At 47.1% G+C, this 144,179-nt stretch overlaps 2 protein-coding genes across 2 annotated transcripts in view; one reads left to right on the top strand and one right to left on the bottom strand.

The window, feature by feature from the left end:
* Positions 1-15,789, top strand: part of ARHGAP26 (Rho GTPase activating protein 26) — a 153,227-nt gene extending 137,438 nt beyond the window's left edge. Inside the window, exons 21-23 of the mRNA XM_082489744.1 lie at positions 6,144-6,254; positions 9,091-9,182; positions 13,890-15,789. Of these exons, the coding sequence (XP_082345870.1) occupies positions 6,144-6,254; positions 9,091-9,182; positions 13,890-13,978 (292 nt within the window). The 3' untranslated portion in view covers positions 13,979-15,789. The remainder of the gene's footprint in view (positions 1-6,143; positions 6,255-9,090; positions 9,183-13,889) is intronic.
* Positions 15,790-30,076: 14,287 nt separating this feature from the next.
* Positions 30,077-103,186, bottom strand: NR3C1 (nuclear receptor subfamily 3 group C member 1). The gene is made up of 9 exons (XM_082489939.1): positions 103,107-103,186; positions 99,647-100,835; positions 59,686-59,849; positions 55,526-55,642; positions 50,518-50,796; positions 47,422-47,566; positions 37,492-37,622; positions 34,300-34,457; positions 30,077-33,572 (listed from the first exon to the last, which is right to left on the bottom strand). The coding sequence occupies exons 2-9, from the start codon at positions 100,819-100,821 to the stop codon at positions 33,420-33,422; spliced, it is 2,322 nt and encodes a 773-aa protein (XP_082346065.1). The 5' UTR covers positions 100,822-100,835; positions 103,107-103,186; the 3' UTR covers positions 30,077-33,419.
* Between the last annotated feature and the right edge of the window lie 40,993 nt (positions 103,187-144,179).

Raw genomic sequence — 144,179 nt, 5'->3', positions numbered from 1 at the left:
GAAGAGCCTTATGTTCTGTAGCTTCGTTTTACAGGAACGGACCAGGAGATAAAGGGTTGGGTGGCTTTTGATGTATTTCAATGCAGTCAGGTATCGATAATGTCAGGATGGGAATATTGTTATTTATTCTTGAGGTGATTTCATGAAAGGGCTTTAACTCATCGGTAGGCTATGCCCATTCATGGCTCTTAGATGTTGAAATAGCCCCGAGTTCCACAAAAACAAACAAGTTGTAAACATTTTTGAAGTGGAACTGGTGTCCTCTCAGCCAGAAGAACAAAGCGGCAGAAGTTGTCTGGAAACCCTGCTGAGAATAGCTCTCCAGACCTGCAAACGCCTTCAGGGCTTGAGTAAAGAAAGTGCCAGAGGCAGTCTGGGAAGGCAGATTGCAGAGGAAGAGGAGTTGAAAAGAGACAGGAGTTATGGGAAGGGACTAGAAAAGAGATGTTTTAGCTGCAGCAACTGGAAAGGGATCTCGAAACGAGAATCGCTGCTTTTTCACACGTTCAGGCAGCAAACTCAGCATCAGACTGGGAAAGGCAGGGCGTGCAGCAGGCACGGGAGGCAGGGGGGAGGATTTAGCTTCTAAATACGTTTCCAAGTCCGTGTGTTTGCTGGAAGAGTGGGATTGCCAAAGGGGCGGACGGGAGCTGAAGGCGCAGGTGCCCCCGCAGCCGGCGGGCCGGTGGCTGCGACACGACGTCCTCCCGCAGCCTGCCCGTTCAGGGCAGCGGAACCTCCTCGCGGGGCTGCGGGTCACCGCCGCTGCTTCCCAGGGGCACAGACCGGCAGGAAAGGCAAAAGCCTCGGGACGTGTGGGGCTACAGACTCATGGAGTTCCCTCTGCTGCTTCTCTTGGGGAAAAGTCCATACCTGCCCCTGAAGACTCTAATTTTAGCCACTTTGTTTCCTGCTTCTGGTATTTTTGGTTCTCAGCAATTTTTTTCTCTGTTTTGTTTCCCACTGTGCACCCAACAGGAAGAGCCCCTCGCAAAGTCCTCCAGAGTAAGAAGAAAGAAAAAAAAAGGTCCAGCTGACATTTGCTTCCTGCAGCAGAACTGAAAGCAGGCAGCAGCCAGCATCTCCCCACAGCCTCTCACCACCTCTGCTCTTTCCCTGAGAAACAGAAAGGAAATTGGATCCTACAAGAAAACCGTTTTCCAAAGTGCAGAGCCCTCAGGATAGCCTGTTCGCTCGCGTGCACTGGCTTCTCCAGCGAGATGGGACTCGCGTCTTGCAGTCACATAAGCTCAGAAAGGTGATACTCAAGCAGTCTCTTTGAAAAGAAATACCTGTATTTCATGGAAGGGAGGTGAACCCTTCGTGCGCGTCGTGGCCCCGCAGTCTGTGGGTGCTGAGGGCCAGCTCAGGCCGGGTCCTGCAACGGCCATTTGCTCTTCTTGAGGAAACGAGATGGAAAGACGCTCGGAGCAGGACCGCGAGGCTGCGCGGGGGTAGTTCGGTCATCCTAGGTCCACGTTCATCTCTTCCGTGAGCACCTTGATTGAAACAGGATGGTCCTCATGCTTCCCAATCCACATGCTTGCATTAGTTAATCGTTCTCTCAGTTGTTTTGGTGGGCACGAAGAGTGTTTTCTTTGCCACCCAGGATCCAAAGACACCAAAGTCCTGCTCCAAATTATTGGTAGCTTCTTAGATAGAGGCCGGCCCGAGTGCCGGTTCTTGCTGTAAGGCATTTTTACTGCAAGATCGCAGAAATAACTCTCTTCTCCAAGAATCGCATTGATTGCATTACGCGCTGTAATTAGTGTAGCAGACCGTGCAGTTGGTGGAGCGATGACAGAGCCGACCTTACGAGTAGCGAGAGCTTCATTCATTTAAAATGATTTCATCTCAAAAAGTGGGTTGGGAATTTCTAGTCCCAGAGCCCCGTGCGGTCGGATATTCCTTCCGTCGCGCCGTGAGGAGGAGCGGGGTTGGTGGCGGAGGTGGTGGCCGCCCTGTGGTGCAGGCGCACCATCGCTGGCCCACCCGGCGAGATGTCCTCTCGCAGCCAGAGCCCGCTGCCCGCACAGGCGGTGGGAGCTGTGGTGGGAGGGCTGGTGGGCATCAGTGGCCACTCTTGGGCAAACAAGCCCAGCCACATGTCGGTCACCAGCTCATCACCCCCTCCAAGGCCCACCTTGACCGTGGGCCAAGCTTCCCTTTGAGAAGGGCATTGCTGTGCCATTCCTTTGCTCTCTGCTACCCCACTGTGGGGCCTCTGGGGTCCATGAGATAGTGCTGCCTGCTGGATTTCTAACCAGTGAGAAGATGGGCTGATGGCTCAGAAGTGTCTAAGCTGTCTTAGGACTCGTCCCACCCTACAGACGGTTCAGTGGAAAGGAACCTCGCTGGAGCCGGGGGCTGGAGGCCGGGAGGTCTGCTCCCCAAGGTGACGCTCCTTGCCTGCAGAAAATCCATGCACGGAGCAGGTAATTTGCATCTGGTGCTTTTTGAGGTCACCAGGATGGAGGAGCCTACTCGAATGGTGAGAGGCCGTGGTAAGATGAAAGGCACACCGAGCAGGTCCTCTGCCTTCCAGGGGATAAACCCGTGTGTTCACGTTCCATTTGCCGTGCAGACATCTACCGTCTTGGAGACTCGTTATAGTAGCTTGGCTGTACAGAGCCAGAGAATGTTGCATCCAGGTATTATAACTGACGGGCTCTGGCTTCCAAAATAGAATCATAGAATCATAGAATCATAGAATCAGTGAGGTTGGAAGGGACCTTTAAGATCATCAAGTCCAACCATTAACCTACCCTGATAAAACCACCACCACTCCTAAACCATGTCCCTAAGCACCTTATCTACCCTTTTCTTAAACACCTCCAGGGATGGTGAATCCACCACCTCTCTGGGCAGCCTATTCCAATGTTTAATAACCCTTGATGGTGGTTCCTCTTGCAGTACTAACAGTGAAGGAAACGTTCTGGTTCCTGCTGCCCAGAGGAGAGCACTCTCCGTGTCTTCAAATGCATCTAACGTGCTCTCTCCATTAGAGGGCAGAAGCATGCTTGTGCACCGATAAAATAAAACAAAATTACCTGCCTTACGTGCTATATAGCTTGTTTAATTAAGGGAAGGTAGGACATCGTCACGAACGGCCAGACAACTACACCTGCTAGAAGGAAAAAGAAGCAGCAAGAACTGGTGCTTCAAGGGTTAATTTCTGCGATTTGGGCTAATTTGGTGGTCTTTGTAGCACCTCCTTCTGTTTAAAATTGGAAATAGATTTAATATATGGTAAGTACCAATGTCTAACAGACTAAGTAATACGGGTAATTGCTCATTTTTCAAAAGACTGACAATTTGGAGGATAGAAAAATGCAAAAGAGATTGTTTTTAAATAGTGACAATTATTAGGAGACCGTTTTTAGGATTTCTGTTAATAGTCTGCCTGTGAACGTTCCCTGTTTTACAGCCCTCCTGTGAAAGTTGCGATGCGCTGCTGTATCTCATTTCTGTGTGCATGTAATCCTCTGACGTAATAAAGGTATTGCCCGGAATTGCAAAGGGAAATCATTAGTTTCTGTTGAATCCAGCAACGCGGCTTCTGCGAGGAGTCAGGAAGCCAAGAGTTTGGCCTTAAGCAGGTCTGGACCTCAGTTGAGTTCAAGCCAACAATTTAACCTTCTTCGGTGCCCTCTAGGTGCCATTGCGGTGGTGATATTTATGACATGGACACTTTCCCCCTCGAAATTGGACCAAATCCACAGATCTATCCTTTCAATTTTGAGTTGTGACCATCAGAGAATGCCAGAGAGCGCCGGCTGCCAGCTTCACTCGTGGGCGCAGGGAAGGGCACGCAGGAGCCACCGGTGAGAGCCACCGGCCTCTTGGCCAGTGCTGGCGCTGGTGGAAGACCATCGCACCCAGCGATGTGCCCGGTGTAGGCTGGTGGCACAGGTGCAGGAACTGCAGGGAAGCCGGTGTGCCAAGAGCGGCATTTTAATTTAAAGCTGCTAAATTCTAACTCAAACTGAAGAGAAGAAAATTACAAGAAAACACAAAATTCAAGATTAATCATAAATATTTCCTGGAAACCCTCTTGGATGTTGCGGGAGGTCGGTTCTTTTTCTTTTAAATGGTAGAGGGTGAGGTTTTACATTCAGCTTGAAATGGAAGAAAAATGTTTGTGATATTCTCTTCTCTGTTAATATATGAAACATTCCATTCTGGGCTTAAGGAGCAGAAACTGGGGGCTGAAACAACTGTCTTCTGCTGTTCTGATCTAACAGGTATCAGATGGCATTACCCTTTTTACAGAGACTTCATCTTTTATCAGGGGCTTAAGGGGCAGCACAGGCTCCCCTGGCCGCCGCCCACGCTTTGTCCTACTGTGTGTGCGCTGGTGCTGCCCATTTTGTGGGTTTGGGAGGGGAGGGCGTTGCTTTCATCCTTTTTGGAGGTTGGGGTTTTTTGCCAAGTTGGCTACTGGTCCAAGCCATGCTCCTCAGGAGGCTTCTTCTCGAGCGCGAAGGAGGCACGTCACTGCACAGTGACAAGAGGAAATCTGAGTTAAACATATCTAGAAAAGATATGTTATAATCCCAGACAGGTCTTTGGAAGACATCATATTTACAGCCTGGAGCTGAGGGAGGGCTGTGCCCCTCTCCGCATGTTCACCACCCTTCCCTCCACCTCGTGGTTACCCTGGTGCTGTCAGAAAGCATCTCAGCAACTTCATCCCCTTCTCCTCGGAGAAGTGCCAGTTCCCTGAGACATGGGAGAAGAGATGAAGAGATGGCCTTGGGCATGCTGTTAGTCCTGGTGCAGCCCTTTCCCTCCCTCCAACGCCCATTTGCTCTGGTGGGACCCGTAAACTGCTGCTACTGCAGGGCTGAGGTTTTCCCGCATGCTCTGGAGCACACTCCCCCTCTATCCCTTCCCCTCCTGCTGCCTCGGGAGCCTCCAGCTCAGGGATGGGGATGGGGATAGGGATTGGGGATGGGGACGGGGATGGGAATGCCCCAGGGGTTGCCTGTGGGGTCGCACCCTATCCCCACCTCATCACAGACCCGTGTGATCAGAGGTACCATCCCTCTCTCAGGAAAAAAAAACATAAATCATGTTGCTTTTACAAAACTTCTTGGGTTTAGAGAGGCATTTTTAGAGTGGAGAGGTTTTTCTGGTGTTTTATCAGGGATGGAGTTTACAATGTGAATTAGATAGAGCATACAGATGAGTTGATAAGTATAGGAACAATAGAAGGTGAATCAGACTCAAACTGGTATTTTAGTACAATAATTGCTTTTTGATGAACCTGAGAATGACCTATATTGAACAGTTATGAAGGAACCAAACACTTCTCGCTTGACTTTTGCATGCATTTACTAGTTCAGTAGTTTGATTCAACTTCAGTTGACAGCTGTAGCTTAGAAGTGAGGAATCAGGAGCAGTTTGCATGAGGGGAAAAAGAGTTCTTCAATGTAAAACGGGGAAAACAGATCAATGAGATGTTTGTGCTGCTGAATGGACAAGCACGGCGGGAGCCCTGGGTACCTCGGTGCGAGGTGTGCGCCCGAGAGGCGGCCGGCGGGCGCCGCGGTGCCAGCACAGCCCTCTGGCGCTGCTGACCCTTGCGGCTGGGGTGGGCTTCAGGCGGATGATCGCATGGAGGCACCAGCCCTGGCCGGCTCCGTCCTGGAGATCGGGAACCCCCCGGGGCTGCAGCCTCCGGCCCCATTTGGGCAGAGATGTAAACGGGCAGAGGTGGCCGGGCACCGCGGATCGGGGCCCAGACTCGGGCGCCGCGACAACTGACATACAAAAGGGGGATGGAGTTGGCTCGCGGGCACCATTAACCTCCAGAAATACCATCAACTATTGCTGGCAGCGGTGGGGGAAATAAAACAAGGCAGGTAAGTGGCTGGGCTGCCAGCGGCCAGCAGCGAGACAGCCCTCCTCCGCACACGGGGCGTTGAGCTCAATTGGAAGATCCAGCTCTTGCTGTCCAGAGAAATGCAGGTCTGGCCTTGAAACGTTTCCCAAGGTCTTGGCACTTCATTTCGTAGCTGTGTCTCATGCTCTGAATATTCCCAAGGCACTCGCTATCGTCGGATGTCGTCTGACTGTCTCTTGGTTACTGTTTGTTTCTGTGGTTGCACGTTGATAAGGTATCTGGTTATGTCTTGCAGCCCTCAGAATCCAAGCCCAACGTCACCCCTCTCACCGTCCTGGCCCATGTTCTCCGCGCCATCAAGTCCTATGCCCACCTCCTCTACGTCCAGCGACTCATCCCCCATCAGGTCTGTTGCAGAATTCGCTTTGCTTTTTGTCGCTTTTGCTATTTTCTGTTTGATTTACTCGGTTTCCCCCACTTCACTTTCCTTCTCCCTCTGCATCCCGCTCAAGCTCCCCCGACGCAGCTGTGTGCGCTCAGCAAGAGAGGAGCTTTCAAAGGTCTCCTGCCCCCGGGGAGACCCGCTGTGTCCCCGCTTCGAGCCCCCCGGCAGGCGCCCGCCGGCCCTGGTGGCCAGGCGAGCGGGAGCGGGCGCTCGCAGGTCGCGCTCGCAGCGCTCGGTGTCGCTGGTGGGTTCTGTGGGTTTCCCGGGCAGTTCAGCTCCCGCGGTTCGCTTTGCTCCTCTCTGCGACAGGTCAGACGGGCGCTGCCTTCCCGGGTGCCGCGAGGAATAACAGGCCTTCGTAAAAGGCCGCGATGCCTCATTTTCTGACCACTTCCTTTTCTTATCTGGAATCTAAGGAGGGTAAAGAACATGGGGCAGCACAGACGTTTGCCTGCTGGGTGCCCCTGTCTCGGGCGCTTGGGAATGGCTGGAGTAAATGGGTCCTGAGCGATCCAGACAGGCTGACGGAAGGTATCCAGTGGGACGCTGGAGCAGCGGGTCAGGCTGTGCTGCACGCCAGCCTGGCAGGCAGGAGGGTGCACGTCCCCCTGCACCCGGGGCTGCGAGACGCCGCTGGCTGTGGTGCAGCGGGAGTGGGCGCTGCCGGGGGGCCGGTGGCTTTTGGCACCAGAGATGCTGTCGTGCCGTAAGCGCACCATGGGCAGTGATGGGGCCCTGCGCTGCAGGTCCCGGGGGGTGCTCACGCCAGGGCAGCATCGCCTCTGGTCTGTGGGATGATCCACCTCTGGTCAGTGGAGAAATCCTCGGATGGGACATCTCTCCTCGGAGCCCACCCCTGGCGCTGCCGAGCAGGATGCTGGTGCGGTCCCCGGCAGAGCGCGGCTCCCAGCCCGCGGCACCCATCCCTCCTCCGAGGGAGACGTGTCAAACCTGTTTGTTCGTTACAGGCACAGACCGAGCTCTTCCCCCACACCTACAGCCACACGAGTGCCGCCTGTCCGACGGCCGCCTGCTCGGTGGGGTCGTTCATTTGTTTTGCTGCGCGTCTGCGAAGGATGGCAACGGTGTGATACCATCCGAGCAGCCCTCCTCCTCTGGGGGGGAGAGGCTCATCGTCCCTGAAATGGCACAAGGGCAGACGGGTGAAGCTCCTGAGTGCTTTGCTGGCCTTGTGCCACGCTCGGAGGCAGAAACCTAACGTGAGCGATGGCGGGGCCCCGGCGGTTCCCTCCCGGAAAGCCCCTGCGGGGCTGTGGCGGGCGCAGTCGCAGCCCAGAGAGCAGCAAGGGGCAGGCTGGGGATGCGGGGACGCTGGGCTGCGGAGGTCATTTTTGGGGGGAGAAAAACAACAACTTGAGTAATTCAAGGTAGTAAGCCCAAAAATACCTTCTGTTTTTCATCTGACAGTCTCCCCATGCACTGTGCGTAAGTGGTGCCTCCCCGGCAGCGAAGGACCCTCTCCGGAGCAGGAGGAGTGTTTGCCCATCCTGGTTTTTAAGTGTTTGGTGGCTGCTCGTGTCGGGCAGCTGGAATTTGGAGAGGAGAGACCTCCACTTTGGGGCTGTCGACACAGCAAAACCAAAACCTTTCACAGCTTCCCCGGTTTGTGGTTTCGGTGTGAAGGTGAACGGCTTGTGCTGTGAGGTGGAAGCGTGCCGCTTCCCTGGGCTCGCTCGGAGAGAATTCAGAATAAGTTCAAGTCCTCAGAAAGATAAAAGTTGGTGAAACTGCCGAACTGAGAGATGGTGTCACCTTATTCCTTAGCCCAGAGGCTCTTGGTGGCCCTTCCATCGCTTTGCTTGGCTGTACCGTAGCCGAACAGCCTTCCGCCGCGCTGGATGCGGCCGGCTGCTCCGATGGCTCAGTGCCTGGGCAGGTTCGCACTGTCACTGTCACCGTGGCTCAGCGGTGTCCCAGCTTTCCCCCAGCTTTGCTCGAGCCCAAAGCCGGAGAGGTGGGGAGGGTGGCTCCGGCTGCAGGGGACAGCTCTGCGTGCCTGCGCTTTGCTGGTGTGGTCCAGAGCTCCTTCATTTTTCTCCCCGTGTCTGCTGGCGATCCGCTCCATTTCTGGCTCTCTCTGCTCTAATTCACTCCCCCGCAGCGTGGGCACACTGACACTTCCCCGGTAAAATCTAATGGTTCTTAAATCTTTTTTATCTTCAGGTACAGTCTCTAAAGAAGCGCAGCAAATTCTTCACGGACCTACTTGTTTTTCTGTGTTGAAATACCTTTCCCTAAGTGCTAATTCTTCCTTGCAAAACTCTCCTGGCGGTTGCAGCTGCGCTCGGAGAGCGATGGGCTCGGCAGCGAGTGGGGCCGGTGGGCAGCGCAATGGTGCCGGCTCCTGCTGCCTTCCCACCGCGCCGGCCCTCCAGTGGGTTATGGCCCCTCGGAGACTCACAAACCAGTTCCAGCTCCCTGATGCCCTTCTCCCGTCTAGCGCCTGGAGCTCTGCCGGGGACCCCTGGCGTGGGGCTGCCCCTGCCTGGCACCGGGCACGGGCTCTGGTGCTGGGGGTGCCAGCTGGGCTCGGACTGGGATTTGCAGTGCGGTGAAAATTGGGGGCTCATCCCCGAGAGCCTTCAGCCTCCTCTGACGTCTTCCTCGCTCTTCCCCCGAGCAGCATAACCTCGGACCCTTGCAGAGCAGTGGAGGTCCTTGGACCCCTCTTCAACATGCACCACTTACACGGACCCTCTTCGACACAGTGGGGAGGGCAGTGCTGTTGTGTATGAGTAGAGTCTTTTTTATACCAATAAGTGCTTTTTTTTTGCAGCTCGCCGCTGCGGAAAGCCCGAGCTTTGTACGCCTGTAAAGCAGAACACGACTCGGAGCTCTCCTTCACGGCAGGCACCGTGTTTGATAACGGTGAGTCCTCGACACGGGGCGGCGCTGGGAGCGGATCGGGAGGAGGTGGGCTCATTTTCAGCGTGATGTTCAGGCGGCGGTCCCCGGCGCACCAGCAAAGCGGGATGGGCAGAGCTGTGCCCACTGCCGTAGGAGCGCGGCGCTGGGCTTCCCGGAGCTGAGCCCGGAGTGGGGTTCGCTGCGGAGCAAGGCCAGAGCGACGCGGGAGGGCGGGAGACGTACCGGGGGGGAGGTTGTAACCCACCATCAAATTAGCTCCCTTCAAGCAGCTGCGGCATTGCCTGTCGCTCGCCTGCCGGGGAGGCGCTGCGGGCAGCGGTGCTGAGAGGGCTGCTGTTAGCTGGGCGGCAGAGAGGCGGGAGACTTCCCTGTCACCTCCAAATGGACATCATTCTTCTGTCACAGCGTCTCTCATTTCACGTAACGTACATGTGAGATGCTCCAGAGCCAGCGTTAACAGCCGCACGAATGAAGCTGCAGAGAAGGACACTTGGCCATTTATTTTAGCGCTGAATTTTGCAAATTACTGGTCTTCCCGTGACCCAGGGAACGGTTTAGAGACTCAGTTCATGGGTTCCCTTTCAGCGCTCTGTTTAAGTACTATCCCATTTCCACCACTAGAAATCCCATGAAAGAAGAAAGCAGAAACACTTGAAACACAGGCGGTAAATCCGAGGTATATCTTGCCTTGCTTTTCGTACCCGTGCTGAAAACTGCTGATCATCCAGCTGTCTTTAGGATCGGTGTGAAAACTGCCTTTTCAAGATCCTGATTTATTTCCTAAGGGAAACAAATCCTAAGGGAGACGTGTAAAATAGGAAGGATGAATAGGTGGGACCCCCCTCCTCTCCCCTGGAGTAGAGCGGAGATGTCATCTTTGCCGTCTCCATCCTGGGTCGGGGGTGCTGCTCCACGTCCCCCTCGTGGCCCTGTCCGTCCCTGCCGTGTCCGAGCCGCCAGCCCGGGGTGACGGGTGCCTTGGCCCTGGCAGTGGAAGTGGCCGCGCATCCGCAGGGCACGAGGTGAGGGCACACATGGGTGACCACCTCTTTGTGGCCGCGTCCGTCGAGATCAGCGCTGTGTTTCGGCGGGTTCTAGGGGAAGGTGCAGCCTCGCACGGGGGGCGTGCAGAGGTTCTCCAGGCTACGCTTGGGAGTGCAAAGCGCAGGCTCTGACACACAGTAGGAAATAAAAGGAAGAAGTTTGGCGAGACACGGTGTCACCTGGGGGCCGTGCTGCGCCGACGGCCGGCACTGGAGCACGGCGGGTGCACGGTGCTGACCCGGCTGCCCGCACCATTTGCCCTCCTGGCAGCTGCCCGACGCTCCAGCTGGTCACTGGAGTTATTCGAGACGTTGCAGTACACACGTCCCGGCTCTTCACCGCGGCGGTACGCGGCACACCGCCCGTGGCAGCGCTGCCGGCAGAGCCAGGTGCTGGCGCTGCGCTGGCAGGACCGCGCAGCCCCCGGTGTGCTGTGCTGTGCGGGGCTGCCCGACTGCACCATCTCCCTCCTCGGGACACAGACCCTTCTCTAAACGTGAGAGAGAAACTGGTGAGCGGCTGACCGGCACCAGCGTTTACCATATACAGAGCCATTCTGCACTGGTCTTCCGGGTAGGAGAGATTAGTTTCCAAGTATCAGCACCAGAAATATTCTATGCAGTTGCCGTAATGTTTCATGCAGGAGATGATGGAAAAGTAGCGTGTGCTCTTTTTCTCTGGATACTGAGAGCTGGAATAGGTGGGCACTGGTTAGTCAGATTTTTGGAGATGATGTTGATGAACATAGATTTTCTGTTTCCTGCATCAGGGGAAAGAGACTGTGCCCCGTGGAATTAAGCAGTTCTGGTCTAGATATAATCCCAATGTAAAGAGAAGACTTTTTACTACTTTCCAAGTAGTTCTTGGCTTTTATATGTTAAGCGTTGTCATTTGGGAAACTGCTACCACATGCACTGGTTTCGCCCTGGGGTATATGTGAGAATATAGCAGAAAGGGGAAGAGAATGAATCCATGTGAATTAAAGAAAATACTTTTCCTAAGCAGCTCCATAGATATCTTATAAATAAACATGGTCTCCCCTTTGAGAGCCCGTGGGAATTAGAGCAGGTAGGAGGGGAACAAGCTTGAATTAAATACATTGTGTTTGCTAGATAAAAATCAATGGATTATTCAAGGGAAAAAATATACAGCATGTTCTAATCACTTAGCAGCGTAGCCGAGGCTCACGTTAGCCGGGGGAAGCGACTTAGAAACAGCACCGCATGGTAGAAATATGATTATGATGAAGGGGTTTTATAAACCCCAGTGAAAGCAAACGGATCTTGGAAATAGTTAGAGACGGGTTCTCTTTTGCCTTTAAGGTTCTCTGAGGTTGCAGATGGCAGAACAGCATCTCGGTCCGACTGGGAAATTGGGGTGCTGTTACCCACGCCGGGTGGCATCCAGAGGGTAGATAACACCATGATTTGGGACATCCTCGTAAACTCCAGAGCGTTCTTCCTTTTAGTTAGGCGAAACCTGCGTTTTCCGGCGGAGCTTGTGCGCTCGATAGTTGCGCGCCCTTGTTGTGGCGCCAGGTGGGAGGGATGTCCTGGCTCCACGGAGGGCTGGAAGCGGGGAAGGCGGGAGTTGCGGGGCAGGAGAGGGATGCTCACCTGTGGTTTCAACTGGCAATTGCCCCTGAAATGGAAAACTCCGAATTCTGAAGCAAGGGAGCCCCTCCCGGGCTGCTGCTGCAGATACCGAGGTTTTACGCTCCGTTAGGGAAGTTGTGTTGCATTTCTGCTCTCGCTCTGTAACGGAGAATGAGATTCCCCTCCCTGTCTGCTCGTGTGCCCGCTCTGGCTGACAGTACCGACACAGAAATGAATGGCTCTCTTTGGGACATAAGTGATTTTTTTAAGGCAAAAGCAGTAGCTGGAACTCACGTGGCTTTCGGCTGAGGCACTTTCCCGACCTGTGTGCTGCGACCAGAGGCTGAGGGCTCTGAAGACACAGACACACACACACACACACCACTTTTACAATTTCTCTTCTCTTGGTGGCCACCGTCCGCCGGGGGGAGGTCCGCGAAGCCTTTCCTCCCACCCGAAGGCGGGTAACCCAATTGCTCGTGGCGCAGTTTTGCCCCGGGGGGCTTTCCTCGCGGGAGGGAGGTGGCACCTGTCCCCTGAGCCGACTGCCTCAGCCTTCGGTGCCAGAGAAGCCCCAAGACTTGGGCGTGAGGGGGTGTAGGCACGGAAGAAGCAGCTGGAACAAGCGAACCCCCAAAATGTGTAAACCTATGAGCTGCAACACTGTGGCTCTCAAAACTAGTTAGTTTTCTGTGGGTTTTATTTTTCGTTTATGGATTACTACGTACAATATTCCTCTGCAGGCGTACCCAGTAGTGATGGACTTTGCCACACTGGTGAGGACTGGTCTCTCCCAAAGCGTGGAGATATTTGCACTTAAAACACTTCTGTTTTTCTGAATCTTTCTCACCGGTCAATGCCAGTCGTAACTTTTGCAGAGCAAACGGCCATCCTGCAGTCGGTGGGGCTGGAGCAGGGGAGGAGGGGCGCAGAGGAACCTGAAGCTCTGCTCCTCCGCGCTGGTTTGATAAGCAGAACACCTATTTTTGCCCTCAAATGGGAAAGACTCGGGTTTTAAACGTTTGTTTTCGCCCTGCCTGTGCCGGCACCTCGGCTGGCTGCCTGCGCAGAGCCCGGCCCGCAGCGCGGCCCCGGGGGGACGCAGACCCCGCGCGGCGCTCAGCGCCGGCCCTGGGCTGTGACGCGCCCTCACATTTCGACTGAAATGGGAATTTTCAGCACATTTCACCCCCCCCACCCCCGCCCCGGCTGGGCAAGGGAGAGCTGGGGCAGGCGGGCGGCCGGAGGGGGACGCGGGCAGCCGTGGGGAGGGCAGGCACCGTGCCGGCGGGGCAGGGAGCGGGCAAAGCGGGGGGCGGCGGGGGCTCGCGGTCGATGCCAGACACCGCATAAGCGAACAGACACGCGGGGAGTCAGGGGAAACCCGGGGGGCTCTGAAATCCTGAGCTGCCGCTCGCTGTTCGTTGTGGGAGGTGCGGGGAATATTCCTCTGCCTGCATCGGCATCACCCCGCTTCCTGCAAAAATCAGCAAATTTTCGGTTGTTGATTGAATAAAGAAAGAGCGTAAGTCTTTTGAGGACTGATCGGATTTCTCGTTTCACAGAAATAAGGTTGCGGCGTTTGCTTTCCTGCCCGGGAGCGTTTGCTAATGCATTTTCTCCCTCAGCCTGGTGCGAGGCCAGGCCGGGACGTGCAGGGTTACGGGGCGATGGAGTTACCCACCTTCCCTCCAACTTCACAGAGATTTTAGCCCAAACCTGGGGGAAGTTTTGAGCCCTTGTTTTTATCCCAAATGCTTCCCTTCCATCGGCCCTGAGGCACCGGCTGCTCTGGGCAACCCGGCCCGTAGCTGAGCGTGCAGCTCGCTGGGCCCTTCTGCGGGTTTCACTGCGCCATCCTCCATAACGGGAGCGCAGAGGAGTCCCACGAGAGAGCACTTCGGCTTCCTCAGCTCCTTAGCATGTTCGTTTCCTTTAGAATAAAGACAGATTAAGGGCCTTGCTCTCTCCCGAGAGCAACTTTGACGTTGTCAGTATGCAAAAAGCAATGGCCTCTACACCCTCACCCCCCTCAGGCAGTAACCTCTCTTTTCCTTCTCTCCTCAAGTTCATCCATCGCAGGAGCCCGGCTGGCTGGAAGGGACCCTCAACGGGAAGACAGGATTAATCCCTGAGAACTACGTCGAGTTCCTATAACTTTGGGCGTGAGAAGCGCCACTGCTGAGCTTTACATGGTATCCATGGCAGCCGCTGGCAGGAGTCCTGCAGACCATTTTGCTCTTTGCCGCTGTGCGACGCAGGGTGAGGACTTCCCCGTACCCGCTCAGATGAATGTTTGTGTGGATAATACCGTACGTGTCTCCTCCCGCGGCGCGTGCCGGGGCTGCGGGGGCAGCGGTCCCGGGGAGATGGCTCCACTCCTCCAGCCCCTAGCAGAGGTGAGCGATGCCCGAAGCCCCTGTCCCCACGGGGAGCCCTCGCAGCCATCATAACCCCCCCAGCAACGCAGCAGCTCCGCGCCGCAGCCCAGTGCTCCGTAGGGGCCCAACCTGCAAACTGTGAACCAGAACTGTGAGCCACCGAGCCCGGCGCTCCCTGCAGCGAGACCGGCGTGAGGAGCACTGGTGGGCGCTGAGGAGACCCCGACCCACCAGCGGAGCAGCAGCGAGTCCCCAGCTCCCAGCCCCCTCCCGGCTTTGCCGCCAGCCCCAGCGGAGCTCTCCGGTGCAGCCGGGGAGGGACCCCGCTCCTTCTCGCGCCGCCACCACAGGGGATGGGGTGAGGTGCTTTGGGCTGACGTCAAACCACGGGCTGTGCCTGCAGCGGCAGGTCACAGGAGGCTGCGCGTCCCTCGGCAGGCTGGGGACGGCCCCGGCGAGGGCGGCCGTCCTGCCGCGCCGCGGCAGAGCTCTGCTCTTGCGGGCGAGAGCCGGGGGCTCCCAGGGCTCTGCGGGGTGGGCACGGTGCTGGCCGGGAGCTGTCGGGACTCGGCAGGCGTCGGCACGGCGGAGGGGAGAATATTTTGGACCAAACCTCTCAAACTACTTTTTTTTTTTTTTTTTTTTTAAGAAAAAAAAAATTCAGATTTTTGCGAGGTAAACATCTGTGATCTGTGCAGCCTGCGTTTCCTTCCTGGAGGGCAAGATGCAGCTCCAGATAAATACCGCTCCTTTCCTTTGACTGCTGGTTTGTATCTCCCCTTTCCAACGCGCATTGCACAGAGACATCCACGCTTTCCCCAGCGCCCGCGCCGCTGATGTGCCATTTTGGAGCTGCGTTTGCCGCTCTCCACCGTCGCTTTTTAGGTGGTCTCCTTGCTTGAAGCCTGGCGTGTAGTCTGTCCGTGCCAAGTCTGTGCAGTCCTGGTGGTGCAAGGTAAATTATTTCCATACTCACAGGACATTTATCGTTGGTGTGGCCAACCTACGGTCTACAGAAAACAAAGGATGAAAACAAAGGTGGGCTCCACCGCCCCTCTGCTCCTGCCCCGGAGAGGATGCTCGCGCCACCGGGGACATGCGGCGAGCGGTTGGCGCAGCGCGTGTGCAAATCCCTCACCATTTTGGGTCATTTTTAAGGGGGAGGGTGGGAGAAGGAGCCCGGCGGGACGGCAGAGCTGGGCTGGCCGGGCGGCGTGGCGAGGGCGGGAATGATTCTATTTTGTGATAGCAAATGGTGAAAGAACCCCCCTCCTGTCGGCGGGGAGACTCCGTGGCGCAGGAGTGACGCTGGGGGATGGGTGTCGTGGCTTTTTGTAATAATTTTAAAGACTCCGAGTGACTGAATTGCTGTATGTGTCACTTTTTATTTTTGAAAGAATTAATGTATAAATAGAGTATCTTAAAATATTATGAGGGAAAGATCTATATTTGATATTTTTAGAAGACCTGTAACGAGAGAAGCGAAGGACATCTGAAACCGGTTACAGAAAAGCGCTTACAGACACACTCGCGTCCACTGCCGCCCTCCGGGCCTCGCGCTGCCTCTTCGTTCGCTTCGTGGTGTCACTTAGAAATGAGGGAAACCGAAATTCCAGATCTCTTTATGTTTCTTCCACAGCAATTAAAGTTCCTGGACTTCTGTCTCGGGGGGGGGGGGGGGAAATGAGGAAGAAGTGGGTCTTTTTTTCCCCGATTTCTCAGGCGGGTGGGACACACCTCCTCTCCTCGGGGCGATGACCTCTGCAGAAGCGACACACTGACCCCGCTGGGGACGCGCAGGGCAGTTCACCTGCTGGGGCTGCGTGGGCAGGGGTGAAGCCTCCAACTGTCCTGTGTTTTCTGCTTTATGGTGTTGGATGAATCATAGAATCACAGAATGGTTTGGGTGGGAAGGGACCTTGAGGCCATCCAGTGCCACCTCCTGCCCCGGGCAGGGCCACCTCCCCCCAGCCCAGGTCGCTCCCAGCCCCGTCCAACCCGGCCTTGAACACCTCCAGGGATGGGGCAGCCACAGCTGCTCGGGGCACCCTGCGCCGGGGGCTCAGCACCCTCAGGGTAAGAAAAATACGAATATTTCATCTGTCGGCAGTATCAGCCTGAGGTCGGGACTGTCCTGTCCTGGGCCGCCCCTCCACCACGGTCCCTCCTGCCTCCCTGGGACGCTGCTGGAGCTCAGACCGGGGTTCCCAGCACGGCCTTCTGGCTCAGACGTGGCTCAGCCGCTGAAGAGAAGGCATACTATGGACAAATGGGAATTTCAAACGCATTAGAAACACCTTAAAAGGCGTATTTAAGGGATACAGCATTTAGGGGCCTTTTTAGTAGCGCTGCACGAGCACCAGCGCAGGCGGCTGCGCCACCACCCCTTATCCCCACAGAGCTTCCAGTGCCGTGTCCCCTCTTGGCTCTTCAGATGCTCACGTTATTCTGAGGCAGAAGTAAATTCCTCTCCCTAGGCACGGAGGAGCTTTCGGGTATACTACCTAGAGAGTAACTGGGAACAAAAGTCCCACGCAAACGTATTTACAAGGCATCTTCTGGAGGAAAGGAAAATGAAGCCTAAGCAGAAGTTATTGCTCTTACAGGAGAGCTAGCGGCTTATTTTTTTTTTTAATTAAAACTTTCCAAAAATAAAAATTTGGCTGAAACACTTACTAAATGTTCCCATTTTGGGCCAGCTTGTATACTGGAGTAAACATCGGTTTATTCCAAGAGAAATTAAAGATAGGAAGTATTTTTTTAAACCACCTTGGCATGGCGTTTGGTACTTAATATTAAAGTCATCAGTCAAAATTATAAGCAAGCGGCGGTAGTCAGACACGCCGGTAGGTAAAGTCTCTCCTGTGTTCCCCGTCCCGTCATTTTAGGCAGTAAACCACAAACAGAACGCAGTGCAGCAACATCTGCTGATGCCAGGCGAGTGGCGGGGTGCAGTCATGCTGTGTTTTAAGTCACTGGCACAAGCCCCACGGGTTGGCCGTGGCCAAGGCCACCCTGCACCAACATGGGCCCCGTCTTCCCAGTGGCCACCGACACGTGTGGCATTTCCGAGGTCCCCACGGGCCCGCGTTTGAGCTGCTGGCCCTTTACTGGTTGCGGCAGGAGGTGGAGCACCTGAGATGCTTTGGGAGCACCCGGGCTGCTGCCGGCGCTCCTGTCACACCTCCCGGTGTCCTGCTGGGGCCTTGGGGTGGGTTGGCGTTGGTGTTGGCGTTGGGGTTGGGTTGGGCTTGGGTTGGCTTGGAAGCTTTTTTTCGACCAGGCTATTACTCAGTAAGAGCAACAATTTCAGACTCTGGCCATGAATTTTTCGGATTCCCATCTGGCTCCGCAGTCAGACAAAACATCCTCCTGGTAATTGTCTTGTCTCGAGAAGACTTCTGCCGAGTTCGGTGGCCTGAATAGCAGCCCCGACCATTACAGCTAATTACAGCCGTGCTCCGCAGCCGCTCGCAGTGCTCGGTTATTGCTGTAACACGCGGCTACGTGGATGCTCTGTCCTCGGCATCAGCGCCTTAAGCTGCAGACGGGCTCCGGCTGGTCCCTGGTGGTGTTGGATGCAGACGTAGTCTGAATGGCCGTTGTACGCGGGACAGAGTCAGGTGCTGTGAACGTGTATCAAACCGGCACAGCTCCTCTGGGCGCCGGAGGGATCGGCCCTTCCCGCACGCTCAGATGTCCTCCGGCTGTGGGTGCGCACACACGCACACACACACACACACACACACCCCCGCGGGTGCGTACGCTGCGGTGCATCCGTCTGTGCCAGGGCATGGCAAGGCAGACACCTTCACTTTGGGGGGCGGGCTGCCCTCTAATCCTGACGCAGGAGTCCTCCTGTATTGATTTCAGGCTCTGCTGCCACTTTATTTTGTAAACTGCAGTTGAAGCACTGGAATTTTCCCTCGAAGAAGGATATCGCTTAATTTAGTTTCACTCCTGCTGACAGCCTAAAAGAGGGTGGCAGTGAGGGATGGGAGGCGGATGCTCGGCAGAGCCTCGTAGCGCTGTCACGTCTGGGTCCCGCAACAGCGCGCTGATGGCTCTGTTTAAATACTAAAGAGGATTTATTTTGATTTATCCGAGAGATTTCACAGCACAAATCCAAACAGCTTCAAGATATATTTGTTTAAGTCCCCCGGGGTGCCTCTAAGAGCCTTTGTTTCTGGGCACGGTCTGCCCCGAGGAGCGCCGGGGCTGCAGGTGACGCTCGGGCAGGAGGAGCCGCATCCCCCTCATCGCTCTTTTGCAGATGTGACTTTGCAGGAGGGTCTCGGTTGGCGCTGGGGCTCCCCTCCGCCGGCGGCACCCCTTGCAGGGCAGCGCCGGGGGGAATGCGGGGAGTTTCCTGCGCGCTGCTGGCCGGGGCGAGGTGGGATTCGGGGGTCGGGCTCCTCGCAGCCGTCCGACCCCCCCGCTGGGTGTTGCCCCGCTGCCCTCACGCCTGCGGCCGTCCTGTGCCGGGCGGCCACAACCGGTGGACAAACGTCAGGAAATCAGCAGAGCAAACCACCAGGTCACAGGAGGTGCAGGGGGTACGGGGGTGTGGAAAGGGGTTTTTTCCCAGATGCACCACTTTACCCAGTTGCTGTTTTATGGAGATTTTGATGCCTAGAGGCACAACCTCGCTTTGCACACGTGAAGCCCTTTAAGCTGGAAGCACGAGACGGTGGCCACCATACAGAAGTTGAGAAGCGGTATCGTCCTTTGCTGTGGGAAAATGCAAAGAGTCTTCTGCTTTCCCCCGTGTCCGCAGAGCCATCTGCCATGCGCTCTCCAGCAGCACTTCCCTTTGGAAGCCACCTTTGCTGGAAGGGGACTCCCCACCCCAAAGCCCACCGGGGCGCCCGGGCTCTGCCGCCGTGCGAGGCCGAGATCCGGCACAGCACCCGCTGCTCGCCGGCACCGCTCAGACCGCCCGGCGGGCGTTGAAAAGCTGTCTGACTTAGAGCTACTGCGTCAGGAGGAGGAGAGGAAAATAAGGAAAAAAAAAAAAAACCCACCCCCAAAACCTGATTTTTCTTCTCCCAAAGCACTCTCGGAATAGCTCTTTCCCTCTTTGCAGTTTTGCAGTGACACCTCTCTCCTGTAGCGACATCATTTATATTCTTTTCAGTCTTCCAAGTGCATAGCCCTGCAAAGGCAAAATAAAACCCAGGGTTCCTCAGTGCCCGTGAAGCCCTTTTCCCCCGTCAGGCTCAGCCCTGTCCCTGTGTCACCCACGGGGCAGTCCCGGCCCCTCCGCTCCCCGTCCCACCCGGCCTTTGGGGAGACCCTGAGCAGTGACACCCCATAGACCTCCTTGACCAAACCTGAGCCCGACGCTGTGACCCGCACCGGGACGGGCTGCAGGGCCGTGGTGGGCGCTCAGCACCTCCGTCCCCAGGACCCCCCACCACGGCAGCGCCCCGGCGGACCCACGTCCCTGCTGGGCAGCGGGAGGGCAGTGGGGCCGCTTCGCCCCCCGGCTCGGGGGACCTGGCGGTGCGGGAGCAGGAGCCGTCTGGGCCGTTCCTGACGGATGACGGCACTTGGCAGGAGGTGCTGCCCGCGGCTGCGCCCGCCCTGTGCTCCGCTGAGCAGCTTATCGCCGCCGGGACGCTGCCCGCTCGCTTCTCTCCAGAAATACCTCCACCTCCCCCAGTTTTTAAATCCCATAAATGCACGCGAGCTGCTCAGCGGGCGCAGGTGGCGGTGAAAGGCCGTGTGCCCGGCGGCGGCTGCGTCGTGTCCCTCCCCACCCACACCTCCGGGAGCGGGAGGGGGCGACGGCTCAGCACCGTGGGGGGGCCCCCGCATGGCGCGGGGTGTAACCGAGCCCACGGACACACCAAACGTGTGTGTCGTCGCTTAAGGTGTGAGGAACTGCACGTGTTACTGCTGCATCCGTCCCACCCATGGTGGCACGTGGGGACGGGGACGGCGGATGCTCTCCAGCCAGCGCGGCATGGACCGCGTGCTCACCCCATCCCTCATCCCCGGTTATTCCTGCGAGCGGCAAGCAGTGCCCCGGCAGCACGGGCAGGGTTGGGCCGCATCCCCGTGCTGCTCTCCCCGACGCTCCCGGCCGTCTGCTCCTGCACCCTTCACCTAAGGTGGGGAGCGGCGCCGGCCCGGCATGGCCACAGCCACCGGCACCCGCGGGATGCGGCTGCACCGGTGGCTGACAGCGAGAGCCACAGCGGCGCCCGCACCAGTCACATCCCCACCAGTTTGATGAAGCATTGGTTGAAGTCAGACCGGTCTGCAGCTGGGGAAAGGTACCTACGCAAAAAAAAAAAAAAAAAAGTGCAGGGCTGAAGGGACATGTTCTGCTCAGCAAGTGCACCGTGTTTTAATTATTTCTAACGAACCAGAAACCTCAAAGCAATTATAGTTTGTACATTTGGGCTAATTCAAATTTTTAGCTTTTGGGAAATAAAGATTAAAAGCAAGTTTTTTTTTTTTAAGAAATAGCCATTTAAAGTTCTATTCTCTGGGCGAGGAGCTGATTATTTGAAGACAAGCACGGCAAAGCAGCTTGTAATTTAGCACAACTGTTTGACGGCTCACGAGGTAGCACCTAGCTATTACTTATTATAAATCCTCCCTTCTGTTAATGAAGCTTATTCTTGCTTCTAAACCCCAGACAAAGGGGTCTAGAAAATCGCACCTGTGCTCTAAAACTCACTGACGCACTCAGGAAGGGGGAAAAACCGCCGCAGGAGCCGCGCGAGCGCCCTGGAGCCCTGCCGCGGGGCCCAGAGTACCGGGGGAGGCAGGGGAGACGGCCCGGGCGCGGGACCGCCGGCGGCGTTTAAATAAACCCATTTCCACAGCGCGATTTCTGCGCCCCCACCCCCGCGTGGCCCGTCGCCCCCCGAGCGCCCCGGCTCTGCCAGAGCATCGCCCGCCTGCGGCTCCCCCGCCCGCCCGTACACCGCCGTCCGGCCCCTTACCCTAAGCAATTAGGTAATTAAACACCTGCAAATTGATCAGAGCTTTCGTTACCAACCACCTGTGAGTTAAGGATGGGGAAGAAGCAATGGGCAATGGAAAATGCGCTGCGGATGAGCCCCGGAAGGGCTGAAGCGTGAACGGGAGGGAGGGCAGTCCCTGCGGTGAGCGGTGCTGCGGCACTGGGGGGGCAGTGCCCATTTTGCCCCCTTTGCTCTGCTCGGCTTTAATCCCGGCTGTCATTTCGGACGACGTCCCGCTCAGGGGCGGGGGGAGGCTCTGCCGGGGCGGGGGGAGGTGGCATGGCCACCCCGGTGCTGGCGTGTCCGGCGGCGGCGAGTGGCACTGTCACCTCCGCTTCACACCGTGCCCCTTCGTGCCCCCCGTGGCGGTGCTCTCCCCACGCACCGGGTGTCATGCTGCGGCTGCAGCGGGCTCGCGAGGTAGTAAAACAGAATCCGAAGGAAGGTCTCCTGTGGAGCAAAGCAAAAAATTAGCTGCATGCAACACTCGCGGGGAGAAGCGGGGTTTAAGGGAAAACTGCTGGAGCCGTACCCAAACGCGAGTTCTCGTGTGGCGCGGGCGGGACAGCAGCCGCAGCCCCCCGCTGGCGCCCGCTCCTGGGGCAGAGAGCGCTGCCGCTGCTGAGGAGAGGCTGAGGGCCGTGGGGCTGTTCAGTCTGGAGGAGAGAAGGCTGAGGGGGATCTTATCAACGCTTATCACTCCTTCAAGGGCGGGTGCCGGGGGGTGGGAACAGTCTGTGTGCAGTGGTGCCCAGTGATGGGACAGGAGGGAACGGGCACAGACTGACCATAGGAAGTCCCACCTGAACCTGAGGAGGGACATCTCTCCTGTGGGGGCGGCAGAGCACTGGCACAGCTGCCCAGAGAGGGGGGGAGTCTCCCCCTCTGGAGCCATTCCAAACCCGCCTGGAGGTGTCCTGTGCCACTGCCGGAGGTGGCCCTGCTCTGGCGGGGGGTGGCACTGGGGGGGCTCCAGAGGGCCCTTCCACCCCCACCCGTTTGTGATCTTATGATTCTCACCCCTCCCGGAGCGATGTCACGGCAGTGGCCGCGGCAGGCGGTGCCCGGGGCCAGCCCGGAGGCACTGGGGCCAGTGGGGCCAGTGACCTCACGCAGCCCCACAGCCCAGCCGGGACCTGCGGCGGCTGCTGCAGCAAGTGCTTGTGGGGTTTGGTTTTAACTCCCACTGCCAGCGGCTGCCAGAGCCGCTCCTGTGCCCGCAGCCTGTCCTAACAGTGTTCACTTATGACTTATTCCCGAGGGAGGACTCCCGTCCCGGCCGCAGCCGGGGCTGGGCTGGTGCAGCCCGGGGTCGCTCCGTCCCCTCCTCGCGGCGGCGGCACCTCTGCCCGGGGTCCGGCGCCCGGGGGGCTCTGCGGCCTCCCCCCCTCGTCCCTGGCTGCCAGAGCTGCGCGTGCAGCGGGGCGAGGGGGAAATCCATCCCTGCGTGATAGACGGTTGCCTTTTACTTGCCAGTCTGATAAATCTGGAGATATTTTGCATGTGCCTTTTTAGAGCTTATTAATTTCGCTGCAGTCGTAACCTACGAAATATATTTCTGGGACTGGGCAATGGATGTGCTTCTTCTGGCCTGCGCTGACCTCTGTTTATTTATTTATTTATAAATTTGGGTCTGGTTGTTGGTTTTTTTTTTGTTAAATAACTGATGCTCTGTGTTGGCCTGGTACCTGGAATGTCTGCTCCTCCGAAACGCCTGGGGACGGCCCTCCAGCCATGGTAAGGAGAACCAATTAAACCACAAGATCATAATCACTCCTCTGTTTATTATTTATTTCCCCAGCAACAATGATATATTTAGACCATCAGCTTTGAGCTTTTTCAGACCCATTATGCTCAGCAAATCCCAGCAGCTGCGATGGGATTGGTACAGCAAAGGGCTGCGGAGACGGTGAGGGGACTGGAGCATCTCTGTGCTGAGGAGAGGCTGAGGGCCGTGGGGCTGTTCAGTCTGGAGGAGAGAAGGCTGAGGGGGATCTTATCAACGCTTATCACTCCTTCAAGGGCGGGTGCCGGGGGGGGGGAACAGTCTGTGTGCAGTGGTGCCCAGTGACAGGACAAGAGGGAACGGGCACAAACGTGACCATGGGAAGTCCCACCTGAACCTGAGGAGGGACTTCTCTCCCGTGGGGGTGGCAGAGCACTGGCACAGCTGCCCAGAGAGGGGGGGAGTCTCCCCCTCTGGAGCCATTCCAAACCCGCCTGGAGGTGTCCTGTGCCACTGCCGGAGGTGGCCCTGCTCTGGCGGGGGGTGGCACTGGGGGGGCTCCAGAGGGCCTTTCCGACCCCACCAGTCTGGGAGTCTGAGAGTCTGTGACGGGAGCCGGCGCTGGCCGTGGCAGGGAGGCCGAGGGCACCGTCTCCATGAGCCCCCGGGTCCCTGAGGGGGATCCCCCCGGCCCCGCGGCTGGGGGAGCCTGCGGCACCGGGAGCCCCTCGCCCCGGAGCGGGGCCTGACCCACACCTGGGAAGAAACATCTCCACAAAAGGGGGAGGGTGTGAATGCAGTGTCCATTGAGTTTCTTTGGTCTGCCAGGTGTTGGCTTGGTTTGGTTGGATTTTTCAATTTTTTTTGGTAATTATTCTGGTTTGAGCGTTGTAAGAAGGTACTTTTTTTTGTTTGTGGTAGGAACACGTGCAGTTGTTCTGCAGCGCGGCTGCACGTGTACCACCTGCAAGCCAAAAAGGAAAAAAAAAGGAAAAGACTATGAAAGAAATGAGGAATTAAAAATTGCTGGGTTTTAATTTAGGATTGCTTCTTGCAGGAGTGTAATTGCGGCCGCGCTGGGGCCGGTAGCTGGGGCAGGTACCCGCGGGGGGCCGGGGACAGGGGCTCAGCCCTCGGTGATGTGGTGGCGGAGGTGGGTCTCTGCCTGCACCCCTCCTGCCCCGCGGCGGACGGCGGCGGTTCGGCCGCGGCTCCAATTAAAGAGTGACCGGTGGGTCAGTAATTTGACAAACACGACAACGAGTTGTTTGTAAAGCGGCATTAGTAACACCCTCTATACGGAGAAACGGCAAAAGCTGTGCTTCTGGCAAGGGAAAAGTATTTGTCAAACTATTTGTGAATATTATTTGGGCAGATAATATTTCTTAATAGCTTAATAGCGATCACTATGGTTTCAGCACTCCTGATTCCCTGGGCAGCCTCTGTTCTTCCAAGTTCATTACTGTACCAGTGACTGCACCCCGGTCCATCTCACTGGGATGGTCCGTGTCCCCTGTCCCCTGTCCCCTCTCCCCTCTCCCCTCTCCCCTCTCCCCTGTCCCCGCCTCCTGCAGGCGGTGGCCGGGGCGGTCAGGGCGGCACCGCAGTGTTGCCCCCGTGGGACGGGGAAGCCGACGGCCATGAATCAAACCCTGGCCCAGCGTTTGCCCTGTGCCTTTCCGGGGTCACCCGTTGGCTCCTGCACATCGGCAGCGCAGTGCAGCCACCGGTGCTGAGGGGTCCGGGACGGGATGGAGTCAGGATGAAACCCGTCCTCCCTCTCGGCGGGTGCAGTCCTCCCAGCAGCTCCCCCCATCCCCCACTGGAGCAGGGTGCCCATTTGAAGGACTCGGCACCTTGTGCACAGTCTCATTAGCTGCGAGGCTGATTAACACCCGCTCCCGTGGGATGTCCCAGGCAGAGGGAGAGCATGGCAAGACCTGAGCCTGTCTGGTGGTGTTTCCCCGGGGTGGGCGGCTCGGTGGGGCTGTCGTGTGAGAGGGAATGGATGGAGAGCAGCCCTGAGGAGAAGGACTTGGGAGGGGGTGTTGGTGGATGAGAAGCCCCCCATGAGGCAGCAATGTGCGCCGGCAGCCCAGAGAGCCCCCCGCCCCCCGGGCTGCATCCCCCGCAGCGTGGCCAGCAGGGCCAGGGGGGACTGTGCCCCTCTGCTGCGCTCTGCTCTGCTCTGGGGAGACCCCCCCGCGGTGCCGCCTCCAGCTCGGGGGGTCCCCACAGCAGAAGGACACGGAGCTGTCGGAGCGGGGCCAGAGGAGGCCCCGGAGCTGCTGGGAGGGCTGGAGCCCCTCTGCTGGGAGGACAGGCTGGGAGAGGTGGGGGGGTCAGCCTGGAGAAGAGAAGGCTCCGGGGAGACCTCAGAGCCCCTTCCAGTGCCTAAAGGGGCTCCAGGAGAGCTGGGGAGGGACTTTTTCCAAGGGCACGGAGTGATGGGACGAGAGGGAATGGCTTCAACCTGGAAGAGGGGAGATTTAGGTTAGATATTAGGAAGAATTAGGGTCCCTTCCAACCCAACCCATTCTAAGATGTGTGGGTGCACAGAGGTACGTTTGTGTGTGAATGGCTGTCACTCAAGCCTGACTCCGTCCTTGCCCTCCTTGTCCCCCTGCAGGCAGCAGCTGTGAGCAAAGGGGGTTTGTCGCCATGACTTGTGCGCTCTCCCGACTCAGGGCAGAGGGAACAGGCAGCCGCGCTGTGCCTGGGGTGCAGCCCGGCCCGCTTCATTACAATGAAGAGTGAAAAAAGAAGATGGGGGAAAAAGGGGAGGAAAAAGAAAGGAAGGAGGAAAAAACAACAGAAAGGAGAGGAAAAATGTGTTTAAAAGAGTTTAGAATTGATGCCCTGGCGCTGCTGGGTCTGCTGCTGCCTTGCAGAGGGCACGGGGGTAGCTGAGCCGGCCCCGGCATCCCCAGCGCTGCGGGGCTTTCTCATGGGATGCTATGGAGCGGGTGTTCACGGTCCCGGCGAGCACGAGTCCTTCCCACGGCGGCTGGTGGGACCCGACGGCTCACGGCCGCGCGGGGCAGAGCGGCTGCTGCGGGGCGGTGGGACGACAGCCCCCCAGCATCCCGCTGCCCAGCCCGCTCGTGCTCATTCTCCTTCAAACAAAGAAACATCCCGCTCAAGCCAAAACCAAAAACCTCCCAGCAAGGGTTAGGAAAGGCACAAAAAAAAAAAAAAAAAAAGCAAGTGTGGCTTTTCCATGGTGCAGAGGGAGGCGAAGCTGCGTGTGCAGCAGGCTGGGACGGCATCCAAGTCCCCGCGCTCCGCTCCTCCCACGGTGGCAGCTCCCAGCCATGCCCACGCCGCTCCATTGGGCACAACGGGTCACTTTTTTTGGCGTGTATCACATCAAGCAGAAAGTATAACCCCTGTCCTATCGCATTAGCAACGCAATTAGTGGCCGTATTAGATGCTGCATCAGCAGTTTCCCCTCCATCTTTTCATGTGGTTTGATCTTGAATCAACAGAGTCTATAATTAGAAGGATTCCACTTACTTGTTATTTGTTAAACTTAAAGTTCTCTGTTGTGACCTCAGAGAATATCCTTAATTATGCTCTGGTGCTGTGCCAAACCTATGATGTATTGAATAAGAATATTTACCACCATCACCACTCCTCCAGGTTTGCTTCGGAGCAAGTCTTTATCAGCTGTTCCACGGGCTCGGGCGTTTGGGATCGATGAACTTGTAGTCCCTTTAGAGGATTTCTCCAGTTACCGCTCCCCCGTCACACTTTGACGAGTTGAATATTTACACATTTTTGTTTTAAAATGTACATGCCCTATATAAAATATTTTCAGATTCACTAATATATTACATTATCAGTAATCTTGTTAAGGAAAGGAAAAAAACCTCATTGCCGTGTGACCCTGGCTTGTGACGGGGCTTTATGGGTTTATGGACTTGAAACGGACGGGATCCCCCGCAGCACCTGGGCCTGGGGAGGCCTGGGTACCCTCCAAGGCCTGTCCCCCAACGGGAGCTTGGCAGGAGCACCAGCACTAGCAACGTCTTGGAGCCCGCGCCGGGATAACGAGCAACTGTACAGCCAAGGAGCCTTTTTTCCTGTAAAATCCCTGAACTTGTGCCTTACACAGCAGAACTGCCCGTGCGCCTGGAGCACAACGCAGACTCACGCTGAAGCAGGGGAACGGCCAAGGATAAACCAGCACGTTGTGGGCTGTCCCAGAGGCAAACACCAAGTCAAGAGTGCTCCAGCTGGGGAATCTTAAATGACAGGACTGTAAAAATGGCATTTAATGGCATCTTCTCCAAACCATGCTGAAATTCCATCATTTTATTGGGATAGCATGAACAAAACAAAAATCACAGATTTCATTTTCATGCTGGGTTTCATCCAAATTCCCCGGAAGACGAAGACAGAGCCCAAGCAGGCACTGCAAAATAAAATGTCAATTAAGAGGAGCGCTGCCCGTCTCCCCGCAGCTCAGCGCCACCCCCGTTCCCCCGCAGGGCGGGAGAGCACCGGTCCGCTCCGGACGCGCTCCAAGCAGCGGGCGACGTGGTGGGAAGGGAGGGTGCACGGGGGAGACGCACAAAACCTGCAGCGAAACGGGCTCTTTTTTTGTCCTGCTCGTTTTACAGATGCTTTCAATGCAAACAATTTTGTCAACGCCAATAGGACAAATCAGATTTTGGGTGGAACAGGAGGACACCCAGTAAGTGATGTACTCTGCCATGAAGTGTATTGGCGACTGTGAGTGGGTGCTCGAGCCATAAAGCAGTTATCTTAATATCTGATGTATCTCCTTAAAGCATCTTTTCATAATTGTTAAACAAATTAATGTAGTAGATCATAAATCCCGTTCCTGTATCGCCTCGGACCGCAATCTACATTCACCTCACCTGAAATGGACCAAAGCGAAATTTATGTAAGCCTTTGTTTTAATTGCAAACAATTCAAAGAAATCGTTCCCTGCTGGAAAGTTGGCATTTTCTCTCGCTATTAAATGAGATTTTTATTATAGCACGAATCTCACACTGCTATTCAATGGGGGCACAGGCATGAGCTGCGTTAAGGAAAAAAAAAATCAGCAGTTTTATTTACGGGTGGTTTGAAGACTAAGTTGCTTTTTAAAAACCCAAGTGGCCGCATGGCAGGCGCTCGGCGGCAGCGGTGGTAGTTTCGAGGCTGAGACCTTCTGGACACGGAGGGTGGTGGCGTTACCGCCCACCCACAGCCAGAGGTATTTTTCAGCATCGCTAATTTAGGAAATACTTTTTCACAAGTTTGGTTAAATTCCGCTTTTGGAAAGTTATGACCTTGTTACGCAGGGTCCCGTCCCGCTGCCCAAGGGCAGTTTAACCCCTTGCACTGGCGTCCCAACCCCGTCCCCCGTCCCCCAGCCCCGCTTTTGGGCCTCCCACTGCTTCGCAAGGCTGGCGGGGGGCTCTGCGCCGCACCCCCGCTCTCCCCGCGTCAGACAAGTGCCCCGAACTGACACCTCCGCATCACGCAATCACACGACGCCCCCCAAACCCCCAACCCCCCAGAGCACCCTTCAACACACCCCCCGCCCCCAAAGGGAGGGTGCAAGGGCACGCGAGGGACAGCCAGCCCCGGTGACTCCCGACGGGGACGGGGACTGGTGCCCACCCCGCCGCGCCGCCGTCCTCCCATTACTGCAATCAGTGCAAGTTTGGGCTGCTCCGCGGGTTGACGTTCTGCCCCACAAGGCGGAAGGCAGAGGCGCAGGGCAAACGTGCGGCTGTACAACCCGCACACCCCGTACGCGGTGCCGCGTTCTATTTGACTTCTATCACTGACTGTCCGGCATCCGGCACCTGCCTTGGTCAGAAGCTTTTCTCAACATTCTGACAAGTATCAAACGGTTAACAAGTATTGCAATAACAAAATTAATTTTAAATATTTTTTTTTTTTTCTAAATACACCTTGTGTTGTTTTTCTTAGTTTAATTGTCCTGGCAGCTTTAGGGCCATCTGCCTGGCGTGTGCACAAGGCCGTTCGCTCAGACGCACAGACCTGATCTTCATTTGATTACAGAAGTGGTACGGATTCCCCTCCGGAAAACGGACGATATGAATGGAATGGCAAATCTGGCCAGGTTCGGGATATGCAAGTAATGATTTCCAATTAAATTGTTAATCTGAACTTAATTATCAGAAATTCTCCCGCTCTAGAACTTAATTACAGCAGCAATCAGCTTTAGTCTAAATAATTTTTGCATATGAAGTGAATAAATAAAGCAACATAAATGAACCGACTCAGTTGTCAGAACCGATCCTTTCTGGGTACACAGCAACAACTCTACAAAAGCATTTTGGAGCCATTTAATGAAAAAAGCAGAATTTTATTATATGGTTTCCGTCCATTATTCGGCATTGCTGTAAATGGCTCACATTTACTGCAACTTCTGTACAGATGTGTGGCTTTGTATTACCAGAACAGCAAATTTAAATGAAAAAATAAATGTTCAACAATTCCACACAAGCTTTTACAGTCCAACATTTCACTGAGTAGGTGAAAACTACAGACTTGTTACTACAGAATTATTCAGCATGAATAAAAAACTACAACTTTTATTTTTAAACAGGAGTCACTGGTTTAATTTTTTTATGCTGTTTAAAATTACTGTGATAAAAATAATGATTTTTTTTTTTTTTAATAATGCCATACACCGGTATGATATAGGATTTGTCCCCAGTATATATCTTTTGTTTAATATACAAAATAGAATAATGACACATCGCTGACTTTATGCTGTTATGCGAGTTAGTTTGGAGGTGGGGGATATTTTCATACACACAGCCTTTCATCAGAAAATGAGCGCCTCTCGCCGGTTAGAGAGGCCCTAAGCCTTTCCTGAAAATTTGGTTCCTATGTGACATCGATGGCTCAGCAACACCTGGTTGCGGACTGGACTAAGGGTTGAGCTCAACTAGGGTATATAATGCACACAGTCTTTTAAAAATCTCACGCTAAGGTATGACCCTGAAGTCCTCACTCGCTGAAGTTCGGCTACGGGAAACAGGATTTCGCTGACGATCATCCAGGCACTTCCTCCTGTTTTCTACCTTTTTCTGTGAAAATGGCGAGGTCATTTTTCGGCTTCGATTGGCACCTACTCCCAGCCCTCCCTCCCTCCCTCCCTCCCTCCCAGCTGCGAAGCTCCCCCTGAGCCCTCGGGTGCCGCGGGCGATGCCCAGGCTGTGCGGGGCCGGCAGCGGCTCCTCTCCATCCCGCTCCCTGGCTGCTCCAGCTAAGGCCGTTCCTGGCGCTTGGCGTGTGCGAGTCCCACCCCGCAGACGCGCGTGTCCTGAGCTGCCGGCGGCGGCCGTCCCTCGCTCGGATGCATGCACTTTGTGATAAGGCACTGAAGAGACGGAGTCAGAATTCTCCCTGCTTTATCCAGAGTGCAGATACTACCCACTGCTACAAGGACTACGGATACACGGAACACGGACTTCTCACTGCTTACTAAAGCACTACATAGTTTTCATTGTGAAGTTTAAAACTTAACAGCACGTACAGAACAATTGCTTTCTTCTAACATCACAGTTTCCTTTTTTTTTTTTTCCTTAAATCCATAAACTAAGAATTAATATACAGGCATATGGACAGAAAGGGGGTAGAGAGCCTCTCTTCTACGCTATCGCTTCTCTCGAGGTGGCGGTCATTTGTTCATGTTCACTATAGTTATTTTCTGCTGGCAAAAAAAAGAAAGTTTTGTATCTTTGTGTATACAAATGCACACGCGCTCACACCCACACACACTCACTCCTCCACGCAAGCCCAAATTGAGGTATCTGGGGATGCAATTTTTAAAATCAATTCTCTAAAGAACGAACAGTTTTCCTTTTAAGAGCCCACCTGAAACCACCCAGTACGAAACTCCTATCTGTATCTCAAATGGGTCGCGGGAATATTTTCATTGAGTTGGCTTGGAACTTGTCATTAAAATACTGAACTTTACCTTAACTGTTACAAAACGTACATATCCTTTACAGATCAAAGAGAAGAGAATGATTACTTTTTTTTTATTAAAGATGATATTTTACTCCAAAGTACTGAATATAGTATCTTTTTTTAATAGGTATAACATTCAAAAAGAGATTTAAGAAAGGATGAAAATTTAGTTTCCTATTCCACTCGGAAACAAACTTCTGCTGAACAATAGAAACATACTAGTGTATTGTGAACAACCTATGCGCTATATTTACATATTGCTGGTACCTGTATGCGTATTATTGCCAAATTTTTCGAGCTGTTTTTGCTGTGGTATGTGAGGCTGTATATGAAATTAACCCCGCGTGTTCGGAGGTGTAGGTATGCATGTGCACACACGCATCTTGCCGGCTTACATTTTTTGCAGCGGAGGTCTGATTTAGCAATGAATCGTGAATGGTAACCGACCATACAGATAGGAGTATTCCATCCAAGCTCCCGCTTGAAGTTTTACACAGTGATTTGATAAACATAAAATCAACCCCAAACGCATCCACTGAACACAGGTTTTCCTTTCCAAACCCAGTACTTCTTTGGATACTAAACACCGATGCCCTCAGTACTACCTCCAGACAAACCACAACTCGTACAGGTTACCATTCAGCACATTTGTGACCCCTACAAAAAATATAATTACATGTATCATGATAAAGCAATCTGTCATCTAAAAATCATCCTTATTATACACTATACAAGCTATTTTACAATCATTTAATAAATTGCTTTTAAAGCTGCAGTAGCCCTTCCCTTCTTTTCTCAGATCAGCGAATATACCGATTATACATATTTGAAACTATAACTAAATATAAAAATATATTAGGTTTTGTATTTCATCAGATGATCTTTCTCATTTCTATTACACAAATAATCTGGCCACGTTGAGTAAAAATCAAATTTTAGAGTGGCTTAGTAAATATTTAAATTTTGAGATACAGAAAATTGTTAAGGTGCACGTAGAAAAAGGCTACTACAGCTTCTAAACGTTTTAAAATATAGTTATCAATGGCAACAAGGAGAAATTCACAGGACCTATGGTAATTTTATGGCACGCTAGTAAGTCGGTATGAAGGGATGCAGCCTTACAAAGACAGAAAGTTTGACATACGACTCTAAGACCACAAAATCAGTAGCGGAGCTTTGCTGCTGTCCAGGAAAGGGGATGAACCAGTCGGTGACAGGTGGAGACGTGAAAATGGGTCTCTAACCGCACGAGTTTGGAGTCTGTATATCCGGAGTCACGGTCAGCCAGCGCAGCTGCTCTGCTGCCTGCATGACGGTAAACATCTCACTGCAGAAAGGATTTCTAGGATCGATACGAGGAAACAGAACAAACCCAAACCGCTGGGCATAATTACACGCCTGCCTCTCAAGTCAATGGTATTTCTCCATATATACTTGTATGACGATAGATTTGAGTGTATAGAAAATGTGAGTTTCTCCACACAGAAGTAAACTTTTCTTAAGCTATGCATATTTTCCTGAAAATTTCCTGATGGGCAGTCAGGACTGATCTTCTTGGCATCAATGCAGCCCATGACTCTCATAGTTATGGCTGTTGCATTATATGCAAAAATCAGGCTTGTTTTTTTCAATATATAAAATAACCTGCTCATTTACATCCAGTTAGGACTAGGTTAATTTTCTATGAATCTGCATATCCAACAGTTTTGCACGTATACCAAAAGTATTTGTTTCATTCGCATCTATTTAAATTAGATTTGAGAGTGTTCTCCCACCCACCCTGGCCCTTAAAAAATGCCAAATTTTTATGGTCACTTTGACAGTTGAAAGCTATTAGGTTAGAAAAGCCCAACCCATTTTCACATGAATATACTCAAGGATTAATGTCTAGAGGTCATTTAGGAAAGCTACGAGCTGCCCCACCTTAAAAAACCAGCTGTACAATAGGCATCTTGAAGTATTACAAAAAAATTATGTAAGAAAAAATGAACAAGCCTAGTTCACGGTATATAAAGTTAAAGGAAATTGCTAAAACCAGACAGTAATAGCTATAAAAGGCACAACTTCCCTTTTCTGATATACACTTGTAAACTTTCTTCAGGTTACATGCATAAACCAAAATGCTACCTTAACTTTAAAAAAAAAAAAAATCCAAAACACTTTACTAAAAAAAAAAAAAAAAGCCTAGAAAATTGTCTCCAGCCAACTGCAGAAATTAATTAGCAGAATGTTCGTAACACAGCCTCAGATCTTGTCACCGGTGGTTTTGATGCATCCATGGATGTTGCACGAGGGGAGAGAGATAATTTCTGACAAATAAGATTTACTTTCCTTTCCTTTCTCCCCAGGTATTTACCAAATGTGAGAAATCCGCTGCTTCTATAGCCTAAATCTTGGCCCTCTGTAAACCACATGTAGTGCATAATTACAAAAGAAACACCGCTGCAAGGACAAAATTAACAAGTTCTGTAGGTTTTTTCTTTACAAAAAAAAAAAGCTATCATTTGACGTTTTCTTAAGGCAACCCTTTTGTATTAAGGCAGTCACTTTTGATGAAATAAGAGCTTCTTGATATTTCCATTTGAATATTTTGGTATCTGATTGCTGATGATTTCTGCCAACATTTCTGGGAACTCAATACTCATGGATTTATCCAAAAATGTCTGGAAGCAAAAGCTCAGAAGATTTTCAACCACCTACAAGTGACAAAGCAAAGAATTACTTTCACACGAACACATACAGAAGAACTATTAACCTACATCCTTCCCCCTTCCTGACTTCTTGCAGCGCCGGCCAGACGTGCATAGTTATCCTCATTTTAATTAGTAAGTCTTGTATCCGGCATTCTGATATAAACCGAGTGAACAGCTCATGCAAGGTCTTCACAAATACTGAAGAGATCACATATCAATTCCCATTCTAGCATATAACAAACACAGATATGGATAAGCTTAGTAAGATCTTTCCAGGTGCTTGGAACACTAGCAAGAAAAAAAAATAATTTTGAGGTCTCCAAGTTTCCCTCACCTCATCCAGCTTAAACACCACTGCACTGCTTTGTACCGTACGCACAGAGTACATACCGCAAAAAGAGACAGCCTGAATTCTGAAATTCCTTGCAAAATGAGACCACTAATACTAAAAATAGTACTGATGCATTATTTTAACACGATTTTAAGCATTCCATGGATTCTTGAATAGTTCGTCATTAATTGCTGCGGAGTCCACTGCAAAAGTGGTCTGAGAGCACCACGTTCGCCTCTTCCCATTAGCTGTCAGCTAGCCGGTAGGGCAGCATGAGCGCCTCCCCCCCCCCCCCCCCCAACATTTATCACTTTAAATTAGAAAAAGGGATAGAGGAGATTACTGCCATATCCCCAAACATTTATCTGGAACGCCTACAGCATTCGTCTCAGAACTTACATCATGCATAGAGTCCAACAGTTTAGTCAGTTGATAAAATCGCTGCCAGTTCTGGCTTGAGTTCCCTTCTCTCTTCACTATGGCCTTTCCCAGCTCTTTAATGTATGTCATACGGATTTCTTCAAACAGAGATTGACTCTTCAGGCCTTCCTTAGGAACTGTAACATTGATATGAACCTTTAAGACATTATACATCTATGAACTGCATCATTATTTAAGTTCTCTTACATTAGTTATACAAAAATGACCGAAAGAAAAAGGACTTAAAGTTAATGAAATGACAGCTGAGAGACAACAAAAGAGAGCGGAAAGTGAGACGGATGACTCATTGAACAAACAGCATAGGACTGTTGGCAAAAGAAAAAAAAAAAAAAAAAAAAAACCACACAAAACAAAAACCCCAAAGGTAACCCAACAAGAAACAGAGGGAAGGGAACCGGACCATGGCAGCAACAACACTAAGCCGGGGAAGCGCCTTGATGAAGAACCAGCAGGGCTGGAGCGCCTGTGTTCTCAATGTCTGGGGAAACATGACATTGGAAAGATTCCATAAAAATTCTGTGTGCCAAAAGAAGACAAGGATAGGATCACAGGATGGCCTGGCTCCGAAGGGACCTTGAAAGATCATCTAGTTCCAACCCCCCTGATGTGGATCAAATAACATGTCCAGGCAAGGCAGTAACAGAGACTGGACAACAAACTGACCGCCCGAGCCAGGGAGGACTCGGGTCTCAGCAGAGCTTCTTGGAATAGGGATGGGATGCCAAGAAAGCGCTGGCTGGCCGAGGAGTCCTGGGTTACAAACTCAATTCCATGTTCAGTCCCTGTGCCTATATTCTCCTACTAGGATGGTCCTTCCAGAGGCCAAGGACTAGTAAGTAAATTGGGACAAATCAAGCATAGGTTGACCACACTCCAGTGGTCCTTAAGATGTTTGACTTGAAGCCTTTGATTATCTTGGTGAAGTGAATGGAAAGAGCTGAAGAGAGAGAAAAGAGAGAGCTGAGACAAAGCCGACTGAAAGCAAGAGAGGAGGAAAGAGGCCACCAAAGCACGCTCCTTCCTTCACAAATCCACCCTCACTACACTGTCAGCATCTGTGAGATGTCGGAGTGAAGTCTCTTATCTGCCGTGTCGACACAGGAGATGACAACATGTCAACTGCTGCTTGAATAATTTAAATAGAAAAGGTCTGTGAGCTACATCTCTGTGTGAGCTACGTGTCTAGACTGTGTGGGGTTCCTGTTTCTCCTTCCCTTCTTCCTCCTTCGCTTGGAAAACTTACACAGACACACAATAAACAAATTAAAATTGTGAAGTCATGGATTAAAAAGCTATACAAATTTCAGCTATTCAATTTTCAGAAGTCCCACAATGTACGACTTACACAATGTATGTACTCGAAAAGAAATGTGAAAATATATTGTCTTTCATTGTAAATATAACAAAGAGGCCTCTGCTGGTTAACGCCAGTGCTCGCTGTACTCCACTTCTGAATGGGCTTAACTCTACGAGTGTAGTCTCTTCCCCATTTCTGCCATGGAAACTCCGGTAAGGAAAATTGGCCTACACCACATCCAAAACACTTGAGGAATTTTCGGGAGAGATTTCAGAAACTGCTTTAAATCTGCAGTCTCGGGGAAGTTTAAAGTTCCTATGAAGCCCACGGCAGAGTGGAGCTGAGCTTCCTCTGAAAAGAGCCCTTGTCCCCGTGGTGGGCCGGCAGGCGAGGCTGCGCTGGTCCCTGCCAGCCCGCCCGGGGAGGAGCTGGGACGGCAGTGCACTGCGCCCGACACCTCTCCTGCCCGCACCCGCCGACCGGCACTTCCCAGTGCCTGCAGCGCCGGCTTACGAGATCCTCCTCCTTTCATTCTGGAAACAGCCCAAAACTACAAAGTTCCCATCTGTTTATGAGAATTAACGCTATTATTCACTGGAAATATTGAAGATAAGGAATGTTCGAACCCTTGGTGTAATGAACTGTTTACACTTTTAAAAATATTTACTTTTCATCACGTAGAAGTACTATGCTGAAAAATCTTTACTTGCATTGTTGCTCTTACTGACACTGTTACAGCATCCTGGCACACCTGTCACTGCACTAAAACAAAAATAACCTTCTGTCAAGCAGAAGCAGCAAAGGCTCCAGGAAAACTACGGTCACTGCCCGAGATGCAGCTCTGAGTCCCGCGGGACCGTGGGTGTTGGTGCGACGGCCGTGGGACGGGATGGCTCCGGGACGCAGAGCGGTGCGAGGCGAGGTGCCCGGCTCACGCCTACTCACGGCACACACGCACACAGGCTCCGTACTGCTGCGAGTCCCTGGACTGCAATGGGGGCAGGGTTACAGCCGAGCCCCCGCGGGGTCTGCAGCCCTACCGCGCACCGAGAGGAAAAGATCACTGGGTACCGATGAGTATGAATACGGGGTGAAAATAACGTTGTAAAAGTTATTTACGCCATGTCTCATATTAGTGTATTTCTGTATATTCTAATAGGACTATTTTGACACCGTACTTTGACCTTCCATGCAGTACAGACAACAGAACTTTACTGAGCTGTGACCCGTTTTAACTACAGCGTATCCTATTGAAAGCCATAAAAGCCATCATGTAGTATATATCTATATTCCATGTAATATAAATCTATCCTGCGATATCTATCATAAATCTACCATATACTTTTTAAATGCAGATGCAAAAAGCTGTATTTGTATTTAATAGTTTTAAAATAACTTCTGGAGGAGTCTGATAACCTTTTTGGGGGAAACTACTTCACCACATCAGAACTTCCTCACAGGTGGTGGTGGTTTTGGGGATATTTTTGGTTGGTTGAGTTTCCAGTATTTTATGGGCATGAAGTTATAGGTTTGCCCATTTCTTTGGGTCCTGAACTACTCAACGAGTTTGTGATTTATATATTTTTGAAGAATTTTAAATTGCAATTCTGAGTTAGGCCTCTGTTGGAGTTGCGAAGTTTTGAACGCAATCCATATCATCTTAGCATGAATGTCTCTTATCTGCTAAAAGCAGAACTTCCTTCACTACCCCTATACAGTCAGGTGCCAAGAAGCACATTTTGACTTTTATTTGCTATCAGACACCTAACAGAATTTTAAACTACACATACACACCCATAATATAGGCAAGTTAAACTTACATAGTTCACATAGGTATTTAACTGTTCACCTACTTGTAGAGAGGAGAAGCAACGTCTTCATGCAGAGATACTCTTCATATGAGACTTGAAGCCGTGACAGCTCTCGAGCAACCATAAGCATATGCTTGCATTGTTCATACATACACGGTAGATTCATTCTCTGCCTGAGAAATAAGAGCATAAAAGTTAGTTAAATGCCTAGATATCTAAAAGTTCCAAATCTAAGTTTTTCCATGCTTCATTCAAGAGCAGCGGGGGTTGTAGAGGCAGATGATAAGTATGTGATCTATCTCACAGCAAAATTACGTTTGTTTTTTCTCCAGTGAACCCATTCAGGGCGATTGCCTTGGCCACCACTTATAACCACTGGCCTAGAACTGGAGCATGACGTATGCAATCCCAGCGTTATAATGGAAGCCTGTCTTTACCAAGGACTGATCACTGAGCTCTGTTATCAACAGCCAACACACCAGTTCAGCACAAACTTCACATAAAAGTCAAGTTCACTCATTGTGGGATAAAGTTCTTGAAGTCTGGCAATCCCAAAGTATTTAATCTGTATAAAGAAACATGATGGTGTACTACACTGGAGAGAAGATTTCTCCAGTTCTTTCAAGACTTTGGAGAAGCCCACCTAAATTGAATACATTATTTGCTCACCAGTGATAGCATCAACTTTCCCTAATTTCTCAATTTTCAAAGTGACTTTAAGCTTTTCCTATCCTTTTACGTTCTTAAAGCGACGCTTAGTATTGCAATTAAATTTCATTACCTTTGTACAGTAATAATAAGGTTTCTAACCATAAATGGAAAGCCATGTTGACAACCAAAGGAAAATATGGGAAAGCACTTACGTGGAATACATAATGTTTGTCATTCTGATTCATCTATTCTTTTCATTTTTTCTATTTTAATGAAACCCTGCATCAAGACAGGAACTCCTCCTTTTATCTAGCACCTCACCTGACGCAACAATCCTCTTTACACGTGCTTTTATAGCTGGTGACTGTGAATACGGCAGGATTACAGTTTTGGGTGGGAAATGAACAAGAACAACAGATTAATTCTGAAAAGTGTAAGGTAGACTTATGCTTTTCCATGTAAACTTTTGTAGAGAAAAAGATAGGTAAAATAGTACGTTTCAAATGCAATGACTACACAGTCTCTCTACAGCGATGCTAGCAATTTATTTTGCGTTAATGATGCGTCACCTTTTCCAAGACATCGCCTGTTCAGTATTATAATCTAAACAAAGACACAGACAAAATTGAATCCCAGTATAAGTCAAGAGTAAGATTTGGTTACGGAACACCACCAATCCCTCCAAAGCTGCTATCATTTTTCAGTTCTCCCTGCCGCTGCCCGGCAAGAGAATTATATAATGTACCCTCACAAGCATCCCGAGAAACCCTCAGTGAGAACAAGGAGAAACACGCACCTTTCGCAAGGTGCAAAACCCTAAGAATAATGGGAATTCAGATGGGTTTTGAAAGACAGAAAGAAACACAAGCTGTTGAAGCTGCATTAAAAGCAAATCAAGCACAAGTCTGAACCCCGCCATTTCCAAATGCAGGCTGTTGGGCAATTCCTTCCGCGTGTAACAGGACCACGCGTGGCACTGCCTTAATGGTACCTGCAGCTATACGCATGCGTGCACACACGTGAACCTAGAAACACTGGCACTACGGCAGCCTTCGATAATCAAGGAGTAACAGCGGGAATACAAAGCGCACACAAGGTAAGCTGCAGGAAACAGGAGTAGCGTAAGATGTTCAGTTGTTGGATGTTTCTCAGGGCGCTTGACACAAAGCCACTGTTTGGCCATTTGGCAAATTCTCTCCTAACCCCTCTGGCTTGTATCAAAGGGCATCTCACATATTTCAAATTGAGTAATTTAAACACATTGTAAGACAGGGCTCAGCAGTTTTCCTCGTGTAAAACTATTACCATTTCTGGGCAGAAGGTTAAAATAAACATTATGAAATGGGTCAGCCTGTCATTTATTTCTATCTACTGTAAACGCAATCATCACCACAAGTCTGAGAATCTATATGAAGACGTGTGGATTTTTGGTAATAGCAAGGCTACGCAAATCGCAGTTCTCAAAAAATGAGAGTAAAACACAGCCCCCCTCTGTCAGAGAAGTCGGAGTGCGCAGATGAGCGCTGCACTATGCCCTGGAGGGCAGCGGGTCCAGGCTGCGTCAGAACAACAGGGAAGCTGATTCACTGCGTAGTCCTTAATGCTGGCGAAGGGTCTGGGAAGAGGTCCCAGACACTCCCCCCGCAGATCTCCTGGCCAGAGTGATCAGATGATCTCAGCGCGGAGGGAGGCTGCCCGAGGATCTGGGTCGAGTCACGGACCAAAGACCCAGCGAAGAGCGGGGCTGCAGGGCTCTTTCCTCTCTCCCTGCTTGGTTTCACTGGTACCCCTCCCCAGAGAGGGCATTTAGCAACGTTATGAATTAATTTACCCACACGTAAACCAGATATAATACTCAACCTAGGTACTATACTTAGCTAATGAAAATAGATACTATACTTAGCGATGACATCACACACGGTTTCTCCTTAGCAGAAGCTGTCTGCAGAACCATACTGACGTCGTGCAGCCTTTAGGAACAGCTCTGGTGCTCACCAGGGCTGGTATCACATGGAAGCAGGACGGTCTGGCAGCTGCCTGCGCCCCACGAAGGGAGGCAGAGCCAGCGCCGCGGCCGGGGAGCACCAGGGGGCTGCCAGGGACACGGGCGCACCGCAGCAGTCCAGTGCCTTTGCGGTTATTGCCACATTGGGACAGAGCTGACTAACGGCATTTTATCACTTTTGAAGTGATCCTGCTTTAGTGATCGTAAATCTAGTCCGATTTGAATCCCCTTCTTGTTCAATAAGTATCCAATATTCCTCTGCTTTGGTAACCAGCTGCCTCACGCGAGTCGGGCAGTAGCCCGAAGTTTCAGCTCAGTGAAGGCCCATGTAATGTGCACGGGATGTACATACGCATCCTGTGTGGGATGCATGTTGATGATAAAAGCATGCGATGATTTTCAACACTGCTGTGAGTCATTCAGTTCAGCTAAGTCTATAAAAGAATACAAATCAGTAAACAAGATGCTCGTATTCTGAAAAACAGATGATACTGACTCCACAGAATGAGTTACAAAAGAATGTTCAGAAAAAATTCTGGGAATAAGAGAACTGATAAAACATTGCTTATAAAACTGTAATCACTTGTTATTTTCTATCCAAATAACACCAATGCAGACATTCTTTATGACCTATGACAATATAAGGACAAATGAGACCAAGGAGTTGACCTCAAACCTAAGAAGAGCAAAGAGCTAAGAAGGCAAGCATGCAAACACAGTCAAAATCCTAAGACACGGGACTTCCAAGAACTTCCTTCTAAAGCTAGGCAGCAATTAAATGGCATTTGCTACTTGGTGAACACAACTGTGCATTAGTTATGGTTGCTCACTGTAATTTCGTGTACGTTGTGACATAACTGGACATAAAGCTGACATAGCAATAGTGCCAGTTCCAACAAAAGCATGTTTCGAATCACAAACTGTGGAAACAGTTATACAATACTACAAAATCACAGGTTCATACAATTTCCAAATACTAAATGATGGTGTAAAGCCCAAGATTTATGAAGCTGCCAAACTTTTCAACAACTCTGAGGGTTTTTGTGTGTGTGTGTGTGTGTGTGTGTGTGTGTGTGTATTAAAATACATATATATAAAATTGCCAGCTGGTATAGACATACCTCCACGAAAAAAATATTTTTCTTTTTTTGAAACGTTAAATGATGATTTTACTGAACAGTCACACACTAAACCATTAAAGTATATTATTTCTATTCAGAAACAAAATATAGAAATGTAAATCTAAAATATTTTCCAAAGCCTTAAAATAACTTCAAATACATTGTTGTCCCTCTCTTGATGAAGACTCCCCTCTCCCCCCCACCTCTTTGGAGACAAGAACCTGTCAATACCTGCCCTGAAGTTTTCCCCTGTGCAGAGAATTAGCTGGGGAAGGAAATACGGGTTCTCCATGCTGGAGGAGTTAAGGTGTGCCCATGCAATGCAGCAGCAGCTCTTCCACTGTCTGAAGTGGAAGCAGGACGGGGCAGTAATTGCCATCCAACAGATTATTGACTGTAAGGGAGCACTCAATGTTCCATTTCCCTGCCCAGGTTTGCCAGCGCCAGCTCTTCAGGGCTGAGCCCTCCCTGGAGGCTCAGGCAGGAACTGGCCAAGGGACCACCGCGAACTTGGTGGGGCGAGCACTGGCAGCACGCTGCTCGGACTGCCCCAGCTCCAGCTCCCACCAGCTGGCTCCTCCCAGGGAGAGAGAGGCTTTCACTTCCAGACCTGGATCAACTGGAATAGCCAGGAGTTCAGAAAAGTCAGAGGCAGGAAGAACGAAGTGATTTGTACTCTTGCAGAAATGACAGCTGGACCTGCAGAAACTCATCACTCCTTTTGGGTTTTGTTGACAAGCAAATTAAAAGTTTAATTGTACAGATGCAGCATAAGTGCATGAAGTGAAACCAATGCTATGGATACATATGGTGAACCTTTTTGCATTCAACAAATGCTATGGGAAATAGCCTGGAGAAGAGAAGATTCCGGAAAGACCTTACAGCAGCTTTCCAGTATCTGACTGGCACCTATAAGAAGGCTGGAGAGGGACTTCCTACAAGGGCATGGAGTGATAGGATGAGGGAGAATGGCTTCAAACAGGAAGAGGGGAGATTGAGATGGAAGAAATTCTTTGCTCTGAGGGTGGTCCCAACAGCAGAAGGACCCGGAGCTGATGGAGCGAGGCCAGAGGAAGCCCCGGAGATGCTGGGAGGGCTGGAGCCCCTCTGCTGGGAGGACAGGCTGGGAGAGGTGGGGGGGTCAGCCTGGAGAAGAGAAGGCTCCGGGGAGACCTCAGAGCCCCTTCCAGTGCCTAAAGGGGCTCCAGGAGAGCTGGGGGGGGACTCTGGGTCAGGGAGGGGAGCCATGGGACGAGGGGGAATGGTTTTACACTAGAAGAGGGGGGATTGAGATGAGATCTGAGGAAGAAATTCTCGGCTGTGGGGGCGGTGAGCCCCTGGCGCAGGGTGCCCCGAGGAGCTGTGGCTGCCCCATCCCTGGAGGGGTTCAAGGCCGGGTTGGACGGGGCTGGGAGCGACCTGGGCTGGGGGAGGTGGCCCTGCCCAGGGCAGGGGGTGGGACTGGATGGTCTTTAAGGTCCCTTTTCCAACCCAAACCGGTCTATGTTTCTATGAAATACTTTATTTTCATACCACAGCAACCCTACCCAACCCTATCAGACATATTAACTTAGGATATCCAATATGTGATAAACATTATTCAAATACATTGGATGGTTTTCTTTGTTTTTGTGTCCTCCCCAATAAACGATAGGAATACAGACATAAAAATGGAATATTCAATTTTTAGGAGAAGTCTGGTCAAATGACTAGGCTGCCAGTTTAAGACTTAAGAACAGAGTTTAATTCTCTTTTCTGCCACAGTCTGCATCGATGATACTCGGAAAATTCAATTATGGAGGAATCTACAATGGTACTAATGAATAGTGGCATTCAGCACTACCGCAGCTAAAGCTACCTGAGCACTAAGCAAAACAAATCCACTATTTCTGGGAAGCTTTTTGTGCATTCACGGTAAGACATTTATAAATGCTACAGACCTGCTAGCTGAAAATGAAGCATGACAAATGTCTGAACAGGCTGGACAGGTTCTTTACGTACAGCCCAGTTACACATAGTTGCCTGAGAAGTGTCGACATGAGCCACTGGATCTTCCTACTCCATGTAAGTAAGTAGTAACTACACAGGAATAATACTGGGCAGGGCTGGTGCAAGGATAAATGCACGGAAGACTGATGTTGCTCAGATGCTTGAGCAGATACATGTCACTAAAGAAAGTCTTGTTATTCCCATAAAGAATTCGGTCTTAAAAAAATATTCTGCAGTTATGTCTATTTAAATCACCAAGGCTTGGAGAACCCTTCAAAGATAGTTTCTCTTCCTGAAGCCAAAAGACACTGAATTGTACCAAATAGGAGGACTAGTCTTTAAAGCTCAGAAACGGAATGAAATAAATGGTTTCTAGAAACCCATATAAAACCCAAAGAAAATGAAAATAGAAGCAATGGCTCTCATCTATGCAATACAGCTAACACAGCGGAAGGCACTGTCCCCTCTGGTGCTGTGTGTTACTCCCCCTGCCCCCGGGGACATCAGCTATGCAACCTGAGCTCGCAGCAGCAGACAGAAGGTGTTACTGCCTTTGCCACCGCTCCTCAATAACTTATCCTGCATTCACATCCCTGAATATCCACCCGTGTTATGCTGTGGCAAGCTACGGGTAACGGTGGCACAAAGGAACTGGCTTCAGACTAACTCTAGTTTATTGCTGTAATGAAGATATAAAGGAATGTAAAGAAATAATGTGATTATAAGATGCTTGCCTGTTGCATTTCTCGATTTACATTGTATGTAATAACACGTACACTTTTCTTATGATCGTTCTGAGGGTCAACTCTTTCTAAGTAAAATTAATGGATTTCTTTCTGTCAAAAGCAGGCTAAATATGTTTTAAAAATCATACTAACTGAATATGTGTAATTCCATATGCATAATGAGATGTTTATCACTTATAGCATAATGGGATATATACAATTTTGTTTGACGCATAAGCTCAAATTACACAACAGAACTGAAAACCCATCCACGCGAATGGTTGCCACTGTTTTGTAAGGCTGAAGTAATACAGGTCTGCATGGAGGGCTCGTGAGGCTTGGAAGTTTTTGCCAACTCCTCAACTTGTTTATACTTCTATTTAAGAAAAAACAGTACATCATCAATCTAAATGCTTGAAGAGACGCCAAGACCTCATGGAATTATTGTATTCTAACACAGTATGGGTAAAGACATGTAATTTTGTTCCAGTCCTCTACTCAAATAATGCTTCGAAACTGCAATTAATAGATACGAAGTCAGAACAAATTCTTAGTTACAAATGAAAAAAGTTCACATAAAGAACAGATCTATAGAAATGTCATCTGCAGATCTCAAAAATTACAAGTTTGAACAACTTCTACCTCTTTATCTGTATGCAGAAATTTGAAACTACTGAACAGGAAGCCAAAAATCTGATGCAGACAGCTTCACTTAACTGTAAAAATGACCATGATCCCAGACAATCAAAAAGCAGGTTCTGACTCTGGTCCACACACAAACACCTACGGGTGACTGCATTTAGTGGAATCAAGCTTTAAAACTCATGAGGAAAAATCACTTTATTTCTATTATTTCAGAGAATTCACTGTAATATTATGAAATATTACAATTGTTTTTAGAATTATCATATGACAGAGTTGTTTTGACTTTTAGAGGATGCTTATTCCTCTACCTTGGACCTGTTTCTAGCATAACTAAAAGATTAAGCAAGTTTTGGGGTGTGTGGGTAAGAAGTGGGATGGAGTTGTCTGGGTGAAGGATCACTAAGATGCGTACGAGAAAGTAGCACTGAATAAACCCCAAACCGTATTTTAGGAGAACGTACTGCAGTACTGTCTTTTGAGCAATGTATCAAGCAGAGAGAGCGGGGACACCTGACCATTAAAATCTAGGTGCATTTCTTCCTTCAGGTCCATGATGTCTCTCTTGTCCCACCCAGCATTCCAGCACCAGCAGTGCTTCCCCGTGGCACTGCCCCTCTGGCTTCCCCTGCGGTACTGCGCTTCACAAGCTTCTTATAACTCATGCAGTGCTTTTATGTATTATTCAGTATTTGTCATGTTTAACTCAGGGGTGGCTGTATTTTATTGATGAATGGTAGATAAAAAGTTACGACCAGAGAGAGTTTGATGGGGAACTTGGAGCACACTGGAGAAGAAATTGCAGTTCTCTCTGTCTACATATTTTATTGAAAACAAGCGTCATTTTGATAAACAATTTATGTACCAAAACTGTAAGTAGAATGAATTTGAGAATTAATATTTAGTATCATAGGATTACTCTTGCAGGATTTTTTTTTTAAGAGTATCGACACATAATTAGCTGTAAAGCTCTGTGGTTTTGACCCATTGATAAAACAGCAGGAGACCTCTGACTTACGGCAAATTAGATGTTATTATGCTTATTTGTGACACCACCAATTATTTCAATTCCACCACATGGAGACTATTTTACTCCAGAGACATATTCTAAGAACTAATAAACATAAGTAAACAGATGGGTGCTCACCCATCATCTGCTCCTCACCTTTTTTAAAAAAATTATTACTATAAAGAAATGACTACAGTTTATAAAAGCCTGGACCAATATTTACACTGAAAAAAATAAAGGGAATAAATAAACATGAAAAAGAAACAGTCTGAAATGTAAGCGACTATTCTCATAGAAAATGTAACAATTAATATACTTTTGTTAAACAGAGAAAAGATTTGGGAGATCTGATACTGAAGAGCAATAGGAACAAAAAAAAGACTACTGTCCCAAGGCATGCCAAAGGGATTATGGCCACCATTTTAAAGACAGGAAAACAGAGACATGAATAAAACCTTGTCACTTGCATCACTTTTTAAATTATTGTCAGTGAAACTGTGACGCTAAAAAAGCTTTGTGATTGTATGTGTCAAAGGCCCTGTGTAATCGTATTTATTAGCTTTAGTCCCCACAAATGGACTATGTCATTTCATGAAAAAAGAAATGGCAAATCCATAGTGATCGCATCGTATTAATTGGAATCTGTAGATGGGTAAACTAGGTTTGGAATGGCTCTGGCCAGCGATCCCAAAGATTTACATCTACAGAATATTTTCAGCAACTAATTCAGAACACAGGCAAAATGCCTTGATAGGCTTTATGAATACATCTATCATCTCTGGAATTGCAAGACAAAGATCACTTGAAAAGTTTGTTACAGGCTACGCAGACACTCTTCCACTTGCTTGAAGAAGTGGCTTTTTAAAATATGAGCTGAAGGACACAATTGCTGAAATGGCTTCAAAGTAAAAGGTAGGAGAGCGTGACAGTCCATCGGGACCAATTCCCGAGCACATCCCTACAGGAGAGGCTTTGAGACGGAGTATTTGCTCTCCGGACTGGAGGCAGAAAGGCATAACCTAACCTGATCTGCTATTCCACCTTTGAAATAGTCTATGGAAAGTAATATAACTATGCATATTTCTGCACAACATGTTTATCCCTGCTGCATCTCAAATTGAGCCTTCTGCTCATCACCTCAACGATCCTGACTTCCCTCCTCCACTCTTCTACAACACACAACTATTGCACAACACGAGGCTGAAAAATACAATGACAATTATGCACGGTGCAAGAAAAGAGATGGCCAAACATTCTAGCAAATTCATTTTTTCTTGAAAATTGATAACAAAGTTCAACAAGAACAAAAAAATCAGACTTAAGTTTTTCCATTTGTAACCTTGTCTTTTTAGCCAGGTTTTAATCAGGCTGAGATATAAATGTTTAACTGATCCAGAACCCAGTGGAACTGATACCACCACACTATCACTTTTATACAATAAACATACAGAACATTATGCAATTTGCCAAACTTTTCTCTCCATCCGAGCCGTATTTTTAGTTTCAACAGTGTTGGCTCTGATAAAATGAATGATTATAATGAATGGTACAGGAACAGCTACAACATGGAACATTTTAGTACAAACACCTCCCACAAAACCTTCTTGATATAAATACACTTAATATCTAAAATACCTTTCTTCCGTTTGACTTATTTAAAAACTAAGAAATCTGCTAAAAGAAAAACAAGTGGCAAATGACAGACTGATTTGTGATCTCTGCAAGAACTTGCTACCCAGTGACGAACCTCTCAAGTGCAAAACCCAGAAACACTGCCTGGAGTCTAGCATCGCCCTGAGAAACCTGGAAAATGACTCACGTCTTACTTACTCGTTAATGATCAGGTCTGGTGCAAAGCATAGGAGATTTCCATTTGATTGTTTGTATGATCTCCATCCTAAGGCAAATGCCATTAGGAACATCCATGAGTACTGCAGAAGGGTCATTTGGTCATCCAGATGTAAATTTCGGAAACCTGGAAAAATAAAAATTGAGGTGTGACATTACTGGTTGCCAAAAAGTACAGACAAACCTCCCATAACTTGGAAAAGGACCATGGTTGTCATCAGTGCAACTTCTGTATTACCAATGTAGATTACCACTTTAGAAGTGTATTTGATAACAATTTCGCTAACTGTGCTGACTGTACCTGAAATAACATTTCTTGCCCTATTACAATCATCTGATTCAGTCAAGTATTTTAGATTAGATTTTTGGTGAAAGAAAAACAGAAATTAGAACAATAAGAGGTTTCTTGTGAGTAAGTTCTTGCTGGATGAAAAAAAACGCACATTAAAATGGATGCAAAATTTCAACACCATTTTCCAGCTACTGAAGTTACATTCAAATACTCAGTGTATCCTTAAGGAATCCTTTGGCTATTCAAAATTTTGCATACGTAGAAATTAAGTGTTCATAACCATGGGACTCCAGTTACATCTTCCGGACAATATGACTACACCCAGGACTTGAAAGGTTTGAATGGAAAGCTCCAGTGTAACTCAGCCTTGAGCTGGTCAACCATACAAAACACATGTAACACAGAAAAATAGGCAAGAGGGAGCAACAGGAAGAGTAACTCTTGAACTCTGCATTACACATTATGTTCGCACTTGCATATATACAGTTCAAAATAAACTCTCAACACCCGATCTAAAAAGCCCACGTGCACCCAAAGCCGTGGGCTCTGACAGCCAGGATGTTAGTTACGGTCTGGACGGAGAGAGTACCAGATGGACAAGAATCGACGGGTACTACAGGTACTAAAAGGGGGCGTAATATTAAAAAAAAAAAAGATATCAAAATATATGCATGTGCTTATCTGGAACTGATGGCCAGTTAGATTACAAAAGACAACAATTATATTTAGTATTCACTATAATTCATTGAGCTGTCTTCAAAAAATAACAGTAATTTTTACTTTTTGTGAGAGCGGTCCACTAGACAATAAATGGTTTAATGTCACATTTTGTTCTCATTCAACAACAGCTGTAGACTGAACTTACAAAATATGTATTGCATTAGTTACCATCATTAACTGCTTCTAATCTTCTAAGAATATGTAGCATGAACAGAGCCAATTAAACAATGTGGAAATGTGTAAAATCTGAAAATTGGTCTCAGTCTTAAAATGTAGGCAGCCGCTAATTTGCAACACTAGTTCCTATTAGATCCTGCCTACATTTAGCAAGAGAATATTGTGCCACATTGAATCATTATTAAAGTCTGAATTCAAGTTGATTTTATTTGATTTTATTAAGCATCTGACATCTAAAGAGCTCATACCAGTGCTGCTTCCTGAAGATGTGCAAAACAGAGCGCGTTTGGTAGATCCATACATAACAAAACTTGGTATGTCTGACAACTTCAAAACAGTTTCCGGCTTTGGAGACAGCAGTAACTACCAGTTACTACTTCAAAAATACAAGCAAAGTGTTTCAAAGTTATTTCAAACTTAGTGGGTCAAATCTTGAAATCTTTGCTCAAACCCTCCTCAGGAAAAGGTTATTTTGAAATCCCAACTAAAGGGTTTGGCAACCAACGCTGGCTTACTGTTAGAACGTCTGATGGTGTACAACCAGTCCAAGTACATACAAATTAAATTCTCGTGAAGAACCACCTTAGCAACCAAAAAAAAAGAAGATAAAAAACCTGATTAAAATAGTTCCTATTAATATAATTATTAAAGAGAAGATTAGCATTTTCATTAAGAGCACATGTTCTAACCTGGAGGGTTTGTCTAATTAGGGAAACTGTTCAGAAGAGATTATGAACACAGAACCGTTTTATAAAAATGGTATCTAAATTTGTCTTTGTGAATACCAGACGGTCTCCTAAAGCCTTGTCCCCGAACAGGGTGTGCACAGGTGAACTCTTCCTAACGCAGACCTCAGCTAATTCAGCGCAATGCCCCACCGTGGAAAAGCCCTGACAGACATACAAAACTCTATTCACGTCTCCACTGCACATATATATTTGAGTTTAGTCTTTCTTTTCTACTGTTAATTTCTTTCCCCTGCCTCAAAAGAGACACCACTATGACTCATAAATTTCATTATCAGACTCTTTTTTTTTTTAGCAGACCCGTTATGTGATGTTACTCTTGGGCAATACACGCATCACGGAGGTGTTCCTGCTAGGGTTTTTCAGAGCAGGTAGCTAACGGTACTGGCTACAAATGGAAGGGAAAAAAGCACTAGTCTTTGTTCTGTCAGGAATAAACACATCTTCAGCTTTACTTTCGGCTCTGACCTCTCCCAGACATACTACATGTCATGCCCAAGGCTGAGATTTGACATCACTTCTGTCAGGCAGCCGCTAACTGTATCTTCAGGCGGGAGCCAAACCAGCAAGGAACCTTCCTCATTCCCTGGGTGACAGCTCAATCGTGCAGCTACACTGCTATAGAGAAAATGGACATCTTGATTTCTACCCTGGAACTGGACCTTCAAATGCCTATTCCCAGTTAAAAAACCCTACAGATATTGTGAGGGGCAGTAAAAAAAACCACCACCACCATCCATGAACACAGAACCAGACAAGCCAGTACAGCAGCACCGGTCTATTAAGGTCAAAAAAAATCTCATTGCTAAAAATATTGAAGAAATAATTACCTAAGAGGTGCAGCTAGAGCTAATAAAAATAGTTCTCTATATATTACTTTTAAAAACAAACCTCTAATTTAATATGAATTTTAACACTCAATAGTCAAAAGGTTCAAGTAAAATGACCTAACTTGCAATCCTAGTAAATACATTTTTGCATGCGTTTTTTCTGCTTTTCCACTCCAGAAGTATTTGTCACACGAATTAGCTCAGCTATTACTGAAACTTCCTCTGTGAAGGCTCTGAAGGATGTGAAATGTGAAGACAGATTTGAAGTACGATAAAAAGACCGCACTTTGCAATTCCCCTATTTGCTCCTCACCTGGTATTGCCTTAGCCCACTTGACTGCAGCCACCACTTGCCGCCCCCCCAGCATGTTGAGAGTGGAGAGTATCCGCCAGCTGGAGTCGGGCAGGGTGCTGTCGTAGCCCGAGTACAGCACCTCCGGCTCAATCACCTCCAGCAGGGACACCAGGGTCGGGGTCAGCTGCGGCAGGGAGGCGGGAACGATGCTCTTGTTTCCAGGCGTTTCAGAACCATCCCGCGTTCCCGTTGCGCTAGTCTGCTGGATTCCTTTTATCTTCTTCTTTGTTTTTCGAGCTAAGAAAGTTTTGGTAAGTCACAGGTTAGATAATGGAAAGCGACCGCACAGCAATAACAACGTAACGGAGGAAATGCTGCTTTCGTTTTCCTGCAGTTGTAGATCGGGCAATTGAAACTTTTAAAGCATTTTTTCATAAAACTGTAAAGAATTTCACACGCATTGTAATTAAACTTCCTGTGAAAATAAGCTTATTTTACGTTTAAATGAAAGTCACATTATGTTAGCATTTCAAAATGTTAAATAACGTCTGCAGGTACATCACACGGCTGATCCTAAAATAAGAAGGCCCGATCCTACCATTTCTACTACTAACATTTCAGTGAGACTTCATGTGACAGCAGGACACCTGTCTGGAAACATTTGCAGGACTGCACATTTTGCGAGTTCCTTAAAATATTAAGTAAAGAAACCATGCAGAAGAAAGGAAAAAATATATTTAATGGGTAAGAAGTTACTGCATCTTTTGAGCCAGGGAAAACATTTTTTTGAAAACGCTGGGCAGGAGGAGACTTTTCCCTTGCCAACGCTCTTGCATATAAATCATCACTGCGTAATTAAACCATAAAACTCATTCGCCAAATAAATAAAACATCACACAGAGATGTTAACTGTAAACTACAAAAAATAGGAGCAACAGTTTTATTAGCATACTGTCAATAATGGAGTCTCCTACTTGGCTTTCAGCTCTCCTGGATGCAGTCTGCCGCGCGGAACGCACGATCAACTGCGACCAAAATGAAACCTGGTTCTTTTCCTGTGTCTCAATTAATTAATTGATTTCTGGTCTGGAACTGCTGAGATAAATCAGTAGCACATAAAAAGCATCATGTAACGTGGTTTCACATTTGAAGTTTCTACCGCCCTATTCAGAATCTCTGATCATCAGCAACACACCACCTCTGTAGCTTCTTAACGCCACCGAAAATCCCCCTCTGCAGCCCTGTCCTCCCGCTGGCCGGGACAGGGACCTCGGGCACTACCGGCTGCCGATGGGAAACTCTCTGCGGACCTCGTATCAACTGCAGCTCCCCAAAGGCTCCTACACTGGCCACATCTGCCAAGACTGCCACGGGGGAACAGCAACACTTACTTCCTTGGAGCAAAGATCTTCTTGTTATTCTCATCTGAATTTTGAAATGGCTGCTCCAAAAGCCTTTCAACAGTCTGGCCTTTTTTTGCCCCGTTATCCTTGTTCTCAAAAGCAATCGAACTGCTTTGACTTAGATTTACATGCACGTGCCTTCAGCTTAATGCACACACCTGCTATGGAGCGTTTCCAGCCCAGAAAGTCTGGCAAAATTATAATCAAAAAAGAAATGCATCCGATAAGATTACGGAAGTATTTTTATTAGGCTATGCTACTAGACCTGACATAGATATGTAGTTGTAACTCACAAAAAAAAAAAAAAAAAAAAAAAGTTGAGATAATGTATTTCTTTACCTTTCGTTTTCAAATATAAGAATATCACAAATTTAAAACCAGCTCCTTAGGGCAAATTACAGAAGATAACCCATACAGGTAAACTCGGCAGGGAAATAAAAGCATCTACGATTTTCTGTTAAAAACAACCAACCCCCGCCGAGCCCCCCCGCAGCCTGGCATCCCGCGCGGCTGAGCGGGCTCCATTGCAGCCCTCCCCTGCCCGCCGGGCAGATGGCCTGCGCCCCGCCAGACCTTCCCACCACCACGCCGGGGAGCAGCCACTGCCAGGGAGACAAGGAGACCATCCACCTCACGTCTAAAATGGGATTAATAACGACCAAACCCACCCCTGCAGCTACAGAGCAGGGCAATGAATATTATTAGAAAGAGGAAGAGATCCTTCAAACAATTGAAATAAATTCAAAATGAAGACAACACGAAAAAAAAATCCACATAAATTGCCAACAGTTTAACTATGAAATGCAGTACGAAAGGCCAAAAAATTATTAGATGATTTTTTACAGGCAGAAAACATAACAATAAATCTGTTTTTCAAACATATCAGAAAGAGAAAGGGTGCCAAAGAATGCCCAGGGTCAATTAACGATGAAAGAGGAAATGAGAATTCAAAGAAATAAAGGCTATGGTACAAAACATCATTAATCTACTGTATAGATCTCTGGTACCTGCAGCTTGATAGCTGTATGTTTTTCCAGTCCCCTACACCCCAAATCCATGCAATAGAAACAAGAAAGTTCCAGAAAAGAGTGGTAAGTAGGGACAAAGTTCTGACTGATGATAAAGCAGAGTATAATAGAAGATTACCAAGTAACATGTTTCGAGTGTACAAGGAGCCACTTTTGTCTCAGCACAAGAGCAGGCAAGATTTAAAATACTGCATGGTAGATTTTACTTATTTATTTAAAAATAAGTTAGTCTTCTAGCCAACACCTAACAGTGAAACTCACTGCAGGTACTCTAAACGCGACTGGGCAGGTTCATGGCAGAACTCCACCAGCAAGTAAGGCCAGGCGAGCGAGGCTCCAAACCCACACGCTAGGATATTCTGATCTCTCGCTATTCAGTAACTAATTCGCTTATAACCATTATTTATGCATCAAGGATACACCTGATGACTTTTCAAAAATAAATTTCTGTCTAAAAAGTATGCAAATTTAATTCTGTTTTAAACAACAGTAATTCCTGGACTGTGACTCTAAAATAGCCAAGATAACAGGAACTCTTTTTCAGTCTCTTCGGTGCTTTAAGCTGCCTTCCAGTTTTCTTTTCCATGAATTCTTCTGTACGACCAATTCACCATCTGTTCAGATCTATTCCATAAATTGTTGTTTTCATGGCTGTTTTTCACTGCTTCACACTACCTTGGGTTCTTCCATTTTCCACTGCTGAGTTTCTAGACCTCTTTCCCTCTCAGTCACAAGATTCCCCCCCCTTTTCCAGCAACTTGTATAACAACAGCCATCCTCCCAAAAGTCACTATTCTCTAGGATTCTCTGTGCCAAAATTCCGGCAAATAAACTATAGTTGGAAGGGCTCCAAACTCCATGCGGAATAGTGGCAAGTATCAAATGTCATTCGATTTTTATTTTCTTTGGTGCAGAAAGGCAACTCAAGGAACACGTCCGAGAGCCCGAGATAGCTATAGGGGTGCCCACTTTAAAAAGAGTTCACATAAATTGATGCAGGAATGGAAAAGCTTACTATTACAGTAATATACATAATAAGGTGCTCTATTCATACAGATAACTATTTGAATATATGTATTTTGAAAACAACTACGGAGAGAAAAAATAGAAACAAGTCTTAAAACAGTCTTTTCCACCTCAAAATGAGTTTTTTTGCATTATTCTAAACTTTCTTTAGTCTTTGCTGTTCCCTCTACTGGCTTCTGGCCACACCAGCCCCAGCAGGGCACGGCATCTGCCCACCTTGGACATCAAGAGCCGGCAAGAGGACTGCCTGCTGTTACCTCTGAAGCTGCAAGGTTCAGCCCACCGGGAGTGTCTAAAAGCTAAATCTAGTCCCCAGGAGACACTCGCTGACAACCTCGTGTACTTTAAAGGTTTATTTTAGAACCCACTATTGTAGATTTCGGCTGTGAAGAGATGTAGCCTCACATCCTGCACACCAATCACAACACCACCTCAACAAACCGACCAGCAGCCTCCTTTCTTCCCTGCAAACCCCACCGTGAAGGAGGGGATGCACTCGTAAGCACGGCACAGGAGCGCAAGCATCTCAGACTGGTGGGATTTTCCCCTTTGCTCTGAAGACAGGGGCACACAGAACCACCTGCAGGACAGAAAAACTGGTGGTTCGACCTCCTGAGAGAGGCTGGAAGCAGAAGGGGAAGAAAGGACGTGCTAACACAGACTCCAGTCTATGACAGATGATGTGCGTCATCTATCTCTAACATAATTCACCCCTTACATTTCACCAAAGGATATTACCACTGACTGAAATGAAACTGTTATTTTTGTACCTGACAAATACATTTTTATTTTATCTGACAATTTTGATTACACAAATATCACCACAACTATGCTAGCAAGTACTGTATTAATCTCTACAGCTCAAGGAAAAAATATCAAGCATAAAACATAGCTGACACCAATAAAAATGTTTTATGCTATTTTACAACTGCTGCTAAATCTCTAGTTGATGTGGTCTTCAGTTTCTCATAAGCCATCCAGGAGTTAGCAGAGAACAAGTATGTACTGGTATATTTAAATTTATATATTTCACCTATCTTTTCTAGAGAGAATCCGACAGACATTTAAGAAGAATCCACAGCATGAACAAAAATCATTTCCTTTTCTTCAGCTTGAAGATATAGGCCCTGCTCCAACTTTAGATCTGTGTCTCTCTGCTTTCCCTCTCGTCTGTGGTTTCAGTGCCAGGTCACCCTCCTGAGTGAGGAAGGGCAGGCATCACACTTCCCTACAGGAGTTCTCCTGGAGTTCTGCTGTCTCAGATTCAGTGAAAAAGCAACGAGCTATATGTGCTGACAGGAATAAAAAATAACCCTGGTTTGTGCGTATGACTCACTTCTGCTGAAGATACTGCGAACCAGAGCAACTGCGTACGGATAGGAAAGCATAGGAGAAATTTTAGCCTAAAAAAATCTTGCTTTTTCATGAAAATGCTCATACACGCCATAAAATGCAGTACTTTTAACATATTACAGTGCTGCTCAAATAATTGCTTTAACTTCATAAGCAGTATGACCTTTATTGTCTAGGACTGAAAAATAAAAAAGGGATTTGAAGATTTGAAGTTACCTTCGAGGTTCATGCCAGCTTGAAGACATTTCCGGTAGCGGCATGCTGGACAGTTTTTCCTCCGAATTTTGTCAATAATGCAATCGTTTCTCCCAGCACACAGATAGTTGTGCTGCCCTGTATTCACAAAGACAAACAAAATAACCACAAGCTTTACAATGAGTAGTAGATAAAGTCATTATTTCTTTCAGTAACGTTAAGGATCTGGGGACTATATAATATCTTCACTTACTGTACTTCATTTCTTGCAAAAATAAGATCAGTATCCATACGATTTCATATATCTAAACACCGAACAGATTTCTCATATTTAGACACAAAAGCCAATAAATTTAGGAATCCTATTTGCTATTCGTTAACATCAGGCAAATTCTATTTTTAAAACTATTTTTCTCTTACATTCCTCAACGCTACCTTCTATAGCACATTTCCTATTTCCCTAAATAATTTCACAAGGGATGTAAATAACATTCATAAACACATTTTTTAAAGTATAAATGTCAACATTTCTACAGATACATAGACATAGCTTTCATCATTTTCAAAGTCATGAAACCTCCTCTTGTTTAACTTAAAGTCTGAACTGGACAAACTAATTTCTCCGACACCTTTATGGATTCACAGATTCACAGCAAAACTGACCCTCGAAATATGGCAACTTGAGCTACATGAATTAAAATAACTGTATTCCTTAGCTGTTCAGAGCAGAACAACAAAAGAGTAGTATCTATTCTTATTTATTTGGATGATAAGAATAATGGTCTCAAGATAACTTTAGAAAAAGGTATTACTAAAAGATATATCCTTCTCTCAGATAGGGATCAAAAACTAGGTATTTCTTTAGAGGGTAGAAAGCTGCTAGCTAAGCTTTTACGCTATGTTTCAAAGTCCTGATAGTACAATAGTGAGAGAAACAAACTTATTTTCCAAATACTGTTGAGTTATGAACAACGGAGCCTAAGAGTCCTCTCACAGAAAAAGAGCACAGTTAAGGAATTTATTTCAGTCAGCTGTGAAAGTTACGGGTATGCAGAGCCCATTACTATGGCTTTAGTCAAACTTCTCCAGTGAAGGGTTTCAAGCTTCTTGATATTCCAAGGAAGCCCTGAAGATTCATTTGAATGACCCCCCCCCACACCTTTTTCACCTGAAGAAGAGGGAGCAACACTGACCCTTGTGTCATCTTTATGTTTAACATAATTTAGAAAATAGATCCATGATTCATGATTCTATTTACCATTAGCATACTAATATGCATCAGACAAATATATGTGTACACACAGGAAATATAAACAGATGAATAATCGTCATCACTGTAGCAGAATAGAGACTATAACTTCACGCCTTCCAAAGATATTCAACGAGCCCATGGTTTCCCACAGTCAGTACAGATGCTTCGGGTGTAGATTTCCCTGAGCTGTTCCATTTTTTCCCCCAACAAAGAGCTTTATCTCCTTGAAAGCAGTTTGATTTCTTGTATTTACTCCTTACTTATTCTTGCCATTTTTTTGATGAAAGCTGCACTACTTCTTTGTATCACATTATATTAAAGCCCTCTTGTCACATGAACATTTTGTGCGAAGTGAAGTTGATTCCACCTTCTGCTTCCTGTCTGACTGCCGCCCAGAGGACATGCCCGTTGCACAAAGGAATGTATTTCAAAAACCAGACAAAGCCACTTCACAAACAAGACACTGGTAACAACTGGCAGTGAGCAAACGGAGATGTTTCCAAGGGGATTTACGGCAGACAGGAGCATTTTACAGAGAGGCTGGACACTTCACCATTGCACCACCCGTAGCACAAGTCGGCGCCTGGGGCTCGACTGAATGAGTCTCTGCTCATTTGAGCTCACCGGAGAATAAAAAGGTTAGCAATTGCAGGGTTTTGGGTGATGGAATTAAAATGCTGAAGAAGGACAATCTGGAGCACAGCAGGAGGCAGAGGTGTTGGGGGAATGTGGTGGAGGGGAGGTGTGAGGATCTGAAGCAAGGCGAGGAAGCGGCGGCGGGGAGGAGTAGTGAAGATCTGGGTCGGCAGCAGGGGGGTGACATGCTGGGAAGTGATGGGGTTGGCTCTGGGACTGGAGAAGCTGAACTGTGAGGGCTCTGGGCTCGAAATAAGAACTACAACAAGATGACTTTGGCCATCCTGAGTTCCTGAAGGACGGACCCTGTTTGCATGAAGAACTGCATGTAAGTATACAGCTGCTGTCCCACTGTCATCCTTCCCCCTATCCTCTAGTTCTACTCTTTGCCGAAAGGAATACACTTTATATTGATTTTCTAGATATTGATATTTTCAGTTTCTGTGACTATTTCCGTCACGGTATACACGCGTTTAGGCAAAGGTACAAAAAAGGGTTTCAGGCTAAAGGCTGGATAGCCAATGAGCAGAGTCAGTTTGGTCTGTATACTAACAGGCGCCTGGCAGCTATTAATAAAAAGGATATTGTGGAAACAAATTCTTTTTATGTATGTTCCGAGTAAGAAAAATGCCTGTAAGAGACAAAAGCAAATTATTTGTTCCTTAAAGTGAATACTGGAACTAACAGCTCCTGGAATAGTTCCTGAAAACATTCACAATATCTAATCTGAAGGATTAAAGTTGGGATAATCTGTGGGACCAAAAAAAAATGAAAGCAGAGGTAAACCTTGAGCAATTTATTGCAATTTTTCAGCTCCAAGCCTGCCTCCACTTTTACCATTAATACCGATGATATAAGATGTGGCAAGGCGCAGTAATTCCACAAAAGGAATTACTGTGTTGATTTCTTCATATATCAATACCTTTGTGATTTGTTTAAGCTCGAGGATGGGCAAAACCATCACTATGACATATTTTCAGCTGCCATATAATACTTCTTCTGAGGGGTATCAGGAGACCTTATTTTAATCAAAGATACAGATGATTATTTACTTCAAATAAAGAGCCTGGCTCTAAATGGGAGCGCAACTCCAGATGGGACCGGTTGGGAGTCAGTAGCAGCTCAGTGCTTTGCACTTCAGCTCATATTGTCTCGTTAGACTTCAGAAACAGCTTCAGCTTCCCACAGAACTGACATCCTTTCCCCTTGTGCCAGCAAAAACTATGACATAGAACTTGACTTTTCCTCCAAGAGGCTGTGTGCATTTCCACGAAGCTCCCTATTGCATCCAGTGAGTTGGGAACTGGGAGAGAGTGCCTCCTCCAAAAGACGGAATGGTAGCTGGTCTTTGTCAAAACAGCCTTCCCTCTTCGGCCGTGAAACCCAACTTGCACAAACATTAGCAAAAAACGATGGTCCGATTCACTTCAAAATACCCAGTAACTGCATGAAGAGGCACGAGACAGGAAACCCTGTAAGGTTGTAACTAAGAATGACATAATTTCAGCATAGAGGAATCCCTATCCTTTCAGAGACACTGAGAACATAGTCTAAATTTTCTGCATCTCTCTGACACTGAAGCAAGGAGCCAGACACTGAGCTACAGCCCAGTTCATTACATAATGGCTACTTATACAGCCCAAAATTCACAGATTACTTATTCTGCTATACACACTACAGCGTCACATGTAGTTTCCCATCATCTCTATTTTCCAGAATGATTTTTTTCCTGTGATTAGAGAAAAATCTCGATGATCCAAAACCACACATGTGTTCCTGTTACCTAGTTACCCCTGCAAGTAACATGCATGACCATGTATGTAATATAACCAAGACTGCTTACAGGAAAAGCGGTAAAACTATCATAACCTTGCATACAATAGATTTAGCAAGTTTCACATACAGTTTCATAAACAAAACAGCTAACATTAAACTTAAAAATCACAAACTTTACAAATCTAATGCACACAGACAAGTATCTGTATATAAATAAGACAAATAAACAAAAACAACAGTGAAAGACAACAAAAGAAACAAAAAGCCAAGACAACAATACATCCTTTTACACTGTGACTGAATGGGAGCATTTTATAAATGTAAATGGAATCATGCTTCAGATAATGCACCATTATCAATGTTATTTACTATGAAAAGATCAGTGATATAGTGGGTGGGATTTTCCAGTAGGATTCTAGCACAAATGTGGATTACGGTAAGATTAAATAGACTGGTTTTTGAGTATGGATGTGGATTTTATATTTCTAAACAGCAAGTTCATCACAACACATCTTACCTTCCACAGCTCTTTTGAAGAACACTTTGCAGCTGCCACAAGTAAGAACACCATAATGACACCCAGAGGCCTCATCAGAGCAGACAAGACAAAGCTTGGGAGGTGGTCCCGTCGTTGCTGAGGTTGTGGATGGAGAAGAGCTTACATCTGATCTTATTCCAGGGCTAAAAGAAAAAAAAAAAATAACATAAAAATACTTTTAATTAAGGTCTATGGGACACTGGCAAACATAGTATTCATAACTGCAAGAAACATTATCCTTATCCTCAAATAGGGTGCAGTTCCGCACACAGAGATCACTAGACTCTGAAACAGTTAACCAATGAATTTTGTAAAACTGAAGTAAGGCTGTATGGATTTTTCACTGCCTACTTGACTAGGTCAAGATTACTTCCCTGACACATCTCCGAAGCCAAGTTTCTTGCTCAATTATCTGGGCCTTTAAAACTGACTCTTAAAATACGCTCTCATTCCATACTGTGTTCATTACTGTCACGTTCCCTGCAGTCTGCATCGAGTGCTGCAAGAGCTTCCTTTCCAGCATCATCGCTGAGTTTCCTACTGGGATACTGTTATGCAAGAAGCTGTGCAAATTAAGCCATATATTGATATATATTTACAATCATAAACGATCATTTTGCCCCAGCATTTCAGGAAAAGAATATCTATTCCTAATTTCAGAATCTGGTTTTCCTATGTAATCTACAAACGAAGGGTTGGTTCTTTACCGAGAAAAATAAAAATCATTGTTAGAACAATAAACAATTATAATCACCTTTGAGCTGCTTCTAATCATAAGCACTGAACCAACAGTGGTTGGGCCCAAGTTCAGAGGCTGATTTTACTCAGCATATGTAACCAATACAGCCGAGACCTGACGCGGTACCTCTCAAGGCTGCCTCCACACCTCCTGTTATGAGGCACATTTTGTTGACTTTATTTTCACAGTTTTAACTTTCAAAATGCATTTTCTATACTGTATGCTTGACTTAAAAGTCATTGTCACAGAAGATTTTGTCCAACAGGTTTCCAGCCACTTTCCAGAGGAAGTTAGAAAACAACACTTTTTTTTAAGACTTTACTCAGAAACTCAGCAGAACATCCACGCTCCCTGCCGAGGGCTTGACGCTCGGCTGTGGGCTGGCTTTTGCATGGAAAACTCCTTTTCTGCTCCCCAGATTTGGTAACACTTTTTTTAAAAACAAAACAAAACCAAACCAAACCATAATGCTCCAAAATTCACAAAAACCTTAAAATTTCAGCCCAAACTGAAAGATTCCAGCACCTGGGAGGCTTTACTGGTAAACAGGTCACCTCCATGGGCCACATCCCCAGCGAGCCAGTGAGAAATGGTCTGTCTGGCCATTCCAAGGACTTGTGCTGTTGCGTTTGCTCATACCAGGAAGGAGTTAGATAATAAAATCAGACACAAGGAGCGGGAATCCTACCACTCAAATACAGAGGGATAAAAGTCACAACAGAATAAACGTCAACGAAGTCCACACTCTGACAAATATGGAGCCATGTGGCAGAGAAAAGTGAAAACTACTTGTGTTAGGGAAAAACATGAGACAGTGCAGGCACGCAGAGACCTAAGGCACATGTAGACCCCCCTTAAAAACAGAGTCTGTGATGAACTAGGGGAGAAGGTGACCTGCGTCTAGGCTAGAGCAGAGAGGGCTGAACAGAAAAGGAAAAACCAGACAAGAACATGGCAACAGCTTGAACGTGCTGGAATAGCTGTGGGAAGGAAGAGAGAAGAGTAAACCCAACAGTGGTGGTGCGAAGGGTTCAACAGGAAAGGCTGGAAATGGGAATGAAGTAGACTGAGTCAACCTCGAGGAAAAAAGGAAGAAAAAAGCCCACCCAGGAAAGAACGCTTCTTTCCAGAACTTGGAAAAGAACTCAAATCCATCACATCGTTCCTTTGCGTTCTGAAAATATTTGTGAAATGCTGCAACGCTTCTTCTACTCTATCACTCTACAAAGAGGCTGACAACCATCATTAGCTAGTCTGTCACCTAAAGTGGCTGTCACCGATAGTTTATGATCCATATGATGGCTTTTCTGTGTTTTCTAATTAATTTGCCTTCTTTTAAAGAGCAGAAAGCTATAATAAAATATTAAGGTTGCACAATTCAGCACTCAACATCCAAGTAATGGCAGAATATAATTCAACCTAGTTACATTTATTTGATGTCCTTACAAACACGCATCGTTAGTTACATGCTCATCCTAATTTCTACAAAGCATGTCTGCATTCCTCAGTGCAGAGGCACTCTAGGAATGAACGCTAACGATGGAAGCTGCCATTTGCATGGCCCCGTCTCCTCTGATGAAGAAATCAGCTGATAGAAGCTAATGGCTATGGGTCTGTGGGAAAAGAAACCACACGGTTAAGAAAGCTGAGGATTCAAGTCTACTTCTGCCTCTTACGGCAAAGCCGTGCATGATGGTATCTGGTTAATGCAAACCAGCCTTTTCGGAAACCCTGCCTCAACACTCCGCTTGACATCGGGCACGTACTTTGAAGCAAGGCACGCTACAACCCCAAGTCAACAGAGCTGTGCTCCCAGCCCAGTGATGCCCAGCTCCTTCCCCGCCACACGACAGGAACTGGTGCACACATTCACGTTTTGGGTCCTCCTGCCTTTCTGGGCAGATCTCAGCCTTACGCTGTATTCAGAGGTGAGGTCCCTGTGCCCTCTGGGCTGTGGGGAAGCCCAGAGCAGTCCCCACCGCTGCCCGAGCAGTCCACCACGCACCACAGCCTGGTGCTGGTCCCACGCTGCTGCTGGGCCCAGTGTGCCCATCGCGCCCAGCACTGGGACAGCTCGGCTGCTCACCGGGACTTCAGCAGGAACCCAGAGACGAGAGGGCAGCCCCAGGCTTGAGAACCCCAACTTGGTTATTTGCCCTCCCCCCCCCCCCGCATTCCTGTCTAATTAGACAAATCATTCTGACTACAAAGCTTTGCTTCCTTTCATGCCATACCTCTATTATTTTCTTCTGTTGTTTAGTTTGGAGGTTTTTTGGTTGTTTTTCGTTTGGTTGGGGTCTCCCCCCAGCGTACTGATCCATTTGGAAAAAAAGGAATTAAATTGTTTCTCCACTTTGTAGTATCACATGCAAAAAAAAAATTATATAAAAAAAATCAACACAACCTCAAAACCAAACCACCTCTCCCCTATTAAAAACAGTAATCACTGGCCACTCTAAAGCTACTGTAAGTTGCCTTATTTTCTCTACAGTTTCAGGCCCAGTAGCTCCTTTTCTTATACTAAAAATCTCAGTTTAAACATTGAAATATAGGCTGGGAGCCCAGGATTTTAAATAAGGAATATATCACTTGAGAACTTCATTTCATTAAAATGATTAAAACCAGAAAAAGATGAAAACATATTTCTACGCAGAGTTTTGAAGACAGCTAATTTAGATACAAAAATTAAACTCTTTATACCATATGAATTTCTGACAAAAGCATTTTTAAGGAAACATTCATCAACTGTCATAGAAACTATGGTAGCGCCAAACATATTCCACTGAAACTTTTCAATCACCTTTAATTTTTAAACAGGGCTCATTTTCTGTACCAGTACCACAGAAAATGTAATCTGAGAAAGAAAACAGATGATATGACTTACAAAACTAAAAATAAATTATTACATTGATTAATAAAGCAGTAGCCAGCAATCTAATCTGGGCTTCTGGCATATCTTTTCAAGCCCGGCTATATCAGATAAGGCCAATATTTACTAACTGTGTGGAGAGCTGCCAGACACCGACAGTCCCTGCTTGTGTGAAACACAATGTTGCTTGCCTGAAACATGGAGAAGAGGAGGGATTGTAGTGCACAAGGGCTCCTGCAAGAGCTGCTACACACTGGCTAGAGGTTTAATATGTGTCTTTTACCTATAAAGTTGTATGTAGCAAAAGACAAACAACCACTTCCTAAGGAAGAGGTAAGGGAGGGAAGTTACACTCCGAGATAATATAATAATAAAATGTAACTGTTCAGTTATCGGCAGAAATGTTTTTAAACTCAACAAAACCCTAATAAACTATGATTCTTATCTAAATAAACGAAAAAGTCAAGAGGCATAGATGAGAGAGGAAAAAAAATTCAAACTTCAGGGCTTCCAAATATGTAAAAACTTTAAATTTTATTTTGGGAGGGCAAGGTGCTATTTATTTAAGGGTACTGAGCTCCATTCCCATGTACTTTCAGAAACTATTTATATACAATCCAATTTTATTTGTTTGTATAGATAGATTTATTGTTTCCAGTCAAGGAAACGTACGGGGGCACAATGGAAAGACTTAAAGAAAAGAAGATGCAGCCACAGCCACGCACTCTGCAGAAATCAAGTTGTTTAACCAAAGCCATTTCTGTGTTAATCATTTACCAGAGGTTTTCAAACCAGGCTCAAGGTTCAAACTTTATTAAAGTGAGGTGTGGTAACGTCTCTGGCGGTGTGAAGTTTTCCTGTCTTGGGGTGCCCGTCCACCGTGGGTCACGGTGTCCTCCCGCGGAGGCCAGTGGCCAGGGCCCGGGCGAGCCAGTCCCACCAGCGCCACACTCCTCCGGCCAGGGGGAGCTGGGAGACCCAACTCAGCCCCGCCATCCGCCAGAAACATCCAACAGAGAGATGAGGCAGGCTGTTATTCCCTCTTCTGAGGAAACCTTCCTCCAGCGTAGTCATTCATTGCTGCAGGAAACATTTGCTTCTTCCCCTTTCTGCTTTCTTCTGTCTTTACTGCAAAGAATATAAACGCTCCACGACACAGCACAGAATATGCGCACTACTGTATGCTGAACTTAGTAATTAACATTATTTTAAAAATATACTACCTTCCTGTTACTTTACATTACTAAACAAAATCTCTCCAGTGAGATAATGAAGAGATGAATACCTTCAGCAAGTAAAATTATTAGTCATTTACAGTCTACAACTGACAACTCTTTGCCAGCAAACGAAAGCGTGGGACCATCAGCCACAATCGGTATTTCTAAGCCCATGCCCAGCCCCAGCGCTCTTCTGCTGAAGGGTAAATTCTTTTTTAAAGCACAAGATAAATTAGCACCACCAGCAAGTTACACACGTGCCATGAGGACAGAACTTGGTCAATAATTTAAAAACTAACTGCATTTAAGGAAAACAGCTGCAAGCCACAGCACAGGAGAAGCAGCACCTCAGGAAGCCTGTGGGGCTGCTCAGCGAAGAGGCAGCTGTTACCTTCCCAATTTTCACCTTAAAAAAAGAAAAAGAAAAATCTACCCTGAAAAAAAAAATCAGGGGAGATGCATAATACAAGGTTTTTTTCAGACGTGCAGACAACTAAGTTATTCCCTGGTGCTACTACAAATTACAAAACCAGAACACTCACAACTGGCTCCTAAAAACTGGTAAGAAAATGCTGTTCATGTCTAACTGCCGACTCTGAGGAAAGAAATGGATGCAAAATGTCTAGGGTTGGAAGAAACGGCTCAGAATTTGACTGTATTTATTTTGACTAGTCTTTTGATAAGCCTATTCGTATTGCTCCTACTTCTAACGTAACATTTCACGCACACGAGTTGCAGTCACTCGTGATGTACCCAGACCACAACGTACCACACACCGTCAGCGCTGCTTCTCCAGCCTAAGTCACCTTAGGATCAAACTAACATATTCTTAAAAGCCCGTTACTTATCTGTCTAAGTAGTATCAGCAAACTAACAGTGAAGAAATGATTTTCAATGTCATTGCCATCTGGGCCTCATTCTTATCTTCTAGCAATGAGAACAATGTAAACACTCAGCTGCATACACCAACTGATTACATTTTTTGAATTGTTTACTTCTTTATTAACTAGAGAAACCACTAATTATTATTTATACTCTCTTAGGCAGGAAAGTAGCTTTCAGTTCAAGCAGGAAAAAATTTTAAAACCAGGCTATTGGCACAACAGTTGTCGTTACAATATTAAAATAAAAGCATATTTACCAACTGAAATTAATTTCAAAAAATGCATTTTGCTGAGAACCCGACCCAGTGATTACGATGGTCTCTTCTAACATACTCACTTAAGTTTAAAGAGACTGAAAATGGGGACAAGCCTGTAAGGACCAAGGCTCTCCCTCCAGCTGCCTGCCGGCCCCATGCCGCCCCCAGCCCGCGGTGTGTCCGGCCGGCGCCACGGCTGCGCACCGCTCCGCTCCTGCAGCGGGCACCCACCGCACCGCGAGTGCCCCCAGGGACGGGTGTCTGGGGGTGCTGCTGCCTGCCCAACAGACAACACACCCACAAACAAACAAACAAGCCCTCCAAATAACTTCCCAATAGGTAGGTTCTGTACAAAAGTTCCCTTTGCCCTTAAAACAGGGGACCAAATTGCTTTGTTAAAAGCACTGTTCTTGACTACAAGCGTATCCTCAATGATGCCATAATAAATTAAAAATCTACTACGACTGCGGTATTTAACCAAAGCCTGCGACGAAAAGCACCCAGTATTACTGTTTTACAGCATCTCTGACAACCGAGATGATTAACGCCATTTCCTTTATCCTGCACCCAGATAAACACCGTACCATGACTGGATAAAGCAGCAAACCAGATTCTGAACTAACGGTCCAGTTTTGTGCACACACTTGTAACACGACCGAGATCACACCAACCTGAGGAACGCGTCACCCAGAGCGGCCACGGCCGAATTTGCTTTACTGCTGCAATCGGAACCACATGGCAGAGAAACATGTTATTTTACAATCAGATCGGCAGGTACCATCGGCCTCCTCCTGACACGCTCTCTACATCGGGATATATTTTATTGCTAACTTACAAAGGAGTCCTGGGATTCCAATGCACAGAAAACTTTAAAATGAGGCATACCTAAAGCAGCAAAGTCTCATAATTAACCTCTCTCTCTGCAGAGCAACATATATTTTACCCTCCCTTTAATACAAGGAAAGCAGACTGAAGGATTCATTGTTTTGTAGAAAGTCACCTCAATTACCCTAAACGTTTTTGCTGATGTTTCCAACAACTCAGGTACATCATAACAAGGACATTGACCGAAGTACCAAGACGGAGTTCAGAACAAAAAAGTAACTGCAGTTCACACAGAAAAAACACTTTACATGTATCTGTTACGAAAGATTTTATGTATAAAAATACACTTACTATTGGCAAACAAAATAAATTGGAATTCATATGTTTCCTGTAATTACTGTTGTACAGAAGCAGTCAAACCTTGACGATGGTAAGGTTTTGGTCAGTCCAGAGGTCTTGAAGAAGCTGAACTGCCAACCTAAGCTCTGTTCTCTGTAAGTGGCTGAAGAATTAGTATTTAATTAGAAAACGCAGCACGCAGAAGCACGGACGGCACAGGAAGCGCTGTCTTCTCCTCTGCCCCACGCCCAGGCGCTCCCTGCTGCTCGCAGGAGCATTGGGACACCGCGGCGGCCTGAGGCTGCCGGAGAGGGGACCGCAGCCCCCGACACGGGGACAGCACACACCCTCCCCAACACCACGGGCCTGGGGACACGATCTGCCCCTCAGGAGAAGCCGACGGAGTAACTGCAGGTGCTTCGCAGAGCGCCAACGACACACACGCGTTGCTCAGAACAGGCTTCGCAGGGAGCTCGTGTCTTTGTAACATCAGGCAGAGGCAGCAGGGACTGTCATTCGAAGTGCTGTTGTTTCATTTCTCATGAATTATACCCTATTAAATAAAAATAAACCCTGAGAGCGCAGGCAGATACCAACAGCATGTTAACAGAATAAAAATTTGCAGGGATGCCCGATGCAGCGCAGGGCAAGTAAACCCACCACGGTAAGCAGCGCAGGCTGCCTGCGGGCATCGGCCCCTTCTCTCCCTCTCAAAGCCCGCACCATACTCATTCCAAGACCTGCGGACGAGCGTCCTACCGCAGGCGACTCGGGGCTCTCTTCCATCGCCATGCCAGCGCCCGGCGGGCGCAGGGAGCCCCCGGCAGCTCCAGAGCCACGGCCCCAACGCCGCCCCTTCTCCCTGCTCCGAAATGGCGTCCGCTACCATTTTAGAGCTCGCCCAGGAGTGAGAAACACACACACATGCAAGTGAGCGACGCCACTTTTTTTTTTTTTTTTTTTCTTTCCCTTTTGGATACTCTCCAGAACGTAAAGGTTTCAAGGGCACAGGCAAAGCTTTCTTGGAATGGATAAATGGTAATTGATGTTGCAGCTGCAACCTTAGCTAGAGCTCCCGGGATTTCAAATGTACTACAGCCCCAAAGTATTTATGACCAGAATATGATAATTAAATTATACATTCTAAACTTTTACATTTATTACAGTGCTCCAGCAGAGCAGCCAAGAAGTCTTACCTTCAAGGGTAGGACTTAATTTCTATATGAATCCATTTATGCATATTTTTCCAAAGGTCTTTTTTTTTTTTTTTTTAATTTCATTGTGCATTCTTGCTTCCTTAAATACAGAGGCAGCAAAAAAAAAAAAAAAAAAAAAAAAAAAAAAAAGAGTAAGACAGAAGCAGGTACCTTTATACTTAAATAAAAACTTTACATAAAAATACGGCATCAAATCATCCTGGGCCATCCTAATTCTTTATGCTTTGCTGGAACAAAATACGCATTTCATCTACATATATTTACAGACAGGTTGTGGATCATCAAAAAACTTGACTTTCAAGAACCCGATCTTGCAGACACATCCAGCTTTACACTCATACGTACACACTCTGTGGCTACAAACAAAGGTGCAAGCAGGTGTCTCTGCAAAAAGAGACCCTAATCAGGAAGGCTGCAAGACTAATATGCATTCAGTAGAAGAAAGCTCAAAAATCTAATCAGATTTACATTTTTTTCTCTCATTTTAAGCATAATACATGAAACTCTTCTTTGTCCATTCCATCTCTGAATGCAGCAATCGCCGTTCCCAATGGCAGCAGCTACTGAGGTATGTTCTACCCATGTGACACTTTCTTGGAAGCAGTTTCTTAGTTTCCTGAACCTTGCAAACTAACCAAGAGCCAATGCACCCACCGAAACTTTATCATCTTAAGATAAGTCGTTTAACATACTAATTTCATTTGCTAGCACACTGAATTCAACAGGACAGCAGAACTCTTGCCCAGAGATATTCTGTCGATATTAGACCAGACCCATGAGTTTAGATCAGGTACTGCATTATAGCTCATCCCATACAGCCAGCATGTCTCGGAACAGTATTTTACTCCTTATTGCAGCACCCGTATTAGTGTGGTACCAGAGGAACTGAACTTAAAATATTAAACAGGACTTGTTCCATTAATGACCTCCACGTGAGCTATGAACGCTGCTCAGGTCTTCTTAATGTGAACGCCTGTGTCAATCCCAGGCCGGCAGGCGCAGGCTGCCAAAATGATGTTGCTAGGAAAGAAGGCGAGAGACATCTGGAAAGCTGACGCTAACGTACATGGAAAAATATTAATGGCACTGTAAGAAATGCAGTGAAAGATTAAACTAAACTGCAATAGTCACAGAAGAGATATTTTAAAAGCTGCAGCATAATACTTGCATAGTCAATTGAGTCATAAAGCTGTAAAGAAATTTAGACTGGTAACTAGAAAGTTCATTTCTGCTATTTTGAAAAAAAAAAAAAAAAACCACCAAGAAAAAACAAGACTTTGCTGCTGCCAGTGTAACCCTCTAACAGTAACCTGAACACTGATTTTTATGAATGCATACACACAGATTTACTCAACACAGTTTGTGCTTTTATCAGCACTGCATAACTACTTTCTGCCTTACCCCCAAAAATATCAATTGCAAGAAATAAAAATCAATAAACACAAACAAGAAACCAGAAACAAAAACTTAACTCTGAGGAGGAAGAAGAATAGGAGGAGGGAAAGATGGAAACAGGGCAAGAAAAGCAGAAAGGAATGTTTCTTCCTTAATTCTTTCTACAGACCTTCAAGGAAGCTCCGTTTAAAAGCGGAACTGATACTAAAAGAAAGTCAAGATGGTAAATCCTGCAGCGCACAAACTCCATTTCCTTGTCGGTCCGCACAAAGCCTTGCACAATGCGTCTTTACCCTTGGCATAGGCTTTCACACTTTTTTGTCAATGAAAATAATACATTTACACGCAGAGCAGTTTATTATGGAATATTAACCAACGTGTTGCATTCTGGGCTCTGCTTCAGTGGAAGTATATGGAGAAGAGGGACAGGGATGTGTGCCAATTTTAGGTTTTGGCCTCAGTCCATTTGATGCGGATCCAGGATGACTTAGTTGACTGTTGAGTCATAGGTTGGTTCAATTGACATTATTTTACATTTGACTAGTTATTGTTCTTTAAACTTTGAACAGGAGTCCAGAAGCTCAAAAAACACCAGTGAACCAAAAAGAAAGGGGCCAAAGCAGAGTTTAAACAAGGTTCTTAAGCAAAAAAATCCCAAACCCTCTCCTTAAATGACATCTATTTTTAGCAGAGACAGCTAAAAAAAACAAAACCAACCTCACAACTTAAAAAATTGCTGTTGTATTAACAAATATCTGAAACACACAATATTGATTTCCGAATTATTGAAGTCTGACCTATTGCTCACCCCCCAGTAACGTAAAGGCAGGAAGGAGAGGCAAACCTTTGCCCGTCCAAAGTCAGTCAGTCAGTGAATGAGTACTGTACTTGTAACAGATATAACAGTAAAATATTCCTGACACACTAGACAGTCAATGTGCACACTGTGAATTCACTTCAGCCAATACTCAACCTAAAACTGAAAAAAAATAAAAAATAAAAAATATGTAATCCCTCAAAGTTACTGTTTCGGTATGGAAGGGTAAGAGAAGCCCATAAATACTATTGGCTTATGTTTTAAAAACACAGGTGTGTTTCACACGGATGTGATCAGAAATGAACTTGTTGCACAGATGCACTGCATTTAGCAACAGACATTTTTAGCGGAAGTTCACTCCCCTGACTTCCAACATGTCCACTTGACTCATTTTTTCCCCACTCCATTTTACCCCAATTTCAGACAGCAGGTATGTTTTCAGTAGGTTTTGCACCCCTGTGAGAGAAATCCAATGTTATATCCACTTGTTTTCAGAAAACTGAGCAGCAGCTGAAGAAACAAGCAGAGGACGAACTCCAGCTACCTCTACGTCAAGAAAGGTGGTGAGAAGGGAGACGGGGCTTTGCTACAGTCATCTAGCAAGGAGGGAATCAGCTTTCATAACAACTTCCAAGAGCATGAAAAAGAAATAAAAAACAGTAAAAACATCACATAGGGGTACTTTGCTGAAAGACAAAAATACTTCTGATGATTTTGAGATCTTAGTCACAGAGGAGGATGATTGCAAGATGTTCTTCTCAGTGCTAAAGGCCAGAACTGAGGTTCAGCGCCAGCTTAGCATCGAGAATTGCATAAGGTGCTACCCTTGAGGCACGTGGATTATGTTCCCCATCTGGTCCTGAGCAGTAACTTCACTTTCAAAGGGTAAAGATTCTTTTTTACCACATTAGACAGAGAACAGTAATTCTTGCAGACAATGTAGAGCAAACTCAAAATTCTTTGTGACTTAAAAATCAGAAAGTTGCTGGAGGACAAAACCCCGTGATGGCACACTGCTCCACCTAAACTTGTGTAACATTTTCAGAAGGACAAGCAACAGGTACTACCGTAGACCTGTAAGATGTATATAGCTGTTGTATGTAATTTTCATAGCGCTTTTAAGTCAATGTTATTGAATTATCTAGTAGAGTGCTATAATTACTTTTGTCAACACTGTTAAGCAATTACAGATACAATTTCTGCTATAACACGCACACGCAATAGGTTATTATCTGCTTTTATTTCCACTTGGCATCCACGTCTCACACTCAAGACTATCAAGATGTTTCATCACAACCCTCTTGCTGTATGCTCCTGGACTTTACAAGCACTTCTTGTCTTGTTCCCCCCCCCCCCCCAATACTTTCAGGTCTCACCTTCTTTCTCTTTCCTGGATTTCTCGTATTATTTTACCCACCTTCCTCTGCCCCCTTCCTCTACCCCTCCCCGTCAGATGAAGGAAGCTCTATTCCTTCCTTGCTGACCCTCACAGGGTTTCCTGGCCACATTGTTCATCTCTGCCTCTTTGTATATTTTCTCTTCCTGAACCGCAGTGGGAACCCCTCCCAATTTAAACTCCATCTGTAAACTTCATTAACAGGCTGTTTACCTCTCTCTCAGAACTACCACGAAGGTGATGAGGCAGATAATCCTGGAGCCTGCACACGCCTATCTCCCCACTGCCTCTTTTCTCCGAGAGCATCCTGTGCGTCTTCAGGACTGCTCTGTGCATTGTGCAGTTATTTCAAGTTTGAAACGGTGGAACTCCAACATTCCTTCACCAAAGTATTAAAGACTTCCCTGGTGGAAAACTGTTTTCCTTTCCCGACTGTCAGTGTGCATTACAACTAGGTGCACTCTTGGAAAGGTCCTCACGGCCATTACAAGTTTTTCACACCCCGCCACCATCTATCATCATCTTTCAGTATCTTACACTAACAATTTGGTCACTCGGGTTTGCTCGTAGAATAGGTCATGATACCTCAAATAGAAAATTGTAACTGACTGTAACTAACTCTGGTCATTGTTCAAGATTTACTTAGTGTAGTATATAGTGCCTTCACATCTGCAACAAGTTTTTAAGTCACTACTGTTTAGTTTACAAAGTCTGTTCCGGGAAGAGAGTCGTAGTATTCCTTATGCAAAAATGGAAAGCTGTCTACTACTGAAATATGGTACAAGGCAGAATTCACTGCATGATGACTTTGGAAGAGGCTAGAGATCATTCTACTCACCACCTGCAGAAAACAGGGCTTTAACTCAACTTTTAAAGACTACTTCTTAGCCACTAGGTCCTCACTTTCTTACAAAAGTATAATTATAAAGGCTACTGATAAAAAAGGTATTCCATCAGTTTCTCCTATTTTTCATGAATGCAAACAATATAAAAATACAAAAATAGTGCTTCTTGAGCAGCAGCTAGGAAAGGTTTCAAAGCACAGAAGGTGCTATAAAGACCTGGAAAGAGCACACAAGACAGGAAAATCTGGCAAAGCCAGAGACACAGTATATGGAGGAAAAAAAAGGTTTATCTGCCAATTCCTTCAAACATTTCTGTTACCTGTCAGATGAACAGTCAGTCAATCAATCCTACCTTTAAAAAATATTTACATAAAGCAAAGGAATAAAAGAAAAGAACCATGTCAATCAGACATTACTGAGAAGACCCCATTGTGGTAAAACTTTCATTTACCTAAGTCCTAGCTTCATAATCAGCTTTTTCAGCAGCGAGTACTACAGAAACAGAACAAACCGGCATTCAAACTCCCATGGGGCAGACCCCAGAGAAGTGCAGACAGTTGCACACAGGCAGGAACAAGCTTTTTACTCCAAATAATTTACTGTTACAGTTTTAGAGCGTTGAGTACACCTTCTAAGCCAGCGTCTGCGGACAGACGCATCTCCTGCCCTGACGGATGCCGGCAAGCAGGCTGTCTCTCCACGCGGTACGTACCCATGCCCCGTGCCCAGGTATACTAAAGAGAGGTGCAGCAAGACCCTTGTGCAGCGATCAGGAGAGCGGTCCCCACACCAAAGACCAAATTCCTTTCCTTATTAATACCTGAAGCGTAGCATGGAAAAAAAACCAAAGGGAAAAACCTGAAACTCAAGAAACTATGGGTTTGGTTTTTTTTAACACAGGTTGTGTAAAAATGATTTATTTTTTCCATAATGGTAGTGTCCAAATCTCTAATTGTTTTAAATGCCGCACCTCGCTGCCCCTCAGCATCAGTTGTCTGAGCCTGCCTTTGGTTTGTACGTAAAGTCTGTAACTGATACCCAAACATGCAAACCAAGTTTAATAGAGAAGAGATACTGACATTCAGAAAGTCTTAATTTTTCAAACAAAAAGTACATTATGGTGCTTTTCCTTAGATAACACACAACATTCTGGTTTTAAATAAGTATTTCTCACAATGCAGTAACAATAATTTGTACTGTTACTGCATCTTCAAGAGACGTTGATCAAATAGTTTTTACCCTTCACAGAATCACCGAATAGTCAGGGTTGGAAGGGACCTCTGGAAATCATCTAGTCCAACCCCCCTGGCAGAGCAGGGTCACCTACAGCAGGTTGCACAGGACAGCGTCCAGGCGGGTTTTGAACGTCTCCAGAGTGGGAGACTCCACCACCTCTCTGGGCAGCCTGTTCCAGTGCTCCACTACCCTCAAAGTGAAGAAGTTCCTCCTCATGTTAAGATGGAACTTCCTACGTTCAAGCTTGTGTTACAAGGTGTTAAACCTTGTAAAGCTTCTCTCAGATTCACAGAGCTTCAGAGAAATTAATTCAATAACAAACCATTTTTATGAACCAGGAAAGAGGTTAGTCTTTGCTTATTTTTAAACAGAGGTTGAGACCGAAGCAGCACATAAGCTTCCAAACTTGTCAACAAAAGCAGGATTCCAAAAGCAGAGGGCAGCCAGGATGAGCCTGGTCCCTCCGGAGCACTGCGCTCTCCCACGCCAGATTCTCCGGAGACCCTGATAACATGTAATTGCCGCAGGACTATTTTTAAGGTGAAATAAATAACTGTATGATCAAAGACTCACATTATTTCCAGTTTGTGCTAAAATTTGTTAAGACTATATGGTCTTTGAAGTAATGACCAAGCCCAACATTTCTGTTATATCACTTACATGTTTCATCTGAGAAACATTAAACAAAGGTCAAATTGACAAACAAGAAAGTTTGCTAATAGGAACAAACTGAACATTGATTGCACACTTAACTCTTTGTTTCGGCAAGCTCGTCTGAAAGCCTGTGGTTAAGCCCATGTTTAAAAAGGGCTTTGCTTTGCACAAGTTTATGATTGTACGTGCAGTGCCACTGGCGTTACACAACGAGGCGTTCGCTGTGAATCTCTGCCCCGCTGCCCCTTCCCAGCAGAAAAGGAGCCTCTCCTTTTTACGGAGTCATCCCACAGCACACGCGGTGGTTTTAGTTTTCACCATGCCTAGGGAAACATCCTCAGTCTAATGTACTCATGACAATGTAATAACAGGATCTAGCCGAGAAAGACAAACTAGATTTTAAAAATTGAAGTAATATCTGAATCATGCAAAATGGATGTTTCAGTGTCTCAAATGACTGATTTTCAAAATATAACTAAGAACTAATGCATCCTAAGAACAAAATTAAAAAAAAAATATTTAGGGTCAGTCTTACGGTCCAAATTAATTTCACCCAACCTCAGGACCAAACGAGGTACTAATTTTAGATCCATCACTACAATGAACGCTTACCTAATCAATACAGAGAAACACTAAACAGTAAAGAATAATTCAATCCCCCCACTGCCTAATGTAGAAAACTGAAGTTTGGATAATTATGCTCTTAAATTTGAGACCTCAACACACCTAAATTTAGATGAGATTAACTGAGGCCTGAATATAAAATATACTCAAATTGATATGAAGGAATTATTTTCTTAAGTTTTGTACTTTATGCATTCAGCATCAGAAATAAGAATCATTACAGACAGTTTTTTCCTATCTGTAATACAGATTTTCCTGTTAACCCCTATTCTGTTGTTCAAAACAAGAACTGATTCTCCAAGGTGTTGACCTATTGTCACTTCTCCGTGGCTCCTAAAGCCAAGGATGCTGAGGACTCCCTAGTTCCAGAAGAACAACAAAGCAAGTACCATGAGAGAAATATAATAATCGTCTCTAACTGATAACACAAAAATAAAAAACCCACCAACTTCCATTATTTATGCTACTTCTCTGTATTTTGGAAGCTGTGGTGTTTCAAAAAGCTTGGAACGGTCACAACGTAAACCATTTTTCCACTGCAACAATCCATAAAGAAATAGCAAACAGAGCCAAAGGTCTGTAGTTTTTCATCTCAGTTGTGGATGGCTTGAGCAAGGCCAAGAACTGGAGATAAGCAGGCCAGCCTTTTCAAGGAGAGAATGATAAGTGTTTCCCTGTATTGCTTATTCTTGCAATTTTAATCACAAGTCTTGCAGCATCTGGCATTTTTCCTTTAGCTCCACTTAAGGGCTTCCAATTGTGAGAATCTCTCTTTTCTCAGAAAAACTGTACCGAGCTGAAAAACGTATGCACCTAAGGGTTAAAAAGACAAAGCAGCAGGTCCGCTTGAGTATTTTTCAGAATCTCATGATTAAGTTGAGCCTCAAACCATGGTGCTGGTAGCATTTTTAAGCTTTAATAGAAAAACTTGAAACATTTTAAGGACTTTGATGAAGGAGGGAACAAAGTCCATGGCTCGCTGCTAACACCGTGCGAGTAATTCCAGCTCCAGACCAACAGAGCATGTTGTTAACGGACCGCAAGCAGTTAATGACCGGACTTGAGGGCATGTACATGTGGCTGTGTACACGTGCACACACCCTAGACGTACGTGCAGGTATTTTCCAAACTCTGTGTATTATGGGAATATAATAGGTTTAGATGCCTGAAGCCCTGGAGAGATTACACATTGCAGAGCCTGGCAGAGGACTAATTACAGCCTTAACTGCATCCAGTAATGTGTGTGCTCATCTTCAGCTTACTTCTCCTAAAACCTCTGAAGACATGGAATAAACTCTCCTACTGCAGCACCAGAAGCTTTCTTACCCCAGCTGAGAGTCACTTGAGAGCACTATAAAGTCAGAAATAACAAAATTTATTCCTTTCAGACTGACTTTTTCTTTTCAACATTTTTTAATAAAGCCACCGAGCAAAACCCATACTTTTCTGAATATTACAGGGACTGTCATTTACACAAACCAAGGCCTCGAAAAGACCAGAGAAACCACTAAGTAATCTTAACTTGATCGTGGAGATGGGAAATGGACTGGATAATGCTTTAAAGTGTTGAAGTGTTAAAATGGAAAATTAATAATGAAGAACACCATTCAAAATACTCAAAACCAGTTTCTACTAAGTATTATTGCTTTCAAAAGCAGCCTTTAAATTCAGTCCTGAATTACAATATAAAAAGAAAGTTTTCACACACAAGTTTAAATCAAAGAATGGTTTAGGTTGGAAGGGACCTTGAAGATCACCGAGTTCCAACCCCCCGCCATAGGCAGGGATACCTCCCACCAGCCCAGGTTGCCCAAGGCCACCTCCAGCCTGGCCTTGAACACCTCCAGGGATGGGGCCTCAACAGCCTCTCTGGGCCACCTGGGCCAGTGCCTCACCGCCCTCACAGGGAAAAACTTCTTCCTAAGGTTCAATCTGAACCTGCCCTCTTCCGGTTTGAAGCCATTCCCTCTCCTCCTATCGCTACATGCCCCAGTAAAAACTCCTTCCCCAGCTCTCCTGTAGGCCCCCTTTAGGCACTGGAAGGCCCCAGTAAGATCTCCCCGGAGCCTTCTCTTCTCCAGGCTGAGCAGCCCCAACTCTCTCAGCCTCTCCTCATAGGAGAGCTTCCTCACACCCTTCTTGCATAAAGTGAGCATTTTACTTCACACGTATTTGAGACAATTGGAAAAGGCGGCGTCTGCTATAATCAATCTTCACTCTTCTACAAACCTCTGCTATTTTGATTTTCCAAGATACAGAATGTTAGGTGTCTTCCTTAGACTTTCTAAAGCCTTGCAAGAAACACGTCCGTTTTTTAATATCCAGAATTTCACTCCCTCACCGCAAACAGGCATGACTGCCTGTTTTTGTAGCCAGCTCTGTTAGCCCCAAGAAGGCAAAACCAGCCCAGTAGCTGCCAGAAGCACAATTGCTATTACAAAACAGCATTACTTGGATAAAGATAATCTTATTTCAAACAGATATTCACCTATACAGATCACAGAAAGAGATAAAATTAAGTTGAAAATCAGGTTCTATAGAATAAGTAAGTAAATTAACCACCAGAATACCTGTATTGCTGTTTCAATTGTATTGCCAAGGCATCCTCCGATTTCTTTTTGACCTCAAACTGAAGGCTAAGAAGAGAGATTATATCTAAGACTGGTGTTTAAGAAATAATTACTGTAAAGCTCCCTGTAAAAGCAAATTTACTTTAAGACCCAAACAGTCATAATTCCTTGGTATACATAACATTGGATGAAAGGATGCCATCAAAATAACCTGCCACACGTTCATCCCAGACTGAAAAAGTCATGAGCCAGAATGAATAATCTATACGTTGTGTCGGTGTCTTTGAAAAAATCCTTCTCTGTTCAATGAAGGGAGCCACAACCACGAGCCTCAATCCACGTGCTGAAGCTTTCCTAGCATAAGTATTTTGTTTTGGAATATGTGAGCATATTTTGAGGGGAGAAGGAAAGGGACGCGGGAAAGGAAGCAAGTTTCCTGGCAGATCTTTAGCATAATTACACCAGCAAAAAGATCAATTACAGGCATTCATTCAGTCTAATTATTCTCCAGCTTACAGCATAGACATATTTAACTTAACATTACATAAATTAGATCACTCAAATATTGGAAGAAATCTAGCCACACAAGTGCAAAACGCCAGGTTATTCTGGCCAGATATATCCTGATACCTAGAGTGCTTCATTTAATGTTTTGAGTTGTCTTCCCCTCCCTCATAATTCAAAACATGCAGAAAATACTATTGTGAAAGGTGATTTTCAAAGCAGAGTAAGCTCTCAGTCTGAGGTGAATGGAAAGCACGTGGTCAGGCGTGGGCCCCGAGGAGCTCTGCATGGGCGGCTGAGTGCCAGCTTGGCCATGCCCACAGCATCTTCGACACATGGGGCTAGCCGAGAGCCCCGCTGCGCCCTCAGTACCTCCCTCCGGGGCAAGCAGAGCTTCCACAAACAACGAATGTCTCAACTAGGGAAAGAAAATCCGTGTAATACTGCTCCACAATTCAAAAAAAGAGATTAACTTCAAGACCAGCCAACTCTCGACCCACCATTTGCAAGACTGTTTACTGAAGGCTTCTAAGCAAAGGTCAAAAGCTTCCTTCCAAAATGCCTAAGACCCAATATCTGAGTAGCTCTACTAACTTTCCCTAATTTTAATATTTAGGCCAGGAAAGCTATTTAATTGGAGGCAAAAAAGTTTTATTTTTTGTCTTTCAAAGGAAAGGAAATGACCAAGTAAAAAGGCATTCTTCTGAGGCTGAATGCAAGTCACAAGCTGGAGGCCAGCTGGCACCCAGCCCATTTACAGTAAGTTGTTTACTTGTTGTCTAACCACTGATAATTACAGAGAGAGGATCCACGGATCCAAAAAAGAACTAAGTTTTCTGTTGAGAGAGGAAGGAAGAACAAAGCAGACAATGATAAAAATATTCACCTCTGATGGCTACTACAGCCACTTCTCAATTAGTACAGCTGTTTTTTTAAAAAAAAAAAGATTAAAAAAAATTAATGTAAAATTAGAACCGTTATGTTTCAAGCAAGGCAAAAACATTTAGATACCAGCAGGAACTGTATTCTTAAAGAGAAACAATGCTGCTATGTACATGTCCCCCACTTAAAACTCTAGCTTTCAGGGCTCTGTGCTCCTCAGCAAGCGCAAAGCATATGCACAACTGAAGAAGACACACGTCACAGACATTTAATTCCTTCTAAGAGCTCTCAGTTATTTAAGACTAAGTTTAACCTTGTGATTCAAGAGGAAAAAAACCAAAACAAACAAAAAACTGCTGATGGGTGCTTATAAAGCCTCCAACTGCTGGAAGGCAGGTGAAGCTGAGCACAGGTGTGATGCTCTCAGAGCAGTGCTCCCCAATGGGGAGCCCGAACGCGGCAGGGATGTTCCCTGGTGTTGGCTCCACGGGAGCACCGTGCTGTCCTGCCCACAGCAGCTGTGGCCTGCGCCAGTGGGAGCTGTGGGAAGAGCTCCTCTCCCTCCCAAATGGGGAGCAGCAGCTCAAGGCTTTCCCAAGTACCTCCTTCTCCCTTCATCTGGAATAAAGCGGAGAGAGCTTTGGGGCCTGAGCCGCTCGCTGACCCTGCAGGCACCGGGGTAGCGGCTGCTGCTGCAAGTAAGTAATATTACTTGTGTATGGATATTCTGTTAATCGGCCTAAAAGCCACCAGGGATGTAAAAAGATAGTGAGAAGACGTTTGCTCCTGATTCTGTTACTCATTCACAGAACAGCGGGTGCTGCTGTGCTGCACTCGCATCTGCGTTTGATGTCAGTCAGCACGCACTAATCCCGCTCCCGCAACCGCCGCCAGAGCCCACCTCTCGGTGCAGAGGTGATAAGGAGCTGACAGGTGATATACGCTTAGATCTCCTCTCACTTTAGATGGACAGTTACAAAAATCAGAGTTTGTTGACAAAAAAGACTTTATTCTAAACCATCTTTCATAACGAGACACTCTAATCTCGTCCCACATGCTGGGACTGACCAACGGACTTCAAACTCATGACTCAAAGTGTTTGTCTGACATTTGCATGTCTACACTGAGACAAAACTGGCATATTACTTCTTTAAATAATATGAAGTATCACATATCAACCTTCTATATGTACCTTATCTAATCTAATTAAGTATAAGTTTCTTTCTGAAAACTTTGAAATATACTTGTGTACAGTTTCAGTAATTAACAGCTGGTGACATAATGGAAACAAGTATCACTGGGATGGGAACAAAATTAGTTTTCCTTGGCCAAAACACTTCACCAAGTGAATTCCAACACACCTATCCTGTCAATTGCAAGCCTAGGAATTGCTTATCAAATGCAATAGCGCAGTCTAGACTGATGTGCTTGTACAAAGCTGAAATTTGGACTAGCAACAGTTTCTGTGTAAGAAGACAAAAGGCGCAGGTGACAAAGAAGGTGTCAAGACAAGGGGAAGCAGTCAAGCTGGATGCCTCAATACGCTCCAGCTTGGAAAAACAGACTTGAAATCCAGAAGTACGGGGAGCAGAAAGGTTTCAGTGCAGCCCAGTAGAAGAAGAGGACGCAAGAGACATCATCCCTGCGGCAGGGCAGGAAGTGATCCGGGCGCAGGCTGTCTCCCGCAGCGGCTGGCTCACCGACCAGCAAGCAACGCATGGGGAGACGCAGGGTAGCAACAGAGCTGAAGAACTTACAGAGCGGATGGCTGTTTGGTTACTTCTTATTTGCTTTTATGCATAAATAAGAGACAGAGGAAGTTGAATACGCAAAAGTTATGTTGTCTGAATGTTCAATATAGCTCTAACTTTCTGAATTAATGATCACCATCATTTTTAAAAATTTAAGCTTAGTCTTCTCCACTGCGAGTTCCCTGCACCCCTCTGAGGATTCACCTGCCTGCGTGCCTGGCAGAACAGAAGTCGCCTACAGCCTGTGTTTTGGGTCCATCTCCCCCCAGTTACCAATTTATCTTCTTCTCCCCTTTCTCTTGCCTTCTTTCCCATCTCACCTTTCACTCTCCTCCCCCTCCTCCAAATCATTATATTTTTGTCTGGATTTTAAAGTACTGGCTGATAGACACCTGGCTCATACCTCCTAACAATGTGTCGCCGTCCCCCCTTTATCTGTGCTTCCACCAACAGGCAAATTCAGATTAAGAAACAGTCGCGCCCCATACCAAATACACACTGCTTAGTTTTCAAAGACCTTCTGAAGGTGAGTGCAAGAAAAGATTTATTAGAAATATTTTTATCAAGTTTTCATGAGTACATAAAAGGAGATACAATTAATCTCAATCTCCATTTGTCTTTCTCAGCAGTACCATGAGGATGAAACATACGAAGCGTTAGCTAGCTTTTAAACGAGGCTGAACTCGTCAAGTAGAGCGGTCTAAGATATCACCATCTCTAAGGAACAGCAATATCCTTTTGCATGTATATGTACAAGTTTTTATATTTTTCTGCACCTCTGTTTATTTATATGAACTATTTTTATGTCAATAGCTTCCAGAAGGATTAAAAGAAAAGCACCAAACTAAATAAAGCATCCCCCCGTCTGCAAAAGGTACAGAGCGTACACATTGAGAGCGATCTTGTCTTCATAGTGCCACCAATAACAGAAAAAGGAAGTAGAGACTTGTCAAACTCGGAGATCCAAAATAAAAGGTGACTGTGTCAATGTTTATGAGCGTTACAAAATTATAATCAAATATTTGATTCAGATTTTTGCGATGCAGGATGGTAGTAACTACAGCAACCCCCACCAAATGTCAACAGTTTGGTGAGTGTGATGCTCCGAAAGTATTAATAAAAGCAGATGACAACACAGACTCCTGCAGAAAGATGAAAGTAGTAACATTCTCCAGTTTACAATCATCTCTCTCAGCAACATGAATGAAAAATAATGGAGAAAAGCTAACATGAACACCTACTGCTGGAGAAGTCAAGAGAAATTCAAATGCATGGACCCAGAGCCAGGGCTGTGAGAAGAAGGATCTTGGGTAGTCCAGGGCAGTGAGAAAGGCAAAACGGCGCTTCCTCCAGAAATTGCTGTACAAAGTGCAGTTATACAGCTTTGTTTTTACACTTCTGTGAACAAATCGTGACATACTACAGTAAGGACATGACTGCTCAAAGCCTCACTTAAACAAAAAAAAAATTTTCTTTTGAAGTTATCTGAAAATACTCCTCGACTGAGCTCCAGAAATAAGAGGAAGAGAGCCAAGCAACGCGCGCTGGAGTGAAGCGACACCCAGTGAGGACGGTGCCTTTAGCTACTCCCCGCCCGGTCTCATTTATAGGTATGAAAAGTTCTTCAAAATAAGATGAGAATTATTAGTTTCTCCAGCTTGTAACAGCAACATCTACCAACACAATGTCTAGTCATCAGGCTGTTTGTATTACTCTTAACTTTTCACATGTTGTGCAAGGGTAAGTCCAAGCAATTAATACTTTGCAGCATATGCACGATGACTCTTTCCGCTTAAGAATTAGGAAAAACCCTCAAAGAAGAAATACACAAAGGATTCCCAATGCCATTCCCTGCTTATGCATCAAGAACAGCTTTACTCACTAAAATGACAATTCTGGGAAACTGTTACAGACTTATCATCATGGGAAACATACAGAAGTAACACGAGGTGCTGCACCCAAGAACTTCGGAAGAGGGATGTGAGCGGTCCTCTCGCATCAACGTCGGGGAGGGACGACAGACGGGACCCCACAGCCACAGGCTGCTGTCGGCCTCCCCAACAGCCCCGACTCGGCACCCCCAGACCCAAACCCAGCGGTCTTCCAAACACACACAACCACACAACTGAAATATTTGAGTACCAGCTCTTTCCCAATATCTAATTTTCTCACCTTGCAAAAACCTGAATATTTAATGCATCTTGGAGACTAGGAGTTGAGAAGTATCAGGAAGCATTGCTAACAAAAGAACAACAAACATAATCGCGTTCCCTAGGAAAGAGTGACTATAAAAATAATAGCACTGAGTTCTATCCTTTGCTACTAGAAAATAAATATCTTATTGGAATGGCTAAAACATTGACAATTTCTAATTTTTCTTGAATGAAAATAAATGCTGCATTTGTAGAAAATACTTTGAAATATTACATTTAGATTTGTAAATATTCTAAAGTCTAATAAATTTATATATGTTCTATCACTATAAATGCATTGCAGTTAAGTTGGATAGAAGGCAGCAATGTAAGTGAGAAGAATTTTGATTTTTGCAAAACAGGGGCAACTGCTTTTGATGGTGCATCTGTGGCAGCAGCACAGAGGCAAAATAATTCTTCAGTGCTGCTACAGCCATCTGAAGTGTGTGTACGTGGGGGACAACAGGAACAGCTGGGGAAAATTATTGAAGATAATATATATGACAGAGTAACCTATCTTTGTAATAGAAGATATTAATTTCTTAGATGTCTTTGGAACCATGACTACCATAGGAAAAAAGTGAAGGGTAGCTTTCACGCATGTAGGAATTTCCCGAGGCAGCACTTTGAATAGCCTGCTTCCTATAACTACCTTGATTTATTTGTAATTTTAAAGACAAAATGAAGTCTGGAATTTAACACATGGGGTGGGGGAGATACGTGAATATACCAATATTAACAGTGAGAAAAAAACATGTGCAGGAAGACATTGTTACTACCACCATAGATTTCACTAATGTTTAAACACATAGTTGCATTCTCTTTGCTGAGACTTTTCCCCTCCATTTTGTCTGTTTAGCTTGTTGACATTTGGGGATGATTTTTTTTAAGCACTAGAGACACAACTGACAAAAGTGTTCTGGTAGTAAATGAAAAGCCTGTCCACCCCCCACCAAGAACAGGCGGTACGGAACAGAGGAGTACAGCACCGGGGTGTGAGCGCCAAGGCTCGCAGAGCACAAGCCAGAGGCCATGCGCTTGAGCCTTCTTGGAAATGCAAACCCTCCTTTGCCTTTCGGGCTGCTGTGGCATGCTGAGCTAAGGATTTCACAAAACCATCCATGACAACCCAGAACCCCTTCCTGATGCCCAGCTGCCAGCTCTGTCCTGCACAAGCAACGCATGGATAATACTCCCTAGGCACAGAACCTTACACGTTCTAGCCCAGGCTCCCCCGTCGGCTCCCCCGTGTGCTCACCGTGTCTGCAAAGCGCTTCCCAGCCTGGCACTCACCTACCTAAAATAGCTCCCTATCAGCTAACCCCGAAACCTCCCCGCGTGCTCCCTTTTCAGGCTCTGTCTCAGCACCGCCTGCAGGGAACCAGGCAGGCGACCCCTCATCCTGAAAAGCAACCGCTAAACCCGACCCTTCGCTTCCTCGTCCCTAAACCAGCTCTCAAGCCCACAAAAGAACCACTCTTCCAGTTCCATGCAACTTGAAGAGTTTTGTTGGTTTCTTTCTCTTTAAATGGCCTCTGGCAAGGAAGCATGTCAAAGACTTAAAAGAAAAAAAAATAATAATTCAAATATATTCAGGTCAATTGGATTTCCCCTGTTCACAGGCTCACTGACAACCCCACAGAAATCCAGGACATGGGATGAGGTGGTGTCTCCCTTCCAGGAGCGAGGACAGCTCCTTCCCAAGAGACTCACGTGCTCAGTAACCTTACAGCTTTACAACTACCACCATGCCAAGGGCAGAAGTCGGACTCACTAACACACAGCGCCCCAGGTCCCATAGAGCCCGGTTTTTAATGGGAGGCACAGAGGCAGCCCTGTCACGGTGGCTGGTTTGTCGGAGAGGCCGTCTTTGCTGGCTGGCAGACCCTTCAGGACTGCCGGGCCAATGCCACCCAGGCCCAGCGGCTCATTGACACCGCACTGACCGGCCCAGCCGGACCCCTCAGCCCCAGGGAGCTCCTGCTCACCCGTCACCCTGTGTCCCCCCACCGCGGTCCTCCCCGGCCCTGCCCCGGGGGGCTGCAGAGCTGCTGGCCAGCTTGGCCACATTCACAGGGCACTTTGCAAAGTCCTTTTTTTAATCCCTCTCAATTTCTTGTTTACACTTGACCTTACAGCTTTTATGGGATTTTTGTTCGCCACATTTGGGCAAGCTTTTCCCTCTGTTAAAATAATGATTTTTACTTTATTATATTTTTTAATATAAATTTAACTACTTGGAGCTATCAGTGTTATCACAAAGCGATACATCTCTGGTATTCGGTCTTGTTAGCCAGTCTCTGAGCTGTTTAGGGGTTTCTCCATGTTGTGTCTTTGGGTTTTGGCTTTTGGGGGGGGGTGGGGTTGTTTTTGAAGCCAATTGCCTCATTTACATGCATTTCCCTCTTTTACAATTGTCTGCACACTGGATGTGGCTTGCTCTCTCCGGCAACGGTGCCTAACTCGGCAGTCCTGGGCTGGCTATGGCAAAGCAGCTCTCCCACCAGCACCCTCCTTAGCCAGCTCATGGCATCACTGGAAACCAAATCTGGAAGCCCAGATGTGCTGCACAGGGACTTTCAGTACCTCTCAAAGAAGCTGCACCAAACGAAGCCACACCAGTTCCAGCGAGGAGAGTTCAACGCAGCTGGTGACACAATACTGGTGTAGGAGAGATCTATCTGTACCACAAACAGAAACTTCCCAGAAATACAAAGCAATTGTCATGTTTGTGGACAGTTGCTAACTTCCTAACCCCACAAATATCCTGACGCAGTTTAGTGTTTAGTTATGGAGTTTCTTATAATATGATGGTGAACCACCATTACTAAACCAGCACTGAGATTTTTAACGCAATCTGGAAGAATCTACCTTACAATTAGCACCCCACCATCAGGCCTCATTTAGTGAGTTACGGGTGTTTAGAAGGGATACTCTGAAGTCACAAGTAGTCTTACGTGGCCCCCAACCACCTTCTGCATCTTTGGGGTTTTTTAAAACTCTACAGAACTTTTGATTACACAACCAAACCAAATGCAAGGGTCCTATCCCACCCTGCAGAAGAACATCGTCCTGTGACAGTGGCTTCTATCAGTGGGGACATGCACCGTAATGCTCTGAACAAGTTTTCAAACCCATTGTATCACCTTCCAGTGCACAGACAAGGAGTTATGCCATCTTCACAAAAACAGAAGCATTACAAATAGCTTCAAGTAGGAAAAGCATGAGTGAAGAAAAAAACATTGTTGAACTTATTTCCCTTTTTTAATACAGAACCTAGAAAGAGACTCCCTGATCCAAAAAACAAACTGAAGTTTGCTCTTAAACAAAGAACAGGCCAAAAGAATACATATTTTCCTCAAGACACCAGCAGTAAGAGTTTGGGAAATAAACACCTCTGACTGTTGACAGAGAATGTTTTGGGTGTTTTTGATAAAATTTGGAATTGCAGTTGTGCTGCCTATTTCCATGGAGTTTTCCCTCATTAGGTATGTGTTCTTTTTCATTTTTAAATTCGGATGGCGGTCTTGAAAGGCTGCGTACAGGAAGACAGAGCTGGTAGCACTTACGAATGCTTGGAAAGATTCAAAGAGCTAAATGCTGCATTTCCTTTAAAGCTCTTCCTCGGTTTCTAGGCTGGGGTCAGCCAGGAATAGAAACACAACTCACTTCCTCCCTCCCAGTGGTATGCTGCGCAACTGCGACACGCAGTTTTCATCTGCAAGTTGGAACAAACTAAGTCACAAAAACCAAGAGGACTATTAGCAATATTCCAACCTCCTGATTGTTCTTTAATAAGCTATCGGGTGTTCCAACCTTTAACATGTTAAAACAATCTTTAGAGAAGAATCTTTTAAGTGACAAAATAGGTCCAAGCTCATCTGTCAAACCAGTTGCTCTGGTTGGAAAGTAGCTGTCAAATGTCTCGTGTGACTAAGAATGTAATCTTGCAGGCATCTTAATATTAACTGCTCACTTAAATAAATTAAAAAAAAAAAAAGAATGCTCTGCTACTCAAAATAAAGAACTCTGGGCATTCAGATTTTTACAACATTTACATTTTATATGCGTTTTAGCACTAAACTTCATTTTTATTAAACTACGCACATAACTTGCAAATAACCTGACACTTCATTTGAACAGACTTGTCTTCTCTAACTATGGAAAGTTAATTCATTACAGAACTTGTTAGATGGGTTTTGTTATAAATGAAGGTGTCAGAATAGCTGCCTTGTCACTTTAGAAAATGGCAGATGTGTGGGACTTAGTAGAAATACATGTTCAGGAAGGGCAGACTTCATAAAACTGCATGAAAATGAAACCAAGGGACTTTACAACAGACCAGAGCTTAAGACAGATAACTTCCCACTGAAATCACTGTGGCCAAATGACCTTTAAGAAGCCTGGTCTGGGCTGTAACAAACTAGAACAGATTTGAGAAAATGCTTTTTCTGAAATACGTATTAAAGTAGCAGCTCTTGTGTCTATAGACGGTGCCAAGGGAGACTACCTTTGTGTTATGGGATCTCTTCCATACTTTGTGCTACTTCAAATAATAGAGCAAGCGCACACCATTTAATGCTCGTTTTTCTTTTAAACCTTATCAGTATCATTTGGTCAAAGCAAGTAACACAAAAAGCATTACAAGTCTCCCCTTTCCTCCAAAAAGGAATTACATCATTTATAAAATTAATGGACAAAAAAAGACATACTATCATTCCTTACAAATTTTAATCTATGTTTGTTTGGAAATCTGAGTAAGGTCGTGAAAACAAACTTGCTTCATTTATTTTCAAGTAAGTGCAAGTCATGACCTTTCACTTTTTATTTCTTTATATTTTATTCCATTTTAAACCTCTGTTTTCACAGCAAGTATCTCTTCAATACAATAATTTAGCATATTTGTAAGACCTAATCCTACTGAGCTAAATGAAAATACAGTAATTTCTTTTATTGAAATGAAAGAATTAAGAAAAAGCGGTGCAACCGTTCACCCTCACCATAGTTGTTTTCCTCTGGAATCTACCAGAGATGATAATTGAAATAAATAGATGAAAACAGGACATTAAAAATGATTCACTAATATCTCTTTGGAGTTTCCTTATCAAGATCTTAAAATGTTTTAAAAGGTAAATTTCTCTTGCATTCTTGAGACAACTGTTACACAGAGGTCAATCTGTTTCTAATGGTACTTATGGCAGAAAAAATTCTTTCGGCTATTTTAAATGATCCCCCAGCTTTCAGATATAACTCAGGACAGTCTAACTATTTCTTGCCACTTAAAACTTCTCTATCCTCTGTTTTTGTGAGCACACCCCTTACCCCCAAGCCCCTCCCTCACAAACGCTGGCGCTCCCCGATCCCCATGTCCCAAGGCAGGGGTGGGCATCACCTACCCCACAGTGCTGCCAGCGTCAGCCTCCCCACACCACCCACAGGCTATATAAGCACCTAAGGCCCTAAATCTTTAAAAAGAAAGTCCTAACAGCGTGCGCCTGTTCTTCCCGCTTTTAGTTTCTCTTTGAACACATAAGGTACAGCCCCACAGATTACATAATTCAGCGACCCTCCATGTTTGATTTTTCACTTGTATTATAGAAGGACAGCACGGCTACTCCAGAAACTTCTGAATTTGCGAGCAGTTCAGATTTGCAGTTTGATCTGAGCTGTATTTAAACGAAAGCAGCTTGCTGGTGAGCGTTGGCCGTAACACCTACTCACACCAGTCTCACCAGCAAGCGTGAGCCTCTGCATGGCTGCTCCGCAAGGCCACGATACCAAGGTCTGTGGCAGTTTTAAGAGCCTCCGGACCAGTCAGGCACCCATACTGCACAGAAGATTTCTATTTGGTGCAAGTTCTGTGTCACCACTTCTCAACACAAACACATCAGCAGGGTTTGTGAGCTGCATTTATCACAGAGGTACAACGAACAAACGGGCTGGGTTTGAAGATCCCCAAAGGTCCTTCCAGTCCCATCATTTGTGTGACTGCAGCCACTTACAAACAGGCAACATATTTTCCCCCTTCCTCCTCCTCCTCTAGTTATCAGCTTACATATTCCATGTTCGCACTACCTGGTTTCCACAAACTGCCGACACCGGCACCCTGCCCAAAGGAGAGGGCTCCTTTGCCTGCTCCCGCCTCCCTCCTCTCCCACAACCCGCGCTAACTGACTTCATCGGACTCACCCGCCGATTTAATCTTCATTTTAAGTAAAGTTTTTTCCCCACTAAAGACCAATTTATAAGGAATTCTAGCATTCAGAAAGAACCTGAATTGGTCATTTCGTATGCAGTCTGCTATTATTTCAATAAACATTTATTATCTTACTAAAATTAAACTGTGAAGTGAAATTCCATACTCCTTCCCTCATCTCCAGCATCCAAAAGCTTTTCTGGACACCAAGTTCAGGATTTTTAAAGCCTTTTTAAAAGCCTGTTCTCAGATAAGACTGTTTTTCTTAAATGTTTTATATTGGCTTATATTCTGATCTACTCCATGTTTTAAGAGAACCAAGATGCAGAATTCTTTAAAAAAAAAAAAACAAAAAACAAGTACATCACCCTCATACTGAGACAATGCAACTAATTTTGGAGCGATTCATAGGTAACACAAAATAAATAGAAATTCAACAGACAAAACAAACCAGATGACCTGGCAGCAAAAGTAACCTATGAAAAACTATGAGACAGAAAAGAACAGCTAGGTAATATGCAAACTGAAATCAGGACCTGAAACTCTAAAGTCTGCAAGTAAGTTTGGTTTGGGTTTTTTTTTGGTTTTTTTTTTTTTTTTTGTTTTTGTTTTTTTTTTTGACGTTAACATGCATGGGCTGCATTCTTGCATAGCAAATCCACATGTGTGCATGCAGCACATGCACGTTTTCAGCACTGATCTATTAAAAACCTTTAGCTGGTGGCTTTAGTAAGTTATTGCTTCAGAAAGGTAACAGAAAAGTCCTAGAAAGAAACAAAAATAAGCAAGAGGAAAAAAATACATGGGTACACAGCGATACTTAATGTGCCTATGGAGTAGATGTGTTGATTTAAAATACATTGTTTATATATACCAATTTACATCATCTGATCAAATGAAAAGCTACAGGAAAACAACATTTTATTTACGATAGCACATTGTAACTGTATTCATACACACCCCATTTTTAAGTGGTAGGAGAGTTCACACAGTCCTTTCCTGACAACGCATCAATTTAACAGTCACCCTCCTTCAAAGCTGTACCATACATCCTCGTCTCTTAAACGTGTCAGTGCATGAATCTAAAGCAGTTAAAAACCACTCAGGAGAGCGGCACAGGAACGGACTCCGACACAGATTCTTGGAGTCCACTGGCACACCACATCCAGTTTGCCCCGAGAGACACCCCAAGTGTGATGCCTGTTTTCATGGCGATGCTCTACATGAAGCAAATGCCATTTGCAGTGGTTGACTTGTTCTGGCAGCACTACCCTGGCAGAGCTCCCCTTCCATATGAAGCCGTACCAGACCCTATTACTACATTATTATGTACAATCACACACACACACACACCCCCCAGACAAGCAGGTTCTCCAAGCGATGACAACAGAACTAAACTGCATCAGCTGGTCTCTTCTGTCACAGCTACCAGGCTCCCAGCTCCAGAGGGTCCGGCTCCCGGCAGAGCAGCCCTTCCAGAGCTGGGCAACAAAAATTATGAAGAACCCCAGAACTTCACACTTGTGCTGTCAAAAGCAGCTCAGGGCGGCATAGGAAGGCATAGTTTAGAGACCCAGCACATGTGGTTTAGAGACCTCACAGATGCACGGAAGCCAAAAGCAAGGCCAGACGCCCACATACCCCAAGCAGCAGTGTCCTTTCTGAACAACCAGCTGGGAAGGGAGAGAGTGAATGAAGCCCTCTCCCATCACACACAATTCACGCAGTTGAAAAGGAGCCGTGTAACGGCTGGAGGATTCTCATCCAAGACCAAAACCTCATTTTCTAAAAATTTCACAAAATTTCCAACCACAGCCATCCCATTTTCACACCCCTCTCACCCCAGAGAGATGCAGCCAAGCTACTTCCACCTGTGAACAAAGAGGTCATCCACCTTCAAACCCCTCTTCTCAATGAGGGCTTCCAGGAAAAGAGGGTATTCAAATATTCAGAGGCAGAAACTCACACATGAAAAACGCCGACACACCCCACCCCACACTCCAAGTTTCTAATACAAAACCAGACCAAAGTCCCTGACGCAGCCAGAAGCCCACCAGAACAGATCTTAATTTAGATGAGGACAATTACAGGACTTTTCCCAGTTTTTTTGAGAAACCGGTAACCAAAGCATCAGATCTCTGATCAACAAAAACAAAACAAAGAGAAAACCAAGTCACAAAGCTACAAAATAATTTCCATTATTTGCTTATTTGAATAAACTGCAGTTCACTGATACTCAGTTATTTGCTCTTACCTGACTCTACAGTGAGTTTCATGATTTCACAGGCAGTATTTTGAGGTTAACTACTCATTTCTGACCTGATTTCTTTTTTAAAAGAAAACTAGCATCCTTAGCAGTATTTACTTACTTAAAACTTATTGTTATAGAAATGAAAGCAGCCAGAAATATGAAATATCTGAATAAAGCAACAGAAGAGTAAGTTGTGCCCTGCTGCTCAGGAGTTTCACATTAAAACTTGTGTGACCATGATGCATAAATACAATCATGATCTCCAGCTGTTTTCTGACACACAGTAACTGTACAAACCTATTAAAAATAGTATGAAGAATGTATTACTGTAAAATCTAATATGGAACTCAGTTTCTTAACTAAATTACAGTAGCAGTGAACTGAATTCAAGAAAGATATTATTGTTATAATTTTGAAAATCCTTCCCCAACTGCAGTTTTGCCTTCGCAATCTCAGGGTAATTGAGATCTTTGATGAAAAAGCGGAAGTTGTGTAGAATATTAGCATCTCCACAACAAAACATTAGCAGCTTGTTGGATATTCATTTTCAAATTGCATCGGAACTATAATTTTCTAGGAAGACTTAACATGGACTGAGAGTTCCATAGGTACACACGGAATATGGAGCTTTAATTACAACCAATTGATACAGACTGTGTTAAAAATACAGTTGGCTGTCACAGAAATATACTTACAAGATATCAAGATGGCTTCCAAAGAGCACCATTTCCTCCAGAAATCCACACAATTGTAGTGATTATTGATTTAAGGAACCATTATTATAAAACTCTACATGATATCCTGGATAAGTAACACTATGTCCTGGGATCTAAACTTAAGTCTCCCGTAAGAGCAACAAGGAAAACTTCCACCACCTGCAGTACAAAATTGAACCCCAGGTGCGAGCCGGCATTAACTCTCTCCGAGCAAGAGCTTGTGAAGCTGCAGTCACACCTCACCGCTCCTGCCAAAACGCACCTCCGGGACACGCGAAGCAGCCATGCGATAAATCCAGCAGCGCAGGCCACAAAAGTAGAAGGGATGGGCTTTTGCCACAGTACACATAGTTATATTTCAAGCAATACAGTGCATAGCTTGCATGCAGGAAGACTTTGTTTCAGCCAGGAAAATAATTCTGGCAAAAACCGCCACGGTAGAGATCAGTGTCAGCTGAGTCAGGTAAGGACGCAGGAGGCATGTGCACAACATTACACCTTCTTTGTAGTGAAGGTGAGGTAAGAAGAAAAACCTCCAGGAGAGACAAAGTAATTGCGCTAAATTGTCTTCCCAACCCAACACACTACTTCTGGAAGCACAACTACTCACCCCTCCAGTAACTACCACAATTCAGGGTGCTGGACCTGTTACGCATGGGGGAACCCGCACCTTCCTGCACTCATGCGGAAAGGCAGCAAGAGTTGCATGTCCACAATCTTTTGGTTTCCTTTTAATTAAGTGTGCGATACTTAAGTGCTCCAACACACGGATGGAGCGCTGTCTGTGCAGGTCACCCTCTGCTTGCACCCCTTTGCAGGTGACCAGCAAAGCCATAGCCACAATTTCTCTCACCCTCACATATGGACAAAGTTAACTGTAATTTCTGCATTTATTTTTTCTTCCCTACAGATATTTGAAACTAGTGGATGTGAAGTCAGTGCCAAGACAATAAGCTGAAATAATTTTTTTTTTCCTTGTGTCATCTGTTCCAGCTGTATTAGTTCACTTATGTCCCATGGGGACGAGGCTATCCACTGACAGTATCTGCCTAGTATTTCCAGAACCCAGCACTGACAACAGGATTAACTCCTGGTCTACAAGTGTCTTGGTAATTTAAGCAAAGGCCGTATTATAAATGGATATCATACTATAGGGAATCAGTCAGAAAACCGCTATGATGAGAACATAAATAATCTGTACATGCAACAATGCAGTACATTAATACTGCAGTCAATAAGATTAAAATTTGTGTATACTGACAGACTCTGGGAGACAAAGACCACAAAACCAAAGAGAGCTTAACTCAACAAGCTCACTGGGTCTGTGGCACAGTGTACTTACTGTACAGTTAAATATTCTTCCCAGAAACTACCTTGTTGCATACACACTTGTTTCTGTGTTTCTAAGAACAGTTCGAAGTTGACCATTTTATGAATGCGATTTAAAGTTCATTTCTGTATGCCAGAGGCGACACGCTTTCAGTTATTTTAATAACACAAGACCAAGACAATTGTAACTACAGCTCTACAAAGCTCTTCCCATTGCTTATAACTTGGATTGAAAACAGGATTCTATTGGTATGCTATTTATCTCAAAAATAATGACATTGGACCCATCTGCAGAATGCATACGTCATGCTATACCAGCACATCAGTGGCAGGATATCAGCTTAGGCAGTCTTCATCTGTGCCAGAAAATGAATGGAGATTTAATTGTGCCTTGCAATATTCCACAAGCAAGGGTTTTGTGAGGAGAAAAGTTACTGCCGAAAAACATATGTTCATTTTCTCCCAGGCACATTTCTGAGTGTTGAGTACTTGCTCTCCTCTTGTAAGGCTTGTGGAGAAGACACTGATCATAACATGCACTGGTGTGACAAGGGATGGTTCTCAGGCCAGTGGTAAAGAGCTTTAACAAAATGTCCTAAGAAAAAAGCTCCAGATCACATTTTGTACTAAAGTAACACTGAATCCCTTGTTTGCTCCAAGAAGCACTCTGAAGAGACCCAGAAGCCACAGACTACTACTACTAAAAAAAAAAAAAAAAAAAAGAAAAAAAAAAAAAGAAATCAATCTATTAAAATTTTGCTTTCCTGATTGAATATTGTAGATCAAGAAGAAAATACAACGGACCGTGGCTAAACTTTTTGCAACCAACGTATTAGGGGAGTCAAAGTAGCCAGTCCAGCATCTGTTCCACTGAACTACATCTTACAATTGAGGCAGTGAGAAGCTTTGAAGGTGTCCTTACTTGAGCCCAAAGACTCGCTGGTAGGAGCACTGCCTTTCCCATCACCCTTGGGACTAACTGCAGAGTTTTGACCACTAGAATAACAGTATCTGCCTGGGACACTCAACTAGGTTAAACATGTGCCCTGGTGAACAGTACTCAGGGACAGAGATACCAAATCTAATATGGAAATAAAAGAAACAACGTATGTAATTTTGCAAAGTGTAATAAACAAACAGTCAAACTTTCACACAATCACTACATCCAAGACAGCAGTGCCAGATTTTTCCTCTAGGATTTTCACTACTTGAAGTTAGGCAAAATTAAAAAAAAAATAATAAATTAAAAAATAGAGGAAACTCCCGAAGGCCCACCTGCTAGGTGGTGGCTATAAAAGGGGACCTAGGAAGAGAGAAAGAATTGGTAACCTTTTAAAATGCAGAAATAATTCCAGTTTGCAGTGACATATACGCATAGAATAGCTACTGCTTGTTTATTTCCAGAATGAGCAGTAATAGTCAAAGTAAGAAGGGCCATTTGCATCTCCAAGACAATTTGCTGTCGCTGTGTAAAAGTCATCTTTAAGACAGTAACTATGTTATGTAGGAGTTGTGTAATACGTATATTTCACATTTATGAGAAGATTCGTGAGTAGACCTGGTTCAACTATAGTTTTGCTTTCAGCCAGAAATAATGGTTGAACCCCACTGTATTAAGATGGATAAAAAAAATATGTAATGGGCAACAAAAATCAACATGTGTTTTATAAGCTAGAACTAGGTTAAACTAGAGATCATTGTAGGGGGAAATACATTAGCAGAAATTAACAGTTTGGGTTAGACTTAGAAAACACTATTCAGCTATTAGCTAGCTGAATGGATCAGCTAAAATTGGAAAAAGTGGATTACATCTTACATGACCTATCCCTTACCTACCTACCTTTTCATAGCACTGTACAGCACATGCTGCAGGACATTCCCGATTCATTCCTTTCTGCCAAAACAATTGTATTTTTTTGTCGTGTATTTCCAAGACTCAAACCCCAAGTACAGTATTACATTAAGCTGACAAATCACAACATAGACTATTGAAACCCCGAGCACTCCAAATAACAAGTCTGGTTTTTATATCAAAATAGAATTATTAAAAAAGACATATTTCCATATGTACCATACATTATATGCTGCTGAGTCAGACAACATTTAAAGTACTACATCCAACCATGCCAAGCCAACAGCCTTGGCCAAAAGCCAAGCTGAAACAATGCAGTGAGACAAACGGACAACTGACCTTTACCATTTCTAGCAAATGATCACTTTTTTCCCCTTCCTTCTAGTAAAAGGTCCGAGTGCAATAAGAATCCCAGTCGAAGCGTGACGGCAGAAAGGTAACTTCTCCTGGAAGCAAGGTTCTGGACGGCGACTGACCAGCAAAACTTTCCCCCCCTGCCAGATTCTCCTCCTCTTTCATGGCTTCGCTCAGCTCTTGCCCTTTCTTAAACTTCCTTAATGATCCTTATCCCCCACAAGCTTAAGTACTAGGAATGATTTCAAATGTAATAAGAGAAGCTGTAACACTGCCAATGGGGCCCAGTTTTTGTGAATTCTGGCTGTAGGCTAAGAGAAAAAGCACGGAGAAACCCCTGCATCACTGCACTGCTTCTCATTGTCCTTCACTCCCCCTCCCCATCCCCCCCCCATAAGCCACATCCCCAGGAAGTCAAAGGAATAAAAATGTCAAGCAATGGATTTAATATATATACCATGCAAGAGTCCTACAGAGTGTCTATTGCTAAAATCCTTTCCTTGAAATTTAACATTTTTCACTGGCGCTTGTGTAATAAATCACAAGTAATATCCCATCAGACAGACACCATCAAACTCTCCAACAGTGAAGAACTTCCCAAATGCTTCCAGCCTGTTTTATTCCTTTCAGATACTATCCCACTTCTTCTATTAAGAAAATCTAAGGCAAATTTTGTCAGCCTACTTTTGACCCCTCTCTTGTTCTATCCACCTTCTCCTTAGTTCACTCCACTGCGATTGATGGGCAGCTCGCTCGCTCAGATACGAGCCCTCGCCAAAGCAACCCCAGAATGAAGCTGTCCTGCCGTCTTTGGAGTTTCGCTGCTGCTCAAGAAGATTTCCAGTATTAGCTGCTGAAACACAGAGCTGCAGCTCCAAGTTTTGCACATTAGCGCAAGCACTGGCAGACTCTTCAACAGCTCTGAGATACAGACAGCAATTTATTGACTATTGCCGATTCATTCACATCGAACAAATTTCTCAAGTTAGTATTCTGCTTGTTAACTTCAGAATACCTCCTACCATTCACGGGGAAATTGATTAGTTTTCTCAGTCCTGATTATCACTTGTCTCATTAAAGAGAGCACGCTGTGCTATCCTTAGAAGCAAAATCACTCAAAAATTGCATGACATCAATTTAAGACTACGCGTCTATAATGACATTACATGCTTTCTATTAAAACAGTCCTGAACACCAGGACAGAACTGCAGCTTTTCTTCCCATATGTTTAGCATATAGTTAATATGTTATGAATAGTCAAATAATTCTACCAGCACCAAGAAATATTTCCTATTGGAAATTGAAGTTTCGCAATTCTGATTTCTCAAAATCCCAAATTTCACCTAACACATTCAGTACCTAAAAGAAAGAATAAAAAAAAGACAACAGGAACACGATAGTCCTTCCTTTCTTTCTGAAACAAATGCCAATTTTGTTAAGTCCTCTGTAAGATAAATAAACAGACCCACAATACATCACCTTAATCTAACCCAGTTTAGACCAGATACTTCTGACAAGGTTCAGGAAGTAAGAGAATTCCTGCTTCAAACCTAGGGTTCATTAGTATCTCAAACATTTTAAAAGGAAGATGGAGTTGCCTCTTTTTTATGGGGGGGTATGGGGGGTGGGAGCAGGGAAGCAAACCCAAACAATGTTGTTTTTAGAATTGGACTTGGTAGCGTTACCGTGTAAAAACCCTTGGGAAGTAAGAACAACTTCCATAAAGGCTAGAAAATAATGAATTTTTATGCAAAACTCAACTAGGAGCCACCCCAACATTCTTTACACATTCCTTAAATTAATAAAAAAATCCATTATCTTAAAGCAAAAGGCGGCAAGAAAATATATAGCAACCTTACAGGAAGCAAGAATGTAAACACTTGCAGCACAATGCTGCTAATTCTACCCAGTGACGGAGGTGACTTTTGCCGAGGATGCTGAGGATGCTCCCTCGCCCACACCAGGAGCTCCGCCGAGGGCTTCTGACAGCTCTCTGCAGCACGCCTGCCTGTCGCCGCTGCTCAGCTCCAACAAAAACACACTGAGCACACGCCTCAAAACTGATTCATAAAAGCAACACTAACATCTAGGGCTCCTGTCCTTTTCACTCGAGGATCAGATGTGTTCTGTACACATTAGTAGCTTGAGTGGGTTTTTATCACAACGGTATCAGAAACATAGTATGTAAATGTGGTGTTTATGAAATTCCCCAAAAGCCAGGCAGACATCTACATGTAAACCATTCACCTATGAATGCGCCCGGTTCTGTCTAAATAGTTCTGTAAAGTAAAAACAATGCATGAACTTTACAGAAGTATTCTCAAAAGTGATGTTTCCATTATCTACGAGGAATCTGCTTAAACAGTCACTGAAATTCACCTCCCAAATGCAGAAATAGATCTTCTTGCTTTGATACAGACGTTATAACAATTGCCGTTGAAGATATAGTGAGAGCAAAATATAAAAAAAAAAAAAAAAAACAAACCACCAAAAAAAAAAACCTATGAAAGAAACTCAAAGCAACATGGAAGTTGGATTTCCACACGAAAGGTTAGCACAAAGGATTTCTACTGTCAAAATAAACGATAAGGCACGTTCAACATTCATACATCAAAGTGGAATTTATCCACAAATTCCACCTTTCCTTTCTGGATTCCTTACGTTACGAATTGCCTTGAACACTTCAAAGATTAAAAAAAAAAAAACAACAACAAAACCCTACACCTCCACTACAAAAATTAAAAACTACGAAAGAAATTTAGAATTAAAGCAAGTGAAAAGTTGTCTTCCTGAAACAAAGAAGAAATCCTCACACCACTCACTCCAACCGTGGGAAAACAGAGCAAATAATGTGCAGGGAGAGACCCAGGCCTGGCGGCTGGCACTCTGGGGATCAATTGTCAGTGGGGCAAAAACAAAATAAAGTTAAAACAGGTACTTCATTAAAAGCCTACAATTACTGGGTTTAGACATATGGACTTGAAGAGCCATTTTCTAACTAAAACTCCACGGAAACAGCAAAAACCTCTTCCTCCGTTGAGACCAAACACCATGCTCGTGCAAGCATACGTTAAACAAAAAATAGCTAAGGAAAACACACACCTAGGTGTTCACACTGAAATCGGAACCCATCCCCGGCTGGGAGAGGAGACACACGCAGATCCCCATTGAGAAAGCTGCCACTATCGTGTTTACTCTTGAAGGGCACAGAAAAGTGTTTTACTTGAACATCTGCACTATTGAATTACTTGTAGAAAACACTACTACAAAGTCACTTGAAATACGTACTAAGCAGCTCCCCTAAAATACCCTGCTCTCAAAAAACACCTATACGCAAGCTCTCCTCCAGTTCAATTTAAGAGTTAAATTCCAGGTATGTTTACATCTTACTGCAAATATTCTTATCTCTTTAAATGCAGTTATTAAACAAACTGCTGAGTATTTCCTACTCAGAATCTTCTTGTCCATGTAAGGTAAATGCAATACCAAGCAAAGCTAAAACTCTAGTTCAGCTTAAATGTAATTCTAGAAATTTACCCAGCAACGAAGTTATTTTTGGGCATAACATTTAAGTAACACTAGGAAGAAGAAGGAGAGAAAAAAAAAAAAAAAAAAAAAGGCTCCACACAGTGATTGATCCTCTCTAACCCTTGAGAATGAAGTAGCTTTTGTATACGCTTAAATACTTCCTTCTATACTGCCTTGTGTATGGATCCTTCTACCACGTACTCAATTTTCCCTCCAGGTTGTATCGTAGATTTTTTTTATAATTATTTTTTAAAGCATACCAGCTCCACTCCTCTTTTCCTCCCTTTAATACCAATAGTTGAGTAGTTGGTCAAAGCTACTATCGTACTACGGAACAAATGCACAGCAGTGATGGCTGACCAGACAGCCATCCACGACAAATGAAAAAGGGATGACTGACTTTGAAAGGAAAAAAAAACCAAAAAACCACAAACCAGCATGCATGCAGTTGTGCTAAACATACTCACAGTATTTTAATAAAGAGCAACGAAAACTAATTACCTTGAATAGCCATTAGAGAAAGCAGGTCTGCCAGAAAGGTTGAGCGTTCCCAACGGAGCTAACGTCTCATCCCCTGATCCCTGGCACCTATTCCAATTTTCTGAACCGGCAGGAAGAGACGGAATGATATTAAAAATTGGTTTCTGATCCTGCTGCTGAGAGAGCGATGCAGTATTTAAATCATAGTGATACATCTGTCCCCCAGAGGTACTGACACCATGGATAGATATGGCAGAGACTTTAGTACCCAGAAGATTAGACCCAGAGAAGTTTGCCTGACAATAAATTGGGCCCATGTTTTCTTGCTTTATGCCAGGAGTACAGAGTTCAATGAAGTCTTCCTTTTCTGTTTTCACTTGAGGCATTGGCATTTTGGAACTGGGTAAAAGGTCACCACGGTCATTAATTTTAGGTTTAGTGTCAGATAAAATAGGAGGCTTGCAGTCTTCACCAAGATTTCCTTCCAGGAGAAATGCATCATCTGCAGATATAGGGGACAGCAAGCCACCGTCATCTAGCAACGGGTCAAGCCTCCACGGGCTCCCATTGGGCTCTTTGCCAGGCGATACCGGCGGCAATTCTAAATCCTGGAGAATATCCAGGGTGCTTTGGTCTTCAGAGAATAATTTCAAGTTGCCACCATTCGAGCCAACCTGGCTTTGGACTGCAGTTCCCGACTCTAAAGGGACGTTGCGGCCAGCCATGCCTGGGAAATCCGGCTGAAGCGACACCTCGGAAGATACTGCTCCCTTTGCGTCCTCGGCCAGGCTTGAGGACTTGTTCAAGCTCGCAATACTTTCTTCCAGGAGCCTGAAGTCCGTTTCTCCAGAAGAGATGCCGATTTGGCCCTGCTGCGAAAATCCAAGGTCGTTTCCCATCACTTTTGCATCTGTTTCACCCATGTACAGTCCCATCGAGAGCGACACTGCCTTGGAAAGGTCTGGCTGAGGCACATTGTTTACTAATCCTTTTGAAAAGTCAGCCAAAGCAGGTTGCTGATTGGAATCTGACTGAGAAGACGCGGGGAGAGGAGATGAAGACACAGGGGCTTGTACAGTAGCTCCACCCCTGAAGGGTGGATGAAAGTCCATCACGATCCCTCCTTTGGTACTGATGAGCGCATTTTTCCTTGTTTCATCTTGATCTGATGAGTTAAGCAATTCTTTGGAATCCATTACTTTAACATTAGCTATAAAAAGATCAGAAGCATGCAAAGTTAGCACAGCAAGGATATTTTAATAACAGCTTAAAAAAAAAAAAGTATAAATCATTAGCGTGGCAAACCTGGTTTGACTACTCTGAGAATGAAAGCACAGCAAATACAGCCACAAACTGACACGTGCCACATCTTTCTCAAACCCACTGGTTTGGGATAGTTTGAGGGTTTTTTTTATTTCTGACCAGTAACAAGGATGTATATTTTTTTTTAAAGCTTTGCTAAACCAGGATGAAGCAGTAAGCCTGCCTGCCTGCAACTCAGAATTAGGCTACAGCATAAGATGTCTTCTTTCTGAACGCACTCTCTAGCTCTGTTACCTATCCTGGCAAGTAAGGAAGCATAAGAATTGTTAAAGTATCCAATTTATAAATTTTGGAAGGTGACTTTGCCTGGTATTTAACCACACCTTGAGCAGGGCAGAGTAGACGGCATTCACGGCCCTTTCCCAAGTCAGTTCCCTCTCCCTGCATCACCCATAACAGGTACGGAAACCTCCCGCGCCAGCTCTCGCACGCGGTACCTACCAGACAGCCAAAGACTAAGTGGTTTGTTATTGTCCAGGAACTACACCACCTCTCCGTCACAGAACACAGTTTGCTATCTTTGCACCAGTTCAGCTTAAAATACAACTTCTGAATCTTGAAATAAACTCAAATCTTTAAATAAATCTCAAATTTATAAATAAAAGCTAACTATTTAAAAATAAAGTACAATTTTTAGTAGCTTACAACACTTTAACAGCTCACGGCTATTCTCCAAACACATCTAACACTGAAAACAAATCTCCTAAGTTTCATCTGTTTGTATTTATAACATTTATTTTCAGCACAGAGCATAAATATTTGGAGAATAACTGTAAATTCTTCGGCAAACTTTCTATACTGCTTGTCTACGGCCTAACACTAACAGCAAACAGCGATCAGCTGGCACTTCCCCCAAGTCCGTAAGAGGAGGCAATGCCCAAGTTAAAGCCTGGCCACAGAATTATCCATTAAGCAGAGCGATCCAAGAGTGCTTACAACAAGTTTACGGTCGTCTTAATTAGAAACCCGCCGGCTCTGCCACCCATTTTCTCCAGACTGCCGATGAACACTGCTGCTGCCTTCTGTATGCCAAAGTTAAGACTGTGATCAACAAAAAGTTCCCACGTGTAAAAATTTTAAGGTGGCCCCAGCCAGCTTTGGCCTGGGTGACGGTGTCCCGACCGGGAGAAGCTCAACATGAAAACCCTTCTTGGTCCTTTGACACAGCTTCATACAGCCCCTCCGTGCGCCCCAGCAGAGGGTCCGTCGCCGTGCTGGCGGAGGTCTCCCGGGCCGTGCCCAGTTTGCCGTGCTGCCGCCAGCCGCCTGCCAGCCAGGACCAGGGCACGCGGTGCAGAGCGGGAAGGGGGCAGCCCCCCCCAACACCCCACTGACCGACACCGGTGTGGAAATACTGCTGGGCTGTTTAAGGTGGATGCCGTAACGATGACTGAAAAAAAAATTATATCTATCTACCTCCGGTTTTGCGTTTTTTTTTTTTTTTTTCTTTTTTTTTCACATGAAGGGGAGGAAAAAAGTAGTTATTCCATTTGACAATTTCCCCAACGTCAAAAAAAAAAAAAAAAAAAAAAAATCAGCGAACCATCCAGCGTAGGAAACGTGTCAAAAATCGGCTGCAAGAGTCTGCCTGAAGGAGGAAAAAGCTGCGAATGCTTAAAACTGCCAGATTACAATAAATTCTCCCTTGCAAAGTATAGTTTTCAAGAAATGTGTCGAGACCTGTTGAGCTGTCTCCCCGGCACACCCACTTCTGCAAAATCAGACCAGCCCATGGCTGCACTCGGGGCTCGGCTCCCCCTCCTCCCCCCCCCCCCCGGCCCGAGCAGCCCCCGGCCGCTGTCCCCAGACCCCAGACCGACCCTGCGGCCCTCCGAGGGGCGGGCGGAGGACGGGGGCGGGCGGGCTGCCGGGCCGAGGGGGGTGGCGGGTGTCGCCCCCCGCGGCCGCGCCGGCTCCGCCGCCGCCCCGGGCGCCCACCTCGGGGGGAGGCCGCGCAGCTCCGGGCCCCGCCGCCACCACCGTCCCACCCCGGGATCCTTCAGTGGGCGGCTCGGCCACCCCCGCCCTCCCCTGCGCTCGGGGCATTCCTGCGGGAAAGCCGCCGCCGCCGCCTCCCCCCCCGCGTCCCGGGAACTTCCCGGGGCGAAGCCGCGGCCTCTGCCCCCCGCCCGCCCCGCAGGACCCCCACCTCCCTTACCTCGTCCAGGGGAGGGCGCTGAGGCTCCTTCAGCCGCCAACTGCCATCGCGCCCCGCGGCGGGGGGCGGCAGCCGGCTGGAAGGGGCGAGGGAGCGGGCGGCAGGAAGTCAACAGCCGCCCCTCCGGGGGCCGCGGCGGCCAACGCTGCTCCCCCCGTTCCCGTTCCTCCTCCTCCTCCTCCTCCTCCTCCTCCCGCCGGCCCGAGACCCTGACCTAGTGCCCGCCCCGCCCGCCGTCCACCACCACCGCGGCGCCCCCTCCGTTAATTAGCGCTAATTGTCTCCGCGGACTTCACCCTCCCCTCCTCCTCCTCCTCCTCCCGCCTGCCCGCCTTCCTCCCGCGCCCTCCGCCCCGTCTCTCCGCCGGGCAGCGCCGCGCTCGGCGCTGCTCTGCCCCCGCCACAAAATGGAGGACGGCGGCGGCCTCCTCCCCCTCCCCCTCCCCCCTCCCTCCCCCCGCCTCCCCGACGTGGAGAGGGAGTGGAGACAGCCGGAACGGAGAGGGGCGGCAGCACCAGCGCGCCCGCTCCCGCCGACCCGCGCCCCGCCACCCGCCTCGCCACGGCACGGCACGGCTGGGCTCGGCTCGGCTCCGCACAGCGCAGCCCGCCGGCCCCTCGCTCGGCACCGCCGGGCAGCGCCCGCCGGGCCCAAGCGAGGGGGAACGGTGCAACCTGTTGGCTGAGGCGGGCAACTGCAGCCTGCGCTCGGGCGCGGAGGGGCCGCCTCGCCTCTCACGGGCGGCTCTCGACCCCCTTCCCCGACGGCCCCGGCTTCCCCTCCCTTTCCGCTGCCGGCGGTGCCGCCGAGGGGCAGCGCGGCGCTGAGGGCCCGCCGGCGGGCGCCAGCCCGGGGTGACCGCGCCGAGGAAGCCGCCAGGCCGCCCCGCTTCTTTCCTCTTTCACTTCCTCAACTTCCTACCGAGGGGGGAAGCGCCCCGGGCGGCAGCTCTGAGGCGGCCGAGCCGCCCGCCCCCGGCCCCCTCCACCGTGCCTCAGGGGCCGCCGGGCGAGGTCTGAGGCGCGGGGGGGGGGGGGGGGGGGGGGGGGGGGGCAGCGCTGAAGGGGGGGGGGGGGGGGGCAGCGCTGAAGGGAGGCAGAAAGCGATGGGAAAGGCACCCCGGAGCTTGCTGGACAGCTCTAGAGGCGGAGGTCAGCTGGGATGGACGGTCTGGGGGCAAATCCGTGAAAAGAGGCAAAAAAATCTCCTCAGAATAGCTGAGGGAAGGAGCAGCGACCCGGGGGGGGGGGGGGGTAGGGAGAGAGACACACGTTTGTCCCCTGGGCAAGCGCTGGAAATCTAGGTGTTTTCATTGAGAAATATGAATAAACTCCACAAATACGGTAGCGGTTCACTGAGAAGTTAACAGGTTTGGGCTTTTTTTTTTAATGAAAAAAGCAACCGGGTCGTGTGCTGGTCTGAAGGGGCATGGAAGATCGAAGCACTGGTGGTGGGACATGGCCGGCACCGGGGTCGGCTCCTGGGACAGCCCTGCTTCCCTGAGGCTCCCACCCGGTGCCTTTTTGGGCAGGAAAAGAGCAGAAATTGTCAGTATGGAAGCAGACCAGGAGTTAAAAACAAAAATGAAGTAAAACAGCAAAATAGAAAATTCTCCTCCTGCCTTGGAGAAACAGAGAAAGAGTGTAGGGAGAAGAGGCTGTGCTTTCAGTGTAGGGCAAGTGATCCTCTTGGGTTGGGCTCTCCCTGGAACCGGCGGAAATTCGGGTGACGGTGGGAAAAGAAACAGTGATCATCCGCTTATGAAGCTATCCTTCCTTCTGATTTGGGACAATTAAATGAGCTTGGAGATAATGACCAGATAATGCTTGCGCTGGGACTCTGTTGACAAGCAGTTAGTATCTAGAAATGGTTATTATGGCAGCCAATAAATTACTTTACATCATACAGGTTATATCCAGGAAAGATGTGTTTTGTCTTTCCAGCTGCTTAAATGCAGATTTGGGGGTTCTCCTACAAGGAAGGGAAAGAAAAGGCCGAGCAAAAGCACAGATTTGAAAGCACAATTAATTTGCCCTTATTTTTCTTTTTTAAGTAATAAATTTTTTACATGCCACAATATCTTTTGGAATATATTGATTTCCATTTAAAAATGCAAAATAAATGCATGCAACGTTAGCTTAATATTAATTTGTTTCACAAATTATGAAAAATGGTTCTAAAAATTCTAGGTCCTCCTCTGCAATCTCCCTTAATCTAATGCGTTTTTGAAAGATGTATTTAAAATAGCACTCAGAACTGTCTTCTGGTGCTTTTTGAATGATGCAACCAATTTACAGCTAACAGGAAACGCTTCTTCCCATACAAAGGAAATAAAATAGCAGAAGTCAGAATATTCACAAATACTACGAAATCTTTGTTACTGGGTACAGGAATGTTGTCGAGGTCCTCCGTATTAAATAAAGGCAAGAATGTCTCTCAAAGCATGAAATCCTAATGTGCTTCTGGGACCATACCTGGAAAATTTACTCCAGTTTATTGCTCTGTGAAAATTCTACCACAGAAACTGTCTTGCGCTTGGAGACCCCTCCTGCCACTGAAATTTGGAGAACTCAGACATGGGGTACATATGGGAGGACACCAGCCTGCGGAGGAGAGCAGTGACACCGCTGGATGTTAGCTTCGCTTAGCGTTCTCTAGTCTGAGGGAGCTCGTATAACAAAGCTGTTTATTTCCAAGACATTTAGATGAGAACATCTGTTTATAAACACACACTCGGATGCTTAATTACAGCTGGTTTTGCACAGTAATGGGTAGGACATTCCTTCTCTAACGAATAATTCCATATCTTAATATCATCTTTTATCCCAAAGGACCTGATTTGAGATTGCTGCGCAGAATTTATTCACCAGCCCCCGCCAGGGACACGGTAGAAGAGTGCAAAACAGCGAGCAGAGGACATCTCACAGGCGCTTCGTGCCGGGAGCCCTGAGGCAGGCCGGAGTGCGGTGTGTGCAGAAGCGGGGTCTGGCCAGGGCAGAAGGATGCAGGCTCTCACACTCCTGAAGGACGTTTTTCACTTGTTGCTAAGCATAAGCAGCGTTCATTGCAAGGCCGTTGTTGGTAAAACTCACAATTTGTCGGTAAACTGTGCAGCCCCAGTCATGTTCAAACACAAAGTTAGATTTGTTCATTGTCTTCAAGTTCACATGAATTCTGCCTCTTAGATGTGTTCCCTTTTAAGTGTTTTGTATTGAATTGAGTGGATGAAAACCCTCACATGTTTCCTAGTATATAAAGCAGTAATAAAGCTGGGAAAGGAATATTACTGATTCTCACTTCTTTTAGTCGCAAGTGCTACTGAAACAGAACGAGCGCAAAGCCCGCAGAGTCGCGCACGGCAGTGACAGAGGAGCAATTCTGCAGTCTTTGTGGCCTCATGCGCGTTATCCTATGGGACTGAACAACCCGAACGTACCATCTCCCCTTGTTCTCCTTCAGACAGAAATGTTCCCTAGGGCACTCCTACATTGTAGAAATAAACGTAATGTAAAAACTTGGTAAGCTTGTGTGTTTTGGCTAACATTTTACAATAGTAACATGCTACCCTGCACGAAACAACTTAAAATGTGTTATAAGATGAAGGGCAGAGTTAAATAATGCCCATCTTTGCTAGTTTATAAAAATGTATCAAACAAGTTAGGCTTTAAAAGGCTTGTCATTTTTGTTCCTGTTCAATTAATGCTTAGAAGTTGATAAAGGTGACTGGCTGAAAGTCTGTGGCTTGTGTTATGCTGCTGATTATTTTTGTCCCTTCCCTAAAAATCTTTGAATTTCTTAAACAACTGGCATTGACAGCTCTTCTTGGAACATAATCAGCCTTCAAAATATTTTAATTACCAAGTGTGAGTTTTCTGTTTTATTTTATATTCACATTTAAAATGCATAAATTCTTATGATCAGATGAAAACGAAGGCATTGTTGGGTTTTAGAAGCGAGTACGCTTTTGTGACAAGCAGTGTCATCAAAATCCTCTGTTAATAAATTTCCCAGCCCTGATATCAAGCTATGTTGACCCTGATCAGAAAGCGCAGCTCATCCCTCCCCAGCGTCCCGCCGACAGTAGCACAGCTGCTCTGTCTCTTGCCACAGGAACCTCACTAGTCCCCGGAAGGAAAAATATTAAGAGTATTCTTACTGCAAAAATTCTAACTTATGTGGTTCGCCTTATCCTGTGTCGGTCCAGCACGGGATTTCTCCATCCTGCTGAAAGTGTCAACATAGGTAACGAATTTTGTTTGGGGCAACAGTTTTTTTGACTTTGACTCCTGTTTGATATGAATCTTAAGATCATGTCTTCCACAAAATGTCAGCATTGTTCAGTTATTTTCCACTAACCTGAGCAGAATGGTAATTCGGTAAAATATGTACATTCTTTCTTGAAATGTAGAGGTGAATGTTTGGATTTTAGTTTATAGGTTGTTTTTTTTTTTTTTTTCCAAATTCCACTAGTTCTCTTCTTCTAAATACACAAGTTATGCACGATAACAATCATCACAAAAATACTGTGGGTGTTTTACAGATGAATAGCTAATTAACTAACGACTTCAACTACAGGAGTTTTTTGTCCACCTTAAAACATCTACAAATGGCATACATATTAATATTCTGTGTAAAGAATAAAATATATTTGGACAATAGCGTGAAGAACTATTTCCACAAGCTGGGAAATTTGAATTTGAGAACTAATAAATATCCTGAAAAAAAAAGGATGAAGAGAAGGACTGAAATGCAGTTTCAGCTACCGCACTGTATTGACAATGCAAGTGCTGGCTGCAGATCAACGCCTAATTTCGAAAGCAAATTTCAGCAAGTGGGGCTGCAGGTCTGGGGAGGCTCCAGCTCACCCAGTAGGTCTGTGGAGCCACAGGCAGAGGAGAGTGGTACGAATCGTCATGTAATAGGTTCAAAAAATACATAAATGACTGCACGTTCCTATGCCACAATGTAATAATATTGCAAAGATAATGACCCTCAACCTTAATAAACACTAAATATAGACATTAAAATATATATCTAAGTGGACACCATTATTAAATCATTAAAATATAATTATGACACTCATAGGGGAGATCAGGCAATTCACGGAAACCGAGAACAGACTTCAGATTTGCATACAGCGTTCCAGCCCTAATGTCAGAAAGAAACATCTGAAGCACCGAAGGGAGCTCTCGTGGCTGCCAGATGCAGACATAAATCTGCCCGTCTGGGGGTTAGTGTGGACAACGCGGAGAGCCCGAAGATAAGCAGATCATGGCACCAGGACTTTGAAGTGAGCGTGCCTAACGTAATCCACAGGAAGCATCTAGGTATAAAAATGGTCTGGGGTCACACTGGGAAAAAAAAAATTAACCTCCTCTAGACTCAAGGAAATAAATAACTGTAAAATGATCATACACAAGTACGTTTGCAATATGGGGAAATTTCTTTGGTTACGAACTGCTGACAGGCCCAGTAAGAACAGAACTGACACATGGGTCCCTGTTGGTGAACATATATAGGCCACTGTGGATCTGTACTAAATCATTTTTAGTGCTAGGAGCAGGCTAGGAAAAAAAATGATTGAAGTTCTTCCAGATTAAGTGATGTGCTCATGAAATAGAATAGCAACAACTTTCTCTGTAACCTTCAAGAAATTAGTGTATGAAATGGTGCTAGTAATTAACGGAGATCAGGTTCAATTGGTTGGGTCTGCTTTACCTTGGTAGGACAGAGAAGTTTGCAAGCTAAGGGACTGATTTACCAGTATTTCACTCAAAGGACTGAAATGGACACAAATGATGTCTTTGATCTCTGAAGCAATTAATAAAGATAAGCTAAAGGGAAAAAAGCAGATGCCAGAGAACAAAAGCTACATATCAAAGACAATGGGGAATGGAAAGAATTTAGTCAAACCAAGGACATGGTAGCACCAGTGACCAAAAGTCACGTCAATGAAGTAAAATCTTACTAAATAAATGTTGGCAGAGGTATCAGGAATTGGAAGATGATTGTTCAGAATTATACAGAACAAAGAATTTGCACTTTTGGAATAAATACTATATGAAGTCCACAAATAACAAATCATAAAGACCTTAAGCCTACTTGGAAGTTGCGTTGTCTTTTCCTATGAAATGCTAATTCTGTAGCTGTGCATCAAAGAGAGCTCAAGTAAAGCTACAATTTTATGGGAAGAACTATTCCTCCCTGTGCAATCTGTAGCCTCTACAAAAAGGCAGTGACATGCCCAGTGTCTAATGCTCTTCACAAACTCAAATCTTTTAAGACCTTGGTTGTCTTGCAAGGAGGTCAGTTTTGTTTCCTATCAGCTTATAAGTAATTCAGTTTAATTCTTGAATATACATCAAAGTCGTTCAGGCAGTGACTGGAGCCTCTTAATAGTTTTCCAGCTAAGCCAGAACGGAAGAACAGTGTTCCCCAGCTGCTGTTTCCACAGGCGCAGGAGCACGCTTCCTTACGAATGTGCCATGAGCGGCATCCTCATCTCTGCACATTTACTTGTTGGAGGGGACTCCTGGGTCCCAACGCAATCTAAGTGTGCTTTTGCTATTAACTTCAGTAGGTCATAGACGGAGGCACAGAGACTGTGCCGTGCCCTCCTTCATCCTCGTTAGGTTAATAACTCTCTGTATTTTTTTCTACTTCCTTCGTGGTTTTTCCTGTCTTTATTTCCTGCCCTCGTCCTTCTGTTCTTCTCTACTGATACATTTTATACTTCATTTCCCATCAGGTCCTTCACTTCTACTTGGACCACTGGTTTAGTTCTCCCACCGTGCCATTCTCCTTCTGGATCCTTCCTTTTTACATGCAGTGACTTGCTTCATCATGAATCCCTTTATTTCTTCCCCTTCTCTCCTGAAGTATTCATTCTCCACGTAGCACTTAGAGAGCAGAATATGTCCCCCCTGTCGTCCTTCTGCTTCCCTCTCCCGGAGCCGGAGCCTGGCACGTCCTTCCCCAGACCCCGGCCATCTCCCACCTTCACTGCCTTGAACGGAGGTGTCCTGGGGCACCGAGCTGTGCCAGCTTCTCGAGGCATGCATTAGCTCACGGGAGCTGTGGTTAGGCTGAGGCTAGCAAACGTGTTAGCCTGCTAATTAGGAAGAGTGAACAGTGAAAGACTGCATGGGCGTTGCTAATTGGAGTACAGCGGTATTAAGCACTCAATGCGGAGAAGCGCAGAACTGTAACCAGGGCAGGTGGAGTCTGTTGGCCCTTCTCAGGCTCACGCCTGAACAGAGCAAAACCTTATAACAGTACAGAGGGAATCTTTGTGTTGTGGAACAATACAATGAAATTGAACTTGTGGCAAACACCTGAATAGAACACATCCCCAGGCTTCATCATACACTGGAAAAAACTGAAGCCTGCGTCCAACTGATAAAGCCTCACATGGGGTTAAATCTCCTTCTGGCGTGACGTGATATCAACTCCTTGTGGTTCCATCAGTGGCGAGTTTGGCCCTCGGTGTTTATTGAAGCCATAAGAACAATTGTGAGCCCTGAATCCACCCAGCTCTGGGTCTATATTGACAAAACATGGAGGGCTGCTTTCTTCTGCAGCTGTTTTGTGTAAAAAAGAAATCACAACTGCAACTGGAAATTAATCTGAGGAGCTTATGGTCCTATTGAGCCTTTCTGAACGCTAGGGCAGAGATCTGTAACAAAGGGCTGAAATTCTAAAATGCTGTGAGAAACAGACAATGGAAGTGCACTGTTCGGAAATGGGGGGAGAATTAATTGGGTTAATTGAGGAGGAGGAGGAGGAGCACTTTGAGACAGGCATTGGGGTGAAGTCATGTGTAAGCACACACAAATAACTTTGTTGTTTTTAAGTTTTGCAGAAACATCTGGCAACAACATGCAAGGAAGAGGAAACTTTTGTTTTATGCATCAAGACCTCTCTATGAAGAAAAGAAAACGTTAGCTAATTACAGGATGCCTGCAAGAAAAGAACCACCTTTGATTTCACCAGTATTTTTTCCTGCAACACAATGCCTAATAAAAATCAGTAGCCAGTGACACACGGATTCTGGTGCGGTCTGGGATGTGAGGCATAACCGGCGCATCTCCCCCACCGGCCGGGAAGGCTGCACGAAGCCCGACTGCAGCTCCGCAGGGCAGGAACAGGGTCTGCGCGCAGAGGTTCGCACCCCTCTGCCTGCTCGTCATCCCACCCGGCAAAACCCCTGAGAGGAGCAGCAGGGCACGCGGGGCCAGGAGCATCGCCCCGCTGCTGCTGCGGGCGCGGGGCAGGCAGTGCCGGCGCTGCACCTCTAGTACCTGTGTGCGGCGAAGCAATGGGTGTGGGAGCTCCCTGCGCTGCTGCCGCGTCCTCTTGGCTCCGCTGGCCTTTGGTAGAGGTAGGAATCACCCAGACAGGTAAATCTCACCGTGGGATGAAGGCCTAACCTGGCTTACCAGTGAGAGGTCCACGAACTGCCACGTGTTAAGAGCTAGTCAAGCAGAAACGATAAAAAAAATAGGATTTGCTGTTCCTTTGTTTGCTCTGGAATGCGTTGGTGGTAATGGTGCTGTAAAGGGGTAAATTCCACACTTCCAAGGCGGCCGCAGCACCAACACGTGGGGACGACCGTGGAATTCTGACACGGCAGGTGCATTCCAGGAGCACAGAACACAGCAGGCTTGTACTTACTTTGTTTTAAAGCAAGTCATACCTTCCCATGTTAGTGATTTCCAATCACGTTCTATAAATTTAGGGCTTGTCAGCAATAAAACAGAATTATATGCAACTGCGTTCACTAATGAAAAGGAATTCAGGATCTGACACTGCGCAAGTTTTAAGCTCAGACTCATGAGTAAAATATATAAGTAAAGGTATAAGCAAAAGAGAAATGTTGCCACTAAAGACGTGTTTTATGAAATGTCATATACCTTTTAAAACATCTGTCTTTACTGCAAGAGATATGACACCTCTTTAAATTGAAAACATAATTCCAAACTCTGCCACATTTAGTACCGCAGATGGGACGGGTCCTAATTCAGTCTGAGCCAAAGGGAACAATTCTTTGAATTGCAGTAGGTGCTACATAGGAAGAAAGGATTTTTTAAATCTTTTCTTAAATATCACACACCTGCAATGGAAGAATTCATAGGCAGTTAAGTAAGGAGATGGGACATGAAAATTAAAATGCTTTTTCTTGGAACAAGAAGAGAACACTGTGTAAATGCATTTGATGCAAGGTCTTGATCTTTTAGGTTCTTATGGAAAAAGCATTTGTCGACAATTGTCCTTATGCTTTGCCTTCCATCTTACTCCCTGTGTTTTATTGTCACAGTATTTACATGACTACAACTTTTAAAGGACTCCAGTTTTAAACAGGCTTCTTCTGTGACTTCAGTTGGGAGATCTAATAAAAAACCTGAAGATTTAAAAAGGTATTTCCTTGTTAAGATAATACTTGACATCACTCTGACATCACAGAAATTGGTGCTGAAATTGCAGTGCCAAAAAGAAAGACAAATAAAAAGAAAACCATATTGTCTCATATGTAGCAGTAAGATAAGTTTGAAAACAACCTAAACATTATGGTAACACAAAGCCCTTTAGAACTGATGTTTATTTTGCCACCTGAGAGTTTCTGCGTTGTCCGGAGCGCCGAGAGCCAGGCTGGTAAGTGCATCCTAAACACTTTGGCATAATAAACAGTCAATTCTGTCAGAAACAGTTTCACTTATAATATTTTGGAGTAGTGCCTCTCCTACTTTTTGTTCAAGAACAGCCTGAAACCAGCCACCTTCGGCTCATCTTTTTCTCCTCCAAACACGTGGCCGTGGCGGGCTGGGGGATGTAATAACAAGGTCTTGGCTTGCAGCTTGTGGTTCACGACGCGCTACGCATCTGTGCCTCGGCTCAGCGCGGGCATCTGGCTTTTTATTTTAAGGTTTATCGAAGAATGTGGGAACAATGGCAGCCTTGCGGGCGCGCTCTCACCTGTGTGGGCATTACGTCGTGCAATGCGTCACAAAGCTCACGTGAGGCCGTAGAAGGGAGCCTCCTCCGTACTTCGCACTCCAGGGAACACCAAATCCCACAGGAATGTAGTGGCTAAACTGGACCAGACCCAGTGTCCGCCAAGGCTCAAAGCCGATCCCTGAAAGCCGCCGGCGGCAGCAGCAGATGCCCACAGAGGGAGCGGGAGGCGGGCAGGCGGGCAGCACTTCAGGTGGCCGCGGGGAGCAGTCCTCACCCCGGCTCCGTCCCCTCCGGGCAGGTTGGACGCCTGTTTTCAGCCCGGCGGTCACCCAAGCGACTGCGCTGGCACAAGGGGAAAGTCGGGAGAGGCAACGAGCAGACAAAACCAGTGGGCAGCCGGGCCGTTCCTTCGTGTTGGCAAAGGCAGAGGCCGTCAGGCACCGTGGCTTCCAGGGCACGTCGCGGCGGCGGCAGGGCTTCTGGAGTCCCTGGCTGCGCGGCTGGGCGTGGGAACCGCCGACGGGTTTTTCTTTCTTCGATTTCTCTTTCTAAAACTTTTTGTACTTTATTATCTACTACATCTTGCAGCAATAGGTTCCACAGTTTAATTGCACACAGGGTGAAAAAAAGTGCTTCCTTTTGCTTGCTTATGCTGCAAATGATAACACTACTGACTCTGGCTGTGCGTTGGCAGGAGCAGATGATTGTTCCCTATCCTCCAGACAGATCTGTCTCAGGGGTCTCTTATCTTACAGACCTCCCGCTGCCACCCCTTTTCTCCTCCGAGGCTTCCCTTCCTTTCAGACTTGCAGAAACCGTTCTTTTGCTTTCTGGTTCTTGACCTTTTCTACACCTTTTTTAGTTCGAGCATATACTCGCTGAGATGGACAACCAGAAGAACGTGCAATACACAAGACGTGGTAACACAATGGTGTTCTCTGTTTGTTCTCTCTTCCTTCCCTCATAATTCCTCACATTCCAGTTGATTTTTCTGACAGCCAGCAGTGAGTTTATATTTCCATAGAACTACAGATCTCCAGTATCTCTTTCCTTGGTGGTGATACCTAATTTACAGCTTGTCATCGCACACAGTCATGTACGTTGTGCATTTTGCTTTTCCTTGTGCGTATTATAATTTACTGGCAGTCAATTCAGCCCGGTGTTTTAACACCTGGTCACGCGGCATGGTGAGATACTTCTGCAACTTTTCACAGTTAGATTTTGTTTTTATTACTTTGAGTAATTTATTTTCAGCAGCTGACTTTGTCACCCCCTGCCCCCTCATCCCCTTTCCCAAGTCATTTATGAATGTTGGAATGGCACAAGGTCCCTGTACAGATCCTTGTGGGACTGCACTAATAATATCCTTTTGCTCTGAAAGAAGCTATTTCTTCCTACCTTTTGCTTCCATGTTTTAACCACTTTTTGACCCTTTAAAGAATCTTCTCACTTTCCCTAGATAGCTCAATTCATCTTGCATGAATGCTGTCTTGAAGTAGCAAGAAATAGAAAGTAGAGGAACGAATCTGACCTTTTATTTAAAAACCAGCAAAGACCGGATAGGCCCAGTTCTGCTGTGTGGAGTGTCAGTGTGAAGCTGGAGTAACGTCAGGGAAATCACCAGATTCGTGCTGAGATGAACAAGAGCCTGACTTACTCCTGCAGACAGATGACAGCAATCCTCAGCTCCTGCTAATTAGGATGAATTGGATGTTTTCCCCAAGCACGGACTCGCTCGCAGGATTTAAGCCCCTGAATTCGCAAACTTCGGCGCAAGAGTACGTTAGCGAGGTTAATTGGGTTAGAAACACTAACAAAGCTGTAGACTTTTACTCTCCTGGATCAGCACAAAACTTTCTAAACAAAAAGTTTCTCCTACGAAACAAGTTATCTCTGGTTTTCCAGGTCTGGTGTGAAAGTAGTCGGTAATTGGCAGGTAACCACCGCGCACACCCGGGCTGCCCCAACAGGAGAGGTTACGTGACGGTGGAAGTCCCGCGAGCGCGATGATTTAGGGGGCTTACCGCAGGCAAAGGGGAGCCGAGGCTTACTGCTGGCTCTGAATCCTTACAAACGTTTTTGGCACGGGGCTGGTGAGGCTGCAGGTGCTTCCCACGGCACAGCTCCCAGCCAGCCCGCGGAGGAGACGTGCGTCGGAGCCCGGCAGCTCCGGCTCTGCGCCTCCTTTATTTCGGAAAGCTGCTACTTCTCTTAGGAGCTGAAGCCCACTAGGTGCTTTGCGCAGTCAAATATTAAGCCTTGCTACATCATTTGTCTACAAGAGATGATCTAATGCCAACCAAATGTTAACATCACTCGTTTTTGCGGTTAATTAGTCAGCAGCCCTGCAACATCACCTGCATCCATGGGCACAGTTTCTTAAAGTATTCCGAGTGCTCGCAGTGCGCGTTTGGCTTGTCTGGGAAAGCCAAGGGAAACATTAACTGCCTTATGGTTCTGATCAAGGCCATTTGGGATGGGACAAATTTCTGGAGCGCAAAGTAAAACAAACCAGAGAGCGAATAACAACAGAGAAAAAAAAAACCAACCCCAAACCAGAAAATCAAAATGGATACAATCGACCATGTTTCCAAATAAGAGCTCCCAGAGGAGTGCAGGACAGCGGGATCAAAGTACGGCATAACTGTCAAACTGTTCCCTTAAACCCAAACACGCTCGGCCCCTACAGCGCACTATTATTAGAGGCAGACGACTGCGCGCGCGTGTGTGTAGGAGGAGCCTCGGCTCTGCCGCAGGATTCCACAGCGACGTTGTGCCGTCGGCCGCGGGGCCGCACTCGTCCTGCTGCGGGGCGTAGTGGGGCTCGAGGCCGTCCTCCTCGAGACCGGCTCACTGGAGAGATAAAGGGCTACAGAGAAGTGGAAAAGGGAAAGTGAAAACGAGCAGTTTAAGAGGATGATACCAAGTGAGCGCACGTGACTGAGAAATGCTAAATCCCTTCTCTCCCAAAGCATTCCTTTTGGAAATGCAGAGAGGAGCGTGGGAACAGCAGGCGGCCGAGCAGGCCTTGCTGCAAAGCGGGTACCACTGCCCGGGAACCCGCGGGGCCGTCCCAGAGGTACCGCTGGGGCAACCACAGCCAGTAAGGCTGCCGAGAGAGAAAAACGTATCGACGACTAACACGATGCAGGAAAGGATACAGTGAGAAATTTACCCACTGCCTTCTCACTTCAGATTTACAGTTCAGATTCACAGCCCGGAGTCACTGTGTTGGTCACATCTCTTTGTTACACAATTTAAACTTGGGCAGAACACATCGAATGATTGAGGCTTGATGCCTCAGCTCTCCCTTCTAGAAACTGGCATTGCTTCACAAGACTGATGTAAGATTTATAATAGTTTATCTTTGCGAAGCTCGTTGTGATCCACAGAAAGGAGAGACTAGAGAAACAGTTATTAATAAATATTATGAATAAATAATTTTAGAATAACTTTTAGTCACCCTCAAAGAGGAAGGAAGGAGCAGATTATGAACTGTAAGTTATATACAGACTTGTGTAGAAACTACGGAACTCGTCAGAGGTTAACGTATTGCCCCAAAAGGCTCTTTTGTGCTTATACAAAAGGTCAGTATTTGACTTCTTCCATTACTGCACAACAAGGCACAAGGCTTGAAACAATTGCAAAAGGGGAAAAAAAAGGCGTTACAGTACAATCTCCTTTCCAAAACACTGTTACGCCTGTAGCCCTCAAAGAGCTGAGATAAAGAGACAAGAAAATTAGAGGCCGGATGACAGCAAATGCCATCATCGCCCCGATCAGCCTGACTCAGAGCTGACTCGGGGCTCAGGGGCTTTCTGCCTCCCGGCCGCCCCCGCCGCAGCCGTGCCCCCGGCTCCTGCGGGACAGCCCTTCGGAAAGCGCTACATCCACTAATACAGGAGTTTTCGGTGGCGCTATTAAGGTATTTCTACAAAGCGATGCTGTATCTGCGAGCACCTACCCCTCTCATCACCCCTGAATGAAAATGAAGCCGGGCAGGTTATTCGTGCCCTCCGTCCGAAGCCAGCGGCGGGGCCTGGGTGCGGGGGACGCGCAGCCCCAGCCCTGCGGCCATGCGGCCACCGGCGCGCAGCAGCGGGGTTCTCTCTGGGATGCCGCACTGCTCGAGAAGGCCTCTCCCCGGAGGGACCGGTGACTATTTTTGCTGTGAGACCTTTCTAAATAACTGACACAGAGAACAGGAAACCGCAGCGCTGCGGAGCGGAGCCCGGCGCGTTCCCATGCCTCCGCTCCTGCTTAGACCCTGTCGTACGGCCACGGCGACCCGAGGCAATGGCCACTAACGGGGATGCTCGTGAGGAGATGAAGTAAATGGATTAAATTGCCTCATCTTTTTACCTGTACTGCCACTGGCCGAGTGGGCTGTTCCCTCAAAATTCATGACACCCGGCCAGGACAGTCCTCCCGAGTTACCATTTCAGATACCATTCCCAGTAAGTCATAAAGAAATGGCCTCGTTAGAGCTGCCTGGCGAGGAGGAGCTGGAGCAGACGCACGGCAAATTGCCTGGGCAAGGGACAGAGAAGATGGGCTATAGCAGCCGGAGAAGCAATTTGCAGTCAGTGCCTTCACAGTGCATTGTATACCCTTGGCATTTCATAAACAGTTAATAATAACTGGTCAGGAGAACAGTAACACAAATCAACGTACAAATTCAATTAGGAAGAGAAAATAAAAATATGATGTGAATTACTAAGCTAACCTGATACATCTCAGCCTTGAGTTCAGAATTTGTTTGGTTTAGATGAGAAGTTCTAATCAGATTTAAAGGAGGCTTCAAAAAATTAATAACAGATGTGAATGAAATAGATAATGATTTTCGTTCCTGATTATGTGACCAAGGTTATAGATAGAGGGAGGGAGTTTAATGAAAATAATTTGGCTAGCGTGCTTATAGCTTTTCTGATAAAGATTAACACTTTACAGCTTTCTCTCATTTAGCAAGGCGAAGAGTGATCAATCCCCAATTGATCTAAACACAGATAGAAAAATCGACAGCCTGAATTTCCTACTGCTTTCCTCAAAATTTAATCAGTATCCGAATGACGTGATTTTGTTCTGTTGAAGGACAAAATACCTTCCCTAGAGGCAAGCAATATCAGGGTTATCCTTCAATATGAGAGGATGCTATATCTTCAAACCCGTACATGAAGACCTGTGCGTTGCTTAGTTGGCCAGTAAAGCAACTCAGTGCTGCGTAAAAGGCAAAATAAAGGGAGAAAATATGGGCCAGATCCTTAAACAGGGTTAATCATCGCATTTTCCTGACATGGAGCAGCACACATGGAGCATATGACGTTTTCAGCTCAGAGGCTCAGGGAGCACATACACACACGGCGTCAGGACCTGCTCTCCGCAGCCAAAGCTTTCTTGCTGAAAATACCTGTTGTTATTCCAGAAAAGAAAAATTAAAGAAATCATATGTAAAACCACGTACGGCAGAATGCACGAAGCCCTGAGGGGATGTGGGAACCGTCACTTCAGACTGGAGGCCCAGAGATAACTGAATTTCTGAAACTATTTCATTCTGCAAGCGGAAGAAGAGAATTTGTGGATTGTTGCATTTTACTGATGAGCACAACTCATAGAGGGACCAGCGGGGCTCACTGGTGAGGCACCAGCACGTATTTCCTGGCATTCCTCCCCAAGCCAAAAGAGCAAAAAAGCGATGGCACAGAGTCTTCACCAGCCCGTGAAATGGCTGAGGAATCCCGATGAAGGAGAGCGGTGAAACGCAGAGGACACCAGCATCGTCCCTCAACATCTGTGGAGTCCTTAGAAGGAGCAGCATCGGATTGTTATGGTTAAAATAATTAACTTGGAACAGGACTGCTACTTCTTATCCTCTTCTGAAAAAGCCTCTCGTGACCCGCTTAGATAGACGCGTGGGTGGGAGCCCAGGAACCCCCTATGGCTCCGACGACTCCACGTCAGGAACCGCAGCCTCGCACCTGGGAGAACAAGACCCACCCCGGCATTTCAGGCTACTTCCTATTATTTTACCGACTGCATTTTTCACATCCTCTGTAATTTTTTGAACGCTCAAGACTACAGGAGAAATTTTAGTAAATAATTCACATCAACTCTTTAGAACATGACCAAGTTAATAGACCGAGGGGAAAGTGATTTTAACCTTCTCTTCCTCTACCATTTTGCATTTAGTTAGTTGCGTTTAGGATCTTGAAGCATCGGAGTGAAGAGAGAATACAGAGACAAATATGTTGTTTGTTTTCCCAGTGCCAGATGGATGGATTCAATTTTCAGATTCCTTAAACTGCCAACACTGAAAAGTTGTAAAAAAAAAAAAAAAAAAAGAAAAGAAAAAAAGAAAAAAGCATTTGTTTTAAAGATCTGTCATGGTTTCTAAAAAATGCATAGGATTTTCTTGGCATTTATGACAAAACTGATGTCACATGTACATTCTGTCATTCGCATTTGATGATGTTCTATTAGCGAGAAGTTTAAGGTAAAAAAAAGGTGAATATAGTGCTTCTTTTTTACTACCACCTTTGCTTTAACCGCGGGGACAACTCTCCCCAGGACCTTTGGGTTATTTAAAGAAGCCCCTTTACATTCAGTTTATCAATATTCTGGAGGTGCGGAGGATCCAGGCCACGACACCGATGTTCTCAGGCCGCACACTTGAGGACACGCTCGTTTCATTGGCAGCCTCTTCGGCGAGCGCGCTCCCAACCTGCTCCCCAGTACTGACGCCGCAATAAGAGCAATTCCCGTCCCCGGCGCTCGGGCGGGGGCACCGTCTCCCCCCGGGGCAGGCTGACCCCCGCGGGCGCTGCCTACCCCCCGCCTTCAGCCTCCCGGGGGATTTTGTCTCTCCTGCAGAGATTTCCCCTTCGCTGTCCCCGCACCCGTCCCGCAGGGAGCCGCGGGGCAGCGGTGGGGCAGCCCCGCAGCCGCCCGTCCTTCCCTGCCCGCCATCGCCGGGACGGGCTGGAGCCGGCGGAGCCGCCACGGGCAGCGCTCAGGGGGCAGAAACCAAGCTGGAATGTGTTTAACAGCCAAGAGAATAAATTGTATGATGTATCTGACTAAAGCGACGCTGCTTTCCAAGTGAAACACCTTGCCCTCATCCCAGTCTGCCGCTTACCTTAACTGGCGCGGTTGGACAAGCACAACGGGAACAGAGGACGCAGCTGCGCAATGGCACATCGCTTCTAAAAAGAGGTAGTTTTTTCCCCTCAGCACTGAACGCTTTTCCCAGCCGTGGGCTGTGGAGAGGAGCAAGCTGGGAGAGAGGCGGGGGGAGCACGCAGAAAAGAGAGGTCGTTACCGCGAAGCTCTTTACTTCCAACCTTTACATTTGTATTAATTTAGATTAAGATTTTTAAGCAAAACTTCCAGTCATTGAGAATTGGATGAAGTTCCTCTGCTTCCCTGGCAACTTTGCACCTTAGACAGGGAGAAACCAAGTCTTCTTTATTTTCAAAGTTAATTTTAGATGGTATTTTTCTTATTATGTGAGTTCCACAACCCCCTGATCTCCTTCTAGGTCCAAAGAGGGGTCTGGCAGCGAGCAGGGACACCCTGAGCAGGGACACCCTGAGCAGGGACACCCTGAGCAGGGACACCCTGAGCGGGATGGTGCCCGGGACGGCTGGCGAGGCGGCGCTTCCCACGGGACAGGGACAGGGACAGGGACAGGGACAGGGACAGGGACCAGACCCGGAGCTCTTACTCCCGAGAGCCGGGCTTCAATAAAAGGACCGGTTCAGCTTAAGGGCTGAGTGTTGATAGGAATGAATGTTTATAAGAGTATTAAAATTCCCTCACAGTGTAATATATGTGCTAAGGGGATAATTTACCCAGGGTGCGGCGAACAATTAGGGCTATGCAACTCGTTGACTATAGAGCCAGTTGTGATCATCCAAAACGGTCACCAAGAGACGAAAGACAATGCAATCAATTTCTTTATTGGGGTGTGTATGTATCACACACACAATAGCAACATATCTATATGTAAAACCATCTCATTTTAAGTTCATTTATATTCAGTGGCAGAGAGTTCTGCACAGGCATTTTAGCGTCTGCTGTGGCAAGCTTCCTTCAAAATTAAAACTATTGGCCCGTCTCGCTCAGAATTAGTCTCACTCTCACTTCAAGGCATCGGGTCTCACTGCAGCTTTGGTTTTAAGACAGAAGGCCGTCAGTTTAACGATCTGACAGCAAATCCATGCCCGGCCGCAAGGGCTGCACGTTTCGTTGTGAATAATGCAGATCGAACCGCGCGGAAGGAATAGTGCGAGTTCTGGAGTGAGTTTGATGCATTTAAAGTGGTGGTTGATTTAAAGTGGTGGTTGATGCGTTAAATCTGCTCGTGCTGTGGCAGGCCTGGGAAGCACTGGTGCCCTACACGTTGCCATACCCTCATGGGGAATCCTTCAAAACGCATCAGCCGAGTCCCTCCGCTCTCGGCGTCGCTGTCAGGACACGTCAGTGCCCAGAGCAGCAGCGCACTCGGGGAGCAGTGGGGCGGACTGTTAGTAAAAGTTTGTCTCGTTTCTTGCTATTTGTTAGGAAATAGAGATAACCGGGTACAAGCTTGACCGATTACTTCAACATCAAGAAGTCACACTAGAGAAAATTGAGTACCGATAAAAAAAGAGATAAAACCCCAATTTTCAATCTGGTTTTGAAGAACCAGACTACTTTAGTCTTTCCAAACTGAAGGTGAATACATTTTTCATTCTCTCTCTTGCTGTTAAGTCACAACATCAATTTGCCATTCTGCCTTTAATCTTAACTCACAAGGACTTAAACAGAGTTTTTTATGCGCTGGGTAATTTTTTTTTGCAAAAGAGTATTTGAGAAAGCCTAACGAGATAGAGCAAACCCTATCAGCTTCCTCTGGCACACATCTGTCTCTGTTTGAGTTTGGTTTCCTTAAAGGAAACAGACTCATTCTTCTTAGAGACCTTTTATTCCTCTTGGGTGTACATGCCACAGAAAGGTAATTAATATGTAATCACAGACTAATTAAATATGTTCCTTTATGTTTCGCATTTATGAATCATGCCTGAACTCCCAGGTCGATGGACATCTTTATCCACTAGCGCTGTCATATTTTCTGTATTCCTGTCATAGTCATATGCTTTAGATGCTGTACTTTATACATTTTTACAGTACTATGCTATGCGTTTCCGACAGTTAGACAATAGCACTCATTGATCTGTGCAACTCTTCCAACAGAAGAAGTGGGAAAAGAGGGACCAGGCGAAGGATGCATCTTCCTTGGTTGGTACCTGGTGATCCTGCAGCCTAAGTGTTGGCATAAGCACCTTTAAATCCACTTGCTCAACCAGCAGAATCCCTTATTAAATATTAAATCAGATGATGATACACGGTAACCTACCTCGGCCTAACTCCCTCTTTTTTAAGCACAATTTTGTTCTTCCTCATCGCAAACACTTGGGGCAAATTTTCTTTTCCCCTGCCTAGCGGGTGTAAAGGCAGACCTTTACATGAAGCACCCAGCTGGAAAGCACGGGCCTTGCAGTCTGCGAGAAATGGAACTTCGTTGTCTCTCTGCCTAGATCACAAGCTTTTATAAAATACTGTCCAGGGTTTTCCACGTTTTTTTTTATTTCCTTTTTTTTTTTTTTTCTGGTTTGGTTTGGGCTTTTCTGTTTGCTTGGGGTTTTTTGGGTGTTTTTTTTTTTTTTTTTTTTTTTAAGAAGGATCTTGCAGCTCCAGAGCAGTAGGTAAAACCCTTCCCACCCTGCCTTGGGTGTCGCAGCGTTGCTGTGCTGCCAGGCGGTGCCCTGGGCTGTCCACGAGCCCCCCCCCCCCCCCCCCCCCCGGCGCCTCGGTCCCCGCTCCCGCCTTCCCGCGCCCCCCTGCACGCCTGCCCTGGCCCAGCCGTGCCCAGGCAGGAGCCTCCATTCGCCTGCTCAAAGTCCTCCGGAAGCACAGAGATACTGCACAGAAGACTTATTTCCAAACGGCACTGCTTTATTCACAAATATGCTTTGTAACCCGTAGTGCATTTAAAAAAGAAGTTCTCACTACCAGACTACTAAAGTCTTGTGTGAATCACTAAACTATCACAACAATCTGGAATAATTGGCAGTTTTCCACTCAAAAACCCTATTTTACTTTGCTTGTGTCTGCTGGGTCTGAAAAGAGCTGTTTTTGTACAACATCCAGAATTCCAGGAAAACCTGCAGTTCCCATTACAGAGCCATTTCTCCGTTTCCAGAAACAATCTGCCACTAACACGATAAGAAACTTTCTAATAATTCTGCTGGGCTGTCACTTCTGCCTTCTAACTGGGTAATGTTTGGAACAGCTGAGACGTTCGCCCTTCCCTTTATCGTGCAGCTCCTTAATGAGGTTAAGTGCCTCCTTTTGACCTCGCAGACCTCAACCAGTTCCCCTCCAGATCACCCGCGTCCTTTAGATCTCCGTTCTGCTCGTGAGCAGCGCTCGGTACTTCCACGCAGGGGAGGGTTACAGCTGCACTCCTGGCCCTGCCGCCTCCGTGGTTTCCATTCCCGGTTCCCCCCAGACACCATCCCCGATCGCAGGCGCCCACTCGAGCCCGCCGCTGCCCGCAGCCCCGTGGGAGCCCTGCCCTCGCACCACGGCCGCATCCTCACCAGGACTCGCGGTGTCACTTGGAAAAGGAAAAAAAAAAAGGCTTAAAATGATCAAATATAGTTTTGAAGTGAAGAACAGAATAGAGTCAAGGGCAAAGGCATTGCCACTTTCTATGAAGACATCACGGACCATGCAGCTAATTCCATAGGGATTAATGATCTTACGGGGCGCAGTTTAAAACTGCGGTTTGTAAGAAGCAGCAAGTTAGAAAACAATTCACACCGGATCGCTGGCTCGGGTAGCGCAGCCAGCACAGGCGGCCGGCCCCCGCGCCCCCCTGCCATCCCGCCTGCCCCTAACTCCCGCTGTCCCTGCCCGGGCGTCTGGCCCCCGGCCCCGCTGGGCGCCCGTCCGTCCCCCCGCGCTGGTCACCCCAACCCGGCGCTCTCGGGCCCCGCTGGGCTCAGCTTTGCCGTCCGGCCGAGGGCAGAGCTGGCAGCTCCTGCCTGCGCTCCCCACCGCCATGGAGAGGGTCTCCATCCTCCGCCGGGGCCGGAGCTCCGCCGCGCCGCTGCCCTCTCCCTGCGCCCCGCGCCGTTCCCCACCGCCCCCCGGCACCCACGGCTGCACCCGCAGCGGCCCCTTCCAGCCAGGAAAGCATCCCTCTCTCTAGCACAAAGCAGATTTGTTTTTGCGAACCAGCCTGGCCCTATAAACACAAAACATGTTGAAAGTGTAAACACTCGATTTGTTACTGTTTTTCTTGGGGCAGAGGGTTTTGTAAATAGTTCTGGTGAGCGGCCAGCCCGGCAAACCCCCGCAACCCGCTCCGGCCTGCGACCTGCTTTGCGCCGTGGGAATTACATCCTGACAAGGGAATTTCCACCATCGGGATAAATTACTGCCCCGTGGAAGTCAATAGGAGCTTTAGCGCTTGATATTTTCAAAGCAAGCTTATATATTATTTCGAGACATTCTGTACCAGATATGGTGCTAAATTCTCTGTTAAGTGGGATTATTTGGGTCTTGGCTAGATGAAGTCTCCTGCCTTAAAAAAAGATAGGAAAGCATTTTACCTTCTCTTATCTTCCTTTTTCCTTTTGCTATTTAACCCACTTCGTACTAGACAGAACATCGCTAATTAAGATAAAGTTGGGCTTTAGTCAGCAGCGCGTCCGCCAAGGGCTGTGCTAATGACACTGCTTTATCAAAGGGCTCACACACGCCGGTCTGCGCGAGGGTCAGCTCCATCATGCCGGAGTTTGGGCAGAATTAAGCGTCTCTCTGACAACCCGGGGCGTTCCTGCTCTCCGGCTGCAGGTTCGGCCTTCGCCCAGAGCCGCGGGCAGGGAGGGCTCCGGGGCCTCCCCGGCCAGAGGCAGCAGAGGGCTCCTAGAGCGGGTTTGCTCCCGCGCACGTCGGAGCACTTTGGGGCAAAGGGGCGGCCAAAGCCTGCGCCATCCATCCGAGCGCGCCTGCCGGGCTGTAGCGGGGGATTTCCCCGGGAGCAGTGGGAGGCAGCTGGGTGGAACCAGCCCCGGACCCACGGCAGGGATGCAGGGGGAACCACGGGGATGCGCAGGGAGCCTGGACGGGGCAGGGACACTCCTCTTTTAGCTGCAGGAGTGCGAAAGCAGCCCGCGATGCACGCTGCGGCTCGGAGGGCCCAGGGTAGGAGGGAGAGAGGCCGAGCGCTGCAGGAGCCCCCGGTGTGAGGCCGGAGGATGAGATGGGGAGAGGGGCCAAGCGGGCCCTGGGAGACCTCGTCTTGGTTTTATCTGGGTAATGCACTCGGGAGGGATGTGACAAGACAAGGGGATCACGAAGTAGCCTCTGGGGTTAAGATGGGGACACAATCTGGATTTTTCAGATTCCAGACTTTTTCCTCTGTCCAGAGAACACACCTACTCCTGGGTGTGTAGGTTTGCAGGATCAGGCCCTTTTCAACATGGATTAGGTCAAGCAAAGGGAGCAGAACTGAAACTCCTCTTCCCCCAGTGCAATTTTCAGGGCAGCGTTTCTCCGCAGAAGCCGGCGGGACGCGGTGCCCGGTGCCATTCTGCCCAGAGCCCACTGAGAACCGGGCTCTTACAACCCGGCGACGGATGCCTCTGGCTGGAAGTCACGTTACAGGGGGGTCTGCTGGTGCCTCCGTGGAGCTGTAAGGACTTTGCAGGGCAAGTGATTTCAAAGCAGAGCTCCGTCATATAACGGAGAAGGTGAATGAGGGTCCCTTCCAGTCCTACGAGACCATTAGACCAGAGAAGGACACGCTGAGGGCAGGAACAGCTGCCAGAGAAACCTGAGCTCTCTCCTCCGTCCCCGTCTCGCTGCGTGACCTTGGCCCGGGCTCTGCGCCGCAGCACCCGCGTGCGAAGGCCCACAGCAGACACCCAACGGCACAGCCGCAACGCCGAGTCTGCCCCGAGGCAGACGCGGCCGCAGGAATTGGAGACTGCTCCGGGTGTGCGGTGAAGGTGCAAACAGCAGTGCCTTCTCCCGCCGGTGCAGCACCTCCCGGCACCCGGGGTACTCACGGAGCGGTGAGACGAGTTAACGAAGGGAAAGTACATGAAGGTCACCGGGAAGGAACAGTTGGACTCCAGCAATTTCATTTATGGGAGTTTAAATAGTTGCTGACTGACACTGTGGGCTAGTAAGTTAATTGCCTAAGTGACCTTTTGGAAAATGTGTAAACCGCTTAGGGAAGGAGCAACCGGACCAGCAGACTAAGCAACGCGCGCACACACATCTATAGGTTTATCCACATCAGGTGGCAGCAGCCAGTGGCAGCAGCAGGCGATGCGATGCGATGCGATGCGATGCGATGCGATGCGATGCGATGCGATGCGATGCGATGCGATGCGATGCTATGCAGCCAGCGGCAGCAGCAGGCGATGCGATGCAGCCACCCGGTGCCACCCGAGGACACGCGGTCCCCACCCCCCCGTGGCACTGGGGCTCTCCCACGCTGGCGGCTCGGCCCCGGCACCTTGGCAATCCGCGCTCCTCTCCCAGCGTTGCTTGTTTCCCCCCCAAAGTAGATGAAAAACTTCCCCTGAGAGCTGTCAGGAGGAGCTGTATTTCCACATGAAATTTTAGTGTTTTGAAAAAGTTGAAAATTTCCACCAAATAAGTATTTTCTTGTCCTGCTTTATTTATCAAAACTTTCTTCGCTTTACCAATGGTAGACTGAAAATCTACCAACTTCAGACCAGATCGTGTTTTTCTCCTTGTGGAGGCGGGTCTCAGACTACTCCGTCACTAAGTTAAGGCCAAAATCATTTTACTTTCGGTAATTCTGTGAGCAGTTCTGCCCCGGGATTTCATTAACTAAGAGTTACATATCAGCGCAGCTACAGTGAAAAAAGGGAGTGCGGCCACAGAATCGGAAATCAAATTTCATTCACAGTTTGCACTAAAAATGGAACATCTTCTATAACTGGAACATTTTGAATGAAATAAACCTCACAGATTTTAGATAAAAAAACGAGGATACTTCCAACTAGATGCAACCGCGAGTTCAAAGAGTTAAGTCAGATTTTGAAGTGGGTCTGCAAGGCTCAGAGGGAGAGTGTAAATTGCTGGCAAAACTATTCACTGCTGTTCAAGTAGAATTATGTAAGCAGATTTATGTGTATATAATCAGATAATAGTGCCAAATGTAAGGTGCTCTCAGGCTATTTGTATATGCAATGTGGTGGATTTTTTTTTCCCCCTGTGAAGAGAAGCTGAATACCACAAAAAACCTGTTGGTGCTAATGCCGCGCGTACCCTGCGAAGCCACACAGGAAGCTTCAGGGGTTTGGTTGTTTTTACAGTAATTGGGCATTTCTAAATCTGCCAGGCAAAGGAAGCAAAACTGGATTTTTTTAAACTTAACAGTTAGTCTAATACATTTTTAAATTTTTTTTAAACTAAAAAAGCTTTGCCCCTGTATTGGTAGAGAAGGATTACCACTGCCTTGAGCAGCACTAACTTATGAATCAGGCTTACATGGTTTATTCACTTATTTTCTGTGATTACATAAAAAAATGCATATTTGCCATGGCAACCTCTTCGTTACATGTCAGGATACCAATTCAAATATAAAGGGCTTCTCTTCCAAAGCCCCTCTAAGGTCACTGCTGCACTAAAACCTTTCAGGGACAGAATGTACACAATTCACTGAGATAGGGACTTTTTGATATATTTTAAAAGCAATATGGTCTCTTGCTGCAGGAATAATATACTAAAACGCTTCCTTTGGTAGAATATTCCCCCTCCCCCCCCCCCCAAAAGCAGTAGGAGAATATTTGTAAAAGCTCTTGTCTGGCTAAAATATATATTAAAGAAAAAAAGGAAAACTCCGTGTGTATTTATACGTGCATATATTTATGCACCAAATACATATTTGTATGCATTCCAAGGGTTTAGAGAGATATTAATTAGTGCCGGGAAAAAAGAAAAAAAGAACAGGTCATTTACATTCATACCTCAACGACCTTAATTTATGGTGAGGATATTTGATAGAAACCAGATATTTGATCTAGGGGTCAGATTTGTTTTTCCTTTAAGGAGCTACAGTAATTGAAATTCGTCTTTGCCAAACCAGGTTGCTGTCAGCAAATCACCCGCGACCAGGGAGCCTGAACCTGGCTTGCTGCACAGCTCCTACTTCTCCAAAGATCTTTTCCAAGAAATGAAGTTGTGGTGAATCACGGTAATAGTCAATGGGCAACAGCCCAACGCGATAAGCGAGAGGAGACTTAACTCTGCAACTGAAGTAGCTCTTCTACGGGGCATATTTAATTGCTATGCAATTAGGTAGTTTTAGGATATGGAATGCAAGAGGGACAACCAATGAATTTTCCCCTAACCTAGAGAAGCGGAGCTCACAGAGACGGGTACTGCGGCGGTCGGGAGGAGGTCCAGTGAAGGGCTGGGCGAGTTAGGAGCTAACAGGTCTACCCATGGCTATGAAACATGGTGTTTTGGCAGCCACACCTGACTCTGGTGGGCCACAGATAGGAGGTGGAGCTCGGGGAGAGGGGTTGGTGTGGGGTCCTGCCGTGTTTGTGCTGCCCCTCCTGCTCCTGGCGTCGGCTGGGCATTGGTTCGCACAACCCAGGTGTGGGTCCACAGCCTCACGCTGCCGTTTACCACAAAGGGTCACGGAGTACCAGCGTGCAGGGTCGTCCCAAAGCTGTGCAGAGCAGCTTTAGGATTGCACAAAACCACCGACGGTCCCGGCCAAAGCTGCACCCGCTGGTGCGAAGGCTGAGCAGTGCATTGGTCTGCATGACTCATGTGTGACCACCGATACAAAGAAGATGACTCCTCTCATGCAACCACCACATTTCTGGGCACTGCTGAGCTTTGCCGTTTGAGAAGAGCTTTTTTTTTTTTTTTTTGTGAAATGTCCTTTCTGCAGGGTGCAGGAGCAGAGCTGGGGGGAGGCACGCTGGGGGCACATCCACTGCAGGTAACACCGGCGAGTTTGCCTGTTAACGAGCCTGGGAAGACCGTAACTGACGGTGGTGCTGGCCCGCACAGGGATAGGCACTGCCCCGCGCTCTCCGGGTCAAGGCTGGGATGGGTGCAGTGTTTTCCAGTGGAAAAGGTCTGTGTCGGAAACAAGAGAGACGTCTACTGTGGCTGCCCCGGGGCGCAGTTTGGTTCCCTCGCCGCAGCCCGGCAGGCAGAGCCCTGAAATGATGGCGCGTCCCAGCCAACCGTCCTGCGGTCAAACAGCTTCTCCCGCGGGACTCGGGCTGCCGAAGCCTTTGGTGAGGCAGTGGTGCCGCGCTGGGGCGTTCCCTTGGTGCTGCCTCTCTCTCCGCACCGGCACAGGCGAACCCAGCGAGAGCTCTCCTCGCTGCGAGAGTGTCTGTCGCTTTGGTCCTCAGAAGGTCCAGCCACCAGAAGAGTCCGTATACACTGAAATGTCGCACCCGCTGGGTTGTTAAATATTATAAATAGAGGGACACAGACACCGAAATGGTGCGCACACCAATGACACAATTTTGTCACTTAGTTTTACTGACCACCGTGGTGGCCGGGCTGCTTAGGGAGCGGTGTTGTGTATCCATTCGGCAAGGCCGGGTTGGACGGGGCTGGGGGGAGGTGTCCCTGCCCAGGGCAGGGAGTGGCACTGGGTGGTCTTCAAGGTCCCTTCCAACCCAAACCAGTCTATGGATCTATGAAGACAGTACCTTCCCGACGAAGCAATACCAGCTGGGTATCACAGCTCGCCACCGCACTGCGGTTGCCGACGCACGCTTCTCTCGCCGGGCAGCGCTCAGGAAAGGCCACTGGGCGATGCACAGCCCCTCTGGTTTTTCCTTATGTGCCCCGTCTGTTTTGACCATCTGTTTTCCTCAGGTAAAAAAAGCTCACCCACAGCCGAGCCCAAACGGCACCACGGCAAGTGGCAGCCACGTCCCGGCCAGCGCGGGGCACGGGCAGAGAGCGCGGGGCGATGGCGGGAGCCGCCGGGCAGCCCCTGCCCTGAGGGACGCAGCCCCTCAACCTGCAACTGCTGCCTCGCGCGAATTTTCTGACGGCTGTTAATGTCACGAACGAGTGAGCTAATTACCCGCCTGAGCGACCGTAGGAGCACTCCTAGCAGCCCGGCACCCGGAATTTTCTAGATTCCAGCTTTTACAGTTTACAATAAAACACAGGCCGGAAACTAACGCCCTCTTCCTCGCTGCCTGGTGTCCAGCACAGGAGTTCTCCGGTTCTCACCCCGGTTTTCTGTTACGGCCTCGGCCCCTTTTCCATGGGAAGGAAACACAGCGAAGTCTGAGGCAGCAAACGTCTGAAGAACAAGCCTGGCCTTCTGTCATTCGTCTTTGCCATCACTCGCATTCTAACTTCCCCAAGCCAAAAACCAAGTGAGAACAACCTACGACACTCACGAAATTTTGCAAAAGTTAAAACGCTTTGCAGATCAAGGAGGAACAAACGTGCGATGAAAGGCTAAGCAAGTTAAAAGAAAGATGGTTTTGCTCAACAAGATTATGCATTTAATAAGAACCTTCTAAGGAAACTGCTCTTTTCATCTCTAGAAAAAGGATCTGCGTGTCAGTGTGATCAGACGCTGCCGCCGCGGAGAGCTCTGCGTGGGACGGGGGAGCGCGTGGTGCACGGCGCTGCCAGCGCCGCTGGCGGGAGGGGCTGAGGCAGGGCCGCGCTGTGGGATGCTTTCGATCCAAAAATGATATTACTGGGTAAGGAAAAGAGTAAACGTGATTATGACAGGTGTCAGTGCTTAAGAAGAAGTTCCCGGGGCAGAAATACCAACACCCGAGAGCGTCGTTAAAGTCACCTTTTCGCTGTGAGATGTTCCGCAGCATTCCGGTGCTGGAGGTACGGGGCTTTCCCGCACCAAACTCCCGTCTGAGCAACTTCAACGAGAATCTTGCCGGAGTGTTGGATTGTGCATTAAAGCTGTATTTGGGATTTCAGATGATACCTAACCTGAACCAAAGGAAAAGTGACTTCCTGCCCACGTATGAGATGAATCGACCGGAGCCCTTTGCCTACGAAAGGGAGTGGGTCTGAGTGCGGGGCGCTGGCGGTGCTGCTGCAGCCCCCCGGCTCCGGGGGGTGCACAGCAAAGGGCCACCGTTCTCTCGGTGGGGGCTGCAGAGCGCACTCCATAAACATTTGCTTGAGCAGGTATGCGCACCATTGAAAAATCAAAAATAAATCAGAAATGCCTCCGTAAGAGTTAAACTGAGAAAATTTTTCACAGCCGCCAGGCTGCTTTGTTGGAGGTGTCACCTGAAGGTGACCCAGAGCACCCAGAGAGGCGCTGCTGGCACCTCTCCGGTCCCGCTTGGCACCGCGGCGGCTGCCACCGCCGCGCGCTCCGCCCGGCCTTCCCCCGGCTCGGCCCGAGGGGGGGGCTGAGGACGGACGGGGGTCACAGGACAGCAAGAAACGTGAAGAGCGAACGCGTGGCAGCCTCCTGCGAGCGCAAAAGGAAGAGGAGCCCTCTGGCAGGCAACGCGGCCGGGAGGGTTTCTCGCCAGCTCTTAGAGACCTCAATCTGTTCTATAATATTTAAAGCGCGGCATGTTTCCTTTCATCCCTTAAAGCTGAACCTATTTTGTATTTCTGTTTCTTTTTGCACTTACAGATTAGCTTGTAATTATGGAATTGCACTTAAGGGAAGCAGGAAACTGGCCCAGAACATGTCTTTAGTATTTTTTTTACAGGGACTCTGGGAGAAAATATCCTTTAAATCTAGAGTATCTACAATTTGGTCTTCAGAAAACAAACCCGAGTGTTTTCAAATAACATCTGTCACTGGCCTTAGAATAACATTAATTCTGGTATATTGAAAAAAAATATTTTAAAATGAAACCTGACTCCAAGTTGCAAACTTGCTCCTCTGTTCAGAGCCACTTTGATGTTTTTTAAAAAAATAATAGAATCAATAATAGAGCGCACTCGCTGATCCTGACTTTGTTCCCTGAGCCCACACAATTACGAGGATTCATTTTTCCCAGCACAGAGCAGACACCAAAGGGCCGAGACAGGGAGCACTCGGGGCCGTGGCTACGGGGGGCGGACGGCCGCTCGCCCTCCAGCCCGGAGCTGCACACCAGGCGCCGCCGCCGCGAGGGGACGAGCTCCGGCGTTTCGCTGGAGTGGGTGTACCACAAGAACGATGCTCTTGGCATTTGCTGGTGACTCTCAAACGAGCGATGGTCAGAGAAATAACTCTCCTCACCACTACTTAGGGTAGAAATAACTCTGAGAACATTTTGTGCATCAGCCCCAGAACAGACAAATACAAACTACACGGGTTTGGTCTTTTTTTGCGTCTCTCTGAAGTTGCTGAGAATAGAGGCGATTAACTGCAAAGAGGCTGGTTTGTTCTTGCACGGGTCCTTCTAACGCATCACGTGCCTTCTGGACAGAGCAGCGACCGGCGGCGCCGACGCCGTGCCCCGGTGAGACGTCAGCGCGGGGCAGTCGGAGCGACCAGGACAGCACGACCCAGGCTGCAGTGAGCTTGTCCCGCTCAGGGTCCAGCACGTGGGGCATGTGAGCAGAGGGGTGGGACTGTTCTCCCGCAGGGAACTGCAAAATGGCAAAATTCCCCAGGGGTGGGCTCCGGCTGCCTCAGCCGTTGGCACAACTGCAGGAGAAGAGCATGGGGGAGAACTGGGACGCTAGCTTGTGCGCCTCACCAGCACCTCTTCAGCCTGTCCATTTAGTCCTAGGCACGGGTCTGGCCACGAGCCAAGCCTGGGCTCCTCATCAGCGAGGATCATCTCTCTCTGCCTCCGAATATTTGTTTATACAAGCGTAATGGCTCCAGAAGACAGAGATGCTTTAACTCGAATGGCCAAAAGCCCGGTTATAGGAGCACTTGTTTACTCCGAGGCGCGCGTTCCGGGCTCAGGCATTTACCAGGCGCTCTTCTCCTCCGCGCCTGTTGTGGTGAGGAGCAGTTTATACGGTGGTGGCAGAGCCCGTAAACGCCCAGAGCCCCGTGGCGCAGCTCAGGACGCAGCACCCCACCACCCTCGGGTCCCCCACGCCAGGTACCGCCGGGTTCAACATGGTTTTGCGAAGGATGACGCAAGTGTTTTCCTGGTTCCTCCCCCAGATTTACTATATAAACCCACCCATGAGTCCTTCCTGTTCTAAAAAAGATTATTTGATGTGATATCCCCATCGTGTGACACTCCTGCAGTGCCAGGGGACGGAGGTGCCCACCCGTGGTGCACCCCGGTGTGACTCCCCGGCGCGGAGCTGTAGGGACTGGCCCGGGTTCTGCCGGGGCGATGGGGACAACGCGGCGCAGTCCGATGTTGACCACTGAAATTGCATTTTAACATTTGTTTCTGGAATAATTAATCTCTGGCACATTAGGAAGTCACTAAATGGAACTGTGCTGGAGAGAAATAATTGCCTTCCCATCAAAATGAATACAGATGTATGATTAAGAAGACATGTTATTTATATAATATTCTCATATCATATAAATAGAGTCGCTGTGTAGAGACAGAGCCTGTGAATCATTCATTTGGTTTATGAGACTGAATAAGCTTTGGCTCTATCAGTATTATCAGCACTGAAGAAACAAGACTGATACCGGGAGAAGCTATTTACCACAGATTAATTTACCAGAATTATTCAACTTAGACATAAACCGAAATACATTGTTTCAAATTATGTCCAAATATAAATACTTTTAGGTTAAACATAACAGATTCTTCCAAACAGTGATGTTCCGAGCAATGAGCGACGTCTTACACTCCTTAGGAAGGCTTTACCTGTGGTTGAAGTCAGTGCCAGGCTGAATTAGGTGGAATTAGTCATTTAAACAAAAATATTATGTCTGAAGCGACCTGCCCCTGTGTTTCGGTGAAGGCCATCTCTGGAGTAATGCTACAGCGAGCGCCGCCTCTCAGGGTCCCCGCGCTCCACCAGCCCCCGGCAGGCGCAGCCCGCGCTGCCCGGAGCTGCAAGAAGCAGGCCCCAGAAGAGGCGAAAATAATAATAATAAAAAAAATTAAAGAGAAGCTGTACACAGGGGCCTCGAGACGTATTTGGTCTTTGGCTTTATAAATAACCGCACTAAGATTTGAGTGCAAACAACCCTCCCGTAGAATTACCTTCCGTAAATTCCCAGAGGTAAAAACCCACAGGAGGGTCGGAAGTCTGAAATACATTTTATTTACTCACTCGGCATAAAGGCATCAGCGGCAAACAGGGGAAGGCTCCGGCTCAGCAGTCAGCGCGTTCGCCCGCGGTCCCCCGGCACCCAGAGCGGCTGACGCCCAAAACGCTTCCATAGGAGCCAGTCCCCCCCGGGCCCGGGAATTTGCTTTCTGTCCCTACAGCCAAGAGGATCGCGCCGGCGGGACCAGCAGGAGAAATCCGAGCAGACTGCGTACGAAAATAAACCCCGGCAGAAGGCACGTTCTATAAATGTAGCTTAACGGGGGTCACCCGAACAGGACGCGCCCGCGTGAAAACTGCCGCTCGCCCACTGAAGGGGGGTCTCTCCGGGGGAGGGGGCGAGCGCGGCACCCCCGGCTGGGCTGGGGCTGGACCCCCCGGCACCCCGCTCCGTCCCGCCCCCGGCACGGCTCGCTCGCCCTGCGCTTGGCGCTGGAGTTTTGGGGAAAACTCTGCAGGAATTCAGGTCCGGCTTTGACCCCGGGGCCAGCGGCCACTCTCCCCCCCGCCCTCAAAGAAACCTCCTCCTGCCGTTTCCCTGCCGCAGCAGCCTGCTGTCAAGCAGGAAGCGATCCGAGTCCTAAAACCCCAGCCTGGGTGTGGGGCTTTGCTTAGAATCGCCAATTAGGGATCGGGCAGTGGCGGGCAGCGGCAGCATCCTCCGCTCGTAGCGTAAAGCGTTTGGGCTCGGCTGCTGCCCTGCACCTCACTGCGCGGCTACGGCAAAACCAGAGGTTGCCAAACGGCCACAGATTTGTTGCAATGGTTTACTGGTAGCTTGTGAAAAGATCAAGTGCATTAAAAGGTTTAAATGGGAAACTGTCATCGTAACAGGAAACCCGACTGCAAACTGAACCAGGAATTGCTCTAATTTAGACTCGCTTGGGGGATTTCTCGTTTCCATTTCAACCTTTTTTTTTTTTTTTCCTATTTTGGTTACAAAGTTTGAGAAAACCTGCGCAGCGATGCAGTGCTGCGGGGAGCCCCAGTGCACGGCTCAGACCGCGCGCGGGGAGGGATGCCACATTTCCCGCTCCCGGCTAATTACTGCCGAGGGCCGCCCGCAGCCGGAGCCATACATATTCCCCGCCTGCTCTCGTGCGGGCAGGAAAATCCATTTCACTCAATTAACATTGACCAGTTATTTCGCTGCTGACCTCGCTCCTGCTCCCCCAGCAAGAGCCCGGGGGGGGTCAGGCTCCCGAACCCCTCGCAGAGTGCACTCGGGTACCCGCTTATTTCGGCTCCGAGCAGGCAAAGCCCTTGGCATGCTTTTAAATCCCAGGATATTCTTAAATTATTTCCTTAATTAGGGCTTGGAATTTTTTTAAATTATTTCTGGCTGCCTGGGATAGCTATTCATTAAAAAAAATAATCTTTAAATCTGTAGTGACTTACAGTACAATTTTATCGACTTAATATTTTCGTATATATTACCTGACTCCAAGGAGGCTGCAGAGGGAATTACAAGTCAGGCCAGAACATACTTCCAGCTAAGACAAGCATAAGAACTTTTGAAAATATATAATTCAATACTAAATGCATCATTTAAGAAGAACTGCAATAATTAGCTGAGAGGGGAAAAGCTGCAGAGCAACGGCTGGGAGACGAAAGCCATAGCCCATACTGTTGGACGGCCCTAAAGAAATCAGTGCTTGTATTCTGTAGGGGTGCGAGTCAGTGCTTCAAGGAACGTCGAGAAACATTTAAGCATTCACATATGAACGGACTTAAACATGATTAGGTCTATCTCTGTAGGCACTGAAGATTAATAGACTGTGCTGTGCTGAAACAGCTTTACCGAAGTTCCCTCCCAATATCAAGTTGCTGCTCAGTGCCCGTAGCTCCGAAGGTGCCGTCTCCTCCTGCCAGAAGGCAGCAGCCAGCGGCTGCCAAAAGGGGTTTCTCCCCAAGAAGGGCATTAACAGCCCCTCCATCCTGCACGGCAAGCGTCGGTACCAGCCCGGCCCATGAGCCTGTAGACCTTTTTCATAGCAAGTAATGAGCACGCCTTAAAAACCAGCTTAAAATCAGTTTCTACGGTAAGGCAGACAAGCACAAAAAAATTAATCTGTTCTATTCGATCCAAAATCAAGCCTGAATGTACAGGAAATAAAGTCACAAAAAGGGAAAACACCAAAAGGCGCTGTCGGCAGCTACCTGGAACTTCAGCTCTATCCTCGGCATCCGCTTCGCAGCTGAGGGTCGGGTCGGGTCGGGTCGGTCCCGAGGGCTGAGGGAAAACGCTGGCAGGCGCTTTCCTCGGCAGAGCCTCGCCGCAGGAAAAAACAGGTCAGCGCAGCCACCGAAGCGGAGGCCTGACTCATCGGGCAGCGCCTGAGGGGCGAGCTGCCGCCGAGGGCACGAGGTGCCGCGGGAGCGCAGCGTGCCGGGCAGGCGCAGCCGCTGCCCCGCGGGAAAAGCAGGGCGCAGCAGCAGCAACGCCGCCTGCAGCAAACCGCTGCGGCCGGGGTAAGGTGGCGGGGCGGAGATGCTCCGCTCAGAAGGTGTTATCTTTGCCGCTCCGAGCGCTTCTTAAGAATATATTGGTATCCCCTATGAATCATGCAATGAGACACTCATCAAGTGAAAAAAATGTGAAATTACTCTACAGTGCAAAAATGACAATTAATAACGCGGGGGTTTTTGTTTGTTTGGGGGGTTTTGGTGCACGGTTGGGTTTCTTTTTTAAGTAATTAAGGCCTTTCCCTAAATTAATATTGATGACCAGTTAATGCAGATAGGAGTGCTCCAGCCACACAAGGCATTTCCCACGGAAAAGCTGTGTGCGGGGAGGCGTTGGGCCGTCCCGGCCATCCCAGGCTGCTTTTTACTACCATGTCTCCTCCGGGCACCGGCGCATATTTGCTGCTGCTTCTTCTGAGTATCGGTAACAGCCAAGCGACACTCAGCGCCGTCTCCCTTCGCAGCCTTGTCTCGCGCCATGGTCTGGCCAAGGCTCCCAGGAACCCTTTAACAGGGATTTTACTTGTTCCTCAACTGACCTGTTTCTGTTGCTTTCCAGTGAAGAAAATGTCAGTTCCCAGAAGGAGCCGCTTGCTAGAATTAGGGAGGACGGCTTTTTAATGGGGAGTTTCAGAGGACAAGAACACGGTCTCTGAGCGCAAAGGGCTTTGCAGTATCTAAATGCTGAGTCGCAGTTCAGATTTTTAACTGAAGTAGAACTTTTTCTTAATTCAAGAGAACTTTTCTACTCAATTAGTGAATGGGTTATTGCTTCTGTACAAACAAAACTGGAAATTCAGTCTTTGATGAATAAGTTGAAAGTACCTCTCATAGTAAAAAGGGTTCTCTCAAAAGGAAAAGCACGAGGTTTTTTTTTAAACATTAAAAAAATTGATAGGGAGTTATTGACTGGCCTCATTTCTAATGCTTACAACTGGCCAAGGGGGGATAAACGTTTTATTGTCCTAAACCTTTCACGTATGGCACGCCATTTCCTATTTTCCTCAAACGAAGCTGGAATCCCGTGGCAGAAGCGCCCACGCCACTGTTCAGAGACACGAGGAGCGAGTGAGTGAGCCGACCTCTCGGGCTGCACGATCCTCTCCAGCACGGCAGCAACACGAGACGCCTTGAGCAGCGTCAGCGCGGCCGGTCCTTCGACTGCACGAGCTTCCTCGAGCCGGGGCAGCTGAAGAAGAGAACGTGAATTTGCTTCCAGGGGAAAGCGAGCGACGCCGGGACGCGGGGCTCCAGCGGGGCAGGGGGGTTGCGTCCCTGGCGCCGGGTGCCATCCTGCCTGCGCCGGGGGTCCTGTCTCCTCCGGACCACCAAGGGGCTGCTTGCGCTGGGTACCAACCGGGGCTCATTTCAGGATTTCCTGAAGCATTCCTCATTTGGGGCTCTAAAAGCAGTTTTGCCAAATTGCAAAAATTACAGCCCGGCTCCGGCAGTTTGCAGTCGCTGCGCACCACCCGGCTCTGCCCCAGCGCTCCTCCGCTTCTCGGTAAGAGCCGGGAGTTTTCTGGGTGATCCCCCGCCTGCCTTGCACTACCTCTGTAAAGGCTGTCCCCTTACCAAATCTGCCGCTTGCATTTCTTCCGCCTGTGGCTCTGCTCATCAGAGTAGGAAAAATAAACATCAGAGTAGTTACCCGAGTAGTAGGAATGAACTTTATACAGCTGAGGAGACTCATCTCCTTTAAAATCGTCTTACTTCTACCTTCCAACAGTGAAATGAGTCAGCTTTGCTGTCTTTTAGGATTTTTATGTATCTAAATGCAGATATATATAAAAATATATATGAAAAATATTATAAATATATATATATTACCAAACGTAGTTGCATTTGTGACTGATCCTACCAGGTTTGAGAAGAGAAGGGGCAAGGGAATCGATCCCAGGCGCCAGAGAGAACAGAGACCGCGGGCTCGGCCCTGGGACAAGCCCCGGGAGCACACAGCCGTTTCTGGGGGGGTCTCCACGTCAATCCTCTCCCCGGGAGCGTGCGCAGGCAGCCCGGGTTTGTAGGACCAGGCACCGGGCAGCCTCGCTGGCTCCTTTTCCAGCCCGGTCAGATCAGAACCCAACACACTCGTCCCCACTGCTCTGCGGCCCATCGCTCCCGGGAACGAGCCGATTCCTCCTGGCAATGCTCTGGTTTACAGAGCACAAAGCTGTTCTGGTAAATAGAGTGTGCTACAGCACTTCAAGTGTCCGAGTGTTGCTGCCGATAGAGAGCTATACTGACTTACACGCAGACCCCGGCAAAAGGGGTTTCCTTCCGGCATCGCCCCTTTCCCCACGGAGCCGCAAGAGAGCCGAGTGTGAGCGTGCGGTCCCGCCTGGGGATTTTACAGTGGAATGACGGAATCATAGAATGGTTTGGGTTGAGGGGACCTTGAAGATCATCAAGTTCCAACCCCCAATTCTGTTGGGATAAACCGAGCTTTCAAAAGAGAAGCAAAACCCTCCCGAATCAGCGCTCCCCCAACACAGGCACTGGGGCACACGTGGGTATGTACGTACGGGCCCTGTGGAGCAGCGCGGTGGTTTCTGACACGGCCCCGTCTCTCCCGGGTCAGCCCTGGCCGGACACTGGGCAGCTCAGGGCTCAAGACCCTCTTCAGCATCGTTTGCTCGAGCTCAGGCCAAGCAGCGAGGCCAGCCCGCCCAGCTCCGCGGCCGTTTCCCCGTCGTGTTCCAAGGGACGGAGGGCAGGAGCCTCAGCTCAGCCCCGGGACAGACACTCCTGCTCGCGGCCAGCAGAACGCGGGATCCCCGTGCTGTGGGGAGGCGGCACAGAGCCGCCGTGCTCTGTTCTTTGGGATGTGTATGCACATCCATGAGTCACATTTTTCATCTTTTTATTTATTTTTTTTTTTAAAAAGCGCTCTGTTGTGTTCAATGTGCATTGAAAACAAATTTTGAAGTCTTAAAATTAGCCAGAAAATGACATTCTTGTGTTCTAGCCAGCCCCACTCGATTCTAGCTAATACAGTATTTTGATAACATGGTTAGGGCTTTGCGTGGCTGCATGAGTAATACATTGGCCAAGAAACGAAACTGATTTTAAAAATCACCCTTTCAGAAGAGACACCCTTTGAAGAAACTCTTTATGTTCTTCTCAAACTCAAAGAAATTACTTGAATTTCGTATCACTTTTATAACTTTAGACAAGCAGAGAGAAAACTAGTCTTCTCTGAAGGCAGAAGCGATTACCTCGCTGGAATCGCACGCCAAAAAGCGCATTCGTTAACCTTCTCACGGGAGGGGGGAGCAGAGGCTTTGCAGCACCTCGCCCAGGCTCCCCCATCCTCCTCTGCGCAACACAAATTTAACTGAAGATAATAGGAAAAACATTGAATTGACAGAAGTAGCCTGTGCTTTGCTCAGCACAGCTTTCAAAGTTTCAACCTCGGAACTGGTGACAGATACCAGATATAATTACTGGTAACACGGTCACCCCTTAAGCCACGCTGTCAGCGCCCCAGAGCTGGTGCGGCAAGAAAGAAAAATTAAAGGGGGGGAGGAACTGACCTGAAGGAAGATTCGGAGTAAAAGTTCTCGGATACAGAAGCGGAAGATACGTCTTTAAGCAGTAAAAGAGGGTTACGGAGTGGCACTTATTTATTGCCTACCGTGTGGGGAGAGACGCCCTGCAAGTGATTATGTGCCTTGAATTTGGAGGGACAAATACTTCCCCTTTCCCCTTAAGCGTATGCCAACATGCACAGTGCTCTCGTGGGAGATGGCAGATGCTGCAGAGACAGATGCTTACCCAGAAGGCAAACTCCAACTAATTCACATAGAGAAAACCCCACGTGAGGTTTGGAAGGCCACATCAGCGGGAATAACTCCACGTAGCACCCTGATAACAGCACGCACCACAAACTGGGGTCAGATCTGCTTCCAGCCCTAGTTGACTGGAATACAAGATAAGTTATACAAAGCTATAAATTCTAATTGCTTTATGGTCCACAAAAATCAGTGATGCTCAGTTCCCGCTCCCTCACATTTGACTATACATGGTTTGGATCAGAGGTGGCGCAGACCTGGACAGAGAGCGGGATCAAGATAGAAAGAGAGACTTTACAGCCGAACGAAGTGGGGTTGGCATTCGTGACACACTCCAGACTCCCCCGTGCCCGATGCTGCCGCAGCCGGCGCGCCGGCAAAGCTCGCGGCATCTCCGGGGGCTCCCCAGCACACGGCCCCGAGCACGGCACAGAGGACTCTTCCTGGAAGATGTACAGTATACGTGCTCGCGTCTGCCAAAGGGTGAGGTCATTTTGGAAGGAATTTTATTTATTCAGGAAATATTTCTGGAAATATTTACATGTCAAGATTACATGTTTAAATTCCTTGACAAAGCAAGCTCTGGGCCACATGCAAAATTTCTGAAGAGCTCTGCAAGTAGATCTTCAGGTTTTCCTACACACAAAAGGCTTTTACTGCATCACCATTCCAGTGGCAGCAACAGATCCTTTCTCTAAAAGAAGGAGGTGGAGCACCGTGTTGAAGGCTGCAGTTCTCGGCTGCGCAGGAGGCTGCGATTTCTTTCCAGGGCAAATGCAAGGAAAGGGAGCAGCTTCATGCACTCAGGCTCAGAAGGATATATGCAGCCAGATCCGCCTTATCAGTGCGGAGATGTAAATTCTGCGCAGTTCCTCCGCAGGAGAAGGCGGCCAGACCCGCCGGGGCCAGTGCGGCCGAGCCGAGGAGCCCGGGGAGGCTCCCCTTGCCCCAGGCATGGCCAATGCTTAGTGACCGACACGCTCTGCCCAGTGGTTTAGATTTGGACTTACTGACAGAACCCAGGCAGTAGCATAGGGGATAAAATCCTATCCTCTTTAAATATCTATTTTTAATAAAGTAGTTCACAACTCCGCAAGACTATTACCCAGCACTATGAACAGGCACTTGAAGGAAACACTCCTGCTCTGCAAAAAGACATAATCAGCTCCCCCACGGTGCTTTCTGGCCATGAGAGTAGCTTAGTGCTTTACTTGATCACTATAGGAGAGAAGAAAAAGATGAGCAAAGGTACGAAATAGCTTCTGTATGAGGAATGATGAGACAGCCTGTGACTGCAGGAGAGGCTGCTGGGCGGGGAGTGGGGGACATGACAGAACCCTGTAAAACTGTAAGTGGGAAAGAGAAGACTAATAGGGAACCAGTTCATCACTGTGTCTCACAGTCTGAGCGCCAAAGGCATCGGACGAAGTCCTCACGCGGCGGTTCCCACGCAAACAGGAGGACGCACCTCCGCGCACATCACGGGCTGTGGAACGCTGCCACAGGCGGTACCAGGAGCTCACATTTGCTCAAAGGCTCTTTTGCAGGTTTTTAGAAGGGGAAAGAAAAAGGAAAAAAAAAGTCCTTCTAGAGTTATGGAGTCTGGAACCAGCACCCTGGTTTAGGAGGGCCCAAAGCTGCAAGTCAGCAACCAGCAGGGGAGGGAAGCGCCGGCTCCCGTCTGCCCTCCTCCTCCCAGGCACCCACTGCCGGCAGCGTCCTACAGGGACAGTCCCTTATTTGTGCTAAATCATAAGTAGCAAATTATTTTAAGCCAGAAAATGAAGATAGTGTGAACTGACAGTAGTACGCGTTGGTTCTCATTTTCCCACATGCTGTGACGTCTACTCTACTCTTCCTCAATTATTGCCAAATTCGTGATGGGGATGGGAAATTCCCAGAAGTACAGAGGAATTGTGGAACAGCACAGTCTTATCAGATTCGACAGTGTTATTCCTGGAATTACATAGAATATTTCTAAAGTTATATCCAGATCTAAGTCTCTACACTCTGCCTGAAGGGAAAAAAAATTAGCATAATTAAGTACCAGAACATAAGATAACTGCACAGTAAGAGTGAGATTATTCAGAGAGCTTAAGGCAACACCACTTTATCTGGTTAATCACAAAGCACAGTCATTGGCACGAGAAAGAAATGCACAAACACTTCTTCAGGCTTGAAAGCTTTGGACTCGGTCTCCATTCACGGCTCAGCTTCACCAAGCACAAACTCACCTTGAGCAGACTCAAACACACGTACAAAGTATTCATGGACACCCCCCCCCCCTTTTTTTTTTTTTAAGGAAAAAAAACCCAAACAAACAACAAAAAACCCCAAACAAACCAACCACAAAACCAAACCACAAACACAACACCAAAGTAACTCCATGTTTTCTAAAACTAGGATGGTTCTGTTCTGCTCAATTATTCAGCGAGGTACGAAAAACATTTCACCTGAGGAGCTACAGCGCAGTGAGGATTTTCCACCTGAGGTATCAGCTGGGAGACCGCAGTAAGCATCGTGCATTTCCTCTCCCCGAGGCCCTTAAGAGAGGCAAAATCGTCTCTGCATGCTTCTGTTCGCCTGCCTCGACCCTGGGACTCCCTCAGGACATACGGCTACCGGCAGCCCCTTCCAAGGCACACGGGCCACCAGCCCACGACAACACCAGCAACAGCTCTGCTGTGCGCTACGCTTGCCCTAAGCAATGGCACTTCCACAGAAGTTATCCGAAAGCCATTCTCTCACGCACACACACACTTTTTTCTTTTCAGTGCCTCTTACCTGCTAGTTGGGTACTGTTCCAGGGCTTTGGCTTTCCATCCGGAGAGGTGCCGCTTACCAGCGCAGCATATTGGCTGGCACTGGTGATAGCGTTATTTCCTTCATATCTTGCAAATCTGAAAGAGACATTTGGAAAACACACTAGAAAGGCATTTGCTCCTAGAAAATAGTTTTCGCACATTTGACAATGAAAACTCAAGTTTGTTCTCCACACTCTCAGGAGCGTGCCACCGAGAGAGGTTGTGACTAAGCAGTCTCAGGTTTATCAAAAGAAGACGGCATTTAAACAAGACTCTCAGCAAAAAAAAAAAAAAAAAAAAGAGACTTCGCACAGCCCCACACGATGTTGTCCCTCTTGTGCCAGCAGTCTCTCAGCCAGCGTTTTATACCAGCTTTGGCAGCGAGAGGCGGGAGGAGAGGGGCAGAGAGGTCCTGTCCACACGGCCACCAGCGCTCCCCCACAGCTCCTCCTCACTTCATCAAGTGCTGGCGGAGCCGTGAGGCTTTGGAAAAGGATTCCCCCACACTAGTCCAGCACAGCAACCTTGTTGTTCACCCTGTAAAGTCCCTGTCTGGATCCTTCAGAACTAGGGATGCCCTTCTTCAATCACCTTATAGAAAACTTAAATAAGTTTATGTGGGGGGTGGCTCTAGGACCAGAACTTTCTACTGCTAAGCACACAAATATTTTACCTTGTTTTCCAATTATTTGTTGCATCCAGTTCTTCAGGTCCCTGCCTGCAAGCCCATTTACGTTTGAATTCTTCCCAGAGCCCCTTTCCTCGCTCTCCTCCCATGCCCTCC

The sequence above is a fragment of the Vanellus vanellus genome (assembly GCF_965231255.1).
Source record: "Vanellus vanellus genome assembly, chromosome: 13".
Taxonomy (NCBI): Eukaryota; Metazoa; Chordata; class Aves; order Charadriiformes; family Charadriidae; genus Vanellus; species Vanellus vanellus.
The sequence above is the reverse complement of the archived record's forward strand: the minus strand, read 5'-3'. Positions and strand labels throughout refer to the sequence as shown.

Excerpts from the sequence above, each read along its gene's own strand:
- NR3C1 (XM_082489939.1), bottom strand. The coding sequence starts at position 100,821 with ATGGATTCCAAAGAATTGCTTAACTCATCAGATCAAGATGAAACAAGG. Across the intron at positions 47,567-50,517 it reads GTGGGCTAAGGCAATACCAG|GTTTCCGAAATTTACATCTG; the intron begins GTGAGGAGCAAA and ends TTATTTTTCCAG. Across the intron at positions 34,458-37,491 it reads GTTGCTTCTCCTCTCTACAA|TTCCTAAGGAAGGCCTGAAG; the intron begins GTAGGTGAACAG and ends TCAATGTTACAG.